This window comes from Ischnura elegans, chromosome 7 (genome assembly GCF_921293095.1).
Source record: "Ischnura elegans chromosome 7, ioIscEleg1.1, whole genome shotgun sequence".
Lineage (NCBI taxonomy): Eukaryota > Metazoa > Arthropoda > Insecta > Odonata > Coenagrionidae > Ischnura > Ischnura elegans.
In genome coordinates, this window is record NC_060252.1 from 38,718,458 (window position 1) to 38,821,057 (window position 102,600).

A 102,600-nucleotide genomic window follows, 5' to 3' on the forward strand; every position below is an offset into this window, starting at 1 on the left:
TCCATCTGATAGATGGGGTGCTCCACACAGTATCCTAGACGACATCAGGTTACCCCTGAAAAACCTCTGCCACGGCCGCAATTTGAACCAAGGTCCTCTGGATGGGAACCCAATACCCTAGCTATCACAATTTACCCAGTTCACAACATTAATAGTGCTGAAACTACAATCCATTTTTAAAATATGTACTTCCAAAAAAATTTCAATGACCTAGAAGCGCAAAATTTTACATGACTATTTATGATATTAAAACATAGAAAAACTACAAAAAGATTATATTAAGCCATTTTAAACTATGGAATAAAAATAAAAACAAAATAATGTTCAAAAAACCCTCCCTACCAACCTCACCAGAAGAACCATCAAATTTCAAGAGAAAGTGATGATGCATGCCTAATTTCAAAGCTGGCTTAGCTCCAATGAAATGAAAAGACAAAAATCATACCCAAATATTTAACAAGATTAAAATATATTTCATTTTAAGTTCAATTTTATGTACACCAGAAAACTAGAGATTTTATTTCAACTGCCTCTAGCCTCCATGAATATAATTTGATAACAATTACTTAAAATGGGACTTAGTAAGTCTTAAGGCATTTATCCCACTACAACTAGAGGTTGAGGAAAAAGTCCTTTAACTTTTATCAGCTAGCATTATTCAGCACAGGGTAAAAAAAATAACTACACATGTGTACTTACTGATTCACACTCTGAAGAGTCATGTAATCAACCCACACAAAACCAATCATTAAAAAAATCACACAGACAAACATAACAATTTGCTACTCATTGTTTAATTTGTAAGACAAAGTCACATTTCACTAAAGAGAGTTTAAGCACCAAAGATGTTTTCCACACATCCTGTGATTACAGCAGAGACCAGTCAAAACGATCAAAGCATAATACCTGGTACAATAGCTGAGCTCAAATGTGCCTGCCTTAGGAGGCAATGGAAAATGCTTGCTTTTTCTCATTTTAGCAACAGCAAAATCAAAAATTGTGGCACAAATACCATAAGGATGTTAATTGGAAATTAAAGAAAAAATTTCAAATTAACGGATAAGACAAGTTTATCATAATTTAGCCATCAATTTCTACAAAGGCATGGTTAAAAAAAAATTTTACAGCAATAAATGCTAAAAAAATTTTCTAGGTAATCACCACATAGTACAAGAATAAGATGTGAATCTCTTCGTGGTACGGAGCATCAAATGATAATGAAGCTCAAATGTAGCTACATAACCCCTACAACAGATGTTCTTCACAGAATTTAATTAGGTGTTAAGAACCACAACTATTTCTCAAAGAGTGACACATTTATTAAGGTTAGAGTGATAAGGGTGCTTTAAGAAACAAATTGCCATACTGCCTCCAGCTCAATCAGTACAACAATTTGTGACAGTTAAGTTTCAAAGATGAGAAAATAAATTTACCTGACAGTGCATGTTTTTCATAATACTGCATGAGTTGAATCACATAACCACTAGCTATTCAATGGAGAAGTGTTACTAAATGGTTCATCTAGGTCAGCAAAGTCCTTCACACCTTGAGCTTTGACTCTTAACCTAATACTCGGCGACCTCATAATCTTCTTCTCCTTCACTTCACCAGCCTCTTGCTCTTGCTCTTCCTCAAGCGCATCAGCAGTGAGACATACAGAACAGCCATCACCAATTCGGCCCATTTCATGAGCAGCCGCCAGTTGATTTACCACCTGGCGCTCAACCTCATGCTTGATAGACCTGGCTCCATAGTGAACATTGTAGCCATCAGCTAGGGCTGCCTCCACAGACCGATCCCACTTCAATTCAATACTATGGCGCTCCTTGGCCTAGGGAGAGATTTTGGCATTCAGAAAAACATCAGACACAAATTTGAAGCCCCACATCAAAATATTTCCTTACCTTTTGAGCCCACCATTCTAACTCCTTTCGAACCAGCTGGAATAGTTCTGAACGCGAAAATGGTAAGAAATAAATTATTTCATTTATACGACCCAAAAATTCATCTCTGCGAAAGTGAGCCTTCAGAATAGGTTGCACAACTTGTTCCTTGAACTGTCGAGAGATGACTATCTTCTCAGGCAACTCTTCATCCTCTGCAATCAGTGGAAATTAAAAACATGAGACCAAGGTACGTAAAAGGGAGACATGAATAAAATTTCTAAAGCAGATTACATTATAATGGAAAAAATAAGGTGCACTCAAAGGAGTACCAATGACTACGCACAGAAAATCTGAATGCTTTTGAGTCCCCATAATAACTTAATGCCCAGAAGGTCAAACTAAAATGGATGGGGAGTAGGAAAAGATTTGTCGATCAAGTCAGGCACTAGATGAGAGGGCAAATAAAAAAACAAAGATTAAAAAGCATCTAATTGCTGAAGGGTGAAAAAGGAATCCCAAGATGGTGTTCCTGCAGAGGTATGTAGAGGAAATTTGGAAATACAAGGAAAACGGGAGGAATCACAGTGAGAACATGAGATTCCACAGCTGAGCAGAGAGAGATAGTGGTAATGAAACTGGGAAGAATAGGAGAATGGTAAGTGCAATAATAAAGTTATTATACTGTGCTAATTGATATATAATAAGAACAAGAGAAAAGGAGACGATCCAAGCCAATCAAAACCTATCTCCACAATACCACTGGTCAGGTAATGATTATTTAGGATATTTCATCACTTGGTTCGAAAGTCAATTTTAAAATATGAGCTCAATGATAAAGGACAAAGCCAGAAAACGAGCACAGATTGAAAAACCACTTCCAAGGCTCTTGATGAACAAAATTTTTGTCTGATGCAATATTTACTACAATACTGAACTAGCTACTCAATTCCTAAATTAATTGTTTCTCAATTTTTTATTGTTTTGCCTTTCAATGTGTGTTTTTATTTTAATGCTCTGAGCATACCTTTAGGGCTACATTATCCAATTTCAAGTTTTTATATCAATAAAAAAAGTGGTTTCCAATTTTAAAAATATCATTCTTCTATCTCTAACATGGGTAAAACAGCTTTTTTCAACACGGTATTACAAATGGCTATTTTTCAATATGAATCAAGAATAATTATTAACTAATAGAAATGAAACGAAATTTCAAAGTAATTAGGCCCTTTTTTAATACAAAGATGATTCCTATTCATCGCTCATATAAAATACAGAACTTCTAAAATATAGATTATGTTATCAAAAGCATTTTTTACAGGGAAGGCTAAATGTCTAGTGGCTCAGTCAATTCATAGAGAAGTGAAAATAATATTGGATGAAGTAATTGATGAGCTCCAGAAGAAGAAACGAAAACTTGATTTAGTATTGTAAATAAAAAAAGAGTTCAAATGTACATGGCTTATTATCGAAAAACTTGTCATTTTATATGCTCCCTTGAATTAAATTAGACGCAAGAATGTATTTTCATACTTTGAAAATTAGAGTGAAAATTTTATAGAATATTAACTTTTTCCCTGTTGTGATGATTTCCCCCAGAATTTCGAGTGAAACCTTAATTTTAAGCCCAAAATTGATGAAAAATGTATTTCCAGGCATATCATTTTTTCAAAAAATTTCCCAGACCCCTTCTTGCCCAGGGGTCGCACCCCACTATGCCACTGCATCAAACATAACCCTAACCTAATCCACACAGAGGACTAAATACTCTCACACACAAAACACACCTGTAATAACATTTTTGTTGATCATTATTTCCTCTCGCTAGCTCAATAAGGTCCTCACTCACCTGAATGAGCATGTATAACAAAATCCCTCCTCAAACCAAAGATATATAATCATTCCTATCACTCAAGGCTAAATTAAAATGCTTACAATAAAGGAAAACATACAATAGCATTTTAACTTTTTGGACAACAGTTTTAAATTCTCCAATCATTGAAATGTTCAGTATTATATCTAATTTTATTATTACAGAGGTGAAGTGTATCTCATAATAAATCATGGGCGTACCCAGCAGGGGGAAGGGGGGACAACTCCCCCCCAACTAGAAGCGAAAATAAATTTAGTTCAAAACAAAAGTTATGAACAAATTTTACTTTTGAAGAAAAATGAACATTATTAGTAATGAATATTAGTATAAGACATGGAACTAAAATAAAAATCACAATTTCTTCAGGGAAATAATTATAAAAACTAATAAAAAGATGTCATAATTTCCTTAAAATTTTGGTTTCATTAACCTTTTCTGTGCATAAAAGGTTACCACTTGAACGACCACATCTAGTTTTGCCCTCCCCCCTTAGTATTGATCCTGGGTATGCCCATGTAATAAACCATCACTTTTGTATCAGATGAGTCCTGTATTGCTTTCTAACCCAATAGGAATACAATTTATTATCATTATAACTAGAGATGTGCGAATAGTATCCGCGAATACTCGAATACTAGAAAGTATTCGATATTCGATTAATTCGAGATCTCCAATAATTATGCTAAAGGTACAACCTCGAATACTTTGAATTTCGCACCATAAACTGTCACACACATGTCGTTGGTAGTTGACTCGGAAAAATGTAGAGAACTCTAGTCGTTTAGTGCATGCAGCACAGTTTTAGGCAAGTTGATGAACTATATCAAATTCGCGGGTTAGAGCGGTGAAAAGAGTTCGACATAGGGAACTGAAAATGATGGGGTGAAAAAATCCAAACATCCCCGGTTTCCCCCACCAGGAGAACCTCAGTGTCGTGGGATAGTAACTACGTAGCATAATTCCCAAAATCCACTACCCCCTCCATCACCCTCCATCCATCAGCCCTCGGCCCCTCCTCTGACGCTTTCCTCCTCTCCAAAATCAAACAAAAGGCCCCAGCTCGCACAGGGTTCGTATTACAAAAACCATAAATGAAAAGCTTCAAAAGAAAATATCAAGTTACAGGAGAGTAATAGAATCGCGTTTCACCTTTAGAAATTTCGCGCACCTTTAGAAATTTACGCGCACATTACTAATATTTCACCGAAATATTAGTAATGTGCGCGTAATTTAAAAAAAGAATAAGACCAAACACGACATATTTCTGACTTTATTTAAGCATTTTACGCAAGGAAATAAAAGTAAAAAAATGACGGAGACTTAGCATTCTGGCAAAACTCGATATCCTCACAGCTGAGCTTCTTGGAAGTTGATGGTATATTTTTTTCCGAAAAAATATATCAAGTTACAATTTATGACTTACGCTATAATCTCGATTGTCACAGTCACAGATGAAGGGATATTTTCTCGGGATATTTGGTTTCTCCCTGCTAGCAATTCGAATTCATCTGCTTATCTTGTGAGAACTTGATGGACTGAAAATAATTGAAGACGAAGAAAATTCGGTGGAAAAGCACGTATATTTGCAAAACGCCTCGGATTGTCCGCTAGCACTTGACAGTGGGAGTGAGGGTAAAGCGAGCTACCTGTTGAAAATAAGAAGTTGGATGAAGCCGAGTATCAGATGGGCGTGCCGCTGAAATGGTGTTTGGTAGATAAGAATGTATACATCAGACAGAAATCCATCGTAGCAGTGTAAATGCTGAGACGGCATTCATTTCGCGAGGTGGTGTGTCCCCTTATGATATATGAAAGAGATGTCAGTTGAATCAACTATATGCCCAAATTTTTTCCATAAAATTAAAATATTCCATTAATTAGCTAAATTCCTGTTTGAATCCTTTAAAGGAAATCACAATTACTCGCCAATATCTTTGGTTTCCTGATGCATAGGCAACCTAGTCAAACATTGCCACATTCACAAGTTTTTCGTCCATCCCCTTGAAAAACAATAGATCGAGGTTCCACTGTGTACCTTTTTATTTATACATTCATCTAGTGAAATAGAAGAAGAAATGTACGTTTATTATGCTTAGCGCAATGAGGAACTTGCATGGGTCGTAGATTGCTCTAAAAACTATTTTGAATAAGTCAAATGGATACATTAGCTCGCGAAAATACCTTCAGTTTCTCCATTCAACATCAAAAGAAATAAAAAAATTGCATTTAAAATCGAGAAAAATTTCTCTGAGCCGACCACTGCGCGAAGACACCCGAGCGTTGCCGAGGCCAGGCGTGACGTCATAGGTGCCTAAACAACCGTAGGGAGTAGGGAAATACGCTGAGCGCATGGTGTAAAATTTGTTTTGAGGGAGTATTTAGCCGCTTATCGTCACTTTATTTTGTTCTGTTATTCTTGGGCAAGTTTTCCTATTGCTATTGTGCCTAGATTATTACTTGGGATATTAATAACGCGGCATCGGGATGATGAAGTACAAGTGTTTCACTTCGTGTGTTTTGGTTATCAGAAAAATAGGGGCACCGAATTTTCGCGAACCGCGAAACGCGAATTATAACGCGAAATTTCCAAGGCTGCGCGAAATTCACTTGGTTCCACGAAATTTCGCGTTTAAGCACTTTTTCTGCGAATTTGGCGCAATATTTTGTACCATTGCCGATAAAAAATACCCCGTCACTTCAAGGTCTATTTATAAACCGGTATCAAGAACCGATCGCATAAAGTAGGTGCTTTGCAACCGGCTCGGAACGTAGCGAGGATTTGAATTTGGCGCCCAAATCCGAAATGGTCTGCAGCGTATTCATGGCCAAAAAGTGAAAAAAAAGTCTTAAAAACGCATATATTACTTTCCGATTTTATGGCGTCCATGTTTTTTTTTCTTTTGCGAGTTGCTTGCTAACTCGCGGATTTAAAGGTTCGTCAGTTTGTCGCTCTCGCCAACATTGTAACATTCTGTGGCCGCGGCCACGTAGGCCGCTTTTAAACAATCTGACTTATCGCCTGCCGCCGTCCTCAGCACGGTGACGTTCTCTCAATTGACTATAGGCCTCTATGGATGTCTCCAAACGAGTCGAATCGCGCCGTCGACGGCACGGCGCCCATTTCAATCCGGCCTGGTGATGCGCCGTCTACGAGGTGAAATATACACTATGCTACATTGAGGCCGCTTTCAGACGAAACGACCTTTCGCCGGCCGCCGTTCACGTGAAATTCAGACGGCTTTCTGACGAGACGACTCTCTGCAACGCCGTGTGCCATGCCATGGACGGCGCCCGCGGAAAATCGTTTCGTCTGAGAGTGGTCTTAAGATTGATTCATGTATGTATACAGTAATTCTTCAACATACGAGCAAAATGCGTTTCGAGAGCCAACTCGTAATTTGATAAACCTATGCAAGGCGTCGAAAAGGGTGGTTATCCTGCATAATGCAACACCGCATTACAATTTTGCGTTAATTCATGGCCGCTCAGTTTATCCAGTGTCGCTGTACCGGCGTGTTGAGCAGTTTATTGTTTAGGTTATAAGAACTGTGACAGTGAAGCATGCAAATAAGTTGTCAATTAAAGTAGCAATTTAAGCTAGCCACATCACAGAATGTATTTTGATCTGACTTACAAGTTACAACAAAAAACCTGGTGAAAGAACCAGTGGCTGCCTGATGTAATGAGACACATTGGTCGATCATGCATTCTTAACAACGTGTTATTTTACTTGGCAAATAAAATTATGGAGGCATTTTTTTACAGAGCTTTCCTGCTGATTAACATCTTTCGTGAAATTATTTTCATTCACTTCTTGAGGTTGTTCATTTAAATTTGCCATTAATTCAGATAATTAGAACTAAGTATCGAGAATCAGTGGGGGAGAACCAGACCTGTATCTATCGAGAATTGAATTCCTTTACCCTAGTCAGCAATGCACAGTTTGGAAAAGAAAATGAATCTTCTCTTAATAGCCTCAACATAATCTGTGCAACCTTTCATGTGTGAGGTCCTGAAGCAAATAGGTTTAAAGACTAATATGAAGTTGTCATTCCTTGTTTACAGTGACCCAGGGAGGAACATTATTACAGCCATGGGAAGATTATTCAACACAAGGTGTATATCGACAGGTGATGTGATGGACTTAAGCACACTCGTTGCTAATGTCCCCATATTATCATTAACAGAAACTCATGAACTTCTTGGCTATTCTACTTTGAAGGATTCTGTTAGATCAGTTCAGGAAGAAGGAAAAGAATTTTCAGTACTTCCACTAATTCTTGCCCTTTAAAATGATTTTCCCCATTTTGTAGAAAATTGTGTGAAAACCCTGTGGATACCTGTGGCAAAAGTAGATGCAGAAAGTGGTTTTTCCATGTATGGAAATATAAATAAAAGAACCACTGAACTTCCAAAAAATTCAGAATTAAAGTCAAGTTTGACCAATGGATCTCAATTCCAGTAAAAGAAGGATTCAGCCAATTTTAAATTCCAGAGTGTGCATAATTTCAGATGGCATATTCCAAAAAACTTTTATAGATAGAAGCAACCCATTAGTAGATAAATACACATTTGCAAGTGTTGATATAATTTTTTTGTGTTAGACCTTAAAGACATTTGTTATCAATGTAATAAGTGAAAACCATAGGCGGATCCAGAGGGGGGGGGCACGTGCTCCCCCCCAGACCCTCAAAAATGTGCAAGATTGTAATATGATCATTATCATCACCATTATCATTGCGTTCGTTTTGTATTACGAGATATACTTGTGCCCCCACAGAACAAAATCCTGGATACGGCCTTGCTTGTGCCACCCCCCCCCCCCCCCCCAGAAAGAAATCCTGGATCCGCCCCTGGTGAAAACAATACTTTTTTACATCATGCAGGCCAATGAGACATTGAAATTTAGACCAATCAAAAATATTCCCCGTTTGTACAACTCTGGCATTTCTCTAGTGCTATGAGGTTGAAATATGTATATTCATAGCAAAGAATATTTATGTTATGTGTATCTAACAAATGCTTGACTTATTCCTTTAGCATTTGATTTGACCCTTCTTTATCACGGTTTTTACCATTAAAAATACATTTAATATGGTAATGAGCATTTCTATTGTTGAAATTATTGTTCTTGGGATATAAAAGAATATTTATGACGAGTGAATTTTTATAACGAAACCGTATTTTTTGTGACGAAATGGTATTCTATTGTGACGAAATTGAAATTTTATGACGAAATTTTAAACCGAAATTGACAGATTTTTATGACGAAATTCACAGTTTTTATTCACCGATAATCTTTGCCTCTAATGATAACGTTGCCACTCGTTCGAATAGTACACCTGAAATTCATCTACGTCTACATAATACCTCGCAAGCCGCCTAAAAGGCGTGTGGCATGGGGTGTTAGGACACCAGCCTTTTTTTTAGGACACCAAAAATTGATGCCACGACCCTCATGGAATTTGTTAAGACAAATTATTGCTATACGTCGGCGGCAAATCGAGTTGTAAAAGAAACTTGTAATACTGGAGGATAACGATCGTAAGCTGTGCTGTTGACATTAGAGTATGCTGTGCTGTTGACATTAGAGTAAGCTGTGCTGTTGAATTTGGCAACGCCAGATTAACGGAGAAGGTAGTCCTATCCGTCCTATGGTACGAATTCATAGCAAAACAGTCTGCACACAATCCACATGTGAGATCGCGAATCGGTTCCGCTGCCAACACACACACAAGCTACAACCTATATCAATAATATTGGTTAATCCATAAACAATATACTAGCATATACCATAAAAATATAGTGGGAAATAGGCAAATACTCTTATCAAAAACTGGATGTCACTATCACATTCTTAAATTCATCACGTACAACTTACAATAACAGGACTCGTTATGATGAAAACAACTATTTATTCACTGATTTAAACCCTTAAATTAGCCCACACAGGTGACATTTCTCACTACTATTCGTTGAAATAATGGAATAACAAACTTCACACACAGTTTTTATTTCAATAGCGTGATCATGAAATGTCATATCTACGGTGAACAACGGAGATTAGCACGCCACTGACAATTTTTACACTACTGTTAGACATTTATCGATAGCGTAATATCACTTTTTACAATTCAATCACGATGGAACACTGATAACTCTTGGCCGATATTTTTCAACCTTGTCAAACTTTGTGCATTACAACCACTGGCACTGTGATTATTAGCAGTTGCTTAACGGGAGATGTCACGTTGAAAATAACACTATTTTGGCACAAAAATGTTCCTAGATGTCTCCAATCAGCGAGCAAAAGTTGCATTGACTGGAATTCACCCCATAATACAAGCACAGACAGTCCTAAACGACGAATTCTCCGGTACCTACGAATAAACGGATGAAGTTATTGTATATAAAAGCTAAGCGGACATCAGTAAACATCAAAATCGTTCTAATTACATACATAAATGAATGATATGCCGTCGATAACATCAACTTACAATTAACGTATCCCCCTTCCAATGGCCGTGGCTCAGACTCCTACAACGATGTTATTTAGGTATTATCAAATTTTTGGTTTAACTGCTCCAGTTTTATATTTTATGCCCTTACTCAGATATTAATATTATAAATAATGCAAAATACGAGGGCTTCCAAGCCTCTATCGTAGGATATTTATCTTTAAATATAAAATAATCAACACGTCTAACAAACGAAGCTCTCATAACTGCCGGCAACTATTACAAACAATCACAACAATAGCTTCGCCTGATGTTTAGGCACCTTTGACGTCATCGAGGCTTCGTCGGCAGTGGCTTGGGGGGTGAGGGAGTTTTTCCCGCGCTTTAAAATTCGTTATATTTATCATTAAATATCTCGCGAAGGAAAACTCAGATTTACATGCGGTTTTCTTTGTTGTATTCAGAAAATAATTTTCTGTCCGCCTATGAAATAAAAAAAATTCATGCAAGTTCCCCATTGGAGTATTCGAGGTATTTGAAATTCGACGTATTCGAATATTCGAGCAATGAATTAACATTCGAATTCGATATTCGAGTTCGAGAAATCTACTATTTGGCCCATCTCTAATTATAACCCAAGAAGAAAGGATAAGTCCCTCAAGCTTAAAATGAACTCACTAATATCTCCTGCATACTTCTGCTTCTCTATTTCTTGAGCCTCCTTACGAAGTTGAATGGCATGCTCAGCTATCTCATCACTTGCCAAATTCGATGTCATGACAAATATTGCATCCTTGCACTCAATGGTTTTTCCTTTCCCATCAGTTAAGCGACCCTTTAATGAGATGAGAAAATAAGAGCCATAAATTGTATATAGAAGAAGCACACAAAGCCACAGTAGCTCTCAACTCCTAACGAGCCATGATTGAGTTGATTCAAAAGAATTCCAACAAATTACAGGAATGTGAAAAGGGGTAAATTGTATAATGGTCATTTCCAATTCTGAAACCAATTATCATTTTAAATCACAGTGAGTCCTCGTTTAACATCACCTACCGTTCCTGAAAAATGTGACGATAAACGAAATGACGTTAATCGAAGCATAATATCCCATAAAAACAATGTAAAAATTGAATATCGGTTCCTAGACCTCACAATTCCTATGCGAAAAAATTTTACCGTATCATATCTGGGGCATTTTTTACGATGGGAATGCCAAACTATGGCATAAATACGAGTTCCTGTCTTCATCGACAACAATAGCAGCAGTGACGTAAATCCTTCTCCATTTTTGTATCTTCCCGCATTTGCTTTTCTGCTTCGCGGTCCAATGAATGACTACCAGACGCTACAGACCGGGGATCCGGTGCTCCGGTCCATAGGCCCTCGCTACGAGAATTTCTTTTCAGACCGGTCAGGAGGGAAATCAAAATGGCGCAAATGAGCGAGGGCGGGCAAACTGGGATTATGAAATCGAAGAGATGGTTTTAATTGCGAATTGAGGCGGGCGGGCGTCGCCTGGGCATCATCATCGCTGAAACATCGTCGCAGTAACAGGAACCAAAATTATTGTGAACATTGTTTTCTTGGACATTGTCGTGTTAATGTCTCTGATGCTAAAATTTGCCAAAACCGTAATCACAATTAATAATACACACCGTTTTACACTTTGAATAGACTGACCGCATTACCGCCCACGAAACAAACAACCTGTAACGCCTGCCAGTTCGCCTTTTTTCTCGCGCGAAATTTAAAATTAGTGACGTTATCGCGAAGCGAAGCGGCGATAAACGAATCACGGTCGTAAAATTTTCGTGACGTTATCGCGAAATGACGTTAAATGGGGTGACGTAGAACGAGGACTCACTGTAGTTTTCATTTTCATTAAAAATTCTAACATCATGGAAACATGAGAAGGATGAGAGTTTTACACAATGTCACATATATAATTGCTAAAATGATTTTCTAAAATAAAACCTTCAAAGAATTTCATCACATGCTTTAACAATTTGAAATTGTCACAAAAGATTCAAAAGAAAAGATTAAATAAGAAACCACAGTTAAAAGTTGGGTTTCTCAGATTAAAGTTGAATCATGATTTTTAAAAATATAAGTGCACTTTCCTTTCATTGGAATTTAGGAAGTGCACTCATTTAAACTTATGTGCTAGTACAATCCACAAAAAATGAGAGACTATTTCAAAATGAAATATCAAAAGTATTTTTCCAACAAAGTTCTTTCACTTAATACCAAGCAAGCATTTCCTCCAAGACAGACCTGAATCCGTCAATTTAAGTCTTTCAAAAATACATACTATTTTTTTTAATTTGAGAAATAAAAATTACAAATTTCTCAGCTCTGCTAAAATAAGTTATAACTGAAAACAGTCTTGAGTCTCATATCACGGCAAATGACACTAGACTAAATTAAGTCCAATTTTCCACCCAAAGCTAAAACAAATTTGATCACATGTCTCTTTTGAAGCAATTAGAAGTCATCTCTCCCTACTCCTATTTAAGATACTTAATATGCCCTTTCACTAAATAAACAGATCATATCCAAACCAGCCCAAATTACAAAAATATGATATTTGTAATGCAGATGACAGAATTTCCAAGGGAACAGCTGCTGGAAAAAGTTTGCATGGGAATTATTTAGCAAACCCTTTAGATAAGACAGGGTGTATTAATTTCACACACTTGAACAAAGCCACAGACTGGGGTGGAGGGAAGGACAGGAGAAGGTAATAATAGTGAACAACTGAGTGACTGGTACATGAATTATCAAATTGTCTCTTCATCAAAAATTTGATAATTGGCACTTTATCACCAAATTTCATACTGAATGATCCCCTAAGAGAATTGCAAATCTACATTACGACAAAGTTCTCTAAAAAGAAGTGTACAGACAGTTTTCACAAATCGACATATATATTCATAAAAGACTTCACAGGCATGAAAGGATACATGAGGATACTGACACAGAGATGAGAGACAGCCTTAGAAGAGAGCCAACATTATGCATGACTTTTTTAAGTTCTGTATAATTTGTATGCTTCATCTAAATTTGAAAATGATAATGGCAACCAACCTACCTCATCAAAGAGTTGAAGTAAAACAGTCATTACATCAGGATGAGCCTTGTCCACTTCATCAAAAAGTACAACAGCACGAGGACATTTTTTGAGAGACTTGGTAAGTTGGCCCCCATCATCATGCCCAATATAGCCAGGAGGAGCACCAATTAATTTCGCTGCCTGTAGAGAGAAAAAAATTGTAGTTTTTATCCATAAATTTAATTCATTTAATTTTATGATTATATTATTTGATTCAATAAAAACACATCGCTTGCACATGCCACTCCTAAGTAACTTCTGGGTTAAACAAAAAAAAAAGCAATCCTCTCTCTCCCCGGTCTAGTAACCTTGATCTAAGAAAATACTCTGGCAAATGCCATGGATGAAAAGGGAGTTATAAAACTGTTTTCAAGAAAGTTTCACAGTTAAAAGCAAAACTCTAAAATACCAAAAGACTCTAAATCCTGTCGCAAAATGACAATTTTAATTTGCCCAATTCTATTTCATCCAAAATGATTACAAAGCTTTAGTTACTTAACTGGTTCCTCCAATATCCAGGGGATAGTTCTGTGAGTGAGGGATACAAGCACATATGTATACACTAGACATTTTTGCAGCAGTTGCTTCAAATTTCACTCATGGCTATTAGATTTTTATTGACCATTATTGAAGGAACATGAAATACCACATTCATAAACATGACATGGTGAAACCTCAAGCTACCAAAAACTAGATAACCATCATTCTTTTAAGATCAATGCGAAGGTATTTGACCGTGAAATACAAAACAAATTTTAGAAAACAATGAAGCTAAACGCTAGATACACTAGGCATGAAAATAAATAAAATTCTATCTGTGATCACTAGCATTGATTGAATCATTCATTTGCTTGATTTTAACCATTAATTTTTTTAAGAGAAAGTGCCCAAGTGCAAAATAGCCAGGTATCAATAAAAATTTTGGGCACATGCTACAGTCAGCATACAAAACAACAAATGTTCCCGCACTCTAAGTGTTAAAACAGACAAGAGGAAACTTAACGTTGATGAAACGATAGGGTGGTTTCCTATTATTTTTTTATTGCCTAAATCGAAAGATTATTACTCCTGGAGTACGTATTTCGCGCTTTTAGATTTTTAAATGACGATATCTATTTTTCGCTATTAAATGAAAAGTGAAAATTTTCAAGCGCGCGAAAACGCGACGCGCAAGTATGAATGCCGGGAAATCTCTCCGTGCGACGTATTTCTGGCTCCCGCTGCCGCCCTATGAAGTGACCTTGAGGCGGAGCTGAGCGCTGATACGATGCAGGCTGCTAGCGGGTAGCTGAGTACCCTGCTGACTGGTAGCGCTAGGCTTAAATAAGGATTATTAATACCTTATCAAACGAAGAAAACTTTCCGACCTTAGCCAGTTTTAATAAGTGATTATTAAGACATGTTTCCCTGAGCTCTGTGCCTCATGCATGCATTGGTAACCTCAGACGATGTATAACTCCTATCCTCTCGTGTAGAAACTAGGTCCCTGTGACGTCACGTGGAGTGGAATCGCATGGGCGCCAATCTGGCGTTTTTCAAATGAGGATAAAATTTGACCCTTGCCATTCGTCAAAACCAGTATTTCAAAATCCAGTGTTCCAGTGTTCCAAAATCCAGAAAGACATGTCTTTGTGTTTTTATAGTCATTTATGCATTACATTAGGAAAGAAGAAATATCTTTTAATAACTCCTACCTCCACACGTATGCTTCCAAATTTAAACCACAAGAAATAATGTACAAACTGGTCCTGAATTCTCCCACCAATAAATTTGCCATAATCGACAACTTGACATAATGTTGGAAAATTTTTATGAATAAAAAATTTCCTCTACATATTTTTTAAGAATATCTAACAATAAGTGCATTCCAAAAATATGCAATAAACATATTCAAACTGGTTTTTAGGGAAACTATTTCAGCACTAACTACCCTTTTCTATTATGGAATTACGCAGCTAAAATTCAAAAAGGTTAAAATTAAAAATCTTACCTCATGTTTTTCCTGGAACTCAGACATGTCCAAGCGTATGAAACATTCCCGTTTATTTTTATGGATGTAGTTGGCAAGCTGCTTTGCAAGCTCGGTTTTCCCAATACCAGATGAGCCAAGGAATAAGAAGACAAGAGGGTGCTCATCATCTGACCAACCATTTTCTTTCCTGCGAACAGCTAAAAAAAGTGAATAGTAAGATAAAACTATGGAAAATTTTGGAGAGAAGATTATATATTACAACCACATCAGCCATCCCATTAACACTTCACTGGTTCATCCTTCTATAACTTCTTATAACAGTCACCCAAAATACTATCCTATACAACCTCAAAAGAACCAAAGTAGAAGTTCGAATATACTACCCTCGTCGCATCATGGGGCTGTTCTGTCCCACCCGAAATGCAAGTAATGCAGGGCTGGAACTAAGCCTTACGTTTACAACGAAAAAAAATAATAAAGAAAAGAAAGAATGAGGAACAGGAAACAAATCTTGATAAAGTAGATTCTGTTTAATGGGTCCACCGGTTACTCGGGGCAGCCGCTTAATTGGGGCAGGTCTTGAAGAACAGAACCCAATAGAGGAATATCCCAGAGTATTCTCCGCTTAATTGGGACAGCATGCTGCTTTATTGGGCCATGAGTCGGCAACATAGACTCTATACTCGCGATGAAATTAATTTTTTTTTGTTTTCAGAATACTATTTTTTTTTATTTTCCTCCTTTGATTTACTCTTATTTTTCCCAAATGTTCCTATTCTTGCCCTATTTTGAAATCTCTTGTTCTTATACTATCCGCAAGAGGATAGAAATTTTCTTTAATAGGACTCCATAAAAGACATTCATTCAGCATCGCCCGAGGCTGTGAAAAATATTTTTAACTAAACTGTTATAATTCTTAAAAATGATACTAATTAACTAAACTCGCTGATGTATTAATCAAATTAATAAATAATAAAGTTATATTGCATTGCAAACATTCCTTAGTCTTCTTTCTATCATTTCAACGTTTGTTTATGCCCATGTACAGGATAGTTCGCCTAATTGGGGCAGCCACTTAACCGGAATCTACTGTATTGAAAAAAAAAGATGAAATGATGGGGGTGGAAAAGAAAATAAGGAAGGGAATCCCCGCCTCACCTTGGCATCCGCCAAACTCTGCACCCCATGTGTTGCCCGTCCTGCCGTCAACGTGTAATTCCTCTCCCAAGCTTTGGCGAGATAAAAAACAAAAAATCGGCAACTTGACACAGGCAAATGAATGCCCTGGTGCAAATCATGCAAGATCTCTTCCAGGGCTTCTAGAGCCCTCTATAGGTGAAGAGGAACAAAAGAAACAAAAACCAAGGCAGGCGGGAAAAAGGAAGAAAGGAGGGAAACTCGACTTAAAAGAATAGAAAAACATAAGGCTCTTCTGGACCTAACAACCCTCATTTATAAAATGACCTCATACAAATGGTAATTATTTTGGTCCAGTGAATAACCCCATAAAATGTTATGCATTTCCAGCCTCCCTCATGACAATTTTCATTCCCAGGATAACCTCCATAAGTACGTAAGTACCAGTGCTTCTGGTCCAATGAACAAATGTAAATTTAACTTTAAAATAATGAAGTGACTTAATTTCAGCCATCAAGGATTATTATCAGTCTCATATTTAAAAAAAAAATAAGCACATTTGAATTGTAAAAGCACTAGTAACAAAAAAACTAGTGATAATGATCGAGGTCCAAGTGAGTAAATAAAAATTCACCATACTAATTAAATCATTGACTCTCTTCTTTGACAATTCAATGTATTAAAAGAATAAATTTCTCATGTCACCATATCATACCTGCTGCCCCGAATTTTATTTTTGGGATTTATGGAAAACTTCAACTTCAATTCACGTCATTTTTGCCTGATCAAGTAAAGCCAGAGACAAAAGATGCAGATGTATAAAAAAATGAGAACAAACTGCATTCCATAGCCAGTTTTTCATCACAATTAGATAATTAATTAGGTACCAAGATTGCTCCCTTTAAATTCAAGTGTCTTGACAATTTCCAAGGATGACAGTTCCAAATTCCAGTGACATGAATGACACTTTCCAACTTAATTAGAGAATCAGAGAAGTGTTAGCGATAGTGATTCACCAAGGAATATTAATAGAAGATGGTTAATGGTACCCAACAGGAAATGGGTCCTCAATATACATGGTACATAACAGAAATCCTGCATTTGACATTATAAGGAGGCCCCAGCATCAGTAGCACTTAAACAAAAGAAGAAATCTGGAATGATTACAAAACTGTCATCACTAATTTGACCCAATGCAGAAGAACTTCCCTTTCAAAGTAAGCATCCATTAAGAATGCTTTCATCTGATCAGATTTGATACAATACTACCCAGCACTGGTCTAAAATAAGAATCAAGCTCATAAACTGGATCAACCTCACCTAATTTACAACACTAAAATATTTATGTGTAATATTTCTAATCCTACCGAATGAACGACAGGGAAATATACAAGAATTGCCATGAGAAAAAAATCCCCAGGACCGGGAATCGAACCACAGACCTTTGGCTTTCTTGTATACATACTAAAATATTCATGTTTATTGGATGCATCCAGATGTGGCCTTTCAAAATTTTATAATCATTTATTAGCATTTTGGATTAACGAATACCACAGGTATGGCTTCCATATTAATTTTTTAGACCCATTGACAATGAATGACTAAATAACAACATATTTCCCCTACCAGATGCAACAGCAGTGATTGGACCTTCCTGTCCAACAATATGCTGCTTCAACCTCTGCTCCAATGGGAATCGACGTCGCTGCTCAGCCTCTTGCTGCCGCTGCAAAATCTCAAACTGAAATTTTTTGCTTAGTTAGAATTTCATCCACATATATTTTTTCTTGTATTAATACAATACTGGGTATTTATCTTTTTTATACTATTAACACTTTGCGTGCCATGGACGTAATATTACATCCTGCTAATCCTTCTGAGGATTGCCATGGATGTAATATTCCGTCTTTCCATTTAATTGGCTTTGTATTTGTGAAACCGTAATATTTCGCCCGTGGTACTTTTCCAGTTTACTGCTTAGGGGTTCTGTTTTTTTTTCAAAAATCAACTGCTCCATGGAAAAAGAGTTCACTTTATGTCTTGAGGACGAAAAGTCCTCTGTAGCTACCGGCATCCTCATCTTAGGCCACTTAGTGTGAAAATTCTTTGGGCCAATGGACCATTCGTTGAGGGTGCATTGACCCTTTTTGTCATCCAGGATTTATAATACTTTGATTGGAACAATACTTTCTTATGATTTCCATGCTTTAAATAGTTCAAATTGAGCATATTAAAAAAATTAATATGCATTTTATGGCGGTACATCATATGTTGCAATTTTTTTATTTTTTAAAAACAGTAGGTTTTCATTGTTAAATTATATATTTAAAATTAAGCAATAAATGTTAATCAACTCATTCATAAAGAAGAGAAAAGTCCATTTTTATTGAAATGCACATCGATATAAATATATTTTTGATGCTAATGTTTTATAAAAGTTTGCGAGTTTAGTAAAAATGGCTGTTTTTTTATTAGGGCTTTAAAATTAGCGGCCGGCACTCTAAGTGTTAAAACTTTTCTCTCAGTAGATACCTCTCATTACATACGAGCATCTTAGTCACAAAAAATAACTAACCTTTTGAGTTGCTTCTTCCAACAAACTGGTCACTTCACTCTTCTCCCGAGCATATTTGATGGGAGGGTGTCCTGCATCATTTTGAATTATTGGATTGGCTCCACCATTCAACAATGCTTTGACAACTTTAGGGTCATCTGCCAGCACAGCATAATGCAATGCGGTAAACCCACGGAATGTAGCTCGGTTATTCAGACGATCATTGAATTCGTCCTCACGTCGCACTAACACTATAATGATAATGGCACTTAGATACACAACTCTTGCAGTTATTCTTAATGCACTCAAAGACACAACAACAACACTACAATAATATCAGGAATCAATATTTTCTCAAAATTGCTCCCAATTCCAATCAATTTCTTGGAACCCAAAACTTTAATGTGTAAATTTTAACAAAACTTCGTCAGATTGAATTTACAGTGGAGTGGAGCCATTTATGGGAAAAATTCATTACTTGTAGTTTGAAGCTCTACGAGGCTTCATTATGTTAAGCCCTGGTTTCAAAAAACCATGCATATTTGGCCGCAATATTTCTTCAGATGCCACTTGCCTTTTCATGAGCTGTGTGAAACTGTTTTCTAAGCATCATGAACAATGCTCATACTGCATGATCATAGAACTACATCATGCAGCAGTTGCCTACAGGGTAATTACAGCCCAACAGTGCAATGCACTGCAATATTGTTATTAATGTCTCACAATGGTTTGATACATCCTTATAAACCACATCCATGACCATGCCACCAAGCAGTGTGCATCACATAGCCATGGATGCATGCGAATTTTAACCAGCACTTTAGCATGCTTAGGAATCCCCTGAATGTCCGTAACCCAAATCACATATTTTTGTCGAGAGTTGCATATGTTCAAGGATATGAACCTGATTCTAACAGATAAGCAAGGTATTAAGTAAATGAGAGATTCATCTATGTATGTATAGGCATCAGGAATAAATCATACACCACATTTTAGCTCATAAGGGTATCACAAAGTTAGTTGTAAATAGAAAACAAAATTTTTAATAAATACAAAAGATAGCAGTTGATTCAAAAAACCCTAAAATATCTGTGTGAAATCATAAGAAAAGAGAGGATAACAATTAGGTAATTAGGGATGATGAGATCAGATATGTCAGATTCAAATATCCCCAGATATAGCACTTCACTGGATAATGAAACTGAATCCAAATTCACTGAAGAAATTGAATCTGGATCTACAATATTAAATAAATGCTTCAATGAATGCAGCATCCATAGGAGGGAGAGGAAAGAGTTCCAATTCTTTCTTCACATGCACCAATGCACAGCGATGCTTGTTCTAATCATGAACCATTTCATTTTAAATGTCTCACAGGGGTTATGCAAAAGAATTTCGGCCATGGAAAATTTTAAGGCAAAATATGACAGGCACAGAGTGTGTGTCTTCCCAAGGGATTGAGCAACCATTGGGGGAAGCTCAGAGCCATAGCATAGTAACCATGTCAAAAGTAACCACGTTGCAGTTTTCAAAAAAACCACTAACCCCCTTCCTTAGCCCTCCATCAGCCCTCTAGGCAAGCCTCTGATGTTTTTCTCCTCACAGACCATTAATCTTTGGCTTTGAAGGAAAATACTACAAAAATGAACACTAGAACAATTGAAACATGTTTCATTTCTCCCCCATCTCACCAACAGGCCTTTTCAGCCTACCTGCTTCTATTTTCTGTTTCTGGTTGACAAGTGCTAAATGAATCACCTATTGGGCCCTATGGCGCGTAACAATAGCTTTTAGCACGTGGATAATATGCACATGATTCAACAATGAATGAGACCAACCATTGGTCACAACATTGGTCATTTGGCAACAGAGTCTTTGAGAGTATTAAATGGCAATTTTCATCACAGCCACTTTCCCTACAAGTATTCCACTTCCACCTCCATTATTAATCCTCTCATGAAAATATGCCTTGTAGTAATGTTAACTTAAACTTTTTGCATTTGATGATTTGATGCATAACATGAGTAAAAACGAAATTAGCAAAAACTGAAATAATGGCTATCCCTCAAGCAAAGGAAAAATATACACTTCAAGACGAGAAAAAAATAATATTAAACATTTTAAAGGCAATTAAAAAGAACATAAGTACTACACAGGCAATTACATGCCCATATTCTCAAGTAACCAACAAAGACACCAAAAACTTCTCAAATATTATCTAATGCATTTACCATTTACATATAGATAAATTTTTATCTATTTCAATCAACATCAGAGTATACAAAAATAAAAATCATGCAAGTATAAAATATCAAAGGCTTTCCAAAAGAATAATATTGGTAAAATGTTCTTGGATAAGGCTCTTGAAGGCCTTCAAACAGCCTAGTGAATTTCCAAACCTGACAATACAAATAAAGGATGTATAATACATACATTACCTACCATCCAATGAATTCAACCCTTTGTCAGCAGCAGTCTGATAGACATTGGCAAATTCATCTCCAAGGTTAGGGTCAGCGCCTAAAGCCAAAAGACATTCAACTGCCTCAACATTGCCATTTATTGATGCGACCAGAAGAGCAGTCCATCCCAGGTTGTGCCGTTGGTTGACATCCACTCCTTTTCCAACCAGCCTTCAATTCGTAGATAAACAAATAAGGATGAATATTCCACATTATCTCAGAAATCATCTATTCATTTCATTATCTATAGGGAGTTATAATTAATGCCACAGCAGATGGACATGATGTTTTATTTCAGAATAAGATGGAATCCTATGGTTGCCATGTATTCAAATACTTCCTTCATATTTAACTCCATACATTCATAAGTTTCTTTCAGTGAAATTGGAAACAAATCACCATGAGGACACCTGTACAGATAAATCCGGACTCAAAATATTTCTAGCAATAAGTAATATGTACTTGCCTCTTTATTTCAGTCACGTAACCCAGTTTGGCAGCGCGACACAGTTGGTTCACTGAAAATCAAAAAAGTACTTATTTGGAAATTATGAACACCTCCCAATTATAATGCCAGGCAGTTAGAAGTTCCACAGAATTATGAACCCACCTTGAATACCTTCTCGTCTATCACACAACGCCACCGGCAAACTTATCCCAACCCATGGAAGAACAGGTTTATATGTTTTCAGTGCAGTTTTCACCAAAGAAAAAAACTCGTCCCAATTGAAACCTGACCTATCTAAACTGACGAATTTATGAAACCTTCCCCTATCAATGCCATTAATAACCCTAAAATTCCACCTCGTACAAATATATCTATGAATATTTGAAATGGATGTATGTTTCGTGGATGCGACAAACCACAGGACTGGAAGATGACGAAAATAATGATTTCTCCAGCCTCTCATATTTTTGAGCTATTATTTAGGCTACCAAAACTCTTGTTAGTTACTTGTAAGGAATATTCAGGAAGTGACTACATGACGCAATATAAACACAGACAAAAACACATGATTACAATTTCTCCTGCCGCTTCTACTGCTGTTAAAACTCAAATGAAAAACGCTATCCGACAACACGACAATAGAAAAGAAGCGCGCAATTAGTAAAAGTTTGAATGCAGTTAGGCTGGTTTGGCTACCTTTAGCGTTTGTTACATATGGTGAATTTAAGGAAATATTGGCCACACATACATAAAACGTGCATAATTTATTCGTTAAAGTAGGAATTGGATTCCATAAAAAAATATTTTCCCAGAGCCAATGGAGTAAAGATGTAAGTGAATAGCACTTCCTAATTGACGAAGAGGAAGTAAAAAGTTAAGTACGTTCAGTGCAAACGCTCAAATCGTTGATTTTTTGTGATTTTTCTCATTTATAAATGCTCTTAAATATTCAAAAGTATTGAAAACCATCAGATACCTTCTGAATATTGCTTTTTTTTCTTTATAACTTTTGTTTACTCAATTTCACTGAAGAAAATATTTTCCCCCGACTATTTAAAAAAAAATGATGCTGCTGTGTTAATGGAAGAAATTAGTCCATTTTTATTTAGAGAATGTAAGATGCAGATGTTGAACAGATGATAAGACAGTAGTGAATAGGACCACATTTGAGACAAACAAAACTTTAAATAATCCTGAAATTCAACGCATTAGGTCAAACGCATTTTACTCAATTCGTGTGTATTATATTTATCGCTCACGAAGAATATTAGAGTTTTGATTGAAATCATATTTTTATTGTTCGTTGGTAATTATCACGTTTGGATAATTGGATTCGAAATTCAACGACCGACTCAAAAACAAATTTTAATAACATTACTGCCAAATTGCATTTCAATACTCAATATCAAGACGCGTGTCGCTCTTTAAAGAATTCGTTACAATACCTATAACAATAATGAAACCACTCAAATAAAAAGAAAATAACACATTCATGCTGAGGGACCCTTGACATCCTCGATCGAAATTATAAAAGGTAAAGGGTTTAGACATCGTAGAAAAGTCCGATAGAATTTTATTATGTGCAGTCGTCGCCAATCACACTGTAGTCGTGGTATCAGGTCTAGAATGTTTAGTAATAACTTTAAATTCAAAATTCGCTTTTAAATGTAGCGTAATATGGTTATTTCATAGCGAAACAAACGTTATCCTTCGTTGCTGTGGTTACGAGAGTTGAGGCGCCGTGATTGCCATAAATCGTCCGTCATTTGTTTATTTTGAAAGCGAAAGGGGAAATGTTTATAAATTCTCCAACTTCTTCAATGTGATTCCCTAGTAATGCATTGATAGTTCTCGTTCTTTGTGAATAGTGTTGAGAAATACATTGCATGCTTATTTTGTCAACACAAGCGTAAGATGCCGTCTGAATATTCTCAAAATGGCAGTACTAAATTCCTCAATTTTAAGTGATATAATTTTTATTTCTGACACCAAGTTGACGTACAGGTTTTAGTAAGTAACGTATTTATCACATTGCCTAGCAGAAAATCGAACAATTGAGTATTGGGATATTATTAATCGGCTTTTGGTAGAAACAAATCGATCCTCAAGTATTTCCATCAAACGCTGGCACAGTATCTCGTCGGTGTTAAGATTTGATGTTAAATTAAGTTTTAACGATGGCTCCTGGAGTTAATGGATCAGGAAAGCATACCGGTACAGTTCCAAAGTCAAAGACTCAGAACGATGGACGACGCGAACCCGATAATCGGAGAGATCCAGGAATTAACAATATGTCTAATAATCTGGTAGGTGAATTAGTCTGTGTTACTAAGTAATTTATGATTAGAATGTTGTGTCATTACTACTGCGTACTTTCTTTGATGCCGTCAAGAAAGTTTTTGGGGCGAATCTTTGATGCTTAAAATACCAATTCTAAATTTAGCATCACTCTAGTTTGAAAGTCTGAATGTAGCTGGGGTTTTCAGTTTCAAATACCGGTAGCCGACGACTGCTTCAGAACATATTTCCACGTGTTTGCAGCATCTAAATCCATAGTAATCAGCTTTATTAATTAGAACTCTATCTCTTTTAAAGGCTCCCTTTGATTGGCAGCAAATTCCAGAGTCCTCTCAGAGCTCATCACTAAAGCCTTCGAATACTCGAGGATGTGATAGTGATTGCTATGATATTGGTAAGTCTGCATTGTGCGTTTTTATATTTTATGCATATCGCAGCGATTTGTTTCACCTTGGTAATTCATGTGATGTAGCCTTCTTTGTATGCCTCAATTTTACCTTCCCTCAGTTGTGCCTGAAGTTCACCTCCTGTGAATTCTGCCGCGATGGTTTATCATTATTTAATGATTATTTTCCACTTTTAATAACTTTAATTATGTATGAGCTAATTACTCAAATTTACTCTTCGATGAGGAATAATCTGGAGTTAGTCCCTTTTGCTCCTTATGAATGAGTTGGTTTGAAGTTTAGCTGTGTTTAATTTTATTATGCAGACGACCACATGAGCTGCGATTCTCGATGTGCTCAGTATGTTTAGTACTTATTTATGGGCTGTTGTTTAGGAAAAGTTTTCTTTTAAATGCTATCATTGTTTAATTCGTGTAACTTGGCGTGAACTATGGAAATAATACATTCATTGTGGATGACACATTCTAATAGATCTCCTGTTAAAAGTCATGTGCTAATTTGAGCTCTCATTCCAGAAGGTGCTGTTTCACATGATATAGATAATCGCCGAAGGCGAGTTTCTGACGAACAAGGAGTACACCATCCTTATTTGCCATTTGGATATCCTCCTGCATCAGTGAAACCAACCCCAAATCCTCGGCAGCTGCGACAAAACGCCCACCGGCTTACTTGCTATAGCCAACCCTCACTTCATTCATCTCACATCAATCAGCCGCATGCTGCATTTCAAATGATGATGGCCAGTGATGAGGAAGAGGCAAGTATATTTTTTTAAATCTCTTTTCAGCCCTACAATTATCTGGTTTTTGTGTGTGTTATGGCATTCATGGCACCAAAAGCAAATTGACTCAAGGATTCGTTAATTTAGGGTATTATTGTCCTAAAAAAAAGTAACAGGAACTGAGAATCATTGACGGGAACCAGTGTCTTTGGGAAGTTTATAATTCTAATTAAATGATAAATTGAATGAAATTTATCGTATCTCAGACAAGAGTAACATTCAGGCAAACAAATAGTCCTAGCAAATTGTTAATGTAGTGTATCAAAGAGCTAAAAATGGAACAGAAATAGAGAACTGGTGACTGGAACCAATGTCTTCGGAATGATTTTTCTGCTAATTAGATGTTGCGATTTAAATGAATGAATTAAATTTATGAGAGCTAACTAACTGGCATTGAAGTTATTATAGACATCAGTAGCATTCATGCTAGAAAATCGTCACAATCAGTTGTTAATGTATCATGTTGAAGTGTCAACTAAAGGCACAGAAACCAAGGACCAAGGCCCGGAACTGGTGTTTTTGGGATGTTTATCTTTCTAGGTTGATGATAATGCAAATTCCTTGAAGTTCAGCAGTGCTAATTGTAAGTGAGAGCCAGGTTGAGTATTGAGGGACATAAATTCTAAGTTTTGAGGGAACTAAATTGTAAATTTTGAACTTGTGGGCTTTTGTGTAACCCAAAACATTGAGAAAATGTTGGAGTGAGCATGAGTGAGTGATTTTTTGTCAAGTGATAGAATTTAAAAGACATTTAAAGCTATGCTCAGTTACATCTATTATAATTATAGCAAGCTCTAGTTTTTGATCACTTGCTGACATCAGTGGCAGTGAGTGAAAGTCGTTGCCTGCCAAACAAGAGGTTGTGGGTTAGAGTCCTGCTGAGTTGGTTGCCTATGTCGAGAGAATTGTTGTTCGTGCATGTGTAGTTGTTGAAATGTTTATTATGCCCCGATGTGTTAGGTCATCAAGTGCTGATTTTGGTGGTATGGAAATAAATGAATGAATTCTTGTTCTAATATGGTTATGTTGGTGTTATTTGTGCTCGATTATCAAGCTTTCTTTCATTATGAGGTTCAGTAAGGTATATTTACAGCTTTCATTTGAACATATATGTTGCAATAGCAATTGATTTTTGAGCAGTGTGAGAAATTGCCTTGCGGGTGAAAGGAATTATGTATTATTGCTCCGTTTGGTCTTCAACATTTTCTGCAACCTACATACATATATTATGTTGGCTTCACTTTCCTTACAACTGCAGTAAAATATAGGATTCATATGTAATGAATGGGAAATTATTTCTGGTTATGGAATATTGAGCAGGGAATTGCAATGTGGAATTGAAAACAGCATTCTGCAAGGTTTCAAGGTGATTTAAAGATATGCTTTCACTCATCTTTGACGAACACAAAGGATTTTCCCCTTGAAATGGGGCAGGAGACATAGGCCACAATACATCACACATTCAGCTAATGGCTAGGGTCACTCATCTGGGGCTGGATAATCTGGAAAAGGTGGTCAAATTTACTCTACGATCATCTGCCCTAATGGCTATGCTAGGCAGGAGTTAAATTTCAACATATACATAAGCACTTAAGAACAATGGTCATGCAACATCTTCTGGACCTCATACTAGGATCTGTGAAGTTTTTTTAAGATCAGAAAATTGTCCACACTATGTACAGTATCCAAACATTAGTCGCCAAGATTTGATTTGTGGAACCTCTGGTCCGTAGTAGGGCACTTTACCCACCAGACTACCAGAACAATATTGCTTTCAAACAGTTAATGGGCGTACCCAGCAGGGGACAGAGGGGGCAACTGCCCCCCCCCTCCCCTAGAAGCGAAAACAGTAGCGGATACAGATATACCTAATTCAAGGAGGGGGGGGGCGCAAAAGATACCTTGAGTTACCTTCAATTTTATTGTAAAAAAAAATAATCAATCTCATACAAAGTTTAAGAAGGTTTTAATTAAAGTGATTATGTAAAAATATAAGACAATGCCATCTTATGATATGAAAAAGTTAAAATTGTGGTTCTGCAATATTTAGCATTACAGGCATCCTCACAAGGGCACACTCTCTGTCCTCCCCATCTGTATCTGCCACTGAGCGAAAATGAATTTAGTTCAAAACAAAAGTTATGAACAAATTTTCCTTTTGAAGAAAAATGATATTAGTTTAAGACATGGAACTAAAATAAAAATCATTATTTTTTCTAGCAAATAATTATAAAAACTAATAAATTGCTGTCATAATTTCCTTAAAAATTTTGGTTTCATTAACCTTTTTGTGTGCAAAAAAGTTATGACTTGAACGACCACAGCTAGTTTTGCCAAACCCCCCTAGTATTGATCCTGGGTACGCCCATGAAACAGTTTCAACACCTTATGTGTCATCTGTGTCCAAAGATGCTCTGACGAGAGTAAACTCCATTCCAGGTGAGAAGTGGGCGAAGCATACTTCGGAAAATATAAGGAAAAATTTGTGGTTAGGCCTTATAAGCATTGTCATACTGTGATGCATGTGATTGAATTTCCCTGTTAGATGGGGTACGTAGTTTGAAAATTCCAGGTGTTACGAGAACATTACGACGATAAAATTTTGGTAGATGGACGGCTTGGAATAGTTCCTGAGCTAGCCGTATTCAGATGCCAATGAGCTTTGCATTAAATTTTCCCACCACTGTACATATCATACCTCTGGCCAAAAGCCTTCATATTTGATCTGCTCCTGTTTTACTGTTAATTAAAGTAAAGCGACAAGGAGTGTGATATACTTGGAAGCCTCATATGAATTAAAACTGAAAAGTAATTAAACTTTGTACAATTTCACTTAAATGAATAATTTATTCGAATCAACATGTTTCATTGCATAGAAACATCATCTGGACTGAAACATGTTAACTAGAATAAATTATTTATATATTGAGTGGAGTTTGGCATAGTTTGACCACTTTCCTCTTGTTTTAGAGTTTCACCAAGTATCAGCTGCTGCAATCACTTTTATTACATATGAATTCCTTTTCCAATAAAGGATGATTTAAATATGGCTTTTTATGGGTTGGTTACCTAGGTTTCAATTAGAAGCTGTTGGTGACGCAATTGTCACTAGTAATGAATTATTTTTTTTCATTTAAGGGCGCTTCAAGTTTTGACAGCATTAGATTTCAACAGCTTCACTCAATGAATGAAAGAAATGGTGGTGCACCTGATTGGGTGGACCAAGGAGGGAGCGGTGAGGGAAGAGCAAGCAGGGAGCATACCTCACCATCTGGCTCTGAGCCACTTGCTAGAGGTGGCTCGAAACCGAGGGACGAACGAGACCGAAATATTCTACCCGAAAGAGAAAAGAGCAATGTCTCTAAAATGGTTTGTAATAAATTTTAATTATTTTTCAATTTGAGACAAAGCACTTTGAATTTTTAAATATGTCTTTGGGTTATACTGTGCCAAGTCATCTAATACTAAGTGTTTCTCATTCTAATTTTCTTGAAAATAGATACAGTAGACCCTTGCTTCAGGATATTAATTTGCTCTGAGGTACCAATCATAAGGCAAATTCCAGTGTATGTAGGATATGCATTATTTTGCAATGATGAGTCAGTTTAAAGAGAATCAACTCATGTAAATGCTGCTATGTTAAAATATGTGTTCCCTACAATAGGGTTTTCTTCAGGCTTCTCTCTGTCTCTGCTATGACTTTTTCCATCCATTCCGTCCCTCTCAACCTTCTCTAACAATAGCATTTAAATCTCCTCAGATAATAAGATTCTCTTCTTCTCTTGGCTATTTAATCACTTCCATGGTAACCTTGTATGTCTTCTTCATCTTCATAGTCCGTCATTGGCTTGTAAACCTATACTATTATGGTATCTACTGGTTTGGTCTTGATCTTAACCATGATTATCCTTTCATTAAATTTCATTAAAGGTAAAAAATTATAAAATAAATCCATATTCTGTTGCTATTCCTCAACTTTATCCCAATTTTAGCATTATCATTTAGAGATTCTGTGTGTGTAATCGTATAACTTCCTCTCCGAAAGTCTCCCTCTTCTAGCCACTTCATTTTGCTTACTCCTAGTACGTCAAGGTTCAATCTCTGTATTTCCACCCTCAAAGTCTTTAGCCTTCCACAGGTCCTAAGCGATTTAACTTCCCATATTCTTATTCTCATATTTTTACCACCTTCAACTGATGTATGTACCCTCTAAAGTAGTCCCCACCCCAAGATTTGTTGCTAATCATATCAAGCGCTGAACCTTTCCTATAGGAAAGGTTCAGTGCTTGCTTATCTTAATTTATATCTGTATCTTTCTTTCTTTTCTGTATCTGTAAGTTTTCTTGACTCTGGGAACTTTTTACTATGACATGTTCAGTAAATCATAGAGTTCCTGTACTGATTTAATTATGATCCTATTATTTTCAAAATCAAACTCACTACAATCTATGAATGCCTCATGTATTGATTGAAAATGTATTTGTCCTAATTGATGATAATTTAAAAAATATATGATTACATATTAGATGGTGACTTCTTATTAATAATCATCTTGTTTTTTTATGCAGCCTGATCGCAACCAAGTTCTGAGTCGCTTGAATCAGATCAGAGATTACATAAATCAAACAACTTCACTGATGGATAGGATGCAGCATTCAAGAGATCCTGTGAGTTATTATTTCTTAATTTACTTATCATTTGATTTTAATTGATGTAACCTTTGGTCTCTATGCAATCCTGGATCTTTCCAGCATACAAATGTGTTTGGTATTGCCTGTCAATGGAAGGGGATTTTATTTTTCACCAAATTCAAGCTGATTTATTACTTTTTTATTAACTGCATGCAGTTCAGTGTATTATGTGTTCATTGTCCTAAATTCTAGCCATTTGAACTGTTTTAAAGTCACTTTACATTCTGGAATATAATCAAAGGACTTTTTGTACATTGCATAGTTAGAAATTTTAGAATGAATTTATGTTGTAACTTATGAAGCTCATATAATTAGTTCTCATAATGGCTGGGAGATAAATTGCCTTATCAGATTGTTACCTGTATTCAGGAGTGATTGATTAATCACTCCTGAATACAGGTTACTCCTATACTTTTCCATTTTTCCTTTGTTTTCATGCCATTTCAATTCCATAAGTAGTAATTTCTCTCTCTCTCTCTATGGATGTATTAGGTTTTAAATGATTTGCATAGTAAATCATGAAAATGTTTTCATATCTTTGGTGGTAACATCACTGTTATCTTAGCCTCCAGCTTTTGGAGATAGGTACCCGTGCTTGAATTCTAAATCATTATTTGTTTTTTGATGCAATTAAATTGCTACTTACATTTTTTTAAATTCATGTAAATAATTCAGATCTAATTTGAAAAGCTATTCTAATCGAATCATATTTTATTTTTCTATATCGTAGAGAGTTGCTGCAGAATACTGTAAGCTTACAAAAATGCTCCTTGGTTTGCGAGACAGTGAGAAGAAGCTTGAAGATTTACTATCGACTTTAAAAAATTTGGCTGAATGTGGTGAAATAGACATTAGTGGTGGTTGTGTGGTGAGTAATGTTGAAGCATAGTTTGAGTTTAGTAATATATAAGTGTAGTTTAATCCAATAGATTGCCATCACTATGTTATCTTTAATAATGTTTTTTGTATGGTCTGTGAACTATGTGTTTCTACATGGTTGAGAGGCATTCCTTGAAACTTAAAAATTCAGATTACCTTTTTTCTAGAGGTGACAGAATCAGTCTGGAGGCCTTCCTTATTTTATTTTTTCACCTTTGGCCGTAAGGTAGGACCTGCCACGAAAATATAAAACCGTAATTTTAGTACTTATGTATTTTAATGCTTCCTTTTATTCAGGGCATGGAAAGTAGATCCTTTGTTATCTGTTGTTCAATTAACCATTTATTGGATCATCTGCTTATCTCTTTCATAGGTTGTGCCCGAGCACTCTCACTCCTACCTTCTTCAATTATCAAGTCCTAATGTTAACCACCTCAGAAAAAATTTTATTCAATTAAATGGGTTCAAAAGGTAGTGGGAAAGTGTGATGCAAAAACTAAGCTCCTGAATTGATTATCCATTTCTTTTAATTGTTGTTAACTTCCTTAACGTTAATTGTTGTTTACTTTTGCTATTAATCTTCTTCAGACAGATAATCAAAGCTCTATTGCTCTTGCAAAGATATTAACCATTGCTGATAATAATTGTTCAAATAGAGTAATTTCACTTTGATTTCATGAGAGAAAAATAACCTAAGCCAAGTATTGAATCACCTTTTGTCATTTTGCACCATTGTGCGAACTGCTATGTTGCTCTAAAATCTACTCACTTTAAATGGCAGTTTTATGGCCCTATGCATAGGCGTACCCAGAGGGGGACAAGAGGGGGGAGAAGTAAATTTAGTTCAAAACGAAAGTTTTGAATAAATTTTCTTTTGAAGAAAAATATTATAAGTACAGCAGACTCCCGATTATCCGGCTGCGGTATATCTGTGTTGCGGATTATCCGTACTTGATTTTCTCTCTCGCTCAATATTTTCCGCGATCTTTATAAAAAAATAAAATTGGACACAAAATAATTGGAATTACTGCATTAATGCTAAGATACACCAGGCTTATTATTTCTGTTAGAATCCCCTTCGTGAAACGGAAGCAATCGTGCGCTAGCTGCAATCACGGGTGCACCGTGTTCCTGTTTTCCAAGCCCCGCAGTGCGCGACCGCACTCCGTGATCACAGATACACGCCCCTCAGCAGTTGCAACCTGGGCAACTTGTGCGAGAGGTGACTACGTGGCGTGGTGCCTGGCAGTGTAATTTCTGACATCAAGCAGTGGTCTTGATGCAAACCACTCTTCTGTATCCGTGATCACAAAGCCAGGGATGTGTGGTTTTCGAAACCAGGACTTACATGGCGCATTAATAATACGAGTGCAACCATGTTATCACCGTTAAAAAGATTGTGAACTGACAAAGAAAGCTCTCAATGAGTCCGGGAAGCACTCTATTATAACAGAATAACTGCATAAATAATAATCTACAGTAGACTCTCGTTATTACGAAGTTCACGGGGCCGAAAAATCGGAGGTTCGTAATAACGAAGTTCGTAAGAACGTTTCTTTTAAGAATCGTCGAAAGAAATAGTGTATTATAAACGCTATTAAATTACGCGGAAATATATATAAACAAGAAAATTCGTTTCAGTTTTTCAACAGAAGACTGCGCCATGACGATATCGAAGGTTGATATCTTCCCGAACACATGAACTCCGATGTTCAAACTAGATGCGCCCCAAGACCTTGTTCCAAGGTTGATAAAATTACAGTCCGGCCACCGAGAGTTGTCCAGTAACAGACAATGGGCTGGGTAGGGGGTATGGGAGCCAGGTAAGAAAGCGAAACGCTTGCAAAGTGTTCCATGAAGAAAATAACCGGAAGGGACGACGAGCGTGAAGGACCTAGAGGGATAATTACTTGTTCTTGTGATTCGAAGAATGGGCTTATTTTGGTTGGTCAGGCTTATTTCGGTGCTCGAATATGCATTTGACAACGTTGTATGACTAGACGAGGGTGTGAGGTGCGTTTGGGGGACAGCGATTGGCTTTAAACCGTGCTGACGCAGGATTATCCACCCCTCCTATTGTGCCGTAATCGGACACCCTTCGCCAGCCGGACTGCATGTAAGTTATCGAGGAGTACGGTTATCCTGCGGGATGCAACACTGCATTACACGTATGCGCTAACTCACGATTGTGGCGACCTGATCCATCGGGGCCTGCGATGCATCCGGAGCCGAGAAAATGTCTCCCCGCGGTAACGAAGAACGGGCGAAACGCTGAACAGTTCCTAAATTCACACCAGATTCAATGATACCTTATTCAGATGGTGATTACAGTGAGAGTTTCACAGCGCCAAACCGCGTAGTATCGGCCAAATCGAAAGGCGCCAAATTTGAAATTTGAAAGTTTTGAATGCTCGTATCTCTGAAAATTCGTACATCGAATGTGCATAGGAAGAGGATTGACTGTACATCCCATTTACTAACGGTTATGAGTGGGTCACCACGACTTCACAGGAATGAAGGCTGTTATATGATGTAGCGCGTAGACTGAATAAAGAACCATAATTGATGCTCTTAAGCATAGTACACGAGAATAACGTGGCGCGATTATTAAAACTTAAGTGTTGTGAATATCCACCTAAATGCCGTGACTTGTGCGTGTAACTTCGTAATAAATTTCATATTGCAACCGCCGGGACCGGGACTTAGGTTCGTAATTTCGTAAAAACGAAAATTTCGTAATAACGTTTCTTTTACTATAGCTTGGATAGGCCTTTTAGATGGGACCAACGATTTGCTTCGTAATAACGAGAACTTCGTAACAACGTTGTTCGTATTAAAGAGAGTCTACTGTATTGTTTTTACGTAAATTATGAACATTACAAGACATTAAAGTAAAAGTTTGGGTTAGCCGCGATAATCGAGAGTGTGCTGTATAAGACATGGACTTAAAATAAAAATCATTATTTATCCAAGTAAATAATAATAAAAACTAATAAATTAGTGTTGTAGCAGGTGTCGGGGTTGTCTGCTAGCAATGAGAAGTCAATGTAGTACATAGTTTGGGACGATGTTTATTGATCCATTCCGAATACAAGACTAACTTGCCGGCCGAAAGGCCGCAGTATTTATCTGTTGGATCACTTCCAGAATATTCCATATTACCGTTCTCGAACATGAAAGAAAATGCTAGAAGGCAAGAAAAATCAATTAATAATTTCACTCTCCGGCACGGGGAATCGAACCCGGGCCGCCCGCTTGGGAGGCGACCGCGCTACCGCTGGGCTAGCCGGCCTGTTGAGGGGAAGCGATGAGAGAGCGCAGTTTATGTTGCCTCCGGGCAAGCGGTGTGGAGGCGAGGCAGGAGGTGCGGCCGCCACAGTGTCATAATTTTCTTAAAATTTTGGTTACATCAACCTTTTATGTGCTAAAATGTTGAACAACCACGGCCTGCCCCCCCCCCCCCACCTAGTTTTGAACCTGGGTACACACTTGGTGCTATGTGTTGAAAAGCACTTGATCATTCTATCAACTGTTGAAATTCGTGGTATTTAAATTATTCATTTGGGAGCTCTTAATAGTTACCGGCAAGTGACTGATATTGATTGAGCTTGCTCTAGTGGTTTTATTATATCTTGGTAATCACCGACGTACAAACATCTAACTTATAATATCCCTAGGTTTGGCCAATATGTATCGTTTTCTAAAAATTGGTTTGAACTTGAACTACTTCTGATATGTCTTTAAAAAGAATGTGCACAGTGTGGCGACACTGTAAACTTTTGATTTATGATTGTTATCTATGCAGCCTAATGATATTATGTCACTATGCTGATTCTGTCATAAAGCTAACCAGCATCATTATATTGAAAAGTCATAATTATGATATTTATGTTCATAGTAAAAAAAATACTCTTGGAATATGTATTTAGAGAGGTATTGCATATTTTTTCAAAATTTCATTTAAATAAATATTAAATATGTTTATGTGAACAACTATTATTGCCCTATAAAAACTTAAGTATGCATGTTATAAAGTGAATGAAATGCAAATTAGGTGCATTCATCAGAAAATGGGTATTTCTTCCATTCTTCTCATGCCTAAATTCACTAAAGATACTATTAAAAGTTTTGATGACTTTAACTATAAATTTATGTACTTTCAAATAGCCATTCTACCCTAGAGAGTGTCTGTCTGGTGTACTTTGTTAGTTATAAAAATCAAGTTATAGACATATTAATCTCATAGAATAATTATGTCTGTGTGCTGCCTTACATAATAAAAAACATATAACCTAAATAACTCTTTGAATTTGGATAACTCTTTGTTTTCACTTCCCTATTATTTACCCCCATGCTGTTGTTTACTATTTCAATAACCTTTTGAGGCTTTCCCTAGTGTAATGCTCCAGTTTTTGATTCATTTTTTGAAAGGTTCAAGCCTATTCATGTAATGTGTGGCAGTTACAGATATGGCTTTCATTTTATCTGAATAGTAAAAACCAGATTAAACATATTTGTGATCTTGTGTTCTTTTATTGAGGATAAATTGCTGTAGAAATGTGTTGCCTTTATGCTGTTTTCTGAGAACAGTTTTTTGTGGTTTTTGAGTGAAAAGGAAAATGACGGAACATATGCATGTTTGATGCTTTGCTTTGTTTTGCTAACATCATCTAACTTGTCGTGCTCCTTTTGTGTTCTTACATTTTATGACTGCTAAGTTGGAAAGTGTTGACTATGAGCATCTCCAGCGTTTCTCTCAGCTGCTCGAAGTGCTGAAGAAGCAAGAAGATATGTATTTGCATCTATGTTCCAGGCATTGGGTAAATTTGGAACAAGTTTTCCATTCTATTTTTTTTTTTTTCATGTATATAGGATTACATGAGGGATTAATCTGGTTAATATTTACATGCAGCTGCTAAGAGATAAAATAATGATTTAAACCTATAGTTTTGTAGTGTATGCTTTATTATTTAGTGGCTTGGATAAAAGTACAGTAGATTCCGGTTAATTGGGACATATCGGGACTTGTGCACTTTGCCCCAATTAAGCGGCTGCCCCAATTAGGCAAACCATCTTGTATGTGGGCATAAACAAACGTTGAAATGATAGAAAGAAGACTAAAGGATGTTTATAATGCAACACGAGTTTATTATACTATTAATTTGATTAATTAATCGGCGAGTTTAGTTAATTTATTATGATTTTTTAAGAATTATAACAATTTAGTTGAAAATATTTTTCACAGCCTCGGGCGACGCTGAATGAATGTCTTTTAATAAGTCCTATTAAAGAAAATTCCTATCCTCTTGCGGATAGTATAACAATAAGAGCTTTCAACATAGGGCAGAAATAGGAACATTTGTGAAAAAGAAGAGCGAATCAAAGGAGGAAAACATAAAAAATAGCATTCAGAAAACAAAAAATTTTAATTTCGTCGCGAGTATAGAGTCTATGTCGCCGACTCATGGCCAAATAAAGCGCCATGCTGTCCCAATTAAGCGGAGAATACTCTGGGATATTCCTCTATTGGGTTTTGTTCTTCAAGATCTGCCCCAATTAAGCGGCTGCCCCGAGTAACCGGTGGACCCATTAAACGGAATCTACTGTATCTGAAAACAGGATACATTTACCATATCCTCAGCAGAAGTGGAAGACATAGGATTGAATCACAGAATGTTACATTGAGCAAAATTTGCTTTTACTATGTTTGCCTTAAGTTAGTCTGCTAAAAATCTCAATCCTCGAAACAAGTTCATAATGAATTAAAGTAAACAATTTTGTAAGAATGAAAAGGCAAGATAAACCTATACAGTAAACTCCCGATTATCAAGGCTTATGATGGGGAGAGGTGGCACAAATGATGGAAAAATGCGGACAATCCAATCAAACTTTCTTTTTAACGTCTTATAATGTTCATAATTTAGGTAAATCAAACTGTATTATTATTTATGCTATCATATCTTAGTCAGATTTTAGATTTCTTCCAGGACTAGTTGTGAGCTTTCTTCTCACGATTTTTAAGCGGCAATAATGTCATTGTAGTCATGTTCCCTCTCCCCACGTATACTCCCGCAAACTGTCTAGGCATGCAAGCTCTTGGTTGTGTATCATGCAATTTCTACTCCCTTAATCTCTGCTTCTACTTCCTTCTCTACCTTCACTTCACTGATATACTCTTCCCTCCAGTTTGACTTAAACTGTTTGTGGTGTTAGATTGTCTGAGTGTGAAGAAATCACTATTCTCTTGGGCTGTATTCAACCGCATGGAAGACCACAGAAATGAATGTGCATTTGCAGCAGTATGAAAAATACATTTAAAGATCGTTGATAACATCTTTCTTGGTTTATGAATTGTTATCCATTGAAGAAATCTTCCAAATTATTCATGAAATTTCCCACCGCTCATGTTTTCTACAATGCTTGAGCAGACGTCCAAGTAAACTTGAAACACTCCTAGTCTCCAAGTAAAGAAAATATTTATGTTTTACTAATGAAAATTTTGAGCCTTATGTATACTTGTATTAAAATGCAGTAATCCTGGTTCTTTTGCATCCAATTAAAAAAAAAATAAAGATCACGGAAAGTGTCAAAGGAGGTGAAATTCATACGCTGATAACCTGTAACATGGATAATTAAAGCATGGTAATCGGGAGTTTACAATTTGAAATAGCTGGTATATTATTGCAACCACCTTTCAGAATACCTGAATTCACTTAATAGGCGCATGAAGAGTAATGTTTGGTGTGTTGGAAGTCATGAATACGAAATTTCCCGTATATATGAATGTGTCTGCATAGAAATACATTGGCTTTCATTCACAGATAATGTTCCAGGTTTCAGAGGTTATTCATAAGTATGGTGCATTTGTTTGAAAAATTCTGATGAAATACCTTGATGCTAGAAGTAACATCGATCTATGCATTAATAAATGTTGAATGACTCGTTATTTTCATCCATTGAAATCAAAATGGTTATAAGATATTACGTTTTTTATACTTTGAAAGTGAAATAGTAATCAATTTTTTAAATACTTTATATATGCAATGGATTACTTTTTGATTAAGAAGACATACATTGATGTTAAATAGAACTGGATTTCCCAGTGTATACTGTTTATTCCGAGCCTTTGCTTGTATGCTTAACATCATTATCTATGCTAAACAAGGTACATATATGTACTGCTAAAAATGTTTGGCATTGCTCTATTTCTCTTTATTTGTTATGTGATGTGGTTAATCTTTTAAATGAATCAGTGAGGCTTCATTGTTATATGAGTTTTCAATTTCACCAATACAGTAAACTCTCGATTTTATGAAGCAGAATAATATGAAGTGAAAGTGTAGGTCCCAACGAAAATCCTATGCTAGATGCATGGCATATTTGAAAATACGAAGTTTCAAAAATACAAATTTTTTTTGAAATCGCAAACGTCGACCATCCCCAGTAAGAAGTTATATTCTGTCTTATAAACAAGGACATAATTACTTGATTGCAAAACTACTAAAAACATATTTATGATGGCAGTTTTTTTAGTTTTATGTTTTTAACGGTATCTTGCATTGGATGCCAAGACTGGGAGATGTAAATTACTTGGATAAATCATTGGCCAAGGGCTGAGGGCAAACATAGTAGAATAGGATTGCGCTCTTAAGCTTTACTCCAGCTATGTCAATTTTGTGGTTGTGATCACATGGGGAACAATTTTTTGGCGTTACAGCGTGTGACATTATGAAGCACAAGTAGGTGATTGCCCTTCTGGGGAAAGGGATGCCCGATTACCCACAACGGTCAGCAAGGTATAAGGGGAGCACAAAATGAAGGATTGAAACAAATAATATATTAGATTTCCCAGGTATCTAGAGCGAGATCTTGAGGTCATTTGTAGTCAGACGAAAATTGTGATCCTATTTTTCTTACAAAATCAAAAAATGCTGTCCCCCTTCACTTCAAAATAATTCCTTTGTGGCAGAAACCTTAATGCCCCTCATGGGTCTCCTTGCACGGGTCCTTGTTTAGGAAGTGGGCGTGCGAGTTTTAATGACCCTGGGAAGGGGGCGGGGCTCGGATGCGTTGTCACTGCTGCATCAACTCTGAGCTTAAAAAATGTTTGCCTGTGGAGTGCTATCTTTTCTTTGAACAAGAGTGAGTCTTTTTGGAGAAAAAAAATCCTACCTGACCTTGGTTTATGCAATTTCATTTATTATATGAGATGGGATAATTTATGATTTGTTTACATTTCAAAATTACGCGTGAATGCTAGCAATGTGGAGATCGTAGATTTCTTAATACATGACGGAATAAGTACTTTACAGCAATATATTCCTTTTAACCTAGAAAACTCTCACAGATTAAATTCAGTATCATTTAAAACGATCCTGTCGAGGCAAATGTTCATGATAAAACAAAGGAAACATTTTGTGGGTTTAAAAAATTCTTGAAACCATGCAATTTGATATTAAAAAGTGCAGATTTTTTAGTCCCGATAACTTTGTATTATCAAGAGTTTACTGTAATAATTTTTGGTTTTTGTTTAGTTATGGACTTGGATTTTTTCTGCTATGCATGATTATCTTTTATAAAGTTGTATTAGATGTGAAAAACACTTGAGCCCTCAGTGTGAAGATTGTCACTTGTTACGATGAAAAATAGAATGGTACAAGCCTACAAGCATTTACTGCCCAGGAAAGCAGTGTTTTAGGATTGCTTTGTTGCATACCTTAACTTTTTAATTCTTTTTATAATTATTTGATTTAGTACCTGACATTCACCAGCATTACTTGGAGTGTCGAACTTCTGAAGAAATTTTCACTGTTTATTGATGTGCATATTTAATGAACCTAACATTACTGATATTCCTTCTGATTATTTTCTATATTTTATTCCATCTTATTTAGTTAATATTTTGTGTTCAAATCTAATGATAATCAGAAGTAAGTTGGTGAACTATGAACAAGGCAAAGGGCTAATGTTGAATTTTGTTTATTTAAATCAAAATACTAGGATGTCTTCATCCATTTCACACTAACTTTCTGCAGCAGTTTATTCACAAATAAATTTTATTTTGCTGTCATGCCAGCATAGCATAGACATATCAGCATAAAAGTTAATTAGTCTAAAATAACCTTTAGATGATGTAGAGCTACTGATTTCCTCCCTCATATTAAATGAAGGTAATATCCTAAATTTTCACAAAATAGTATTAGAGGTACATATTTCTTATACATTGGGTGGGTTAAGTTTTTGTCGATAAACTGCTCTTTACAGAAATACCAAATTGATAAGTAATAATAACAGTAATATTTTAATTTTTGTGCAATTTTTTAATATTTGGTGAGTCATCTTTTTACCGTCATTATTTCATATGTGGAATAAAGGGCCCATTGCATCATTCTCAGAGAATTATGCTCTTCCAAGATTATATCAATGAAAATTCATTTCTAGGTCTAAGATGCATAATACCAGGAATATTTCTTAAAAATCCCATGAGTCTAAACTCTTCTGTTTTGGTCTTCTCTTAATGGAATTATTTGATCAGTAAATAGTTTTAAGCGAGTAGTCTGAAGCTAGACGTATTTATTTGAAATGTAGGTCATTTGAATGAGTAAGCAGAATTCATCAAGTTTAACGTTTTATATACCTTCCAAAAGTTTCTCATTATACTATGATAATCAAGGTCTTGTCCATGTTAGATTGTTGTCCTTAAACTATCAGTGTTTTATTTTGAGGTTAGATAGAATTGGTAAAAACTTTTTTGACTATATTTAATAGTGATTGATTGAGTTACTAAATTTATTATTGTATTATTTCAATTATTTGAAAGTAGGGCTGGCATATACAAATATTCCTTTTTCTTTGCTCTTATTCTTAATTTTTAAAAGACCAAAATAAACTTAATCTACAGGGAAAGATGAAACAGAGCAACCCAGAAGTTAGGCGAATGGCTGGACAGCCAGGACGGATTATAAGCCGGGATAATGAAATGAATTCTCAAGTGGCTAATGCATCTTATCGTCCAAGTGACATGGTATGGTGTTAATAATTGTTAATATTGAATATTAGTGCTCATTCAGGGAAGCAATTAGATAGGTTTTTTGTTCTTTTCCAGCAAAGTTATTTAGCATTACTTAGAGCATTCACATTTTAGTGATAAGGTAGGCATAATAGCCTTAGGAAACTTAGTAAAATGTGCACTAATTTTTATTTCTTTCCTCTTCCTGTATTTTCCTCATTTATGCCCAAAAATGGAAAGTTTAACCAAATATTTTATTTTTTCCAAGTTTTCATTTTTTTGGAGTATTGTTAAAAATTAATTTGAGACAAAGAAGGGTATTTTTCTTTGCTTAGCATTAATTACATGACTACCATTGAAGAAAGTTAGTACATATATTAGTAAAATATCCCCTGATGCAATATCATATTTTCAGTGGTATATGGTTGAGAAACTCTTTAGTCTTGTTTACATAATGTCATAGAACAGTTAGTATCTTCATTCTTTGTTTAGTGAGTGGTACTATTATAAGCTTATAGGTTTGCATATTTTTATTTATTAGTTTTTTCTTTTTATTTACTTAGTTTGAATGACTGCACATGACATTATGTAGTAAGTCATGCAGTAAAGCTATACCACTCTTGCAACAAGAATTTTGTAATTTTCATCTTGTAGAAGGTAGGTATTATTTTGAGATGCTTCATTTAGGTACAGCTCGTTGATGTATTTTCACCAATTTCATTTTCACAAAATTGTCTTAGAACCCATACTATGGATTACTTTCTGTTTTTAAGTGTAAGGAGAAGTTTTATTTTTGCAGAGGGAAAGAGTGGCAATTTCATCAATATTTATTGCCCTCCACATATTAACACGAGACCAAAATATTTAAATATACATATTATATAACATGTGTAACTCAAATATTACCCGGGCTGGGTAAGACAGTATAAAAGACAATGAAAAAGACAATATAAAACACACAACTAAATTTTTGGTTGCGAGACTCTTGTTCCTAACTCTGAGGAAGGTGGCAGTGCAACCAATAATTTAGTCGTGTGAATGTCTTATGTTGTGTCCTTCATTGTCTTTCATACTGTGTGTTTATCTTCTCTGGTTGCTGTAACTTTTGAGGCATTGCGTTTGAGGGAATGAGAAGGATTAATTTTGTTCTTGTGACCAGAAAACTTATGGTAAAAATTGTGCAACTTGAGAGTCTGCGTATAGTTACTGTTGCATAATTGACTGCATATATTGTATGTATATGGCTCTGTGTTTGAGTAAAATCTTCCTTGCATGAAGTAAGCAGCTTTGCATGCTTAAGTAAGACATTTCTTCATTGTTTTCCTTCTCTAATTTTGTTTATTTTGTGAATATTAATTTATTAGATACATTTTTAGAGTTGTTATGTGAATAACCAGGGTTAAAATATTTTTCATCCAAAGAAAAGGCCTACTGGTGTATGTCTCTAATCCTTTTGTAGAACGATAAAGTAAAATCGTCTGCTTCTCAATCCAAGCATATTAGTGATAAGGTATTTAACATCCAGTTAATTTCCATATTCATCTATATGAAGGATTTCATTGATATACGAGTTTGTATGCATGTTATTGAAGGCTTTTGTGTAAGTAGATTGGTAGGAAGTTGACATAGGCACAGGTTTTTTTATAAATTTAGAAATTGCTGATGAAGTGTGTACTCTAAATTTGTGAATTTACTGAACATGATGTATTATTTGCCTAACACTTTATAATATATGTAGATGATAAGTTTCAATTGAATTTAGTGCTAATTAAAAGTCTTTTTATGTTTAACTCTCATAAATTATTTTACTAAAATACATAATTAACACTAGAAGGACGGCAGGGGTCATTTGACCCATTTTCAGAATTCAAATTTATTTTTCTCTTATTAAAACATTTTTTTAAATGTTGAAACTTTTTGACTTTGTTCATTTTGGTCTATATTTTAATAAATTGGTGAAAATTCAACAATAATGTTTTGTTTAAAATTTTTATGACGTGTTATACCTAGAAGGACGGCTAGGGGTCATTTGACCCACAACTGGTTTTCGCGCTATTTTCTTGCCCGTGGGCACTTTAGTGCCATGTATATCATATAATCAGCATGAAGCTAGTGTGGTAGATGATGTGCTTCATTTTGAATCTGGAAGTACCCGGTTCAATGCCAGTTTCGTCCCAAAGGCTCCTATCTGTATTCGAAAACCTAGGCATAGCGACTTGTTGTGCACAATCTTTTGTTGTTTTTTGGGCAGCAAAGGGAAATAAAACCTTTTCAATACTAGATTTGCATAAATTCATGTAATTATGATATTTTACTTTTGTTTTATTTATTGTTCAATGATTATTGTATTACCCACACCGAAAAATCCTCACGTGTCCCAAGAATTGTTTTCCATCGCCCGAGATTCAGAGCTCTTAGAGACATTATTTTCAATATCGACTCATCGGGTTTACGAATAACTTTCATTTTTCTGGCCTGACGGAACTGTCACTTGACCTAGCCTCTTTGCCGTGTGTCCAGCATTAGTGCCGCCTGACCCCGTCGGGGTTTGGAGAGCGGAGGAATTGGGTGGACAGTAAAATTCTACTGTAAATCCTACCCTTGGAATCCGCACGTAGGTCAAAGAAGAAGCATTACTGCACGTTCCTGGAAGATACGAATCAGGATACGGTTGGCGGTTGAGTCCCTGCCTTTCGAACGGTAATTAGCGTAACTTCTGAAAATTTTGTCCTTTTGTATGAATTTCTAATGCTCTCCAGCTCTCTATACCTCCAATGCAACTGGAGAAGATTCTACCATAATGCGCTTTCGTTTGTAGATTTTTTCGCATGCATATCAGTAGCGAGTTGAGGAAGAAAGTAAGAAGTCAAGAAATATGTCAAGAGAAGAGAATTGTCGCGATTCAAATAGCTGTAGGGAATATTGAAGATCAGTCTGGAAGTGAATCGTAAACATCAGTTCAAGGACATTCTGACCAATCCATCAACATCTGCGTGTGATGGATGCGACGAAGTCCAAGATAGTGAATCCGATGGCGAATTTGGCGTGATAGCAAATGCACAGCTCTATCCAACAAAATGTAATTGTCCTTTTATGAGGTAAATTCCAAATAAACCAGACAAATATGGAATCGAGTACTTGGTTTTGTGAAATGTGAATACAGATGTGAAATGACAATACAGCCTAAATGAATTTCCATTTTGTGGCAAAGATGATGATTGGCCATCAAATCAAGCGTTGGGGAAATAATCAGTTACTAAAGTGACCGTAACATACAAGAATTCAGGAATAAATGTAACTTATAACAATTATTTTCCATCCATCCTGCTGGCAGGAAGTCATAAAAAAATTGTACACTTCTCTTGCATGGACGATCTGAAAAAAACAGGCGTGACGCACAAATATCCATGACCACTAAAATATCCATGTAATCCATTCAACGCGAGTGTTCAAAAATACCTTAGGCCATACTCTTTCGTAGAATCAGGCATACTAGAACAATAATGTACTTTCACTCAGCAGCATGATCTTAGACGACACTATTGCCGAAACGATTAAAAGAATACCAGAGACCGTCCTATTTCATAATAAAAACAAAGCGGGAGTAGATATGATGGATAGCATGTATCAATTTATTTACACGTCTCCATATCCAACAGCCATATCTCCACGGGCACAAAAAAGAAAAAGGTGCCAAATACCATCAAATTGAATCATTGCACCAATTTCCTTTCCATTTTCCGAATTCTTTTTCATGTGCAAATGGCTGGTGTCCAAACACCCCCTGCCACTCACTTTTAAGCGGCTTGCGGGTTAGTGTGTAGATTTAGATGTAGATGAATAAATCATCCAATGAACGCATTCAGCGCAAAATAATATTTTGTGGAAACAGCGCTGAAAAAATACTGTCTCTGAGATTTACAACAAAGTAATAAGTTTTAAAAATTTTAATGCAAATATTGTAAACCCATTACCCCTATTGTTTAAACATGTAACACAGCTTTTGTGTATGTATTTTCATTATTTGATTTGCAATCGACTACTACATACGGTTTAATTCATGATTCCTTAGAATAATTGTTATTAACTTTTGACGATGGAAATAATATTTAATAATGTTGAATAGTGTTTTTAATGAACTGATTCAACAATTGATACAATTAAACTGAATATTAGTTGAAAATTAGGCGTTTTATTCCAAAATACATTTTAGGGGTCAAATGACCCCTAGCCGTCCTTCTAGGTAGCGCGAAACTCCCGTCCTCCTAGTGTTAAGGTATCTTACTAGGCTTTTATCAGGAGACTTCATTTTCAGCAAGTGAAAAGTTTGCGATCGGTTTTTCTGATTTTGGCACCAATTCTTTTTAGTTTATGTTTCAATGCTGGTTCTATGCTTAAGAAGCAATAGCAATGAGAAATGAAGAGCCAAACCATCCTATCTGTACATTTTTTTTTATTAGTGATGAAAATACTAGGGTATACAGTGGAACTTGGTTATAACGTCATCAAAGGGACCAGAAGATTTTTATCATTATATCCGAGTGACGTTATAAAAAAAGCAGCCTTAAATCTGATTGACACCACAACTTGACATTGCACAAACAAAACACAACTAACGACGTGTAAAACAACTGTCAACATACGCGATGCTCACACGGAGGTAGGTAGTGATGTGACTGATGATCTACCCTAACTAGCGAAACAAACAATAGAATAAAGTGTGCCTGTGGCAGTGACCTTGTAGAATGTAGGGGTGGGAAGGGATAAGACCCAGGTATGCGGGACAGCCCCCGCTCCCTCCAGACACCAATTAAACAAAAGAGTTGCATCCGGTCACCTGCTCAACGTCCAGCTTGTGACCTGTTTTCGCTTTTGATGTTTCTACATATGGTTTCTATGATTTTTGGGACATAGTACAATCACACCACCACTTGTGCAACCTAGGAACCGCAAAATTTTTGACGCAATACCCAAGCGTCGCAACATTTGTTGACGATATAAACGGGTTTTCGTACAACATAAAATGTTCAATTTTGGCTGGTCTGTATGAAATGTGACGTTAAACCCGAGTTGAGGTTACAACCGATGCCGTTATAACCAAGCTCCACTGTATTTAATTTACATAGGATGATTTTTTAGTGTATTTAATGCATGAAATGAATTGTATAAGTGAAATGCATGAAAAGTACTATGAGTACTCCGACAAAATTTATGCCACCACTGCGGCTCAGCTGGAAAATTGGTTTCCTTTCTGACGGTTTATCACTCTTAAGAACTAAAAGAGGGAAATTAAAAAATGGTCTCTTTTCAGCATCCAAGGTTGTGAATGAAAATGCCTGCCCACCTGCTCAAAGCATAATTTGCGCTGGCCACTGGAACGGTGGTGCATTCAATATCTTTTAAAATTTATACACAATTGGGTAGATTCCTTCATCAAAGAAAACGAAATACATTGATTGCGATTCCTTACCCACCATTATTGAATTCATAATATACAAATTATTTGGTTTTAGAAATCCCAGTTTAGACGAATGGCCACGGTCAATTTTAACCTCATTTGAAAAAGGCCAGATTGGCACCCATGCGATTCCACTCCACGTGACGTCAAAGGGACCTAGTTTCTATATGAGTAGTCAGGAGTTTTGCATCGTCTGAGGTTACCAATGCATGCATGAGGCACAGAGCTCAGGGAAACATCTCATAATAATCACACATTAAAAATACCTAAGTTCAGAAAGTTTCCTTCATTTGATAGGGGAATAATAATCCTTATTTAAGCCAAGCGCTACCTGCTAGCAGGATACTCTGCTACCTGCTAGCAGGATACTCTGCTACCTGCTAGCAGCCTGCGTTGTATCAGTGCTCAAGCCTCGCCCCAAGGTCACTTCACACGCCGACAGCTGGAACCAGAAATACGTCACACAGACTTTTCCCATCATTCCTACTAAGTTTTTTTTTTTTTTTTTTTTTACATTTAGAAAGTAAGGGTATAAGACTGGATGTTTTTGAGCAATTCGAAATTGTACAAAGTGATTTGAATACGCTTATGAATGAGCAAGTGTTTTTCACCCACTCCCCTCTCCTAAAGATACCCTTCACCAAAACAAATGGTGAAATTCTTTCCTCACCCACGCCTTAAGTGCCCCAACATCCACGGGGTGTTTCCCGTCCGCCCATCCTCTCTACGCATTTGACCATTTTCTATTGCTGGCAATTTCCCCCCCCTTGTACCCCAGCTAACTTTCACTCCTTCTCAGCTAACCCAAAGGGACTCCTCACCCCGCCTTTTTTCCTGCGTCGCTACTTACTCCTCTCACTTTCAAAAGACACGCGGCCTCTTTTTACCCTAAGCCCCCCTTTTTTCACTCTTCTCAACACCACCTCCTCCTGTTTTGCTATGGTCTTCCGCACGTGTCGTCATTTTACAGTTATGACCAGAACCCTCCCTCCAACGTGGGTTCTCCACATCCCGTAGTTGTATCTTTCCCCATTGTCTATACTCTGTACACCCGTTCCCACCCCCCCCATCCTCAAAGATGTCAAATCCTCTCCTTCTCCAATACTCTCCTCTCTCAAGGGTATAAAAGGGATCTTCACATGTGTTCAAGCGTCTTGTACCAGATGATGGCTCAGTGAGCCGAAACGCGTTGTACGCATTAAAAATTCTTGTGGAAAAGTGCTACGACCTTTCATTTACTTAAATATGTCTAACTTCCACCAATTGAAGCCTGAATCTGTTGAACTTATTCCTACTAAGCGTTGCATTTTTGTGTGCTTGAAAAATTTCACTTTTCATTTAGTCGCGAAAAATAGATATTGTCATTCAAAAATCTAAGAACGTGAAATGTGCACTCCAGGAGACATAATCTTTCGATTTGGGCAATAAAAAAATAGGAAACCACCCTATTTGACTCTCTTGCCTTCCTTTTCCCTGCTAACTCCCTCTCACCCTCCTCTCTTTCGATGCTTTGCACTTACTCTTCCACTCGTGCAAACCCAAGAATGTGCACCAAACTCATCCCCACTCCTTCGCTCTCTTATCTCTGAAAATTTTAGGATAGTAGTTTCCATAGGGAGAGCACCTATAGTGATAAGTTCCATTGAGCATTAGAAAGAATGAGAAAAATGCTGACTACCTCAAAAAGCATCACCCTATGATCAGAATCAGTCATTTTGTAAATCGCATATGGAAATATTTACGCAATATTCAAGCAAATCATTGCAACAAGGGACACTGTATTTGTTTTTTTTCTGCATTAAAAATAAAATTCTTTAAAAAAATGTAATATCCATAAAATATATTCGGAAAGTATTTTTTTCATCTTCGCCAGAAGAGCATTAAAACAATTAGCCCATTTATTTTATAAGTAACCGTCTATCAGTTGAGAATTCATTGTTGCAACCCTCTTACAAAAGAGTCACGTTTGCAGTTTCTTCATTCTTGGTGTCACTGTTATTAGCTTGTCACAGCTTTTCTAATCATATGCTTAAAAAAATTTTACTTTGGTCAATGTAAATATCAAGTGATACAAATTATAAGAACTTGCTGGCATAATTAGCAATTATAAATCAGTAACTTAAAGGACCATTGGATTACAAAGACACCAAGAGTGAAACTCTACTACACCTCAGTTTTTTTAGCCTGCATTTTACAATATTACTAATTGCTCTTGAAAAAAATGCAGAATTGAATAGGGAATGAAAATAGGGAAGGTAGTGATTTGATTAGTTTTTCCATGTCCCTTTGCATTTCTTTTATTTTTTATATTCTAACTCAGTTACACATTTATTTCTGCTCCGATAGTAGTCTCCCTCCTCTTCTTCAATTTGCTGAACAGTTTCCACTAGGAGTACCTGTACTTCTATTTAAACTTATTTTCCCAGGTATTTCAGCTGCTTTTAGCCTTGCCTCATGTAAGGCTATTAGTTTTCCCTGCCTGGAGACAACATCATAATCTAAGGAAGGACTGGTATCCTTCTCAATGCAAATAAAACAGTGTTCTGGCAGTGAGGTTGTCAGTTCTCCTAGTAAAGCTTATTATGTCTTCAAACTAAACTGAATTTAAATGCGTAATCCATGATATCTGCTAATCGACTGTCTTTTTCTCTCAGATGTAAGTTTTCTGTAGTTTTCCATTGGGTATTTTGGGAAGGAAATCCATTTGGTGTTGTTGTTTCATTTAGACATGTTAAGAAGAATACAAGAAAATATTTCCAATGTCCATATAATATCATCTAATGCACCATTCATTCCATTGAGTTTGGGCCATTTCGAGAAACTCTCTAGTAGAGGGACACCTGATAATTAGTCTCGTATTTGGATGGCGAAAAGATGGAGAAGGTTTGCCTAGTTTGATTTTGCCTTGTTGGCAAAAGAATATTAACCCTTTGTTAAGGAAATCTGTTTTTCCATTGAGCAATAGTGGTGGCACAAATTTTGTTGGGATACTTTTTTCCCCAATAGTATAATGTTAGGGTGTACGATGCAGATGCTGTTCAGATTGCAGTTATTTTGTGGTTCATAAGCATACCTTGGGTTTTTCTGCCCATGAGTTTACCATATAAGCACGTGTAAGAGGTGCACTTGTGTAAGAGACGCACCCCTATTTTGAGCATTGGAACTAAAGAAAAAAAATTTGTGGCATTTTTTTATCCTATCGCGCAATGCTGCAGACTTTCAGTTATTTCAAAAGTTATCAAATTTTCCTCTTTCAACACTAAAAATTTACGCGGCATTTTTTTCAGCTAAATTTACATGATATGTAAGGTTCTCGGAGATAAGGAAGTATTCATTTGTAGCCTTAACCTTATGATGCTAACTAGGTATAGTCGGATCGGATACCTAGGATCCAAAAATTCACGGTTAATGCCATTCACCATATACTTAGGATCCAAATTTGTTGAAGAAATAAATGCTTTCGTGAATGCAACATCCCATTAGAATGAGTAGAAAGAGTCCTGATCCTCTCTTCACATAAGCCGTTGCTCTATGATGGTTGTACTACTCACGAAAAAGTTTGTTTAAATGCTCTCATAGGAGTATTGCAATAGAATTGCAGCCGTGGAAAATTTTAAGGCAAAACACGACAGGTACATAGCGTAAATCTTCCCAGGAGATTGGACAACAATCGGGGGAATCTCAGCGCCCTAGGTTAATAGCTACATCGTAGATTTCACGGAATCACACTTGGCCCACCATCAGCCAATGCCTCTGCCTTTTTCTTCCTTTCCAAAACCCCACAGACCATAAATCACTTGCCTCAAAGGAAAATATCAAGTTACACGGGAACAATGGAAACTTGTTTCATTCCTACCCAGTCTCACTAACTGACCTTTTTTGGTCTACCAGCTTAAATTCTCCCAGTTTCTGGATGCCAAATGCTATGATTCTCCTACTTAGCTCGAAGATATCTCAATAGATTTTAGTAATTGTGTGATTGTATGACTAGCACGAGGTTCAAAAAAGAATGAGATTTAGCACGACGCATTTCTGACAGTATTTAACCCTTTTGCTGCTTCAATAGATTTTTCATCGGTTCCATTATTTTGCCTATTATCCAGAAAAAAATGAATTGAATCATTCATTTGACGTCACTGAATGTCGCCGCACGAATGGACGTAGTTCCGCTAGAATTTCGAGCAGATGACAGCACCTACGACCGAAGGGAGGGTTTTTCGAAAACGTAGATATTTACCCGCATGTCGTGTTGAAAGGAAAAGTTTTTTGAAAGTCGTGGAATATCCCCGCATGTCGCAGGCAATAACCATAATGTTTTTTGCGGGTATTCCCGCTTGTAGCAGCGAAAGGGTTAAGTTTTTTAAGCATAGCATGAGTGCATTCAAACAAGACGAGACAGACTGGAAACTTCAAGCAACGCAAACTGCATATATCACATTGCTGCGCCTTTGCCCCTTCGCTTTGAAGGCAATTACGTCACATTCAAGGTTGGACGTGATCTTCCCTTGCTCATTCGCTCGTAGCTTGAAAGGTGGAGGGTGCGCACTCCTTCCCCTCGACCTCTCCTTCAGCGCTCTTCACTCATAAACATTTCCGATTTCTTATATCCACCATTTAATCCAGCAATGTACACACTCGTTCGAATTTTTTTAACCGCAGATTTTGACACCAATATAATTTTCAGTTGCAATAATCCTCATAATAGCACCTGAAGATGATTTTTGAAAAATCAGGTCCTTAGCGTAATGGAAATTACTCTGCAAGACAGATGTTGATTGTTAACTAGGTATTGTCCTTCAAAACTATGTGTTTCTCTACATTTGATTTGTGATTACTATTTGCAGTATAAATGCCGTGGTATGCCCACACGTGACAGTAAATTTTGCGTGCCCTCCGGAGTGAAAAACCCCACGCGATCATTTCCATGTTTACCTCTGAGGTACCGACGTGACAGCACGATGCTTAAGAGCAAGAAAGGCATTCCGGAGTAGTTTTAAAATACGTGTAAGGGAGGAACTCCCCTGTCTGCTGCATGTTTTTGACCAATAGCGACCAGTGAAGGGGAGGGGGAGGGGGGGAAAGACAAGAAGTTTGTGTAAGAGGCACACCCTCATTTTCGGCTGCAATTTCTGGGAAAAAAGGTGCACCTCTTATGCGTGCTTATACGGTATTTTCCTTGGATCCTTGTAAATATAAAGTTCTTTTCTTATGATATGCAGTAATTTTTTTTCTTTTTTCGTTCTAGTGCCTAATAAAAATTTTTCTGTTCTAGGCAAGTTCTGTCGCTAAATCAGCTGAAGCTGGCCACAGAAATGAACTAAAGGCAAAGTTACAGAAATCAGAATTAGAGGTATGTAGATACATTTAACCCTATGGTTGATTTCTTTTCCTCATGAAAAATGAGAACAAACGTATACATAAATGATGCATGTTCGAAACAGAGGTAAAAATTGTGATGAAGATTAATGGATATTTGATGAAATAATTTTTGGCTAGTAATGGGCTGTGATAGTGAGTTAATATTGATAGCTTCAGATTATTGAAGATTTTTATCATTTAGTCGATTAGAGGTTGGTAAAGTGGTTGCATTAATTTTTGGATTCATGGTTTCCTTACACATACATAATCTATCCCAGTCTAACACAATCTATACCAGTCTATTGTCAATCCACCTATTCAATTGATCTTCAACCCACTGAGGCTAGTACTTATTGACATATTGTCTTCTTTCGCAACTTCTATCAATATCATTAAAGACCATTTTTGAAGCTTTCATGAATTAGAGATCGTTTTGCTGCTGATAGAAGATTCCTGAATTCAAATCTCAGGTGAAGCCTTCAAACCCCCTAAAATAAAATTCTCTTAGTGCAAGGTGTCTCAGGAAAAAAGTTGGCCCTCCCGCCTTGAATGTTTGATGTGTGCGTGACGGCTTTTAACCTTGAATGAGCTGTACCTTCACCAATCCATACCAACCTTAGGGTTGAATCACAGATGGATTGAGGATTAGAAATACATAATTGATATTTAGAAGAGGCTGTTTCTTCATTTATTTGTGTACAACTCTTGTTTCATTTTTGCAAAAGGAAAAATTGTGACGAAGCCATCAGCTTTCGAAGCAAAATTTTAGATTTTAATCCAGTTTGCCTTTTCTGGTAATGCAACATTGGCATGTCTTTTTTGAAGGCCCTTATTCCAGCCAATTCAAAAATTATTTTTAATCTGCAGCAGCCAGTTCAGAATGAAGGAGTGTCCACCTCTCAAGATTTCTCAAGGTCTCCAGTCACAGAAGCTTCCCCAGTGATACGCAGAGAAAAGTTGGATCATCTGAAAGATCGCATTCAAGCGTTGAAGGAACTTTATGAAAACAGAAATCAGGTAAATGGGGAGACATAAAGCTTTTTGTATATGCCATCAAATGGCCAAATTTAGATGCTAATTAGTGTACCATATTCTTTCAACAGTTGATGGAACTTTTAGGTGATGAGGATGAGGAGCTTTCTTCGGAACACCATGCTCTTCAGAACAAACTTGAAGATTTGCAGCAGAAGAAAAGTCAAATGGACCAATTGGTTCAAGAACTGAGAAGCCTTAATTCCTTCATACCTGATGAGGATGGTTAGTACTTTGTATACAATTAAAAAGTTAATGACCTCATCTCAGATGTTTCTTATATAATTAATAAAACAAGCTGCCTGCATGCAGAAATCATCTGAGCAGACGGTTGAGATTTCTGAATTTGTAAGTCCAGAGTACGAATGATGCCACAAATGGAGAGGTTAAATATCAAAGGTGACCGTGGTCCTATCTTTCTCAACCTGTCCTATAAGTGTCTTGATTTTTTGCCAACTTTACTGGTGCAGTCTGAGCCAAATGTAAATTTCAAAAGATTTGATTTTCCAAATTAATTCAAGTGTCTGATTCCTCCCCAAAAATAACTTACCTAATGAAGCCAACATATCAGATACTGAGGGTCTAGGAAGGCATGTTCCCAGATAAGTTAAATTCAAAAGTATTTATATCCCTGCCACGATTCTCCATCTGATTATGTAATATATATTTCTTAGTATTATTGTATTCAATTACTGTGGTTATCCAGGGTTCCCACTCAACCGTGAAAACCTTAAAACCGTGAATAAGCCGTGAATTTTGTCTACCGTGAAAAAAAAACCTGGAAATAGCAGTGAATTTTGTCATAAAACCTTAGAAATCTCTCAAACTTAATTATAGATCTATGATTGACAAATCAAAAGGAAAATCGATACGCCGATCATTATTTCAAAGTCAGTCACACGCAGACACTGTCCATGCATTTATCTGCTCATGTATGTAGGAAGCGCAATTATTGGTCCTTGTGCCATGATGATACACAGACCTTAAGCCTGTGATTGGAAGACCGGTAACCAAAGTATTCATTAATCCTGGCGAAAAATTCACATCCCTGCCACCTTCCATTTTCCCACTCACAACCTTTAGCCGGTTCTAAATTTTGGTAACGATAGGCGACATCATAAGAGATAGCACTTTCATTGCTGCGTTTGCATTCCCGGCGTTTATGGCATTAGCTAAATTTTTAGTTAACGTGCGGCCAGTGATTGTTATGTGATCAATATTTCTTCCTAAAATGGTGTATCATCAGACCGTGAATTTGGCAAAATTTAGACCGTGAAAACCTGGAAAAAAACCGTGAATTCTATAATTTAGTTAGAGTGGGAACCCTGTTATCGTAAGTTATTTTAATTTGAGCTTACATCTTCTTTATCTTATTTTATGACCAGCAGCACCAGAGGCATCAAATGAACCTCTTGGGAATGAAGCTCCTCAGGACCTTGGTATCGTTGAGAATGAAAATGAACCGCAGGCCGAGCATGACATTCAGGAAGTCATGAAAAATATGGAAGAATTGAAGCATATGAAGGAAAGACTTGCAATACTTCAAGGCATGATGCATGTTACAGCCAGTCAAAGTCAGGTTTGTAAGATTCATGTTTCTCATTCATTGGCAAGCTTTTTGATGGCATAAGTACCCCTCCTCACTGTGGCGTAACTAGGAATATTTATGCTTTGGGGGGAATGAAACGGAAATACATTTTGCATCATTTTGACTCTAAAAATTTAACTTTAAGCTGATACAGATATTAAATGTCAAAACTAGACAATAGTTTTAAATATTGATTCAATTTCTCCAAGGCTTTGGGGGGGATCTATCCCCTCATCCTCCCCCATAGTTATGCCACTGCCTCCTCAACTATGGTTTTGTCTCCTCAGTTTAGTCAACCACAGTTTTTTTTATAGAAACATAGCCCTCATGGCTGATGAGAGAGACGTTAGAGCAAACGAAAAAAAAGTTCTCCTGCACTCCAGGGAAAGAAGAAGTTTGATGTAGTTAATCATGGAAATGTGTGGAATGCTGCCCTGTCAGGAGCCGAACATTTACTTTAACTAGAGAAGTGATCTGAAAAGAAACTTTGCCTCTGGAGTTGGGAGCGTTTCATATTTTTTTTAATGCTAGCTTTGTTTTTTTCCCTTCTTAAATAGAACATTCTGCACAATCTCTACTCTACTCTATTAAATTTTCTGTCAAACCAACATTTTGGCCCCTGACTGTGCAGCATTGGTCTCATTATTACGATTAAATAGATTGAAAATTTGAGTGTTTAGCTAGGCCATTCCCCATGGACTAATAGACATGGGTATCAAAATTTCTCTTTCGCTATTGCATGGAAAAAGATCCACCCGGCTTGAAAAGTTTGACTAACTTTTTTTGGTACACCTTAGATTCCTTGGTTAACACCTTTCTATCAGCCGTAATTATTATACCCTGATATTCATGTAATCATGCCAAATTGTGGTGTAAGCATGCTGTATTTGCTGAAATATTTTTGAAATTTATTTTATTTCACTTTTTTAAGTTTTACCCATTAAGTTAAATATGCCCATTAAATTTTTATATAATACCTTTATGCAAATATATCACTCTTCTATTCTATGTAGCTAAATACTTTTATTTTAGGTATCTGGAGGAGGATCAGTGGGAAATGATGGTGCCATTGCTCCTGACAAAGAAGATAATTCTGTAAATTTAAGGTTAGTTAGAAACTTATCTCATTGAATATTCAAGTGAAATGATATGTGTATATGTAGTACTTATTTGTTTGGTATTTTGAAAAATTTATATGAATTAATGGAATGAATGCAAATTTCATCTTTGGTGTACTTATATGATAAATGCGGTTCGGTTCTGGTTTAAAGAGTTTTTCGCTAGGGGTGACTAAAACACTGCATCGTCCATAAATGCATGTTTATAATAGCAATCTTTTTCGGTGAGCTCCAAAAATCACATGCTCTCTAGATTTTCTCTTGATTTTTAAAACCCCCAATAAAGTAATGGATGAGATCACATGCTTTTGTGCAACATATGTCTTATTCATCTTATTGTCCATTTCTTTGAAAGTTACTAATTTTAATTTTTAACTTCTAACTTCTCTTCCCCTGTTACTTTCACTTTGTTAAAAGTGGGGCTTCATTATAGGTGGGTTCATTACAAGTGGGCTTTGCTGTGTAAATTTAAAAACCATGGTATTATCCTTGATGTTTTCATAATGATTGAAAATTAGTGCTATGGATCCCAAGTCTGACTTGTGGATTTTGATGGTAAAATATTACATAATCGAATTCAAATTAAGAACTGGCTAAAATAATTTTGACTACTTGCCACATATTCATGTCATTCCTCTTGCCTTCTTGCCTCTATTGGGCACAGTGAATCTAGAACAGTAAATATGATAACTTGGTTATTTTACCAAGTAAAGATGTAATTACGTGTGTATGTATTTAGTAGCATGAGAAGCTATTATTGAGTTTTTTGTATTCTTTTCAAAGTGTGAAACTTTGTAATTAATTATATTTCTTACTAATGAGTGACTTATGTGATTTGGTGTATTAAAATTCCAAGAATTTGCTTATTAGCTCATGCTGGGACGGGAACTGAGTATAGATGAGTCGATGGTATTGTGGAGAGGCCGTCTAATTTTTCGGCAATACATGAGTGGCGGTAACAGATGGGGGGCCTAGGGGCCTTAGGGGGGTAACAGATTTTATTAATCTTGACTGTAGCAAAGCAAATGCATGCATTGCCAATGGTGAAATGAATTTATTATTATTAAGTCATTGGTGTTAAGCTATGTTGAGTCCACATGTAGGGTGGGTTGCCATTCATGCTTAAACTGTGTTGCTCTTGTCCTGTATTGCAATTAGAAGCTGGGTTTATCATGGTGTTGGTACCATGAATCAAGAAAGTTTTAAATCCTTTAGCCCATTTTGAAAGCTCCCCAACCATGCAATCTACAATCTATCTTTAAATGTTGTGAGTATGACAGTTTCAGTCGAATTACAAGGGCCTAACGTGTGATTTCTCTCACTTTCAGGAGAGAGGTAGAAAATAGTAGAGAGGCAGCAAATTCATCCAAACCGGACAATATATCCTTGAGCTCTGAAGCTGGATCCATCCCCAATTCTGATGCTAGACAGTTATATCTTTCAACTCAAGAACTGGAGAGAAAAACATTGTAAGTGGTGTAGGAGAACTTTCTCCTTGTAAGGTGTGGATTCAATTATCCAGTCAGCATTACCCAAACCAATTATAAAAAAATTGCTACTCTCAATTAGGATTTGAGTTTTTTGGATTAGCCTTTGATCATAGATTGCTATAACTTGTAAGTTATGTATTCATTCACTGTGGACGTATTCTGTCCCTTTATCTAATAGTCTTCTCTTCTTACCAAGTTTTCCAAATAGCTTTATGACAAAACTTAAGAATTACTAAATGGGAACTGCCCATTATTTGACTTACTTTGTGCTTATTTTTTTGGAACATGGTAGTCTAGCATTTAGCATCTGATCAGAGGGTCCAAGTTTCTGGTCAAAGGGTACAAATCACTCTTGGACTCCCCCAACATATATCCTTGCCCTATTAGGTGATCCAGGAAAAGTAAGTAGCCCCTGACCCTTAAAGTATAAAATTCACTTGAATTCAGTTTAGAATGGGATGACCTCAACCCTTACCTGTCCTAACCAACTTTCTGATCGAATCTCTTGTTGAGTGTGCTTTTTATGATACTTATGGCTTTCATTAATTATAATTTCTATCTACACACATCTCAACACTTTTGTATTTTTATTGGAAAAAATGGAAAGAGCTGAAAGTGCTGAAAGACCTGTATATGGGTAGACGAAATGTGCGTGACATGTTCGATTCAATTTCCAAGGATCCAAAGCGTCCAAAATTGGCCCCATATTTTGGAAAAGTACTTACCTTCTTTTTTTTTCTCGTCTCTTGCAGGAAATTACAGGAGGCAAAACTCCGCTTGCAACAGTTGGAAAAACTTTTGGATGTGATGCAAGACAATCGCAAGGAAAGTGCATCTCTCACCTCGGAGCACTATTCCCAGTTATTGCAGAGTGTTGGGGATGGTGAAGAGGCAGCTGGTGGAGATAACACCTTGGGTGGTGGTAAGGAACCAGATTTGCTGGTGAACGTGGCTGATGACCAGTCAATGCACTCCAATTCCCGCAAGTCTTCTAGGAAAAAGTATGGATCCGTGCCTACTGATGAAGCAGGTTCCTTTCATGGCAGCCAACAAGCACAGCAGCTCTCTAGGTCGAGATCATCATCGACTCGAGGCGGTGAGGACGTGGAAAGGAGACAAAACAGGTAAGTTATTAATGTAATCAATGGTGTGTGGCATCTTTTTGGGAAATTGCTTCATTTTAAATATACATAAATTTGTGAAATTTACAGATAAACACACATTGTGACAGTTTTCTTAGCACATTATCCTCCATTTCAAAGTCCAAGTTTTGAATACACTGACCTACTGCAATGTTTTCATTGTTGCCGTTCCGTTTGCAAAATTTTCTTTTTTCGTATGGACTTTGTTGACATTGTACGGGTTGCCCATTTTCACCGATACATTTTGAAGGTTAGGTTTCTCTTGTGCTTGGATACAAATTTTATTTCTAGGTTATCCAGTTTTCAATTTTGAATTTTCTCCAATTATTAATTTGGCTTCTTGCAATTGTTTTAAATATTCTTCTCAAGCTTTTCTGTCCTTGGTATTGTTTACTTTTTTATAGAACTCCGTCACCTCTATCAGCTGAGCTGAGTGTGGAAGCTTTACAGGCCATGACTCAGAATTTAAGGGAGCAAGCCATGACTATTCGCTCAGAGCGAGACCGCCTAGCTGCTGTGAAATGGCAAATAGCTCAGCGTCAGAGAGCGGAGGCCATGCCATCGTCACCACCTCCTTCTTCGTCAGCATCATCGTCATCTGCTTCTTCATTCGTTCGCAGAGTCAAAAATAGGAATGCTATGGTAAGTCTGTAATTACTGCTCATGTATTTGTCTCTGCAATGCTAGACAAGTGGTTATTTTTTTTAGGAGGATAAAGTTTTTGTGAAAGGTTATGAAGATTGCAATGTGATTTGAAAACTTGTGAATGCTTGCAGAAATCTTATGGTTTGATTGTGGAATTAATCTAATACATAGTAGGATCTTATGGTGTGATTGTGGAATTAATCTGATACATAGTAGGTGATTTTGTAGAAAAGATAAATTTGAAAAATACTGCCATATTTATTTATGGGCAAATGTTGTGTATCAAGGGGGATAGAGAATCATAATCGGCATGTAGCAAGAACATAGGAGAATAAATAGTAAATCAGTTAATTCATTCTTCTAAATCACACTCAAATTCATGAAAATCTCATTAAGAATGTAACCTAATTTCCCTTGTTGGGTTATTGGAAAATACCGTATTTGTCTGAATATAGTCCCCCCTTTTTTTCCAAAAATGTTCATGGTAAAAGTAAAGGGGGGACTATATTCAAATCCATTTTTAAAATTTTTTCCTGAAAGTCAAGCCTCAATTTTAGGGGAGGGGACTATATTCGGAGAAATACGGTAATTCACCTAGTAATTCTCGTTTTATTTCTAAGGTATCCTCACTAGTAATTGTAATGGAATATATATAACCATCATAGTCTTGCATCAGTTATATAGTATTTTAAGTTATCAGCCATGGATATTATATATATTGAGAATGAAATTTATCCTCCACCAAAGCTTTTGTAAGAAAACAGTATGGAGATATTTGGACTTCAGAAAAAAAATTAATTTTGTATATTACATGTGTATGAATAAAAATTTGTGTAATAATCTCAAAAAAATTGATTTTAAGAATTCTAGAAAAAACTCTACTTCAAATTGCTCAAAAGCTAAAATATTGAGTCTCATAAATTCAAATCAACTTTACTGTAGTACTTTCACCTGAATGGAAGTTGGTGGAAAAAATAATGTACGTAATAACCTTGATTGTAGGAAATCAAATGTTTTATATTAACACGCTTAATATCTCTAGTTTCTGATTTGTTTCTTTAATTTACTACTCTCTCTGATTTTTTCTAAATTTTTTTAATGCATTACTAAGAAATTAATTTTAAATGTCTTTTTTTTTATTTATTATCTTTCAGAGCATTGAAACTCAATCTGCTAGGCAGATTTTTCTTCAAGCAGAGCTGCAGGCAAAAAGGAGAGAACTGGAAGAATTGATGCGGAAAGATAGAGGGCATCAGACCTCAATCAACCAAGATATTTGCAGCGAAATATCTGCTAGAAAATCTGAAGCTCCTGGTAATCTTGCTATTATGTATCACATGAGACATATTTTCTATAATCCTTTCTGGGTTTGCCTATTTTCATAATGTTCAAATCAATACAGTAGAAGTCCATTATAACAAGTTCAGCGTATAGCGAGAGTTATTTTTCTCTGTTAGTTGGCCCATGAAGAAAAGCATAGGGATATATTCTGTCTATAATGAGTGCTCCTGTTTCCATTAGTGCAACAATGAGTCCATTTTGCTGTGGATGTCATTTGGAATGTAAGGCTCACAGGGTAACTCTATGCTTAACTTCAACTACATTATGGTTGTAAGCTTATTTCAGAAGCATTTCAACAAGAAAAGGTGTAATTGTTTTTACCACAGCATGCCTGGGAACTCATTGATGATTGGTGGAAGATCAGATAGCCATTTTAGGTTACCAACGGTGGGATTGTAACGATTAAAAAGCCGTAACATATGCCTCAGCCAACTTCCAGGGAAGCTGATGATATGCTACATAATATGTAGTCTGATCCTGTAATTATTACTGTTCTTGTTGGAATTTAGGTGAAAAAAGTTATATAATAAGAGATTAGCCATAGTGGACAGGAAGATTAAGAGTTTAAACAGCAACTTCATTATTTTTTACCTATAAATTTGAATTTCAATCCATTCACTGATCTGTTGTTGATAGATTAATCGATATAATTGTGTAAATAAATCTAATTTTGTCTTTTCCGACCGTTGTAACCAACTAATGAGAAAATTTTTGCAATATATTGGCTGTATTCATAATTAAATATTAATTTATTTAAAAAGAAAGTGATGTGAAATAGATTCATTTGTGGATAAATATAAATGTTTAAATATAGCTAATATTCCACTTTCCGTGTCGTAGTGATCTGTTGGTAGTGGCTTTCAATAGATTAGAACTGGATAGGCTAAAATGAGTTAGTGTTATAGCACATGATTTGCTGGGGATCTTCAACACTTGTAATAAGAGACTTCTAATGTGCAATAATGTTGGGCACAAACTCCTTTTCATTCTTAACTTCACAATATGTTTTCCTGAATTGCTTGGTAACCATGTGAAAAGCAATTTTGTGCAATCCTATGCATGTTCTTCAGTCTGATTTTAAAATATTGATGATGCTCAGGTGTTCTTCATGCATAGTAATACCCATTAATATTCACATATTCAGTGCATGGAGTTACTTTTGTATGATTGTGATTTCAAGGCTTCAGCCATGTCACTGTTGAAGGAACTACCACTAATGCTACATGGGGTGGTTCTACACAAGGCACTTTGGATGACTTGGTTGAGCGGGATATAGAGGTTCAAGATCAAAGTGGAGGGTATTCAAGGTAAGGTTGCTACATTTTTCATAAAGAAATTTTACTTGGTCCGTTGCATGATATTGGTTCATTTTAGTATTATATTTTACCTTGTGTATTATTTTTTGGCTTTGTGAATCTTCAATGTGGATAGATAGTTCAGACGAGATGTTGTGGAAAATGTTTCGAGGATTAATGAAGAAAAGATTTTGCAATGTCCACTTAGACATTCAGCAGTCTAAGTGGATATTTCAAAATCTTTTCTTCATTAATCTTCAATGCAAAATTTTGTGAAAGCAGTGGTTAAAACTTCATTTCTTGCTGGATATTAAATAATAAGGAAAATTAGTGGTGAAGATTTGTTCTATTAATCTGGCTCTAAGTGAGATTGGTTAGTTGGAGATTGTGGCACGATGGTGTGACTGGGGCTGAAAAGCAAAGTCATTTTCGTAGTTTCAGAAAGTCAATGAAGGGTGGAGAAATCCTAAGTTGGTGGTTGAATCCTTTTCATAAATACTATTGCATATGGTGCTATAGCTCGAACCTATATGCATGACTTAAATCCCTTAATCAAAATATCCTCCACAAAGTACAAAACAGACTTGAATTTCTTTGAATATTTCAAAATCCATGGTTTAAATTAGGATCCTTAGAATGAAGAGCCATGACACCTACAGTATCCTCTATTCATATGGTCATTGAGGCACGACCAATTCGTGGGTCACAACCGACTTTTTTCCGGGCATTAACAAACTTGCTATGTATTTCTCTTCAATTTGCTGTTTTTGCTGGTCAACAATATAAGAAGCTTGAGTCAAATAACTTGTGTATCTATTCTGAAAATGATAATTTATGTTCTCTGATTGGAATTTAGTAATGACCCAGTGGGGGATCAAGTCACCCAGGCTGAATCTCGTTTCACTCATTTGAGGAGTATGACTCACCAAAGGGCCATGCTTTTGCCTGAAAGTATGGTGCATAGAAAGTGGTCAACCATTCACAATTCAGGCTTCAAATAATTCATACATCATTTTTCTAACCTGGCAATAGTTTAATTATCTATAGTGATACAACTTTTTACGAGATAAATTTGAGTATGCTATTATGCATTCAACACATACATTCAGTGTATCTTATGTCGTCTAATGCTGAGGTCTCTTCGGAGTAGATTTTGACAGCAAAAGCTCGACTTGGGGATAGGTTCCCAGTGGAGTATGACCTTTAAGTAGTAGGTAGAAAAAAGTTAACTTTTTGTAGAGAGATGTCATGGAACAACATATCTAATGATCAACTAAAATTTGTGTATCTAACTAAGATAACACTATGAGTTTTTCCTGGATATACACAATTACTTATACCACTTATTTTTTATCAGAGCGCAACCCGGGTTTCAATGAATTATCGTCATCTTCAGGCACTAAATATGATTTGTTTATCTTATTGTAACGTAGTTACTTGATGAATTTTAAAACGGATGCCAGGATAGGGGAAAAGGATGAGTAGAGATACTCATTTATAAATTCATATAAATAATAAGATAAACAAATCGTAATTAGTGCCTGAAGATGATGACAATCCATTGAAACCCGGGTCGAGCTCTGATAAAAAATAAGTGGTATAAGTACATAATTGTGTATATCCAGGAAAAACTTATAATGGAATACCACAAAGTAAACCAAGAGTGAATTTTAAGATAACACTACCCTATGATGATTGTGTAGCAATCAAAACGCACGTAGTGAGGTGCCATAATAAAATTTGTAGGCTGTATGATATCTTGGTTGATCATTAGTGGATAGAAGATAAACCAGTGGATCACACAGTACAGAATGAAGTCCACCAGTGGGTCCCATCAAAATATGAACCAGGGAAGGGAGATTCTGCTCAGCAGCAAAATTGTTTAATAGATTTTATGGTTAATTCGGTTTCACAGTATGCATTGCATTTTGTGCATAACCTGTCACGTGTGTTGTTCTGAGATTGCCGTTACTGATCTTAAGTTTCTTTCCAGTAATTCTGTCCCTTCAATAACTTCTCCATTCCTCACAGTTGTTGATTTAGCATCAGTCATCAATCACTTTTCTCAATATCCTAAAGAAAAAATGTACCCTTTTGGTAAGGTACATTAATTTAATGCCTCGAATTGCACAAAATGTATTTTATTCGCAGTGATGAAGGGAGAAATGATGATGAGGCCAAAGAAGGAACTAATTTTCATCCAACATCATCTTTTCAAGATCAAAGAATGTCACAGTTGAATGTGAGTTTGGCTAGAGAACAACAGAACATTAGATCTCAATCTGCTCAAAGGTAAGATTAGTGGAACTAAAATATGTCATGCATATCTTTGTAATATGCATGTAATCGAGTCTTATACTGACTCTGCTAAAAATATAGGTGAAGATTTTTAAACTGTAGGATGTACTAACACAGGTTGTCAATCTAGCATGTACGTAATAAGTTTTTCGTCTTATTCTCCGTGAGTATTTATTAGAGATGGGTCGAATAGCAGATTTCTGAAACTCGAATATCAGATTCAAATATTAAATCATAGCTCGAATATTCAAGTATCTCAAATTTCGAATACCTCGAATAATAGAATATCACATAGCATAGTAAATGTTAATCTTCTATTTCACTTGATGAAAGTATAAATAAAAAGGTATATATATATATAAATCAAATACATTTTTAAAATCAACTTTTTTATTTTGAATAAATTCCCTACATTGATTGTTGTTGCTCTACATCAGCTATTTTTGGTTGCACTTCTCCTAAGGTATCTGTTTTTGTTGGGTGACATTGTATAGATAGACTTTTCATCTTTAAAGCCAATTAATTTTTAATCATCTCAACTTTATTCGAATCTTGAAATACTCTGATTTTGAAATGTGGATAAAGAATTGTGGCAAACGTGAATAATTGTTCTTTTTCAGAAATTCATTCAGACTTTTAATGGAAAACAGCATCATTGAAAGCATATTAGTGACGAAACCTTGTAGATGACTATGTGAAAACTTGTAAGTTTTCAGGAAATTAATAATGCTATTCACAAGGGGGATAACTTAAGAAACTGTGACTGAAACTTCCACTTGCAAGAAATATTACTCCTTCAAAAACATACAGAACATCAATCAATCGCTTGATAGCATCCCACTTTGGTGGAGTCATGTTCTATGTACATTAAAACTCAGGTTAGAGGCAGCTAATGTTATTTCTTGCTTACATTCCAGAAGACGCCTCATCATTTTCAAAAGCGAGTTCTGTATTGAGGGTTCGTTCTGGATGAGCTTAGATTGAGAAGTGGTGAAAATAATTTTTTGAATGTCGGTGTATTAATGGTATGCGTTGTAACGTTTAAATTAATTTCACTTCGTTTTCACTTTACTTTCAAACATTTTATTTCACTTTAAATAATACATACTCGGGAGCGAGGGAACACCCGTCCGCCATAACTATCACAATCCCACTCTCCTCTTTACTTCCTCTTCCCGCGCCGTCAACAATCCCAACAATTACCTCACTCCACCTCTGCTGCTTATTATTGCTTTTATTTCGTCACACCAACAACCAAAACAAACCACTCAAAATTAGGTGTTACAGCGTTCAGTAACCCGCTTATGCAGTCGTTGAAGTCACCGACGTTTTTTCACTATTATGTTAATGAAAATTTCGACCCTTTTTTAACTTTGATGCGTCATTGCAGAGGCATCGTTCAGCATAGAGCAACAAAACTGAGGTCTGGGGAAGCCCGCATTCTTGTAGTCTTTGAATCTGTGATGATCTTTCTGATGAGTGGAACGGTTTGGGAGCAGTAGCTAAATGCGTGACGGAAGGTACCCCAAAATTAAATTTTTTTTCCTCTTCATTTTAATTTTTTTTGAGGGGTTTTGAAGGGGAAAATTAGGGGGGGGCTTTTCAGAGTTTTCCCCGAATCATTTTTGGTCCCCCACGTCACACGAAATCTATTCATCACTCATATCCACGAATTTGATGTAGTTCGTCAGCTTGTCTAAAACAGCGCTGCATGCACTAAATGACTAAAGTCATCTACGTTGTTTCCTAGTCAACTACGAACGATGTGCGTGTGATAGTGTATGGCGCAAAATTCAAAGTATTTGAGGTATTCGAGATCGTAATTTAATCATAATTATTTGAGATCTCGAATATCGAGTACTTTCTAGTTTTCGAGTATTCGCGGATACTATTCGCACATCTCTAGTGTTTATATTAAGCTAAGAAATATTTTACAAGAATTTCTCTAGTCTCATTTGAAGTTATTATCTAAGATTCTCACTGCACTAATATTATGTATTTGTATTAATATGCATTATCATTGACGTATAATGATTTAACCTAGTAAACACCAGTTGAGTCACCTTGTTATTTGTATTTTGTTGCCAGGGATTTGCTGAATATTTCTTTAGATTCTCAAGGCAGGCAAAAAACATCTATTAACTCAAATAACAGCACCAGCAATACAAGCTGTACATTGAGTAATGTCAACTCCAGCAGTCTTCAAGGTATAAGTCGAAGCTCACATGGGAGATCGCCTGTGAGGGGAAGCCAGGGACAAATCCAACAAACCCAGGTGCATAGTACACCATCTCGGAATCAAGTTCCCACTTCACATAATGTCTGGAAAAAAGATTCACAAGGTGAGTTCTTAACTCTCCGATCACTTTTTTAAATAATTCATGAAGGGCTTAGTTTATCTAAGTAAACTTTACAGTAACACAATAATAAAAATCAATGCATAGTATTTCATATTTTGATAATTTTTGAGTAGCAATATAAGTGAAAATATATTTGATATATCTTAAATTATATACTTCTTGGCCATTCAAAAAATTGTTTAATATTAAATTTAATATAAAAATGGGCTAAACCTTGGAATGTTTTTTCTTCTATGTAAAATAATAAGGTGTGCCTCATATAGGTGCTTTCATTTCAAATAATTCATATGTATCATTTTTTCTAACATGGCAATTGTGTAATTATCTTCCATTAGTGACATCAAATTTACCCGATAAATTTTGCTTGGTTATCAGTTTGTGTGCTGTTGACACTAGTAGCTGGTGTTCTTGTTGAATCGCGGCATGCTGTGCCTAATATAAAAACTGTTGAATTGAAATTTTCAACTAATTAATTCTAGCAAATAGAATGCCTTATGCCTTTTTGTTCCACATAATGCATTGTTATTGTTGATGTGAATCCAGTACCTTTTTGAGTATCATTCTTGTTCACTTTACAGTGGAATTCTCACCTGAAATTCTCTTTAACACGTTGCGTACGGATGGCGAGAATTCTCGTCATTTAGGCACGTCAACCTAAACAATTTTAAAGCGTACAATTCATATTCGTTAGTACGTTTTCAGTTGTTGTTCGTTATTCATAATGAATTGATGCATCATAACCTTTGATTGTGTAAAGTTATGTTCTAAACATTAACTTTTTAACCATGTTTAAACCAGGGGCATTACGCCCTAATAGGCACATATTTCCAATCTCAGCACCTCCACCCAGAATCGGCGTTCCTAGGAATTTAAATACCCCGGGACGTAATGTGTTAAAAAGGACTGCTTATCATTAATTTGAGGTCTATTGTACAAATAGTGTATAAAAAATTCAAAATTGTATAGTATGTTGAATTGATTTACCAATGATCTTGTTTATTATATATTTGGCATTCTTTGAAGTCTTAGAAGTTTCTTTGTCTCTGATTCTGATAGAAGGAGTCCCACGAGCAGTTTGGACTCCATCTGTGCATGCCCGGCAAGAGAACCTGTGTTCTGCAGATGAATTAGCAGCAGCAGATAGTAGTGCCAATAGTCATGCAGCTGGTCCACCATCATCTTTCCCATCTGCACCATCATCTTTACATCAGTTGCCTCAAAGCAACCCACCCAGTGCTCTCAACTTTGGACCGTCGTGGTGGCAACAACAAGCACAACATGTAAGGGCCTGCTGAAACAAGTGACTTTGTACGCAGTCACACGCATGGGTGCAAAGTTAAATATACCAAAGGATGAAGTTCGCCATGAAAAAATATTTGACTTAGCTGGGGTTCAAGCCTGGATCTCCCGGTTGCCGGTCAGGTGTGTTTGCCAGTTGCACTACCAAGCCATTTTCTCAGAGTGAACTTCCAAATGGGTTTTACCAAACAAGATGTTGAGGTCACAGGTTCACACTGTGGTACATGTGGCGAGGGCCATGCTTACTAAGCCACTGTCGGAGAGAACCCTTTCTCATCACCATATGTGCCAGACTGTGGACTTGTGACGTCAACATCTTGTTCGGTAAAATCCATCCCGAAGCTCGCTCTGAGAAAATGGCTTGGTGGTGTAACTGGCTAACGAACCTAACCAGCAATCTGGAGATCCGGGTTCGAATCCCAGCTAAGTCAAATATTTTTTCATGGGGAACTTCATCCTTTGGTGTATTTATTAGTGATGGGTCGATTCCAAAATTTTATCGATTCCGGTCCCGATTCCGATTCTGACATTTCGATTCCGATTCTACCGATACCGATTCCATCGATTCTGATGCTATAGGCTCCAAGAAAAATATCACTTAATTCCAGGCAACAAGAAAACCACTTTTAAAAATATTACTCTGTGAAAGAGTCAGTCAAACAAAAGCATCTTTCATATCATCACTATGTAATTAAAATACAGTAAACTCTTGATTTTACGAAGTCAGTGGGACCGGAAAATTGTCACTTCGTAAAATCGAGTTTCGTAAATTCAAACCTTTTTCATAAGTCACGAAAAAATGTTCGCTTTTGTTTCTTCCGCTGTTTTTTGTCTTTAGTGGTCTTATTTAAATGTTTTCGGTGGTTATTTTCGGTATAATTCATAGAAAAGGCTTTTTGCTATCGATTTATGATGTGAAAAATCGTTAAATAATTATACCACCATAAAATTCCCATTTCTTGTTCATACTTCAACATCAACGATCGCTAAAGAAATTCCCAACCAGTTTAGAAAACGTAATCAAATAATGAATTGCAATATTTATTATAAGAATTAACAGTAATAAATTTGTGGTTAGGAGCCAATAGCTACTATTAAGTATGCAAAAGATAGATATTTGTTTCTGACACCCACGGAATTTTAGCGGCAGCCGGCCTAACCGCCATTTATGTCGCCCTCTATCGCTCAGTGACGAGAAAAAAAAGAAAAACAAGGGTCTTAGTCCGTTTCCAAAATAACCTTCGTAAGTTAATATTTCGAGTTACTTCGTATTTTCAGCAGAATGTGCTCTATTTTCACTGAGATTCAATTACGATCATAAATAACGTAGGATGTGATTATCTTCTGGCGAATATTTGAAGTAAATTCTGTTTGAGTTCTCCGTCCGACTACTGTGTTCCATCATCTTCGCAGACGTTGCCATAAAAGACTTAATTCTTCATCAGGACTGTATTCTTCATACCGGGTGTGAGGTGACCTGTTCATATAGTATGTTTCTCTCCTTTTATGCCGACAGGAGCAAGGTTCCAACCGGAAAACGACAGGAGAAACATCTTACAGTATCGGAGAAATATAGATAGAAACGTTATTATCCACATTGATTGTTTTCCTACAAGAGACGTTTTATCATTTCTCAACGTGGTTAAGTATTGGTTCGCTAGCGTGAATTCCCAAAAAATGACACGCAAAAACCTGTACCGTCACCTCATTTAGTTTTCGTGTTCCTTTCTCCGCCGTATTGAAAGTTAGGCAAAGGATCATTGACATAGAGAAAAGATTTTCTTAGTTTTAGCACTAAAAAATAGTCGCGCCATAATCGTAAATAAATATAGTGTGGAAAGAGCAAAGAAATTAATTTCAATTGAAAAGTCAGCTGAGAAGAAGAGAGACAATTATAAGCGCGGCACCATTTTCCCGATAGTGGAAGATACTTCTTCCGCCTCTCTCCGGTTAATAACTTTCCCCCGTTGCAGGTAAAGATGAACCATGCCCTTCTCCACAATTGGGGAACGTTCCCAGTGGGTGGGGTGAATAAGAGTGGGATGGGGATTGCCTGAGGGAAGAAGTGTGGTCAGCACAAGGACTGGTGAAGGAGGCAGGACAAAGAAGGGTGGGGAAATGGCCTTCAGCTCTGCCTCAGTCTACTTTTGGGGGCCGTATTTTTTTGCGACGCACACAAGCTCAGTCTCCTTAGGGATGGAGTGAATGGGAAATGCTGGGGAAGGAGGGGTTTGGGATGCGTAAGGTGGGTGTCAGCAAGATCAGCCAAAGGCGGCAGGAGGGAAGGGACGGCTTTGGAAAGACAGAACCCCAGCATGGGAGAACGGGGAAGCGCGTGAGAAGAAAGTTCATGGTTAGACTTGGAAGTGCGTCTTCATTACGAGAAGCCTGAAATATAAATTGGCGGTAAATAGAGCCCAGTACTTAAGATATTTAAGTTGTTCATTCACAAAGGCCAATATATACACGAAAAGATATTATGGCGCGGATTGCATGTATCAACCTCCATTTCGGGATGTTATTCATTTCTGTTCCCATTTATAAAAGTAGCAAATAGATTTGAAAGAATGATAATTATGAATAAAAATATCTAAATCGATATCCAAACGCACATGAGCAAAATAGATGAATGTATACATACCGATCCATCGCAAGCAATACCGCTCAAGCTTCTTCCGGTATAGGACTTTAAAATCCTGGATAATGCCTTGGTCCAAGGGCTGGGACTTGCTAGTCGAGTTCGGGGGTAAAAAGAGGACTCGAACATTAGCCAATTTTAGATCTTCCACGTATTTATGAACGGTGGCATTATCCATTATTGAAACAATTTTGCTGTTCTCTCCAGCAATTTTTCTCTGTAGACGTATAACCGTTTGCTGGAAAATTTCTCGGGTCATCCAGCTGTTTTTATTTGCATGGTAAAAAACGGGGAGGGCTTCCAATTTTACATGTTTTAAGCACCGTGGCCTTTCAAATTTCCCAATGACAACGGGCTTATTTTGTCCGTGCCCGTTTGGTTGACGCACAGCCCCACAGTAACACGCACTTTACTCTTTTTCCCCCCATGGCACCTTTGCCCTTTGAAACCCAGGGTTGCGTCAGGTAATGCATTAAAAAATAGCCCAGTTTCAGGGGCCAGCGAGGGTGAGCTCGTCGAGGAAAGGGTCCCGGATTAGGGACCCTTCGAAGTGCTTCGGCGAAAAGTAGTCAAGTAGTCTTCGAAGTACGTTCACAGCAGTGCAAAGGGTTAATTAGGGGTGTATGAAATACTCCGCGCGACCTTCCTGACATGTTAAACTACGAATTATTGTCGATTCTATGTTTACGAACAGGCTCGTAAATAGGGGCATAATGTCAGCCGCGATATTTTAACTGAACTCCTACTCCCCCTTAATTCCCACAGTGAGATTTTTGGCGACCCATTTCTCTCCAAAGTTGCATTATCATTTACGATTTCGCGCTTTTGATGGACCACAGTTGGAAGCGCTGATTTTTTAGCTACTTACGCCGGCGTAACTAGTTTTGTTGACAAATTTTTCGCCGTAGTTCGTATAAACGAATGCCATTTGCTCCTAGGGACCGAGCCGAGGTTCGTAAATTCAAAAAATTTCGTATAATCGAAACTTCGTATAATCGAATAGCGCCATGTATTTAGCATAGGCTTTTCACCGGGACCGCAATATCACTTCGTATAATCGAAAACTTCGTAAAATCCTGCTTCGTAAAATCAAGAGTTTACTGTATAATAGCTAAATTTCAAAACAGAACATACCTGAAAAGTGATGTTACATGATAGGTATTACTTTAGAATATTAGCACTCATTTTTAAATTTAAAATAAAAGTATCTCCTTTAATATCTATCTTTTATTGATAATATCTTATCATTATCAATAATGTCTCACAAATTTAGTCTCCTTTTACACACTTTAAATTTTTGCTCAGAAATAAAAGCATCTTCACTCTGTCAGCTGACAGAGTGAAGATGCTTTGCTTTCTAGGATAGCCTAGGATATCCTAGGATAAAGCCTGTTGCATTTTACATCACATATTTTTCCTGCAGAACTAAATATCTTTCACTGAACACAGTGGATGGCGGTATGGCAAGAAACCTCTTCGCTAATACTTTCAGCCTTAGGTAGGAGATACAAGTCTTTCAGTATTTCCCAGGGAAGGAATTTGGTGGTGCATTCATCTATGATAAATAAGCTTCCACTTCAGCTTCAACAGTGTTTGCTATGGTGACTTTGGGTACTTGTCCAAATGCATCACTGTATCATGACTTATATATGTCTTATACCTGTCACAGGCTCTCTAGTCTGCATTTGCTCCTTTGGAATATAAAAGGGATTTCCAAGTAGCACTTTTTGATCTCGAGTCAAGTTGAAAATTACTCGCAAGTATCGAGTCGAGTATGATAATTTCTGAACCAGGCAATACAGCAATGCATACTACAATATATTCTACTCCAATTTTCTATGATGAATGTCTACACTAATGTAAGAAGGAAAATATAATGAGGATTGTGCCCTATAATGAGCCCTGAGTATAGTAATTTTCACAGCTATAATAAAGATTACATACTACGTATATGAATCATGTAATATTTGGCCCTTTCAAATTTTCAAGCAGAAAATCCAATTATATTACATGCTCAGCCAGCAGGTTGACATCTCCATGTTACAGTATTACTGCCTGCAGAAAATTGGCTTTCGCTACACACTTGTGTGACTGGGCAAGTACTTTCCTACCAAAATTGCAAGATTTTGGAGACTTTGGAATTTTTATTAAAAATTATATCAACGATTTATTTGGACCTTGAATCTTCATGGAATTCAAGTGGACGAAGCGAACGAACTATAGAACTAAACTTTAGTTTTGTAGAGCCAAAATAATTCTATACTTCTCACGTCATTTAACCAGCGTTAAAATCTCTTGCTTTTTTTAAGTTCAAGAAAGAAACTAAACGCTACAAATGAATATCACAACGGACGGACGCAGTAATAAAAAAGGCTAAAAGATGCCTTGTGATATGAAAACTCCCCCTTCCGCGCGACTCACCTCGGCGAAGGTGGAAAGGGGAAAAGGGTATCAGTTGTTGCCTTTCGTGGAAACAGTTCATTTTTCTCTCTCTTAAGCATGCTGACTTAATTTCTTCACTTTACTTCAATACCAGAGCCATATTTCTTATGCGTGGGATGGTTCCGAAAAATATCCAATCCTTAGTATTTTCTTTCGAGTAATGCGCTAAATGGCCTAATCGATCTATACATAATCCTTTTTAACATCCTCAGTTTAGTGTTTTAAGTCAATTAAGACGATTATCCATGCTTTACATGACGATTTTCAAGACTAATGTTTTTAAAAACTAGAAAAATCGGCCTCAGTTACCGAGCCTCAGAGGTCCGCGGCGCGTAGGTCAGCCTTGACGCGCGATTAAAAAATCGCTCTTATTTCCTTCGTCGCAAACTTTTTTCCAAGATTTCTACTTAGTAATCTTTAGAAATCTCCTCTTTACATTGTGGTTCAAATTTTCCGAGTTATATTTTTCGTAAACGAAAGATAATGTCTACTTTATGTCAAATTTCACGTGAAAAACGGGTCGGCCATTTTGGGTTGTAAAACCAGACAGATGAGAGCCAAAATCTTCAAAAGTCATTGAAAATATAGGAAAAGCACCAAATCAAAGGAATACTGCGTTTTTTTATTCCATTAAACTCATACCAACGCAAAACCACCTGGATAAATTCAAAGATTTTTTGAGGAAAAACGATATCTCGCGTGGCATTGAAAAATTGGTCATGTTTGGGCCACTGTATCTCACTAAAGGGTCGTATTTATGTAAAACGGCATATAAATCTATATCTGGTAATAATTTATGAGTATTTATGCTAAGTTTCAAGTCTCTTTCCCCAAAAAGGTCATTTTGGACTTCATTCCAGCTTTTTCCGATTGCGGACCAGTGTGCGCGGGGTAGGAAGACGATCGGCCGCCGCGGCTGCCGTAAAGGTATTCGGCGCCCATGTCGACAACTATTGTCGACACTGTGTATTCGGCAAGCTGAAACTACCAGGCCAAGGCATTAGGATGACTTATCGGCTTTAAAAACTGCATTATAACACGATTTTCATGACAGCGCTTCCTGTCGGCAGATCGATGGACCTACTATACTCGAAAGCTCTATAACCTTAACTACTCGACTCGACATTCGTAATGCTACTCGAAACGCTCGAGTCGAGTACCAACTACTCGACTTGAATTTTCGAGTACTCGCACATCCCAGAAAGATATATGTTTTGTTATCACGATTACGAGGCGCGAAAATTCAAATGACTTTTGGAAACGCGGTCGTATATTTTGTGGTTTGAAGTACTTCTGAAATCGGAATCGATTTTTCACCTTGGCAAGTACTCGTTTTCGATTCCGGTTCTTGGCCGAGAATCGAGGAATCGAAGAATCAAGGAATCGAACCGACCCATCACTAGTATTTATGTAAGGGCTTATTTTCACCCATTGGAAGTGAAAGAATTACTTTGTAAGCACTACATGGAACAAGTAACATTTTACGAAATTACGTGCATGGGCGCAAAGTTATACAGAGTGGAGAAAAATTGTGTCACTAAATTTTAACCCTGAATAGCTGATGCCAGAAGGAACCAAAATTACCAATTTTGAATTCTACTGACATCCCGTTTCATTTATACAGCAAATAGAGATCGCCTATCAATCTTAGAGAAACCCGTAGTTTTGAAGGACAATACCTGGTTAATAGTCAGCATCTGTCTTGCTGATTAATTTCAATTAAGCTAAGGACCTGATTTTTAAAAAATCATCTTCCGACACTATTATGAGGATTATTGCAATTGAAAATTTTATTGGTGTTAAAACCTGACGTTAAAAAAAATTCAAATGAGTTTGTACATTCTTAGACTAAATGGGGGGTAGAAGAAATCGGAAATGCTTAAAAGTGAAGAATGCGAAAGGAGAGGTAGAGGGGAAGGAGCACACTCCCTCCATTTTTCAAGCAACGAGGCTACAAGCGAGGGAACAACGGATGAACACGTCCGATCTTGCATTTGACATCATTGTCTTCGAAGCGAAGGCAGGCGAGCTATATGATGTACGCAGTTTGTGTTACCTGAAGTTTCCAGTCCGTCTCATCTTGTTTAAATGCGATCATGCTATGCTTATTTCTTCAGAAGTTGTGCTGTTTGGACTATGTTGAATATTAGTAGCCTTGTTGTAACTGGAAAGCTTTGTGTCAATCAATTTGAGCTTAAAAAACTTTATTGCTTCCAGAAATGCATTGTGTTAGCTCTCATTCCTTTTTGATCCTCGTGCATGTCATACAATTGCTGAAAGCTATTGAGATATCTTTGGGTTCAGTAAGTGACTGACCTAGCATTTTGCCTTCAGAAACTGGGAGAATTGAAGATGGTAGGCCGAAAAAGGTCAATTGGTAAGACGGGGTAAGGATGAAACATGTTTCCACTGTTCCCATGTAACTTGATATTTTCCTTCAAAGATAATGATTTATTGTCTGTGTGGTCTCGGAAAGGAAAAAACCTCAGAGGCATGGGCTGATGGAGGGCCGGGGGTGGTTTTTTGGAATCTATTCCTTGATCATTATTTTATGGCGCTGAGGTTCCCCCAATTGTTGTTCAATCTCTTGGGAAGATTCAAGCTATGTGCCTATCGTGTGTTGCCTTAAAATTTTCCAAAGCTGAAATTCTAATACAATTTTAGAGCTTTTAAAGAGAGCTTTTAAACAAAATTGTTCGTGAGTAGGACAAGCATCGTAGAGCAACGGCGTATGCGAAGAGAGGATCGGAACACTTCCTACTTCCTTTTATGGGACGTTGCATTCACGAAAGCATTGATTTAAAATTTTGGAATCAGATTTAATTTCTTCAGCGATTTTGGATCCAGATTATAAGGTGAAGGGCATTATCCGTGGATATTTAGATCTGAGGTATCCGATCTGACCATCCCCCATAAATAGCATAAGGTTAAGACCACAAGTGAATACCTACTTATCTCCAAGCACCTTACATATCATGTAAATTTAGCTGAAAAATGCCACTTAAATTTTTAGCATTGGAAGTGGAAATTTAGATAACTGTCGAAAGTGTAGGCATACATCTGCAACACTGCACGATAGGATAAAGAAAAATGCTGCAAACATTTTTTTCTTAAGCTCCGAAGCTCAAAATAGGGGTGCTTCTCTTGCATGAGTTTGTAGGGTATTTGACTCTTTAGGTTATGTTATCTTTAGTTGCTAATGGATTTGTTCTTATCTTCCTTTCCACAGTTGCAAAGCCAACTTGAGGCTACATCCTCGCTGTGCCAGTCCCTCATGTCAGAACAGCAGCACCACGGTGGTGGACAAGGTTGTACTTTACCTCCCGGATTGCCTGGTGGCTTTAATTTGGCCCATCCTCACCCGATTGGTTTTGCCACACCTCCAGCCCCATCGTCATGGCCCTTCCCCAACATGACTCCCCCTTGGATGCTGACGCCGACGTCCATCTTCCCCGGCTCCGACCACTCCCCATCCTCTTTCACCCTCCACTCCTGTGCCTCCCACCAACTCCAACAGCAGCAGGTACTCCTGACTCTTAGCCAGTGCTGTCACCTACTCTGGCTTCAGCATCGTGAGCTAGCTTCGCTGCAGGCCACTGTGCAAGGGGTACTTATCCTTCATAAGAATTAACTCTGTTAACTTCTTAATCCTCTTATCTATTATTTAGCTATTAATGTGTGAGTTGCAATAGTTTTAGAAGAAGCATTATTCGCCTTAGTGTGGGCTCAAACAAGAATCCTCCACATCATGATGAATGCATCTGAAAAGTTACCAAGGCATCCTTCTCCACTGTGGCTTTTTTGTCTATCATTCCATATTTGGATTTAGCCTCAGGACCATGGTTCTATGCACATGAAAGAGTTGCCATGTAGCATTATATGTGTTGTAGAATTGTACCATCTTGTCCTCTTAAATTATCAAAAACCCATGTGGGTGAAGGAATTATTTGTAGCTTTTGCTACTAAGAATTCCTTCATAAACGGTGGACCCCTAGGCACCCACACTGGTGGTTTGCTTAGTAATAGTATTCTTTGCAAATTCATGGATCCTTTTTCAGGTTGGGAAATGTCAATGGTTGTCATTTTCTTTGCGTTTTAATGTATTTGTGGGTAGCTGCTTAATGGTTCACTTCTTGCTGGTCAACAACTGCTCCCAAAAACAGAATGTACAAATTAAGCTTGTGTGCCTTGTAGGAGTTTTTTTTAAAATAGTATTTATATAGCATACTGAAGTGGCGCCGACTCCATGGGGCCTGAGGGGGCCCGAGCCCCCTCAAAAATTCGTTATGGGTGTGAGGAAAAAATGTGTCAGGCTTGTCGATTTTCCCCGGAGTGCCCAGATATTGAGATTTGAGTTATCAGGGTTCTAATATTGATCACATGACTCTTCTAAAATGCTTAAAAAAATTAAAACTCACCACTCATAAAATTTCCTGGGGCAAGATCCCCGGTTTGGGCCCCCCAATATTTTTTTTAAGTCGGCATCCCTGGCATATTGTAACCAAATAATTTAGGTTTTTGGAGATATACCAATATTTATTTTTACTTTTTGGTAGAGCATAGCCTATGATTCAAGCATGTGTGTAGCTGGGCAAGGTTGGAATATTTTTTTGTTCCTCAATTTATCTGACTACCACTCATGGCTTCAATTGAGTTCCAAAGTGGCACAAGTCCACTTGGCTGGACTTGAAGACTTTGGAAATTCACCCTATTAGGGTTTATTCCTTTGCATATTTTATTACTTTTTTATTTTGACAATACTTACGTCAGAGACACATCTGTGTGTGATACATTGCTATTATTTTACATGGCTTAATCAACAATTGTCAAACTCTATTAGCCAGCTTTTTCTAAAATATACATGCCTTTATTTTGAAAATGTGTGCTGCTCTCTTATTTTCTTGCTTAGACTCTTTGTTTTTTATAATGCTTATTTTATTGCTCTTATTGGTCCATATATTTATGCATGTTTTATGAAATTGAGTCAGTGGCCTTAGAATTTGTCGATTGAAAATTTGTGGCCTTTAGTCACTACGTGCGGTCAAGGTGAGTGGCATCTATGGGTATGGTGGAACTGTTACTTTGGTAGATAATGGAGCAAATTATGTACTGTTTGTATTAATACCCTAAGTGTTTAAGCACTAATCAAGGAATTCCTTTGAATATTGTAGTTATTTAACGACTTTAAATATTGATTTTTAATGGAAAATTTCCTCTTATTCTCCTTGATGGTGGTTAAAAACAGGAAGTTACATTGGCTTGTAAGGGAAATGTTTTTTGGATCTAAATATTTTTGTCCCTATTCAGATGAATTATCTTTATGAATCTTAAATTAGGGGTTTTAAATTGTCATAAATTGTTATTATATGGTTATAGCTCATACAACTTCAATGCATTGAATGATGGCTTCCCATGAAAATGGATGGGATTAATTTTTGCTCACATAAGTTTCATGCATCAAGAAGAAAACACTCAATGGCATAGAACAATTTATTTCAGGATTCAAAATTTTTCAATGATCTCTGGAATAATTATCTATAAGCTTTAATAATTGGGGTTGGTATTATCATACGCATTCAGAAAACCACTTTTCCAATCTTAGATACATTTGTGTTTGATTTTAATCTGTTATGGTTTCTTATGTATTCCTTCCATCCAATGTGTTTCAGATTCAGGAAAGGGTGGGTCACGAGCCAAGACCGGCCGCAAACCAAGACGAAGATGAATTGCGGAACATCCAGATGCAGCAACACCCTCAACTCCAGCAACCCCAAGTCCTTCCCCACTCCTTGTCATACCCCAATCGCGTGATCACTCCCAATTCCCAGACCTCATTCCCTGCTCCCATATCAGTCGCTCAGCCAATGCCATTAAGGGTAGGTGCTGGGATGGTCGCTGGTGCCACCCTCAAAGGGCGGCCACTCAAACCATCTCACCCTCCCGCCAGTTTCCCTGAGGCTGGTCGGGAGGGAATGATCCCCGGTGATGGTGCCGCAGCACACGGCACTGCCGTGTTGGGAGCTACCTCAGGTGTCTCTAGTGCTCACTCCCTCCCAAACCTCTGTGCCTCTGGAGCACCCATGATGGGTCTCCCTCACCTTCTTCCGCAGACGGCTGACCCTCACCTGACCTCACCCGGCTCCAATTATCCCTTCCCAACTGATCACCATCTCCCTCCACCTCCGCACAGCACCACTTCCTACAGTCATGCGGACCATTGGGCCCTTCATCCAGGTGCTGCTGCAAGGGGTCCACCGGTTGCTCTCAACAATCAAGTTCCTCCCGGAATCCGAGCGAATAACTATTGGGATAATTTCAGGAGGTGAGCTTTCAAATTATCAATTAGTCGCAAAGTACTTGTTCAGGTGGGGAGAATGTTGGAGATCTGAATGAATACTTTTTTAAACAACAATTTTAACAGAACCTGGTTATTGGCAGCACTTTTATCTTTTGGTTTGAAACGCTTTTGAAGAAATTCACTTTCTTTGTGTTCAGGATGTTATTTTTCTCTTCTTCTATGAAAAAATTTACATACTCTCTATTGTTGTTCCAAATACATATTATGCTAAAATGTTTTTATTAGAAATTGGGCCTTATTTCAGAAATTATGCTTTGTTTTTAAGCGAACCATTTCACTGAATTACACATTTTCTTTCAAAGGTATTGAATAACTTCTGTTTGAATCATTTTCATTGGAAAATTAAAAAGAGATAATTGACACATGAAAATAGGTCAATTTTTTATTTGTCAAGCAGCATGAATTAGTTTATTGTATTTCTGTTGCTGTGGAATGTTATTTAAGTAATTGGCAAGTGTGTTTCATTGTGTCAAACGTTGTGCAATAACTTAACATTCAATAATTTATTGTATCAGTTGCAAAGATCAATAAAGAAAAAATATGTCATGTATGTTTATTTTATGTATTCTTTCCTTATTTCTCCTAATTTGAATACAAAACTGTTAGAATGTGGAAAGACTCATCATCATTTCAAACTAATTTTTTTCGCATACCTTTCATTATTGTACTCAAAGCATTTCTTAGCTTGAAGGAAAATTTCCCATCACTGACAATTAGTAAGTGAGGAATTTCAATATTCTTCTATGGGTATTTATTTTCAAACATTATTACTTCTTTGCACAATATTTCGGCACATTCATTGCCATTGAAAGACTGCAACTTTGTACAAAAATTATAGAACTGATTTTCATTATTGAAAGTATGTACATCATATTAATTTATTTAGGCATACGAATTCTGTTGTAAATTTTATTGTTGAGCACAGGGTACAGTGTATCGCAGTATTCTGGGCCCTGAGGAATTGTGGTCAGTATGGAGTGCAGGTTGAAAAGATGTTGATGAAGAGAGCAATAGTAATGGGAAGTCATTTGAATTCATCAATGGTTGAAAGACAGAAATGTTGGTGAAAAGTTTCTTTTCTTAATAAAATGTTCCATAGTGATTCATGATAAATAAATGGGACTAGTATACTGGAGGTAGAGTTTAAAAGGAGGGTGTTGGAAGAATATTGAGGAGCAAAAATAGGTCATATTAATGATATGAAGAGTGGATGGCAGCATGTTGGAGCTGGAGTTGCTGGCTGCATTTTTAAATATGTACTTACTTCCAAAACTAACTGTTATTTGTATTATTACCTCTAATGATAATGAAAGCATTTCACATCATCCTCTTCTTGGGCAGTGGGTTAGGGAGGTAAATTCTTTTTCTGAGATTGGTGTAGTAAATAACTGGACCGAAAAAACTTAGCCCTGGAAATGGAATCTTTTCCTGGTACCAACTTGAAACCAAATTAATAGTGCCGCCAAATTACACCCCCAAAACAAAGAACAATAACTGAGGGGGATGGTCTTTTTCCTATAACGGTCCAAAAGGGGTTTGAAGCTAAGGGAGGAAAGGGTTTTGACCTGCTAAGTACCTAAAGAATTATGTGGCCCCTCGAAATGAACCTAGATACATACACATTTCAGTAATCTAATTCTATGAGGCTTGTAACTAATGAATTCTTTCCAAAAATCATCATATGATTAGTATTCCAGCATGCTAGTGTTGCATATATGATTTTTCTGTAGCAAAAGAATTCCTTCAGTAGCCATCATTAGCTAGTAGAAGTATCCAAAGATTGACAGAATTGATGTAGTCCCTTTTTTCAAAACTTTTGAATGCTTACCTTGAATTGATAAATCAGCCTTTTGTTGTTTTTTTGTTGATATTCGTGAGCGTGGATAGGCATTGGAGCAGTCACAAAACGGTGTTCATAGGTGAATTATCTTGTTTTTTATGAGACCTTATGTACAAATAAAGTAGATTATGGGCACTTATTACGATGCTCAAGGATTTTGAATAAAAGTTAATGACAAGTTCCGTATGTGATCTCTGCCCACTAGTGGCGCAGCGAGGGGGCGGTTTTGGGGGATAAACCCCCCCCCCCAGAGCTCAGAGAAATTTTTAAGTTAAACCCATTTAGCTTAATTGGATCAGTATTACTTATAGCATAATGTTAGGATTAATCAAATATCCCTCAGAAAGCTGTAAAAATCGCCATTTTGAACCATTATTCTTAAATTTTTTCTGGAGGAGGGCCCCCGCAACTCCCACTTACCCTGGAAGGTATGCAATACCTCTACTCCCCTAAGTATTAGTTGCGCCTGAAACCCCCCCTAGCCATAACCCGTCAATGCCCACTGGTGCCATATGGCACCCAGTGCAGTGGCGAGCCAATACTCCTGCAATGCATTTTATATGTGAATTTTAGCGTACATTTTGGTGCACATACTTAGTAGAAGGTTTCCTCTATTATTCAGTCAGTTTGAATTGTGTTCATTGTGTTGAGCTCATATGTATCATATTTTATAAAAGGGAAAGATGTGTGATTTGGGCGCTGACGGGTTAATTCTTAGCTGTGCCCCTGCTACCCACAACGTTGAAGATTGAATTTTATGGGATAGAAATGTTTTGAAAAATGATGGGTTAATTTTTATAATTAAATAGGTGTATTCATCTATCTAGCATAAAAGAGACCATTCATATTGAAGTATTGGCAATAAGCGCTGGAAAATATGCCTTCCAATTTTGATCATCTCGGTGGCGGCGGGGTAACGTTCTTGCCTGCCAAACAAGAGGTCGCGGGTTCAAGTCCCGCCTGGGTAGGTTTCTCCAGTCCAGGGCATGGTCGTTTGTGTATGTTTACTTGCTACATTTGTTGAACACCCCGGTGTAAAATGGCCAATAAAAGCTGTATCCGGTGGTTTGAGAATAAAATAAAATAAAAAAATTAAATTTACAAATTTATGTTAAAAGCTTTCCATACCAATTACCACAGGAAATTTGCTTCCAAAGAATATTCGAGAAAGCCATAGGCATGCATATAACTTTACATGTTCAAAAACAAAATATGTTCTTTTTGAAAAAGACATTGAATCTACAATTTAATTTGGCTTTTATGAAAACCAAATGGCTTGAAATCAAAGGTATTGCATTGTCTGTAGAGGTAAATGTCATTCCTAAGAGTAATTTGGGCATACAGAATTTCTTTATTCCCATATATAAGTCTCTCCATTGAAAACTGTTTCCCTTAACGTTATATTCAGAGGAATATAAAAAATGAGAAACAAGTTGGCGAATTCTTTGCAATTATTTTAGTATCCTAATTCAGTATTGGGCAATCACAATTTTTTTGTGAACAGTACAATTTAAATTTTACATTCAGACCAAATAAGATGTGTAAATTGCTCTGGTAGGTTCTGAAATAGGAAGTAAGTGGAGAAACTTAATAATAAATTTCTCTGTCAGTTAGGGAGAAAGTCAAACTCGATGTCTTTAATGTCTCTATGACTTAATTATGAGCCTATTTTACTCAATTAATGAAATAATTACAGTATATTGGGAATTCAATTTTTTAGCAATTTCTACTAACTGTCAAGATGTGTAATAAAACATCATCTTCAATCAAGATGTATTGTGTTGCTTTTCTACTTGCTCATCAAGCAATACTCAGTGGTAATTACTAATAGTTTAGAGCAAGACTTTGAAAAGTTACTTTCCTACAACCTTAGACCTTTCCCACATCAATTCCTTATAATACATCTCTTAAACTTTAATTTATGATATCATTTAGAAAATAACTCTAACGATCCATCAGTTGATTGATATCTGCAATAAAAAGGAATATTCCTTCTGTTCATTTATACTAAAGATAGATTACTCAATTTATTTTATTGAATTTATTGAGAGCTTTGACATATTGGTGTCATTTCATGATGCTTAGATCGAATTTTGCATGAATACAATGCTATAATGTATCAAAACTAGTTGCACCATGACAGGCCCACAGGTTGAAGGACACTGTTGCTTTGGAGCTCAGTTCAGGTGATGGTGAATGATGATTTGTTCTCATGCTGCAATATATGTAAAGTCATGTTAACCTCCTAAAGTTAATACCATGATGTATTTTTCTAGTCTTGGATTTTTATAATAAAAGATATTTGGGTCGTTTTTGAACTAAAGGCATTTTGGATAAGGTAGACAGACACCAAGTTCCCACAGAGGCATAGAAGTTGCTTGAATGACTTTTGGTGAAAATAAATGTGTAAAGAGTCATGCATTTTTTTCATTAGTGAAAATGAATTTCACAAGTTGAGCTGGAAACTGTGAATTAAATATCCACACTCGTTATCGGACACTAATCCAGTTTTTACATTTTGGGAATGTTTTCTTTGCTTTTTTTTCAGGATTTCAGGTACATGGGTGTATACCTGTGAATAAGTTCTTACAAGAAATGATTTATCATTAGAGCTCCTTAATTTTCGCTAATGCTTATTTTCCCTGTCTTATTGTTCCTTGCAGTTTTTGAATGTTGTTGGAACACCATCTGAAAGTGAGGATAAAATTTTATTTAATGCAAAAAATGCTGAAGTCATGTAAAAATGCAAAATATATGAGGCCACAAAAATTTTTATCAGCTAAAATGAAGGAGCACTATTTATCATGGATGATGCTAATCACCATGTTGCCATATGTTAAGTTTTTATGTATATGATAAGCTTTTATAAAAATAATTTTTGGAGCAGAAGCAGAGGTAACCTCCCAACAAAATGAGTTGACAAATATGTAATGAAATAAATGGAATTGATGTCCTATTGAAATTATGCGCTGATTTCCAGCCTAGGGTGCTGCAAAGTATGTACGTATATTATTCCGGGGGATATGCCCCTTCCCCAATGATTTATTTACTGTGTAAAAATGAATTCTTGAAATTATCACATTCCACCATATAATCACTCAAAATCCATTTGCCTTTCCCTAAAAATAGTTGCACTCCCCTGCTGATTTTTACATTTTCTGGTTTTACCTGCCAAAAATTATTACACCGAATTCTCCTCTATCTCAGATCGTAGCACCGGTAGATCTCCATGGTGTTTTAATTGGAACGGGGTGAATGCAATATGCTCCACACGAAATGGAAGCAAGAGTTAAAACAAATTACCAATTGACTTTAAGAAGTTAGGTAATAAGTACCAGCCTTCTTAAGGCTGTATTTGAAGGATATCTATTTAAAAAATTGTATTTCCCAGCGTTGAAGTGCTTGAAGGATGAATCTATGTAAAATCCAAATAAGTTTAATTGTAAAGAAATATTTATTGATTTAGCATTAACATTTTTACAGATTTGTATTTTATTTTTTTCTGTAAATCGATTTTTTAAATTATATACTCAGTATACATATTTCTCTTTTTAATTATGTACTACTGCACTCGATGGTCTTGTCTTTATCCCAATTTTTTTTTAAGGCAATGATAATAGATACCTAATTCTAAATTATCATTTTCCATTTTCAAAGGTTTAATCAACTTATTACTGTTTAAATTGTTACTGTATTTATTTTTAATATCATATTTTTACTATCAAAGCAGCATCCATGGTAATGAGGTCTGTGTGACAAATTTTTCTATTAGAGACCTTTCACAGGCTCAAATTCTTTACTCCATACTGCCATGGTTCCTCCAGCATTCTTCTTTTTTGAATACAACAGTTAACCTAAAAAAACAACGCAGGTGGAAACCTGGTGGTATGGAATTTACAACTTCACCTGTGAAAGGACACGGAAATAGGTGTTATGGAATAGAATACCAAGCATTAAAAATTTTAGTAAGGGATTCATTACACCAGGGAAACCAATAAGGGAGGGTTATTTGTTAAACTTATTCTAGACCTCTGGCTACTTTTTGTCCATAATTATTAAATTGAAGTTAAATAGGCTGTTAGGCTCTATTTTCCAATGAGTTTCATAAAATTCCATAGTTAACAAATTTGAATTTCTGTATGTTTTACTATCAGACAATGTATCACGTCATGATAAGGGTCGATGGATGGATAGCTCTTGTCTCCTCTTTTCGTGAAAGTCATACCTATAGCATATGTTTATTTTCATTTATTCATTTTTCACTGTTACTCATTCATAGATACATTCAACTGTCATCATTAAATATGTATCCTGATAATATTTGGTAAGTTCAAAGCTTGATTTTTTTTTCGTTTTCCACTTGTTGATCCCTTTTTTTCTCATAATGGTTCTCATGTGTGGCGTTGCACGGAAGAGTGTTCTGATAGTTTCATCGCTGGGAATTAACTTTTGAATTTTTTTCCAGAGTACATGGGGTATTTACTTACCCTCTAGTAGTGATGTGATGATGGATATTGTCCCCTAAAAATACCCGTATGCCCATAATAATTTTGAATGTGTGAGAACTATTAGGTTTGGTTTATTTGTACTTAAATTCATGTAATCACCGCTTCTTCCAATATGGGGGAAAAATCATGACTTTTTGGTGTTCACATGATCATGATTAGGTTAAATTTTTGTGTTTCTTAACAAAAAAGTTTTTACTCCTTAAAAAAGTATCCCCACCGTGTTGTAGGTTCCTTTATGCATGAGTATGAATGAAAGTATTACCTTTAATAGGTCTACATTTTAAGTCAAGTCACTATTTTTGAAGGATACTAACATTTTTTGGAACGTTTTGGAGAAACTCTGTTTGATTAAATTAGTGTTTCATTCTATCCCCCCTGTTTTCCATAAATTTATATCAATGGCTCAAAAACTTGCTTCATTTTATCGTTGTTTTTAAAAGATTTCTTCTGAGCTCTCAAAGATTTTATTTGCATTTTTACTTTCTCAAGACAGACAGTCAGAAACTAAGATTCATTTTGGCCACTCACCATTAAAGTGAATTGGTAGGTAAAAAGTTATCTCTTGTGACAATTATCAATTCCAGTTATTTTGATAAATACCTATAGAGTTGAGATAGTAGTTGTATGTCATGATCTGGAGAGAAGTATTTATTCTACTGACTAAAATCTTTTTGTGACTCTTGTGAATGAATTTTCCCCCTCCCCTCATGATTTTTTCATACTCTTTTGCTATATTCCGGTTAGAATTCTCTAGTTCCTGTAACTTTTAGCAATATATGGAGCCCCATATGGTATACAAATCTCTAATGCCCAAATAAAATGAAATTTTATTATAATAGAACTGAGTATGCATGGTGTTCTCATCCATAACTCCATTTTAAAAAATTGGTTTACATCAACTGGACATTAGTGCTGATTTCTAAATGTGTTGTTACCATGATCATTTTGCTGGGATGAATGTATCTCTTTACGTTCATCCTGTCGACCCAAGAATGAATTTCTTCTGAGTGGATTTATGTGATATTGGTTGACGTAAAAATTATGAAGAAACAATGACTCTTATTATTCACTTCCTGTTTAAGGTTATTTAATGGGTAGTGTAAAATGTAATTATTGCATTGTTTTCCTCCCTCAAATTTCCATCTGCTAAAGAAAACAGTTTTCTAAAAAAAAATGTTTTTCATGTACGGTGAGTTTCCTTGCCTTGGAAAATACATTGTTTCTTCCAGTTGGTGCATGTAGTATTTTTTTGTACTGATGCTGTCAGTTAAAAATATCTAAATTTTTTGCATGAACCAGTTATTCTCGGCAAAATCTGCTGTCGACGAGCAGTAAAACAAATGAGGGTCCTCACATTCCAAGTCCGCTGGTTATGCGCTCTCATAACTTCCTCAGGACGGCTTCTCATGGCCCTCCCATGCCTGCAGCTGGACTAAATGCCTCACCAGTTCCTGTTTCTCAATCTTCTCGACTGTCTATGTAAGAATTGCTGTTTAATGGAAAAATCATCATTTAGAATATATTTTTGTGTCTGTCCTTTCCTTCCCATTAGACATATAAGCTGTTTGGTTTAAATTTTGCAGAAGCCCTTTTTCTTTGTTTTTCAATATTTAATGAAAAATTATAGCCTTACATAAACAAGAAATGTGGTGGTAACTTGTAAATTTGAAGCATATTTTAAAATACTCTCCATTGTGAAACTGAGTACAACTCAAATCAAAATGCTAAGCTGTCATTTGTTGAAAGTGTACACTAACAACAAGTGATTATGTTTCGGCATCAACAGTTTAATCTGCTAGGTATAATAGATCTTGATTATTAAGTAATCCAATTTTATAATGCTATATAAAATGGGTACAACTATTCTAATTGTAAATGTAACTGAATTCTATTTTACGTATTTTTTGTTGTCTTCCTGAAAGTTAGATTCCATTTATATTAGGTCCTTAGTCTTTGGACCTGATCTGATAGTTACTGTGAATATAATGTGACCATTATGAAATTCATTTTGAACACACAGCATGGCAGAATTACCTGGTAAATTGGCTTCATTGGAATAACTCTCTGAAAACCTCTGAGAAAAAATTAAAGTTATTGCATCATTGATTTTATTTGAGGATAGAGTAGCTCTCAAAAGCATTAAAATATAAATTTTGCACTAATTGGCTAAGCCACCTGTTCATGTTTTACGTTAAGCATACATTATTCTTTGGTATTGTATATTTGCACTATTCTTCACAGGCCAGTTCAGAAGGAAAAGTTAAACTCAGAACAGCAGCAAACTGGATCATCTGTGCACCATAACACCAATTTCATGGCCCAGACTTCAGGATTGGGTAATTATCTCGTTTCAAACCTTTTGTCAGTCAAATGTTTCTTATTAAGTTAATATCAAACTATAACAGGTCTTGACTTTAACACTGATTCAAGCTGAACAAGTTAGTGGTTACATATTTTCCACATCCCTGTTTGTAGTGATATTTGCCTCAAAAGCTATTTTAATTTTCTCTTTGTACCTACCATTCCTAAAAAAAGATGAGACTATGTACTTCTTTATCTTGTATTTATTTCATATCATGATTTTTTTACTGAGGATTCATTGCCTGTGTTTTAATATTTAAGTATTTTATGCTGTTTGATGAAACTCGTTTCCTTAATGCCAACCCAGTTTTAGATACATACATATGTTGTTTGAGTAAAATATCTCTTGAGGGTTCAATAACATCTTAAACTAGGAATAAAATACATAATTAAAAGGTATGACTTTTGAGAATATGTAGTACTTAATGTGGTGATATCCCTTTGCATTCCTCATTGCAGGACTTAGCCATTAAAGTAGATTTTTCCAAGTGCTTATTAAAATGAATATCACTACACCCTCTGTATTGTATCACCATGGTCTCCACTTTCTGTCACATAAAGAAGAGTTGCTTCTCTATCCCTTAAGTGATGGGAAGTATAATGGGCTGATTCACCAATGATTTATTTTCATTTTCCATTGTGATAGAGTATGAAAAATATAGAGAACCTTATTTTTCTGTGATTTGATCCATCACCTACTTCTCATTCTATTCATGGCAAAAAATCGATGGGCTTAACCTTGTATGATAATTCTTTTCATGAATTGCAGTTTTGGGTCAGAGTGAATGACCTCTTTATTAGCTTCCCAGATCCAAGTTATGGTATCTTAAAAGGTTAAGCATTATAGTGGAGCCTCGTTAAAGCGAGTACAAAAGGTTGGCAATGATTGGCTGCTACTTTATTTTTTTCTCTCCTCCTCCTCCTTTTTTTATGGAAAAACTCGAGGAGAAGGCCCTGCGGATATATGAAAAACCTCCACAAATGTTCCTGAGATATGTCGACAACACCTTTGTCATGTGGGCACACGAAAAATCCTAACTGAACAATTTCTTACGCCACTTAAAAATCCAAAACAGCTCCATCAACTTCACCATGGAGATTGAAGAAAATGGGCAGTTACCCTTCCTGGATGTACTCGTCTCCAAAAAAACAGAATGGAAGGCTTGGCCACTCGGTGTACCATAAGCCAACGCACACAGATCAGTACCTGAATGCCAACTCCCACCACCACCCTCAGCAGAAGAGAGCCACCTTTAGCACTCTTTACCAATGCTTTTTTGATTTGCGACGGAGACTCCATTGAGAACGAGGAACACCTCATCATCAATGCCCTCAGGAAAAATGACTTCTCTGTCAACACTATTGACAACATAGTTGCGAAGGAAGAGAAGAAGCGCAAACAACTGGCCCAAAAAAGGACCGTCGGGAAAATGGAGCGGGATATAGAAGAGAACAAAATCTCCAATTATGCCTTAATTCCCTATGTAGCTGGGACATCGTAAAAAAATCGCAAGAATTCTGGGGAAACATAATAAAGTGACACATTTTAACTGTGTCAGGAAGACATCCAAACTCCTATACAAGGCCAAGGATTGCGTGCCCATGAATACCCAAAGCGGAATATATGAAGTTAAGTGCTCTTGCGGACACTCATACCTTGGCCAAACATCAAGAGCCATGAAATGCAGAATGCAAGAATGCCTAAGGGCCACCAAAAATAGAGTTTCGTTTATATGCCATCGCCGAGCAAGCATGGGAAGGACCAATACACAATGTGGACTTTGAAAATGCAAAACTCATCGCTAGAGAGAAGCATTACTTTCCCCGACTCATACAAGAGGCTATCGAAATAGCGAAAACATCCACATTCAACAGGGAGGACAGCTATTCACTCTCAAACACCTGGAAGAGACTCTTACCCGAACGGACCAATCAGAACGCACCTAGCCCAAACCAAGGCCTATATAAGACGGGCAAAAACCTGCATCAAACACTTCGAACCTGAAGACGCCAGCTGCAACGTCGGCGAAACTGTCGTCATGAAGATGAAATGATGCAGAGGTCAACCCGAAAACCTTGCTACGCATGCTGCACCACCCCGTGAAAGTTTCCATCAACAAACCTTCCACCGTTTTCATCTGCAGAAACAAATGCGATACGTTATTTCAATAGCTGCCGCTGATATATTAACTGCCGCGTAACGTACAGGAACAATAAACATACACCAATGGAAGCATTTGAGGCACTAAATAACCGCAATACAATTTTATCAGTTATTTTTGAATTTTCAGTGGAAAATACCAAAATAATAGAATGATCACGTAAATGCTCTAATTAAGTACATAGAAAAATGGCTTCATCGATTGTGCATTGGCATAATGATTGTCAATGCAATGCTTTGAATGGTTTTTATTCAGTACAGCGCTTATAAATTGTTTCAATTGTTAGTTGTTGTTTAAGTAAGGAAATTTAGTGATGCAAAAAAACAATCGCCTTTCGTCTGGATTTATGCTTACGTTTATTGGATATAAATTTATATGTCGCCGCACCACTCCTGTTCCTGTATAACTTTTCGCAATTGGTATATTGGCTAAATTTGCTCCACCTCTGGTAAAACGACAATTCGGTTTAGCGAGTGTTTATTTGAGCACCGTGGGGTCTCGTTTTATCGAGGTTGCACTGTATTTGAGTATGCTTCCTAACCAGGGATAGACCTATACCACCTCAGAATGGTGTCCATTTTTCTATGCCTGCGTATTTGAAAAGTAATTTTGCTTATCATTCAGCTAACCTCTATAGCTAAAGATCTACTCACCATGCAACCCAGTTGACACACACATTGGTTTTAAGCTTTGCGGTGAAGATGATTTTGATTGATCATATTAAATGGTAAAATTCATTTTTGTTCTGTGTCGTTTATTACTCATTTTTTTATTGCAGGAAGTGAAACAGGGGCTTTGTATGGTGCTGTAGGTTTTTCTTCTCATGATGTTCCTTGGGAAAGTCAGCAAAGTCCACAGCCTTCCCATTCAAAGGATGACCATATGTCGGTGCATGATGATTCATGGTCAGTGGCCTTAATTTATCTTGCTGAGTGATGGTTCTAAATATGTGCTGCGATGATTATAATACACATATGTACAATATTATAATGTTCATTGTGCCCTCAGTATGTGGAAGATGTATAAACTATTCCAATCTGTCTGTCACACATGTTAAATTATAAGTTATTTTTTTCTTTATGGGCAGCTAAGTTGACAATATTTAATTTGAGCGGCTATCGTCTTCCTCAGTCATAAATCTGTCTAATGTTATTTCCTGAGAGGCTAACTATTATTTTTTCTTAGTGTTTCAAAACTGGATTTTCTTTCCATTTACCTGACATTCCTATGTGACACACAGTCATTTGCTTTACTATAAATTGATGTTTCCTATGGTCTTTTTCTCATATTTTCTATTGTTATGAAGTTCCTATTTTTACTAAGCTAAGTTTTTGTCTCATGCTACATGCCTAAAATTGGAAATCTCTCAGGTTCTTGGTTTAGTGGAAAACAGTCCTGTGATCATTGGTTTACCCAAAGTAAATGTTTGTGACTTTGACTGAGCCTATCTCACTTATTCTTTAGGAAAGACTTATGCCTTTTTTTTCTCACAGACTACAAATTCAACTAATTGTAAGAGTATTGTGTGCATCAGTAACTTTATTGTATGCTCAATTTGCCATTGCGCTCCATAGTAAATTTATTTGTTGCTTTGCCAAAATTGTGAATTGAACCCAGAAATTAATTTATGGGAGGCACACGCATTGAAAGGGATTATGTGAGGCAGCTGAGCATCTTCTAATTGTTTTAGAAGGTTAGGGATGGATTTAATTAACTTTTTTTTGGGGAGTGAGGTTATTTACTACTTTTTGTGGTTTGCATGGATGCTATTTAACGTCTAATTTCTTGGGAAAATCACGTTTCCTAGAAATTTTTGGGGATTTGACCTGACTGATGAGAACTGTTTTCTGTATTTGCAGCCGGAGACATTCTTCGAGGGAGAGAGTTGGCCTTTTTGAAGTACTTCGTGAGTCTGTTTATTCTGAAGTTGCAACATTGATTGCACAGAATGAGAACAGGCCTCACTATTTGATCCAGCTCTTCAGAGATCTCCAAATGATATCTTGTGATGCTTTAAGACAGAGGACTTTGCAGACAATCCACCGAATTGTCAGTCGATATCTACAGGAGAATGGGAAGGAAATGCAAAATGAACAGGCCTCAACTCCTGTGGTAACTATTCTATTTTCCAAAGACATCACTTAAAATACTTTATCTGTTTTATCATTACTTAACAGACACTTTGTTTCTTCCACAATATATCTTTCTTTTTATTTTTCGACTGGTCTCAGCTGTTACACCTTTTTCAAGAGCAGAAAATATTTTCTGTTCTTGATAATGGTGTAGCAGACGAAACAGGTTGAAAAATTAGAATAAAATATATTGTGTAAGTAACAAAGTGTCGATTATTGATAATATGGAGTACTTCCACCCTTAACAAGCTTCAAGTTTCGATTTACTCTATCTGTTGTCATTCTTGGCCTTCATTTTCATGCTGTTTTAGGTGTAAAATTCTTCATAATGTAAATGTTTCTCTTGTCTGATGCAGATTGAACGGGAAAATGAATTGGGTCTTAAAGGAGATTGTGACTCTTCGGGTGATGAAGATACTGCAGTAAGTGGACTGATAGGAAGAACATGCAGTTTAATTGAATTACATCATTTATTTATGAAGCTACATTACAAATTTCACTGGTTGATAAATTGACTTCATTTTTGTAATTTTTCAGGAAAGAACGTACAGAGTCCCTGGGGAGGTTGTTAACTATGGAGGGACATGTGATCATCATTCTGAAGCTGAAAATAAGCAGTTAGAGAGTGTGCCAATTGTGAGTACACGTTGCTTAATCAAATTCAATCATCGTCTTACCATGTGCTATTTCAACTCTACCATATGAGTGTGAGCCACAATAATTGCCATTTGTGCATCAGCACAGTGCACATGTTAAGTTCAGGCAGAGCCGGCCTTAGGGCGGGGCGACCGGGGCGACTGCCCCGGGCCCCGCGCTTTGGGGGGGCCCGCGTTCGTGAAAAAAATTAAAATATACGATAGTTTGAAAACGCAATTTCAACTATTACTGTATTGTTAAGTCCGTGCTAGACAAAAAATAATAATATGAAAAAGGAATAATAATGCAGTAATTTAAAGTAAAAAGCGCGCTTTTTATGTTTATTTTACGTTATAATTTTATGAATAAATATAATTATAAATTTTATTTGTATTTTACTATTTTGAACTAAACTGCGTGATGGTATCATAACGGCGTGATTACGAAGTCTGAATTTGGGAGGGGAACACATACTTAGCCAGAGAGTGACGTAGGGATTCAAAATGCTCGAGTTTGTAGATGGGGTATAGAGTGTAATATTTTAAGTGAAGGGCCCGGCACTGACGGTTCGCCCCTAGCCCCGCACCTGCTAGCGCCGTCCCTGAGTTCAGGCATTAGATTCCTTCACTTTTATGAGATCAATACCCAAACGGTTGTATCTTAAAGTCCTCAGCTCCAATGGTTTATGCCAGCATTTTCTTGAACATATTGAGGGTGGCCTCATTTAAAAGGCTTGCTTTTGCTCCTGGTGGACCGTTTTAAATAATTTTGAAAATTTATCAGTGATATGCTACTTTTGTTATTGGGTTGATTTTTATTTTATCTCAATTTTCATTCTATTTCTTTTAGGTTAGTTGGGATGATATAAAATTAAACTATCTGTTTTACTTTGGCAGAATTGCAAATTTTAATTTAAATGGTAGGCGACATAATATTGTCTCCCAGCATCGTAGTTAAAATGCATGCAGACATAATATTACGTCTTTAACCCTGTAAGTGTTAATCATACTTATATTTAGTCATACATTTTGATTTAAGCATATTTTCTTCACTTTTCAGAGTCACCCAGAATCACATGGTATTATTGAGGCTACAGGTTTGTCACCACACCTAAAGAGGAGGGAGAGTCTCGATGGAAATATTCAGTCCATGTTAGAGCAGTTGCTGCCTCTTCTAAATCCACATCTGGACGAACCAAGTTCTTTCATGCTGCTCCAAAACATTTGTTTGCTAGCATTCCAGTTCCTTTCCTCAAGCATAAATGCAAATAGCAATAAATCTAAAGATAATGTAGTGAACACTTCAATGCCATTCCATCAGCTCAATAGTCTTCTTGAAGAAACCTGTCATTCATTTGAGGGATGCAAGTAAGTTTTTATGCTGCCAAAATTATTTTATGATTTTGTTCTTCGCGATTCTTATGACACATGATTTTGATACTTATCATACATGCATGTCTTCTTACGTTCTTAGTCATTGCTGGTATACAGCAGACAGCCGAGTATCTGGCTAAGTTTTATCCTTATTGCGGCTTATCCTTGCATGAGTTTTACACTTCTTCGATATTTCTGCGATCTTCATAAAAAAATAATTGGACATAATAACACCAGGATATTTGAATTTTAATGCAAGGCTACACTGGGTTTATTCGTGCCGACCCTTCCCATCATTAGCGCGGATAATTGGGAGTATGCTGTACATATATGTGAATTTGCCAGCTTTTTACATCATGAGAAGCCTGGTACATATCTGACCTCAGCAAAAACTTATATGGATTAATTTTATTTATTTACTTAATACATATTTCATTTTTTCCTGCATAAAAATAAGATTCAAACCCCATAGTTCCTCTATGGTTTTAAGTCATAAAAATATCTTCAGCATTGGGAAATATTTGAAAAGTGAAATTGAACTTGGGAAATTTACTGATTGGATATTTAAAAATGAAGGCCAAATGACTTTGAACTGGGACCATTTTCTATTTCCATTCTGAGTTTTAATAGAACAACAGTGTGTGAGGAACGTATGGCTGTTCGCTTAATATGAATCAGTAGAGGATGTGCTGAGGAGTTTTTATTAAAGACTCTAATTTTAGAGCTCTAACTTCAATGATCAATTCTAATAGAGAAATGGAGAGTGAACTGGAGATACCAAAGCAGTATTAAGTTACATATTTGGTAGAAAGGAATGTGGAATCTTATATATTACAACCAAGACATATTTATAGGTTTATTTATTCTTGTGTATGCATATGGTAAAGTGGATCGTGAAAATTACTTAGTCTAAATCTGTATTCATTTAGAAAATGGGCATTGCTTGAAGAGATAGATGACTGAGGGTGCATCCATTAATTACTTGAGGGATTTAGAGGGGTGGGTCAAGGCAATTCTCACCCAATCTTATGTGGGGGAGAGGGGGATCCTGGCAAGTATCACGACATTTTTTTCCTCAAGAAACAGTGTAAAATTGTGATCTTAGTAATCTTTAATAATAGTTTTAACTAGAGATGGGTCGAATAGCAGATTTCTCGAACTCGAATATCGAATTTGAATATTAAATCATTGCTCGAATATTCGAATACCTCGAATTTCGAATACCTTGAATACTAAACGATGAATGCGGGAATGTTTGATTCCGTTGCCTATGCAGCAGGAAACACAAGATAATGGGGAGTAAGTTTGATTTCCTTTAAAGGATTCGAACAGGAATTTAGCTGATTAATGGAATATTTTAATTTTATGGAAACAATTGGGCATATAGTTGATTCAACTAACATCTCTTTCAAATATTCTAAGGGGACACACCACCTCGCGAAAAATGATTGCATGCCGTCTCGGCATTTACACCGCTACGATGGATTTCTGTCTGATGTATACATTCTTATCTACCAAACGCCATTTCAGCAGTACGCCCATCTGATGCTCGGCCTCCTCATCCAACTTCTTATTTTCAACAGGTAGCTCGCTTTACCCCCACTCCTGCTGTCAAGTGCTAGCGGACAATCTGAGGCGTTTTGCAAAATACACGCGCTTCTCCACCGGATTTTCTTCAATTATTTTCAGTCCATCTTTGGAAGTTCTCACGAGATAAGTAGATGAATTCGAATTGCTAGCAGGGAGAAACCAAATATCCTGAGAAAATATCCCTTCGTCTGTGGCTGTAACAATAGAGATTTATAGCGCAACTCATAAATTGTAACTTGCTATATGTTTTCGGAAAAAAATACCGCATGAACTTCCGAGAAGCTCTGCTGCTCATATCGAGTCTCGCCAGAATGCTAGGTCTCCGTTGTATTTTGACATTTATTTCCTCGTGTAAAATGCTTAAATAAAGTCAGAAATGCGTCGTGTTTGGTCTTATTCTTTTTTAAATTACGCGCACATTACTAATATTTCAATCCAATGAAGGTGTAATATCAATTGCCGAAAGTCATTGTTAGACACCTTTTTGGCTAATAGGTGATTCTTGCAGCAGTTGACCTCCAGAAACTGGGAACTTTGAAGCAGGTAGGCTGAAAAAGGTCAGTGGGTGAGAAAAGGGGGGGGGGGGGTGCGAAACACGTTTCTATTGTTCTCGTGTAACTTGATATTTTTTTCGAAGCTAAGGTCTTCGTAATATGATCCCTGCCCGAGCTGTGACCTTTTTCTTTATTTCAAAGAAGAGAAGCCTCAGGGTGAATGGAGGGGGATAGCGGATCTTGGGAAATGCACTAATGTAACTATCCCACGGTACTCATGCCGCAGTTGACCTCCAGAAATGGGGAACTTCGAAGCAGGTAGCCAGAAAAAGGTCAGTGGGTGAGAAAAGGGGGGAGGGTGTGAAACACGCTTTTATTGTTCTCGTGTAACTTGATATTTTTTTCGAAGCTAAGGTCTTCGTAATACGATCCCTGCGCAAGCTGGGACCTTATTTTTTATTTCGGAGAAGGGGAAAGGGGCAGAGTGGTTGAGGTGAGTGCTGAAGGGGGATAGCGGATCGTGGGAAATGCCCTAAGGTTGCTATCCCACGGCACTGAGGTTCTACTGGTGGGGGAAACCGGGGATTTTAGGATTTTTTCACCCAGTCATTTTCGGTTCCCCACGTCGAACTCTTTTCACTGCTCTAATCCGCGAATTTGATGTAGTTCGTCAACTTGCCTAAAACGACGCTGCATGCACTAAACGACTAGAGTTCTTTACTATTTTCCAAGTCAACTACCAACGACAGTGTGCGACAGTGTATGGAGCGAAATTCAAAGTATTCTAAGTATTCGAGAGCGTACCTTTAGCATAATTATTCGAGACCTCGAATATCAAATACTTCCTAGTATTCGAGTATTCGCGGATACTATTCGCACATCTCTAGTTTTAACTGATGTTAAATAAAAGTAATTTAAAAAATTGTTTGCTTTAATAAATCCATCACAATGAAGCATAGATTTGCATATGTATAATTACACTGAAAATATGAATTTTGAACAATCTCACGTGAGATTAGAGGGAGGTCGAGCCAAATCTCACAATATCTCTGTAAGAGGGGAATAGGGGGTCCAAAAATTGCCAAAATCACCTCCCGTAATTAAGGACGCCCCCTCATGTGTACAAACTCACTAATTCATAATTACCTATTACAATTTCCCTGGCTACTGATTATGATCACACTCATGAATGGCTGCCATATGATGCTAATTTATCTTTATGCATGATTTTTTGTAGCTGTGTTGGGAATTACTCGTGATGTTTTATCATTACCTGATCAAAAATTACTATGCACGTACTATTTCATTATTTTACAGGCTTAAAGACGTTGGGGAAGAATTGTTGATCAGCATTGGGGAAGTTATAATTAAAGCCATTTCATCTTCTAATAATGTTGGGCCAAGCACCAGGAAAATTCCTGAAGACATTGAGGAAACAGATGAAGAGAGTATAGTGAGTAATATCTTTTAATACTGTAAAGTTGTTATCATATATGTATCACCAAACCTTTCCCTCCAAAGCTAACAAGAATATTTAAGAGGTGTATTCCGAATTCCGGTTGGATGATATATGGCAAAATCAACATACACTTTTGGGAAATATTCTAGGTAGATAAACATTCAAATTGCATTTCTGAAATGGAAAGAATTTTGCTGAACACCAGGTGCCTTAAAAAGCCACGACATGTGTCAAATCTTTTGTTCACGCTGGGTTGAGCTGCTTCTGAAAAATCTTTGTGTGGTGGATCAAAAGCCACAATTAATGGATTCTTAAGCATTGCATGTAAAAAGTGACTTTGTAAGCAGTCACATGCGTGGGTAAATGTAATGGTGATGAAAATGATTTTTTCATGGTGAATTTCACCTAGGTGGTAATGGATTCTGATTTCTTTGAGAAAGGAAAGCACCCCAATGAAGAGAAGTAATGAAGGAAAATTCCTACTGTTTGCATTTCGGTAATCTTTTCCTTAGTCATTACAAAAATTGGCATGCTATGTATGCATGTTGGTGGAGCTTGCATTATCACTTAAGTTGAGTATGTATCATTGTGCAGCCCTGGGATGTGGTACTGAATCTGATGTGGTACTGTGGTGCTATGTTTTGTGGTATGTGGTTTTTATTTTTTCATAACTGTTACCATCTATATCAGGAAGCCAATGCTGGAAGTGCCCATAGGGAAGAAGCGATTGGGGAAAGGGATAAAATTGAAGCTGAAATGGAAGCATTACATGAGACCTGCTGTGATGAGGACTTAGCCGAGGCGGATCAGTCTCTCGGAAGTGGAGTTGGAGTGAATCCTGAAGCTACTGAATCAGCCAAGGAAGATGTACAATGTGATGAAGCTTGTGCTTTGCCCAAGGGGGATGAGGCAGAATCCTGTCCGTATGTGGCGGAAGAAGCCTTAATTATTCTTGATCAGCAGAGACTAGAGGGTGATCAAAGGCCAGGAGAATCACTCGTCATAGAGGTGGAAGAGTCCAACAATGCTGAATCATGCCACAAGAATGAGGCCTTTTTAGAGGTGAGAGTTCCGTTGAGGTTGTGTAGACATTGGAATGTGTCAATACAAAAAAAAATACTGGGTTGCCTATATAGCAGGAAACACAGGATTTTGGCGATTAATTGTGATTTTCTTTAAAGGATTCATACCCCCTCATTCCATTAAAGCACCCCTCAAATACAAATTCCTGGCTATATGCTTGTGTATGCCTATTAGTTTTCCCTGTACTATCTCCTCATCTTGATTTACATCCCTTTTCCATAATTGGACTTCAACTGAATCTTTTTCAGTGCAATGGAAATAATGAAAATGATGACACATCAGTAGCAGAGGCATTGATTGATTCCATGAGTATTTCATCTGATGAAGTGAAAAATCCAGCAATTATTAAAGCAGATGTAAGTACATATGTGCATGAGGCTTGGAGATTAATGATAGCATTTATAAGATCTTCCCTGCCAATAAGTCACATTAATAAAGGCAAGACCCCTGCAATGGTTCTTTAATTGAAGCCAATATTTGCTTTGCCTCAAAAGTGTATTAATCTCTAAGGCCTCCAAGATATATTGATTCTATTGCCCAAGACTGTATTCAGAAAAGTCTCTGTGGGGTTTGAGGGCAAAGAGCATTACCAGACCATATTTCCATAAAAATTTCTTGGGAAGTGAGCTTTCAACCAATAGACCCCCTTCCTCCCAACCCACCCTCAGCTCTACATCCTTGACATGGCATTTAGTTCATGGAATCAGTACATCTTTCTCAGGTAATACAATTGCATTTACCTGGTACTCAAAAGAGTTTATTTTATCACAGGGCGAAAGTAGCATCATCTAAAATACTGCTTGAAAACTGACTTCTGATCTGTAACTGTAAATCATTTAGTATACAAATTCAGAATGTGTTGGACCAAAGAAAGGCCCTTGTGGGACTCCCATTAAGACTCAGTACAAATCAGATTTGTATTTATTACTGTTATCTTGGATTTACATTTTGAGATCTATATTATAAAGAAAAGAGTCCAGCAAGTTCAAAATGACAGGTCTTAGACCAGCTGTCCTGGAAAAAGTCAAGATTCCTGAATTTGAATTATTGTATTGAAGTAACTTCTGATTCAGTTGCGCTGAAATAATCTGAACATCGAAGGAAGTTTATTAGTTTATATCTGTGTTTTCTCTATATTAATAGAAATTCATCCTTGCATTAACTATTTTTTCATTCAGCTTTGTATGGAAAATGTTATTGATTTTGGTGCTGGGACAATGGTAGCTCCACTTTGAACGCTGCTTTTCTCAAGAACGTTTAAATCTACTGCAAGTCTGGAAATAATGATAATAGCGGAGTTTTACGTAGCAGCAATTTTTAGAGCCTATAGCATAGATCAAAAACCATAATGTTTTTTACATAGCCAGATGAAATTTTTTTTATGCAATGATGAGTTTCTGATGGTATTGAGAAAATCTAGAAATTCATTTCCAGTATAATTAAGTGCAATCAATTGGATAGTTACAGAAACACAAAATTTCAAACTTGAGCATCTCGACTTTTTGCAAGGGCAATAAATTATAACATGTACATATTTAGTTGAAATAATGGAATGGTTGACTGTATCAGTTGATTAATAAAGCCAATAACAAGCCGTGGAATCTTTTTGTTGTCACCTAATATTTGGTTTTTGAATTTGATACATGATTGCACTGTGTCATATTATCTACAGGTGCATTTTATTGTTAGCTTATGTTACCGTGTTGGATATGTTTTTGAAAAGCAGCCAACTGGCTAACCCTGTGATGGTTACATTTCCTGGAGAAATGTTTGCATTGGATGGGTGAAATAATTGGAAAAGTTGTTTGAAATACCTAGAAGCAGAATATATTCAAGTTTTTTATGCCCTCCTAAGTTGGCAATAGATAAATGTATTTGTATTTTTTTCAGAAAATCATTTAATTTATGCTATAAAAAATAGTGATTTGAAAGTTGGGTTTTCGTATTTGATAATTTTTTCTGATTTTCTATTTTAATGCCACATTTTTGCCATTAAATGGAGTGCCTTATTTTTTAATATGTCATATGTGTCTTAATTAGTCTTAATATCTGCACTATAAGATATTAATTTTCATATCTTTATGTCTGTATTGTTTGACTTTATTCATATATCTTCTGCTAATCTGTTATAGCCAAAATTGCCCATGCCTAATAATGATTTGGCACATGTCAACAGCTGGGAAGATGAGGAAGAGGTTGCTATTGCAGCAGAAGAGGACATAAATAAGAATACTCAGGGTATGTTGAATTATTCCTGTTTGGGTTTGTCAATAAATCAATGGGTCAAGGGAGGAGATAAAGTTGCTTAAAAGTTGTAATCAGTTACAATTTTAAAAGTAAGTACATATGTAGTTACTGTTACTTTCCAGAACAATTTGTTTAAATGCCACACAAGGCCTATGAACCACAATCGAATGAGGCTTGCTTAAAGACTTTGGTATTTTTGCAGGAAGGAAAATAACTGGCAAACTTGCTGCCATACTGGCATTTTTCAATTTCTTTGTACATCAATGTAAAAAGTTATATCTACTTTGTGGGTCAGAATGTTAAAATAGATGAGCTGCTAAGCTGAATTTAGGGGAAGAATGTAGCTTTCATGAACTATGAAGAAGAACAAAAGAGACTTAGCACCTGGAAAATATTGACAGGTGTCCAGTACACCTCTCGTTTTGGTATATGCTTTTTGAACTACGTACTTGCACTAATAGCATATGTGCCAAAAAATAGTGATTACTTTCAGAAGGCGATGAGTATGTATGTTATAGCTACATTATAAAAATGTGATGGTTACTTGATCAGTTACTCCCTTACTCTGGAAAGCATAGCATGAGGAAAGAAAAATAATGAAGGAAGGGTAAAAAATCCACCAAAAATTATTATGCACTATAAAATAACTATAATTCAAAAAGAAAAGTAATTTATATTAATATATTTAACCCTTTCAAGGAACTCTTGCATAACATTTTAGCTCATACTTGTAGAATTAATACATGTTTCTCTCATTTTATCAATAGGTGATGCTGGTGGAAACTTCTGACACAGATGATGATGCCTGTACATTTAACCTCTTGCCTCGAAGAGACCATTTCTCATTGCACTTACGCATTAGAAGACATCTCTCTAAAACTTGCATGAGTAAAGGTTGCTTCAAATGATTGTACTCAAGTTCCTTTCAGTATTGGCTGCCATGAGCTAATAATATTACTTTCTCCCTAGTATCGAGTAATCCTAATTACATCAACATGCAAATTCTAAATAATTAATATATAAGGTTATATGATAGATATTTTTGCATTTGCGCTGCTCCTAAATATGATTTTAACTTGAATTTAGAAGCAGGCATGCCCTGTAAATACTACAAGTGGTTAAATTAGTGTGTTTTGTTTTGAGCTCAGGAAACACATGTGTGTATGGAATAGATTTTTAATGTTTTTGTCATTAGATATTCTTGCTTATGTTTATATCTAATGACTTCTTCATTCAATTACTAATGTGATATTACTTAAAAAAGTACTTGAATAATTTTTGTTTATTATAGTTATATCAGGATGTAAATTCCTGTCATTTTATGATCATCCAATAAATTATGCAAAGTTCATCCTCCATCTTTTACTCCTTCTCCTAACCTCAAATTAAACAAGTGTGGCGACACCTTCAGGTTGATCAATTGATAATCGGAGTAGTTTTGTAATTCTAAATAAAAACCATGAATCTAACGTTGTTAGGTATCCTCAGACAGTGGAATTGGGAATCACATATGTACTAGAGGGTAAGTATTAGGAAAATGGAGTGAAGAAAAAAGTGGAAGAAGAGTGAAGAAAAAAGAGCCTAAGAACCCAGACCTCAAGGGAGACATATGGATGTATGTATTGGAAAATAAGGGAATAATGGGAAATAAAGATGGCAAGAGAGGTTTGGTTTAAAAGTCACTGCAGCAAAAGGAAGGAGAAGTACATAGTCTTGATGTATGCCAAGGTAAGGTTATTGGGAGGTAAAGGGGAACAAGCAGTCATAAAAGGTTAAGGATGGATGGCAAGAGTGGGTAAAGGTCTGAATATGTGGAAAGAATAAGTGAAGGCTCAGTGGCGTAGCCAGGAATTTCATTTGGGGGGTGGGGTCTAAAACCAGGGGGA

The 102,600-nt window shown here is 36.5% G+C and overlaps 2 protein-coding genes across 6 annotated transcripts; one reads left to right on the forward strand and one right to left on the reverse strand.

Annotated features, from left to right (window-relative positions):
* Nucleotides 1-452: 452 nt before the first annotated feature.
* On the reverse strand, nt 453-22,526 carry LOC124162179 (caseinolytic peptidase B protein homolog). Its single transcript, XM_046538610.1, has 10 exons — nt 22,065-22,526; nt 21,921-21,972; nt 21,435-21,625; nt 19,014-19,243; nt 18,065-18,179; nt 15,320-15,498; nt 13,309-13,470; nt 10,893-11,049; nt 1,905-2,098; nt 453-1,831 (listed from the first exon to the last, which is right to left on the reverse strand). The coding sequence occupies exons 1-10, from the start codon at nt 22,363-22,365 to the stop codon at nt 1,484-1,486; spliced, it is 1,929 nt and encodes a 642-aa protein (XP_046394566.1). The 5' UTR covers nt 22,366-22,526; the 3' UTR covers nt 453-1,483.
* A 1,134-nt stretch (nt 22,527-23,660) lies between these two features.
* On the forward strand, nt 23,661-102,065 carry LOC124162178. 5 transcript variants are annotated; one of them, XM_046538605.1, is made up of 35 exons: nt 23,661-24,208; nt 24,498-24,594; nt 25,123-25,364; nt 28,527-28,757; nt 29,957-30,055; nt 30,810-30,947; nt 35,677-35,778; nt 40,860-40,982; nt 51,698-51,775; nt 52,651-52,800; nt 52,887-53,040; nt 54,201-54,394; nt 55,436-55,509; nt 56,850-56,990; nt 57,764-58,135; nt 58,558-58,795; nt 59,953-60,112; nt 61,320-61,446; nt 63,586-63,726; nt 65,821-66,074; nt 67,149-67,372; nt 75,701-76,078; nt 78,141-78,793; nt 86,477-86,656; nt 87,419-87,513; nt 90,479-90,605; nt 91,560-91,812; nt 92,189-92,254; nt 92,370-92,468; nt 93,528-93,835; nt 97,243-97,378; nt 98,075-98,446; nt 98,716-98,823; nt 100,600-100,705; nt 101,482-102,065. In XM_046538605.1, the coding sequence occupies exons 1-35, from the start codon at nt 24,080-24,082 to the stop codon at nt 101,502-101,504; spliced, it is 6,372 nt and encodes a 2,123-aa protein (XP_046394561.1). In that variant the 5' UTR covers nt 23,661-24,079; the 3' UTR covers nt 101,505-102,065. The 5 variants fall into 5 exon arrangements, with proteins under 5 accessions (XP_046394561.1, XP_046394562.1, XP_046394564.1 ...); XM_046538606.1 differs by having other exon boundaries at nt 23,662-24,208; nt 54,204-54,394; XM_046538608.1 differs by lacking the exon at nt 40,860-40,982 and having other exon boundaries at nt 23,662-24,208.
* Nucleotides 102,066-102,600: the final 535 nt, after the last annotated feature.

Bases quoted from the DNA above. Each gene is read 5' to 3' on its own strand.
- LOC124162179 (XM_046538610.1), bottom strand. From the start codon at position 22,365: ATGAGAGGCTGGAGAAATCATTATTTTCGTCATCTTCCAGTCCTGTGG. The intron at 21,626-21,920 runs GCAAGTACATAT...TACGAATTGAAG, and splicing joins TACGTGACTGAAATAAAGAG to GCTGGTTGGAAAAGGAGTGG. The intron at 11,050-13,308 runs GTAGGTTGGTTG...ATCTCATTAAAG, and splicing joins TACTTCAACTCTTTGATGAG to GGTCGCTTAACTGATGGGAA.
- LOC124162178 (XM_046538605.1), top strand. From the start codon at position 24,080: ATGGCTCCTGGAGTTAATGGATCAGGAAAGCATACCGGTACAGTTCCA. The intron at 25,365-28,526 runs GCAAGTATATTT...TTTTCATTTAAG, and splicing joins TGGCCAGTGATGAGGAAGAG to GGCGCTTCAAGTTTTGACAG. The intron at 55,510-56,849 runs GTTAGTTAGAAA...TCTCACTTTCAG, and splicing joins GATAATTCTGTAAATTTAAG to GAGAGAGGTAGAAAATAGTA.